This window comes from Ochotona curzoniae, unplaced genomic scaffold (genome assembly GCF_017591425.1).
Source record: "Ochotona curzoniae isolate NIBS_2020 unplaced genomic scaffold, NIBS_Ocur_1.0 contig_2599, whole genome shotgun sequence".
Taxonomy (NCBI): domain Eukaryota; kingdom Metazoa; phylum Chordata; class Mammalia; order Lagomorpha; family Ochotonidae; genus Ochotona; species Ochotona curzoniae.
The window spans coordinates 6,993,743-7,137,921 of NW_024465520.1; the positions used below are offsets into that span (position 1 = coordinate 6,993,743).

The window sequence follows — 144,179 nt, forward strand, 5'->3', positions numbered from 1 at the left end:
TACTGGAATGAAATAATTATTATACGTCAAAAGTTCAAAAGAAAGATGATCGTCTGAACCAATAGATAAATAGTAGAAAGTGTGATGAGGGTCTTAGGAATGAGAAAGGTACAAAAGTGGATGAGACGGGACTTTCGGATGGTCACAGTCAGGAGTGAGTAACAAGGCTAATTCTCAGTTAAACGATGAGGGGCTGGTGTTGACACCAAAGAAGCTTAGAACATGAGCAATTCAATTCATCCTCTCTACCACACCCGCGCCAGAATGATCTGCCTAAAATGCTGACCACGTGCTCGCTTTCTGGCTTCGAGTTGTTCGATAGCTGCAGTGTCCTAAAAGATGAAACTCCGTGGACCCAGGACCCCCAGGCTTCCAGCTTGGGGTCATGGCTTTCTCTGTTTCCTCTCCTTGGCTTGCTAGTCTCTCTCTGCTCTAGCATGTTGAGTTGCCTACTGCTCTCAGGCCGTGCCAAGCAGGCGCGTGTGCTACTCACTCCCTGCCTAGAGAATCTCTTTCTTCATCAGTTCATCACATTCCTTCACAGCCAAACACCTATGCATGTATAAACATCCCAGTTTAGATGGCATTTCTGAGTTTTCCTTGAGACCAGCCCTTCAGTGAAACAGTCCTGATAAGGAAAAATCATTCGTTTTTTAAGTCAGTTTCCAAATAATCTACTTGTCAAGTGATCGACTTTCCAAATTTATCAACGTTTTTTAAAGATTTATTTTTATTTGAAAAGCAGATTTACAGAGCGAGAGATCATCCATCCAGTGGCTCACTCCTCAAATGACTACAATGACCAATTAGAAGCCAGGAGCTCTTCCAGGTCTCCCATGTGTGTATAAGGGCTCCAAAAGTTGGGCTATCTTCTGGTACTTTCCAAGGTGCATTAGCAGGGAACTGGATCAGAAGTGGAGCAGCTGGGACTCTAACCCATGCCGATTTGGGATACCTGCACCACAGATGGAAATTTAACCTACTATACCATGGCACCAGCCCCACAAATTTAGCAAAAAAAAATGCAATATTAAACTATTTATAAATTTTAAAATAATTCGTCTTGGAAGGGATGGTTTGTGCAGCTTTTTGAAGATTTCTGCAAGATGGTAATTGGCTAAGTAAATTATTTGAGCCCTGGAACCTGGCCTGTGAGTCGTTGACTCGCTTTTCTCTTCGGTCTCTGCACCATGTTCATACCATGATCGTGCCTTGCTCACTCTGGGGGGAATTATTTCTCATGTGTCAAGTCCCCAAAGAATGGAATTCCAGAGGATACGGCCTGTGTGTTCTCTGTCATCCTGTGCCCAGCTGAACATGAAACTTCACCAGACAGGTAAGTCATCATACAAAACAGAACATGCGTTGTAGAAGCCTGGGAAACATGCGACAGGATATTAAAGATTGTTCCTGAGGCTCTGGAGCCTGCTCTGAGCACCGTGGATGGTCTCACACCTGCCTCATGCTAAACCATTTCTCAATCATTCAAGCAAATAAGCTATTAAATAAAATGTATTCTAATTACTTCCAAAAAAATACAAATTCAAAAACATAAGATGAAATTAGGGTTCTTAATCATAGTGTAGAGACTACCAACCCTAGAGCCTGCCCTTCTACCCTAGGCCCTAGCCTGGAGTCCACACTTTCTTTCCACCCCAAAATCACTTCCACTCTGCGAAGTGCCTCTCTGTCCCTCTCCCTCTCTCAGACACCCAGTTTTCCTACGTCACCCCCTGGCTGCTTCTCGATGCTACAGTGATACAGTCCACCCTTAAGGGGCCAGGCCCTGCACTGTTGAATATTCGATTTATTGTTAGGGCTTTGGGGCAAGAACTTCCTGATACCATGTACCTCAAGTTCCCTTGGCTTTGAACCACTAAATAACATTTTGAAAATTGATATCATAGATACCTATGATATATTAAATGTTTAAAGCACAATCAGAAGGTTTCAATACATCTGTGAGGTGAATCTGTTTTGTGAAAAATTATATACATGTATTTATGTACATAGAAAAAATAAAGGCATATAAATCAGATTTACTATGGTAACTATTATTTCCACATAGTGGAATCAGCCATTGTTTTTCCTTTTACTTACCTATATTTTATGTTTCCTTTATAAAACCATATGACATGTATTCTTTTAAATTAAGATAGTTAAAAATAAAAACCATAAAATAGTGCTGTATTTATCACGGGATAATTTCTACCCCGTGGAAGTGAAATATGATATTCGCTAAAAAACCTCAAACATTCTGCATTTCCTATGCAGGGGGAATAGAAGATTTATTCCATAATGCCAGAGAACTCACCAAGCTAACAAGGAAAATGCATGAAGTCGCTAAGGGCTCCCACTTACAGCCATGCACTCATGAGGCTATGAACGTACACACTGAGCCTCAGTCACTCAGCCAGGTCAAAATACCCACAGCGTACAGCGCATATGTGTGCAGCCTGCTGCCCGGAATTCTGGAGACAGAGTGGGTCTCTGTTCTGCCCGGAGCCTGTCACTAGCTCACTGTCTGCATGTGGGCACGCTGCCGTGGGCCTCCGTGAGAGCAGGGAGTAAAGCTTGTCTTTAGGAAGATGCGCGGAAGGTCTCACGGAATGGCCACCCACCTGTGGAAAATAACCCGCACTCCCGTGGAACACGAAGGGCATTGTTTGTTAATGTTTCTGCTCATCGTAAGGACGGTTTGTGCATCTGTGCCAGCAAACACACCACACCCATATGCAAATTGAAAACGGAGCCCGGGTGTTTCTATGCATGGCATTTCAACAACTTTGGATGGAGCTGAGTGCTTGTCCACTGAGAATAAGCTTGTGCCTGGAAATAGATCCAAAATAACACCATACACATTTTCAGCAATCTCAGTGAATAATAAATTGACCCAAGTATTCTCCCAAAGTGTTCAAGTCATAAATTAGCTCTGATCCAAGTTTGTTTGAACTATTTCTAAGAGTTAGCTCTAAATTAGCATTTCCTGTCACTTGTAATCAGTAAATGTTACATATAACCCAAAAGGTGACATGTTTATTTTCAGGGGATTCTCTCTAGCCCACAAATATTCACTACAGGATTAATATTAAACATCTACAAACTAGCCTATTCCAGAATGAACTGCTTATTTCTGCCACAAATTGAAAAACCGATTTTCGCTCAAAACAAGAAAATATTGCCCATGCAGATGTAAGTGCCCTGTTATCGATGTTGTTTGCCACAGTACTGAAATAGATGTGTAAAAAAATAGATGTATGATCACCTTGACGAGACACAAATAGCAAGTGAGAAATCTAAGGACCCTTTTATGTTGATTGAAGATTATAAACATTGGACACATTGTCTTCACATGCACAATTTCAAATCTTGCATTTTCCGTTCTAGCTACTGGTCTAGGCAGTTGTCTGCTTATGTAATCCGGCTTCTGAAGCCTGGGCCTTTGGATGTTACAACACATTACACCCTCGACATAATATCACATTTGGTGACTAGGCTCAACAGCAAGGCCTCAGAAGCCTACCCTTAATCTAGCCATGCAAGGCTAGCTATGGAAGTTCAGCACTATCCAAAACATTGTTAACAAGAGAAACGAAGCTCCAAAACACAGCTCAGGAGGTCGTGTTAGCACCCTCGCTGCACACGGCCCTGCCATTTTGGCCCCCACCAAAAGGGAACACAATGGCTGCAGAATGCTCTGAGGTTGCCTGCTTCTATTTCCTTTGTTTGGTTTTGTTTTTTATCAGCTGTGTTTTGCTTTCTCATGATCAAAGAAATGGATGCCTGTTGTTTAAAAAAAAATTAGCAGAGCAGGGCCTGGCACAATGATGTAGCGGTTAAGGTCCTCACCTTGAACGCACTGCGATCCCATCTGGGCACCGGTTCTGATCCCTGCAGCCCGCTTCCCATCCAGCTCCCTGCTTGTGGCCCAGGAAAGCAGCCGAGGACTCCTGGCTTCAGATTGGCTCAGCTCTAGCCATCGTGGTCACTTGGGAAGTAAAATAAAATAAATCTTAAACAAAAAAATAATAGAATTCAGAACTGAAGGAATGAGCTCTCCCGGGTCTTCAGGGGGATGCACAGTCTGCTTATGCTTCCTTGTATTTGCTTACACAGATTAATCTTTGCATGAAAAAAGAAACTCGCATCAATATATTATTATGTAATTTACTTTTCCTGACGTAAAAAGTGGCTTTGGATCTCTCTTTCTTTTTTTTATCCATATGTCCTAGAGAAAAATTTGGGGATCTAATATATTGGTAATTTTATCAATCTATCTGGTTTTATTAATTTTTCCATACATCCATGTGAAATAAGTATCTTCTCCGCAGCCACATAATGATTATTATAGATTTCTTTATAATTTAAGAGAATAATTTAATATGACTATCTGAACTCACAAATTAATAATTCACAGCATATTTAAATTATTAGAAGTTGAATAGTTTTAATATGTGTGATCACGTCTCTTAATTTGATAAAGTTAAATGTTCTTTTCTGTTCTGGGTGGCTGAATTTTTTCCTCCTTTATTTGTAACAATTCTACACATTTATAGTTCATTCCTTTATGTTTGAACTACAAATACTTTTTCTAGGTTTTTGTTTTCGTTTGATTTGTCATTCCTACATTATACTGGAGACTTCAAAAGTTTCATGAGGAATGCTATGATGTGGCCACTGCCTGTGATGCCCACATGGGTGCCTGTTCCTGTACCCAATGCTCCATTTCTGATCTAGCTCCTGGCTAATGGCCTGAGAAAGCAGTGGAAGATGCCCAAAGAGTTTGGTCTCTGCTACCTATGTGGAAAACCGGGAAGAATCTCCTGGCTCCTGGCTTCTGGCTTCAGCCTGGTCCAGCCTTGAGCATTGCAGCCATCTGAGGAGTTAACCAGGAGATGGAAGATCTCTGCAACACTGACTTTCAAATAAACAAACAAATCTTAAAATACTAATACTAATCTTAAATAATAATTTAAAAAGCTTTGGGCCTGGTACAATGGTTCAGTGGCTAAATCCTCACCTTGCATTTGCCAGGATCCCATAGGAGTACTGGCTTAAGTCCCAGCTGTTCAGCTTCCCATCCAGCTCCCTGCTTGTGGCTTGGGAAAGCAGTCGAGGATGGCCCAAAGCCTTGGGACCCTGCACCCGCACAGGACATAAGGAAGAAGCTCCTGGTTCCTGGCTCTTGGACCCTCTCTCCTGGCTTTGGATAGGCTTGGCTCCAGTTGTTGCAGCCACCTGGGAGTGAACCAGCAGACAGATCTTTCTTTCTGTCTCTCTTGCTCTCTGCAAATCTGATTTGACTTTTCAATAACAATAAATGAATCTTTTTTTAAAAAGCTTCATGAAACAATAAAATTAAAAGATAAAAATATAAGGGCCAGTACTGTGGCATAGCAATGTTGCCTGAGGAACTGGCATCCAATATGGAATCCCAGCTGCTCCATTTCCAAACCAGTTTCCCGCTAATACACCTGGAAAGCAGCAGTAAAAGGCCCAAGTCCTTGGGCCCCTGCACACATGTGAAGACCTGGAAGAAGTTCCTGGCTCCTAACTTCAGATCAGCTCATCTCTGGACATTGCAGCCACCGGGGGAGTGAACCAACAGATGGAAGATCTCTCTCCGACTCACCTTCTCTCTCTGTTACTCTGCCTTTCAAATAAAAATAAAATAAACTTTTAAGACAAAAAATAAACATATAAACTCTATTCTCTTAACATAAGCTCCATCAAGGAGCTTCTTGGGGCGCATCAAAGTTCCCCAAGAAGACTGCTCAATCTGACAGATTTCATAATAAAAAGCAATCTTGTTTTTAAATCCTTCTAAAGGTGAATAAAAATCCTTCTCCCTGTAAATCTGTCTTTCCGATGAAAATAAATAAATAAACAAACAAGTAAAATGTGGCTTATCTAAACCCTGGAATATTATTTAGCAATAAAAAGACACAAAGCACTGCTAATGCTACAGCATTAATGAAACTTGAAAATCTGACACAAAGAAGTCACACATAGGATGCGTATTGTATGACCCCATCTATATGAAGTGTCTAAAATAGGAAAGTCCATAAAGAAAGAAAGTAAATCAGTTCCCATAGGGTTGGGAGAGAGTAAGAGAACAGGGATAGAAGCTATTGTGTACAAAGTGTGTTTTTGGGATAAGTGTTCTGAAATCACAGGGGCCAGTGCTGTGGCACAGCATATTTAGCTGCCACCTGCAGCACCAACATCCTGGATGGATGCTAGTTCAAGTCCTGGCTGCTTCACTTACAATCCATCTCCCTGCCAATGTGCCTAGCAAGGCACTGAAAGATGGACCAAGTCCCTGGGATCCTGCTGGCCATGTGGAAAACCAGGATGAAGCTCCTGGCTTTAACCTGACCCAGTCCTGGCCACTGTGGCTATCTGAGGAGTGAATGAAATCTCTCTCTCTCTCTTCTTAACTCTCTATAGTTCCACTTTTCAAATAAATAAGTATATTTTTAAAAAGCTCTAAAATCGGGGCTGGTGTGGTTGGCATAGCTGAGACTTGAACCAGAGCCTATGTGATTGCCAGCTCTGCAGGGCATTGCTACAGGGCCTGGCACAAAAAGTCTTGAAATTCAGGTATGGACGGGTTCTTCAAAAAGTGCCACTACATATTGATTTCAAATATCTTTGCACCAAAATATACTTATCTTTTAGTTCCTTTTTTTTTTTTTTTTTTTTTTTGGCATGAACTTTTTGAGAGACAGAGTTCCCATTTGCTGACTCAGTTGGTAAATGCCCATAACAGGGAGCACAGGACCTGGACAAAGCCAGGAGCTGGGGACACCTGTTTGGGTGACAAGGACCCAACAAGAACCCAACTCCCTGAACCATCTATGCTGCCTCCCAGGGTTCACATTTATAAGGAAGCTGGAGTCACACAGTAACCCGATCTGAACCCAGACACTCTGCTAAGGGATCTGAGCATGCCAGCTTCTGATCCAATATGCCCAATGCCCACCTCTGCTCCGTGAACTTCGAAGTACCTTCATAATATAAATGCACTACATATAATATAATATATATATTTGACTGTGTGTTTGTGTGTGTGTAAATGCATATAAGTCCTAGATGACCTCACAAAGTTTACTTCCTCTACCCAGGTCTCAATTTGTTTCCTTTATAGTGTTCTGTAAGGATTTATGGGGAGAATACACTTTCACAAACACTGATGCACGGTTCATGATATACCTTGACACCGTGCCTGGCACAGAGCAGACCCTCTGATTCTGACATCTGTTATGGTAAACTCTTCATACTACAGCAAGCCTTCTTTTATGTGCTTCCTCAGTGTACTAATCATTCTCCCCATATCATTTGCTCATCCAATACATGAAAACCATAATGATTAAACTGTTCCTAAGTTTACCTGTCTTCCTGATGAATAAACCCTCTTTTATAGCACTTCCCTGACTGCTAATTTCACGTGTACCAGCTTGATTTGATTAATAGGTGTCCCGTGCCAAAGACTCCAGCAAGGCAGGGCCAGTGCCTGCTTCTGTCCCACTCTGAATCACCAGGGCTAGTCTGGAGCAGGATCCACGGAGCACAAGAAGTAGCTGTTGAATGCATGAATAACTAGATATTGCATCTGCCCTGTGGGTGACTTTGTTAGAAAATGCTGTGGAACTTTTATAAGATTTATTTTATTTATTTGAAAGGCAAAATTACAGAAAGAGGGAGAGACAAGAGAGATCTTCCACTTGCTGATTCACTCTCCCAAATGGCTACAATGGCCAGAGCTGGGCAGTCCAAAGACAGAGTCCAGGGGTGTCCTCCAGGTCTCCCAGGGTGGTACAGAGGCCCAACTACTTGAGCCATCATCAGCTGCTTTGCCAGGCCATTAGCAGGAAGCTGGACTAGAAGTAGAGCAACTGGGTTGTGGTGTGGTGACAAGGCAGGATGTCATACAAGATAAAGGTTGTCATATCTGAATCACCTGGGTGATTTTTGTTAAGGTTACCTGATGCCTTCTCTCCAGGGCACACAACACCAGGACCTCTAAAGTGCTGCTTCAGGGCAGGGAGATCCACCTGGGCCACAGCACACCTCATACAAAAGCCTCTGGTGACACAAGTTCTGCAGTAGAACACAAAATCTTCCACTCATAATCACAGACCAAGGTTAAGGTACAAATACCTCGAGAAAGTGTGATAGTACAGAAACACCACCAAGTGGACCAGGAGTCACCAAAGATGAACTTTAGACTTCCATGTGTACATACTCACCCCTCTTCCCTTCCTGTTATATAACCATAGCCAAAGCCATCTAGCCAAGCCCGCGTGTGTATAGAGTGCTGAGCGGGCAGTGGGACGGCCAAGCAGAGCAAAAGAGGGAACACAAGGAGTCTTCTGAAAGTTCATGGAGAATACACATTATGGAAAAACTGTGTGTAGATCCTCATTTTTTGACTTAAACTTGTCATTTTTAAAAAAGTTTATTTGAAAAAGAGAGAGAGAATTCCCATCTGCTGGCTCACTTCCCAAAGGTTAGCACCAGTCCAGGGAGCTGAATGGGCACCAAGGACTCAATGCAAACTTCCCACATGGGTGACTGCAATCCAGCCACTTTAGATATTATCACCGATGCCTAGGTCCTGCGTTAGCAGGAAGATGGAGTCAGGAGCCAGAGCTGAGAGTCAAATCTGGCCATTCTTATGTGGGACACAAGCCCCCTAATTGGTATCTTACCATTAGGCAAAAGGCTCACCCCAAACTTTTGAAAGACAAATCTCTTGCTGACAACAAGAGACAGAGGCATAAAGAAAGAGGTTTTCCAACCTCAATTCACTCCCCAAATGCTCCTAACAGTTAGGACTGGGCCAGGCCAAAGCCAGGAGCCAAGAATCCTATCCATGTATATGTGAGTGGGTGGCAAGAAACCAAGTACTGGGGCTATAATATGCCGCCTCCCAGGCACATGAGCAGGAAGCTGAATCAGAAATGTGGCACAGGTGGGGCTTGAATCAGGCACTCCAACATGGAATGTGAGGTCGTGAGCAGCAGTTTAACTCACTTTGCCACAACAAACTTCCCACTAAGCCTAGATTGTAATTTAATTTTTTCCACAAACTGTCTGTAGTATGCTCATGGGATAAGATTGTTCAGGCTGTATCTTGTTGGCTTTGCTGGCATCAAGTCCTACCCACTCTTGGGCCCATATGCTTTCTGCTCTCAAGCTGTAAATCTCTAAGTCATACTGCCAAGCTATACGGACTGTCGTGGCAGTCAGAACCTGACCACTGGCCCACATGGTGCTGTTTCTCTAGACTGGCTGGGAGGATAGTTTCTTGCCTGCTCTGCGCTATCCTCATTTTTTATTTCCAAACATATAATAGTTACCATGCAATGGACTTCATCACTAGCTCATTTTATAAACTCTACCTTTGGATCCAGTCTGATCCCAAGATTGTTTGCTTTATTCATATTCCATTATTTATTAATATTTGTATGTTGTTATTATTAATAATAGTATAATATTTATTCATATTCTTTTAAACTGTAAAATACAACTCACATAGTGTATGGAATACAAATGTATACTTTAATGTGCTATTATCAGTTGACATCTGTATAATGTATACAGGTTGCATTTGATTTTATATATTTTTTTACTTTAATACACATACATAAAATGTTCTATTGATTTTATTATGATATGATTTTTAAGGATTTATTTATTATATTTGAAAAGCAGAGTTACAGAAAGGAAGAGGCAGAGAGAGAGAGAGAAATCTTCCACCTGCTGGTTTATTCCCCAAATGACTGCAACAGCAGGGGTTGGACCAAGAAGAACCGAGGAGCTTCTTCGGGTCTTCCACGAGGGTGCAGGGGCCCAAGCTCTTAAGCTAAAATCCACTGCTTTCCCAGACACATTAGCGGGATCAGCCAGGATTGGCACTGGAGCTCACATGGGATGCCAGCATAGAACACAAGCAGCAGCTGAATGTGCTGCACCACAATGCCAGCACAAGGAATAACTTAAAGAAAAAAAGGGAAAAGAAAATGACGCACTGTAAGCACCTCCCAAAACCCCCACTCATGGGCTCCTTCTGGACACAACCTCTGCATTCCTAAAGAAACTGCTCTTCTGATTTCTCTGGTACTCACTCGTCTTGCTTTTCCATATGTATACACCCCAAGTAATATCCCTTCAAAAAAACTTCAACTTGCCTCCTTTCAGACTTTGCATAAATAGAACATACAATACATAATTCCTCTGTGTTTGACTTCCTCCATTCAAAACTATTTTTAAAATTCCTCCACATTATTGCCTCTAACTGCATTTTGCTGATTTTCATTTACATGTGGTATTCATAGTGAATCAAAACGCAACAAGGTGTTTATGCATTCTGCCATGATGGGTACCTGGGTTGCTTTTAGCTTAAACTATCATAAATAACACCTCTGTGACTCTTGCTTAGATGTCTTTGGATGTGTATGTGTGACATTTCTGTTGTATGCAAGTTCAGGGGGGACATTCTGTATCAATCCAGTGATATGTTCACACTCACCAGTACTAGGTAGTGCCAAACAACTTTCTGAATAACTGGACCAATTTATGTTCTAACCAGCAATGTGTGAGACACAGGATACTATTAGACTCTTTAATTTTAGCTTCTGGTAAAAAGTAGGCGTTCACTATCATTTTAATTCATATGCCTACCCAGTGGGTTTGGACAAATAAGGGAAGGAACAAGTGAGTACATCTTCTGTCTTAGGCTTCGCTTCTCTTGATGCCTTTCCTATCCATCAGTGTGGATTCATCAATTCCTTCTGCATCACAAATTAACAAAACAGAGTGACTTAAAACACTAAACATTAATTGTCTCACACACCCATTTGTGTGGGTCAGGAATCTGGGCGTGCCTTCACTGGACAGTTCTGGCTCAGTCTCCTGAGGTTGCATCAAGATGTCTGCCAGGAATGCAATCAGCAAGAGGCTTACCCAGAGCCACAGTGTTCACTTCTAAGGCATTCAGTGTACGTGCCCACAGGTCAACACTGGCTGTTGGCAGGAGGCCTTGGTGCCTGGCCACAGAACACCTCCACGGGGCTGCCCTGACCATTCTCATGATACATCTATTGATTTCCCAAAAATGAACCCCAAGTCTCTCATGATCTGGCCTTGGATATCATGTCAGGTGTGTTCTCTCTCTCTCTCTCTCTCTCTCTCTCTCTTTTTTTTTTTTATTACTGAAAGCTAGACTTACAGAGATAAGGAGACACAGAGGAAGATCTGTCTGTTGATTCACTTTCAAAGTAGCTGCAACAGCCAGAGATGAGCCCATCCAAAGCCAAGAGCCAGGAGATTCTTCCATGTCTCCCACATGGGTACTGCAACCCAAGTCTTTGGACTGTGCTCTACTGCTTTCCCAGACCACTAGCAGGGAGCTGGATGGAAAAAGGAGCAGACAAGATACAAACTGGTACCCATATGGGATCCTGGTGGATATAAGGCAAGAATTTAGCCACTAGCCCATCATGCCGGTCCTGGCATATTCTATTTATTTTGAAAGATGCCCCAAGCACAGCTTGCACAAAGAAGAGGGGATTAAGTTCCATTTGCTATTTTCTCTAAAGATTTATTTACTTGGAAGGCAGAGTTATTAGGGGAGGTGGGGAGTAGAGGCAGAGTGGAGAGACAGAGATCATCCATCTGCTGCTTCCCTCCCTAAATGGCCACAACAGCCGGAGTTGGGTCATTGTAGGTGCAAGGGCCCAAGCACTTGGGCCATCTCCTGCTGCTTTCTCAGGCATATCAACAGGGAGCTGGATCAGAAGTGGAGAAACCAGGATTTGAACTAGTACCAATAAGGAATACTGGCATGGCAGGTGACAACTTTACCCTGATACACAATAGTGCCAGCCCGCAAAGTTCCTTTTATTTTAAGGATAGAGCACCAAAGAATTTGTGAATAGGCTTTTTAAAAGATCTGTTTTATCTATTCGAAAGGCAGAGTGATAGAGAGAGGGAAAAACAGAAAAAATACAGAAAGATTTCCATCAGCAGGCTCACCCCTAAGGGGGCCACGATGGCCAGGGCTGTGCCAGGACAAAATCAGGAACCAGGACTCTGTCCTGATTTCCCACTTGGGTGCAGGATCCCAAGCACTTGGACTTTCCTCCAGTGTTTTCCCAGACATACTAGCAGGGAGCTGAATCAGAAGCAGAGCAGCCAAGACTTAGCTAGCACTCCAGGGAGACTGGCATCACCAGTAACAGCCAAACTCGATGTGCGCCAACAGCCAGCCACACACAGGCTTAACAGCCTCGAAACAACACGATTAAAAATCTGGGTCCGTCAAGATGATGCCACAGAAAGACTAAAGAATCAACAAGTTAACCTGGAGATCTCATTTGGACTTCACTCATCCTGTGGAAGATGGAATTTTTAATTCTGGAAATTTTGAACACCTTCTCCAGGAGAAGGTTAAAGTCAATGGGAAAGCTGGATAGCTCAGGAATGTTGCTCACATTGACCTCTTCAAGATTAAAGTCACAATTGTTTCCGAGAAACAGAAAAAGGTATTGGAAACGCCTCGCTAAGAAATACTTTAGGAAGAACACTCTTCATGATTGGTTCGTGTGGTTGCATCTGACAAGGAGACTGGGTCAGATTCTGAGGATTAAGATGGGCTTCTCCTGATTTCTATAGTCATGAAGTACTCACTAGAAAGAAGCATCCAGAAAGAGATTTTTAGCTTTATTGGCCAATGAAAAAAATTATACTCTTAGGCAAAAAAGTCACGTGACTCTTCATCATGTGGCAAATACCAAAGTCATTATTTCAGACATCAATAGTTTAATTTTGCTTTAGCAATTTCAAGGTTACTGAGTAAGAGTTTGACAAGTGAGAGCAGCTTCTCAAAAATATACTTATTAGTTATGAAGGAAATCATAATAATTCTACACTGTAAAAACTTATCAAAAAAAAAAACACCTTGACCAACTTATCAAGATTAACAGCATCAATAAGAAAACATACCAATATTATATGACTTTCAGCATAATGGCATTGAGAATACGTAACATCACTTCTGTGGTACTCAGCCAAGAATGCCCGACTTCCTCCTGAGGAGAAGCTCGCGTTGGTACATAGTCTACAAATGAGCCAGGTGGTACTCCTCAACAACATTAATGTCACAAAGACAAGAGAGGGTTGAGATGTTACTCCCGATTAACTAAGACGAAGGGGACAAGACACCTGAAAGCAAAACCTGACTTTGGACCAGGAAATCGATAGTAACCAGATACTCGGTGAAATCTGAGCAAGGTTGCTAGGTTAGTTGAAAATGCTGTACCGATGTTTTTGCTTTGACTTTTAAACCTGCGCTGCAATTCTATCAAAGGCCAACCTTTGAGGAAGCTGAAAGCAAAAAAGTACAAGAATTCTAGCTACTATTTTTGCATCCCTAATAAATCTGGAATTATTTTTAAATAATTTAACCAATTTTAAAATGATACTATTTATAAAAATGTCTTAAAGGATTCATGCAAAAAATACAAGTGATATGATCATATCAGAAGTTCACTGGTTTAAATATAAGCAGTTGGGACTGGAAAGAACTAGGATTATTTTGTAAATGCCTCCATCTGTCCCTGCCTCTGGCCCCACCACACCCTTGTAATGAACCCATACCAGCTATCTGTGTAACATGTATTTCTGATTCTGTTGATTTACTGCTTTAAAGTCTGTCCATGGCGTATCACATCTTTGTATATAGCAGGGAGCCCTTGCATCCTTGACTATAACTGTATGGAACTGAACACATGCTATTCTCTCTTATTTGTCTAGAAAAGTCCTGATTTTTCTAGAAGGCTAACCTCCAAATATCTATTTGTAAACATTGTTTGGCTTATAAATAAAACTTACTATTCTATACTCTGCCTCTGCTAGCCCTCAGTAGGAATGCCCCCTGCAGTAGATGTGCTGTTATAATTAGGAACTTACATATCTGGCTTTGTGTGGTTTGAGTTTGGGTTTCATTTAGGTTTTTTTCCAAAGACATGTTAGTTTCCCAAAGGCAATGTCTAAGCTTCATGTTTTCCAGTAAGTGGCACAGGCACACACAAACAGCAGGTACAATTGTTACTTATTGCTATGTAATCTGATACGCTGATATTAGCAGCTGTAGGCAAGACACATTATTATAAGTGCAGTTGCTGAGAGTCAGGAATCCAACAGCAATTCAGATGGGTGGTTTTGGCTCAAGGTCATTCACAAGGTTCCAATCAAGATGTCAGCCAGGGTTGCAGTCATCCAAAGACCTGACGAAGACAGTTGAATCTATCACAAAACTGTTGACAAAAAGCCTGCTTCTCTCCGGCTGAAGGCAGAGGGCATTTTACTGAATGAGTCTCTGTATAGGTCACTGAGAGTGAGCTGGCTTTCTCCAGAACAACTGCTCCAAGAGTGGGGCCTAGGACAAGGCATAATTTCTTTCACAATCTCTATCACTGTTGCCATATTCCACTGGCTCCACACAAGGCACCCGGATCAGGAGGCAGGGACCATTGGAAACATCTCAGAGGTCAACAATCTCAGTAGAGACTCATTCAAAGTCTGAATGAATGAATGAATGAATGATGCCCTCCAGACCACATCCCGAAGCACTTAATAACAAATAACCAGAAAGATCTCATCTCATTGCAGACGCTGATTAGAGCCACAAAACCCTGCTCATTTTCTACCTGCTCTTTTATCCAGGCAACTTCATCATTTTCCAGGAAATAAACTCAGACTGGGGACCTGAGGCCACTGAAGGGATCTGATGACCCGGGAGTAATCAGACTTCATGGCCACGGGGTTATGTGAGTTTTAAAAGGGCGTACGTGCTGGGCTCTGTTGAGCCCCCTTGCCTTAGTAAAAAGAGGTTCCAGTGCCTGGGAGATGGCCACCTCAAAGCATGACAACTTGATAAGATGCTTAGTTTTCTAATTTTAGAATGACTCATACTTTCCCAGTGCATCCTATTCTGTGATAGGCAGGCAGAACAAATAATCAACCGACTTTGCAGATTCTTACAGAAGACTCTCATAAAACTTAATGGCTCTGTACCCTGGAGCAGGATCCATGGCTTGCTGCCTTCATCTTCTCATTTTGTCTCAGACGAGTTCCCTGTCTGGACTGTCTTTTTCCTAACGTCCAATTTCAACTTATTGTAATTCTACCAGTTATAGTTCCAGCCAAATCTCTCCTCCTTCAAGATTCTGTGATCACTCCCTGGGGAGTTCTCCTTTCCTTACTGGAAAAACCCTATCTCACAATTTGTTTCACTCTTGGGGTATTTGACATTCTTAAGCCTTTAAGCACATGCAAGTTATATCACATATATTTTTGTCCTCTACCTCCCCAAAATAAATATTTCCTACATGAAACAATGGATACATTTAATTCTTTTTAATAGAGTATAAGTTCAAATGAGCCACAGGGGTTTTTTATTCCTTAAAACTCTGGGGTAAAGATTTTTATCATATTGAAATTGTTTTTCAATCTGCTTTTTAATCTGGTTCTGCTTTTCACTGTAATCTCAGATTTTTAAAACTATTACGCTTTTGAAGACAGCACACCCATACTGTGAAATTAGCAGGTTACACATGGGCAGTGTTGATACATTTCCTCTTTAACAAAATGAAATTCACTAATCACATGCATTTCTCAAGCCCTTTGAACATGTCTGTCATGGTTATGAGTGGCTACATTCCAGAGTATTGAGCACGTACTACAGAGAGAGAAGCTTAGGAGTGGCAAGGAAACTTACAAGGCAAGAGGCCTGAGCTTGTGTGAGGTTTTATGCTAAACCAAGGAGGACGGAGGAATGCAGTTTGAAAACACTGCGGAGAACGGAAAGAGAAAGGAAATTGGAGAGAGAGCAGTCTGGCCACACTTAGGAGGTCACCCAGAATCCACAAAGAGAGGGTGCTCCCATGGGAGGGTGACTGTTGAGATCCAGGACATCTAGCACGTTTCTACCCGTTGGTGATGCCCAGACCAAGACAAAAGTGCTGAGACACCAGTCCCTACCAATTTTACCTTCTGCCACCAGAATGGGAACTGGAGCTTGGGCTTTTTGAGAAGTGGTATGGTATGTGGAGTCCGATGAACCTGCAAGACTCCTGGCTCTGTCACTTGCAAGCTGGCAACTTAACCTCAAATGCCTTTGCCCATCTACAAACTGGGATTAATAATAGCTACCACACAGGATTACTGTGAGGAGTACCTACCGGTTGGTATTCAGTAAACAACCACCATTGAAAAAACTGTAGTGTGGTGCTTCAAAGCATAGGATCTGGTTCTAGCGGGGGACGAGGGGGGCTGGATCCTTGTTTTGTAACCTACTGTGCATGTGACTTTCACTGGGCCTCATTTTGCTTATCTGTCCCATGGAGATAATAACAGCAGAGTTTCTGTCTCACAGAGTTGATGCAAGGATACAATGGTTGTAATTTACAGCATGTCACGTAAGCAGCATTCAGTAGTTGGAAGAAGTAAGAATAGTAATTATTTTGTTGTTGTTGTTACAAAACATGCAGAAGACAGAGGTAAGAATGTGCCCTGGGGGGTTGGGGAGAGAACTGTCTGGGTTCAGATCCCAACTTCCCTCTGCATCAGCAGGTGGATTCCATAGCTCTGTTCCCTCATGTATGAATCGGGGATAGTAACAGTAGTTACTACGACTGAATGAATTCATAAATGTATATTGCAACAATGGTGTTCAGTGGATAATAAATGTTAGCCATTCTTATCATAAATTCCAATCGGCCATAACTGACTTTCAAGGCATTTCTGAAGGGAATATTTTATACAACTACTTAAATTTAAAGCTTGTGTATTCTGTAGTGGTGAAGCCAGGCTACCAGCTCCCTTGGAAATCAGCCAGGCTAAAGCCATAAACGGTTTTCAGCTGGGTCCCAGCTGACCATCCCTGCAGTGTCGATGTGTATAGCAGATGATGAACCGCATTTTAAAAATGATCCCTTCTAAAGACAGACTTTGCAAAATTCTCAGGAAAATCGCATGCTGCCCTTACAAGGTTGTATCGCTGTCTCAGTTCTCACCCAACACCTTAATGACTGGTCCCACCCAAAAACAAGAAACTTCATAACTGGGTACACTGGCAAATCTTCCCATATACCTCCGAGCGGGGCTTCTGACAACACGCTAAGGCTAGCCACTTCAAATCACACTTTTACTTTGCTCTTTGGCTGGACTGCTACAACGGCACAAGTTGTTCGGTCAGATACCGGAAAGGCTTATAGTCCAGGAAACTTTTTTTTCCCCCTTGCCTTCAGCCAATAAGCTTGTCGCACGGTGATGTCACCCCACAGTTATGCAATATGACTTAACTGTTGGATAAGTGACAGGAATTCCACTCACACCAAGATCACAATGAAACTGCTTAGCTGCTAAATTGGTCATATTGTACATTACAGATCAGTCACTTTCAAGCAGTGATTAACTCCCAAACAGCACTGTTGTCTGGGTGGGGAAGTCAGGACTCCATCACTCATACTGTAAGTGATCACTTCCAGTTATTCCAGTTTCAGAGAAACACAGAGGTGGTTAGGAAACTCAACAATATCACAGGTCTTTTGAAAAACAAACACTTTACTCTTCACGGGGAAATTTACAGCCAATTTCTAAAATTACTCAGTACCATCTCTTGATGGTTTTCCCAACCCAAATGGGGTAAGAATACAGGCTCATTCCTCAAGGACACCAAGGATTATCTAGTTTTTAACTTTCCCACACAAACTGGCCTCCGTGGTACAATTCAACTACAATGGAAAGGGGGCCCCTTAATCAGTAGAAAACCACAATGAGGGCGATACTGCTTATGCCGCGGTACCAGTTGTTACAATAATGCTTATTCTTTTTCTAGTCCTAACACCTATGAGGCAAAGAAGAGTTAGGAATTTCTGAAAAGTACAAAAAAAAAAAAAAACAAGGAAGGATGACACAATCCCACCCTACTTCCAAACAACCACAGCTAAAATTTTCTTGCCATTTCTTCTGGTCCCCAAAAAACCCAGTGAACACAACAGCATAAGGAGCTCAGTGTAGTGGTTGCTCAGCAGGAAACACTGGCGTCATTCCTTCCCTAGCCCTCAAGCAGCATTCAGCTCCAGGCAAAGGAGGAATGTAGCAGGGGCCAGAGATCGGAATGCGGGCTGGAGATGGTGCCAGGGTTATCAGAGCACACCAGGGGAACCCCAGAGCAGCGCTACTCCAACAAAGACGGGTCCAGTGGGTGACAGCAGAGCTGCAAGCTACCCACACAAGTTGAGAGTTAACATTTAAACATTCCAGAGCAACGTGACAGAGGGATTGCATGAGGTTGGAACTAATGGTTTCTAAACTTGGGCTTGTCCTTTTCTGCGTTTATTTTTAAATTTTATTTATTTTTATTTTCAAAAATATCAGACTATGATGGATTCAACATGATATGAAAGTCCTCTGCTACTGTAAGTCTGAGAGACCTCACAGCTTGATTAAATGCAGGCTGATCCACCATCCTCATTGTGCTAGAACTGGGCAAGTTCCAGGCAAACCAGACGAACTGGTCACCTGAAAAGTGTTCATTTCCAAGAAACAAATATCTCTATAGGTTAGAGGAAAGGAAAGCAATCATCCAAGAAATAATACAAGACAATTGATATGAACCAAAGAGAAGTCTCAGTCCTCAGGACAAGGAGTTTCACCAACGTTAAGGCAAAATCACTAATAGCTATAGTGTGACACATTTTCTAAATTCCAAAGATCAAGACAAAAATGAAAATCACACACACAGAGTAAATCGAGTTCAACAACAAAAAAATAATCATAAAGTGGATCACTGCATTTAACAAAGGAGACATTTGTTTTCATCATGTTAACAGAAAAGCAAAACTTAAGGAAGAATTGTTTTATGTATGCACTCATACAATAATGAGAATAACAAAATGAAAATTTGGGGCCCACTGCCATGACCTAGCAGCTAAAGCCCTCACCTTGAACGCACCGGGATCCGATATGGCCCTGGTTCTAATCCTGGTGGCCCCACTTCCCATCCAGCTTCCTGCCTGTGGCCTGGGAAAGCAGTTGAGGACAGCCCAAGGCCTTGGGACCCTGAATCTGCGTGGGAAACCCGGAAGAGCTCCAGGCTCCTGGCTTCAGATTGACTCAGCGCCAGCCAGTGTGGCTGCTTGGCGAGTGAATCATCCTATGCAAGATCTTCCTCTCTGTCTCTCCTCCTCTCTAGATATCTGACTTTGCAATAAAAATAAATAAATCTTTTTTAAAAAAATGGAAATTTTAAAAATAAAAAATACAAAATGGAAAATATGGACATATTAATACTGAGCATTAAAATGTGTTCTTAGCATCAAATTTGGCTTTCAGGTTCCTGGTTGGGAATAAAGAGGTTAATAATAACAGGGAGTAATATCACTGAATTACAATAAAGGGGGAAGAATGTAGGTTCCTTGGCAAGACATATTTTTCTGACTCTGAATTCTAAACCAGTTTTCTCAGATGTAATGCTGGGAGCCTCGAGCGGTGTGGTAGACCCTGCCTGGAGACCATTGGTTTGGGACTGGTAGGATGATTTTCACATACCTGATTCTGATAGGGATCTTCAGAACCGGGAAAGCTTTCAAGATGGATACATGCATTCTAGCCTGCAAACCTTGTCTGATTCCAGGGCAGATTACCCTGGCGACGCATCTGTGCAGTGGGTCACGTTTAGTGTTTGCTGCATATTGTTTCTCTCAGCTAAGGCTCACGCAATCATAAGAGATAATCCGAAGTTCATCATGTGTGAAAAGCAGGTTATTCAGACGCTGTTTATTGTTAGTGGAAGGTACATAAAACTCATCCTCTGGACAAAGAGGATGAAGACACCATTGCTACTGGAGTGCCTGGGTTTGAGTCTGGCTGTTCTCCCAAATTCAACTTCCTGACTGAGAAGCAACAAGTTATGCCTCAAGTTTTGGGGTCCCTGACACCCATGTGAGCCCTGGATTGAGTCGGGGTCTTTTCCAGACCCCACTGTTGCAAGCATTTGAGAAATGAACCAGCATATGGAAGCTCATTCTCTTTCAGGCCTTCAAGTAAACAGAGAAAACTTCAAAAACAAAAGCAAAAAATACAAAAACAAAAAACCTTTCAGTTTCTAAGGAAACACAATTAGGCTTTCAGGATTGGTAATAGCAGTAGAAATCAAATTTGTGTGATACTAGGCTATTATGATTCAACTAATGAATATTATTTTAGTAAGTATAAATAAAATTTCACATTCTAATTAGTTTTGTCCTTCTTCTGACATCCTCAATAAATTTAGTGAATATTATAACATTTATTGATGCTAGTGGGTTCATCAAGATTTTATTAGCAAGTCCTAATAATCATAAGGCTGAAAAATTTCTTTCATATTTAATTTACTTACATAAGCATGAGTCAGTTTGTAAATAAAGTATGTACAATATGATCCCCTTTTGTAAATCTCTATTTGTTTAACATCTATTAAAATATATTAAATATATTAAAGCATTGGAGTTAGCACTGTGGGAAGTTAATCCTACACCTTCAATTGTCAGCATCTCATAGGGTACTGCTTTTTGTCCCACCTGCTCCGCTGCCCATCCAGCACCCTGCTTACGGCCTGGAAAGTAGCAGAGCATGGCCCAGGTTCTTGGGACCCTGTGGGAGACCTGTAAGAAGCTCCTGGCTCCAGGCTTCAGATTGGCTCAGCTCCATCCATTGTGGCCACATGGGGAGCGAACCAGCTGCTGGAAGATCTTTCTCTGTCTCTCCTTTTTGCAAATTTGCCTTTTAAAAAAATCAATAGATATTTAATAGAGAAATGTATCAGCATAGAAAAAAAGCATTAAAAAGATACATAAAAATGTGCATCCTAGCTATTTCTGGGTGACAGGAGTTGATGACTCTTCTTTTTTTTACTTGCTCATTTTTTTTCTTTAAGGCTTATTTATTCATTTGAAAAGCAAACTTGGGCCCAATGCCACGGCCTAGCGGCTAAAGTCCTTGTTTTGAATGCACCAGGATCCCATATGGACGCGGGTTCTAATCCTGGTGGCCCTGCTTCCCATCCAGCTCCCTGCTTGTGGCCTGGGAAAGCAGTCGAGGACGGCCCAAAGCCTTGGGACCCTGCATCTCTGTGGGAGACCCAGAAGAGCTCCTGGCTCCTGGTTTCAGGTTGGCTCAGCACCTGCTATTGCGGTCTCTTGGGGAGTGAATCATTGGACGTAAATTCTTGCTCTCTGTCTCTCCTTCTCTCTGTATATCCGCCTTTCCAATAAAAATAAATAAATTAGGAAGGGAGGGAGAAAGAGAGAGAGAGAGGAAGGAAGGAAGAAAGAAAGGAAGGAGGAAAGAAGGAAAGAAAGAAAGAAAGAAAGAAAGAAAGAAAGAAAGAAAGAAAGAAAGAAAGAAAGAAAGAAAGAGAGAGAAAGAAAGAAAGAAGAGAAGAGTGAGTTACAGAGGGAGAAAAGACCGAAACAGCCTTAGCGAGCAGAGCTAGAGCAGGCTAACGTCAGGAGTTCTACCAGGTCTCCCCCAGGGGTCAAGGACCCATTCGCTTGGGCCCTCCTCTGCTGCGTTCCCAGACCGTTAGTCGGGAGCTGGATGGGAAGTGGTTCAGCCAGGACTTGAACTGGCACCTATATGGAATACCTGTACCACACCTTGTTCATGTTTTTGCGTGCAATTAAACTTACTGTCTTCACAAGAAGAATAACAATAGTATTATTATTTTACTTACACACATGTAGGGGATAGGAGAAAGAAATGTTTCTATACTTAAACCAAATAAGCCAGGTCCTAGACTGGCTCCCATCTTATAGCTATCCATTAATAACTTGCATGAATAATTTTAGGATTGAATAGCTTTATACAGAATATAATTTGAGGGCCCGGCAGTGTGGCCTAGTAGCTAAAGTCCTCACCTTGAATGCGCCCGGGATCCCATATGGGCGCTGGTTCTAATCCCGGCTGCTTCACTTCCCATCCAGCTCCCTGCTTGTGGCCTGGGAAAGCAGTTGAGGATGGCCCAAAGCCTTGGTACCCTGCACCTGCGCGGGAGACCCAGAAGAAGTTCCTGGATCCTGGCTCTGGATCGGCATAGCATCAACCCGTTGCGCTCACTTGGGGAGTGAATCATCGGATGGAAGATCTTCCTCTCTGTCTCTCCTCCTCTCTGTATATCTGACTTTCCAATAAATAAATAAATCTTTTAAAAAAAAAAAAAAGAATATAATTTGAGGGGACCCACACAGTAGCATAGTGGCTAAGGTCCTCATCTTCCATGTACCAGGATCCCATATGGGCACCAGTTAGTGCCCTGGTGGCCCGACTTCCCGTCCAACTTCATGTTTGTGGCCTGGGAAAGCAGTTGAGGACGCCCGGAAGCCTTGGGACCCCAAACCCACATGGGACACCCAGAAGAAGCTCCTGGCTCCTGGTTTCAGATCAGCTCACCTCCAGCCGTGTGGCCACTTGGGGAGTAAATCAGCAGATGTAGGATCTTCCTCTCTGACTTTCCAATAAAAATAAATAAATCTTAAAAAAAAAAACAAAAAAAAAAAACAAACAAAAAAACCATAATTTGGGTTAGAGACAAACTAACTCCAACTTTGTCATTTTAGCAGTTGTATGACTTTGGGCCAATTTTTAATTGTCTGACTCTTGACTACTTCTCCATCAAATAAACAAAAATTGAAACTAATGCTCAATTAGTATGTTTACCCTGTTCCTAAAAGAGCTTGTTCTGCTTTTGCAAGTGTTTGTTCTCTTTCCTAGCGTAGTTTTAAATAAGTCTGATGTTCATCTAATTAAAATGGTGTGCCTTTTGTATTTTAATCCTTATTTCAGATTCTTGCCCCACACAGAAATGAGAATTCTGAGCAGTGATAAACGTAAAGGAGCACCAAGGGAGAAAAAGCTTTATTTGAAAGGTGAGCCAATGCGCATGCATTCATGTGCAAATGTACGCCAGCCCAGAGGAGTGCTTACCACGAACAGGTTGGAGAATTGCCCAAAGAGAGAACAAAACCAAATCACAACTTCGAATTATGGTCTTGGACACAAAGAGGTTCCCCTATACCTCTACTTGGTTCTCGTTCTCTTTTCAGTTTAAAAGATTTATTTATTTGTATTTCAAAGTTGGGTTTTAATGAAACAGAGAGAGCAGGAGAGACCGAGAGGTCTTCCATCTCCCATGGCTGCAATGGCCAGAGCTGAGCTGATCTGAAACCAGGAGCGAGGAGTTTCCTCTGGTCTTCCAAGTAGGTGCAGGTGCCTAAGGCTTTGGGCCATCCTCAGCTGCTTTCTCAGGCTATAGGCATGTTGCTGGATGGGAACTGGAGCAGCAGGACTTGAACCAGTGCCCATATAAAATAGCTAGTGCTGTAGGCAGAGGATTAGCCAGCTATACCACTATGTGAGCCCTTCTCAGCCGCTTTCGTGAGTTAAGGAGAGGTACCTTAAAAAGTGTGAAATGATCCACACAATTTAACATCTATATTTTTATGGTGTCTCTCCCTCTTGGTCCTGGGAAAACGGACATATGGACTTTAGAGATAGAGATAACATTATATTGTGGAGCTGTAAGTCTTCCAGCGTACTTAAACCTAACTACCTGCTTGCCAATTCATAGCACAACCAAAGTATTAGAAGGTGCAGGATGCACACACATTTCACCACTTAGGAGTAAAGAGAGAAAAGGGGAGACTTAGTGCAGATCTCCTGAATATCAGGCACCGTACCATATATGCTTCTTTACCTGACCCGAGTTCCCCAAACGTTTGACCATTTGTGAAGTGTCTCAAATTTCTACCTTAAGATTAAGATTGCATTTGCCTCGGGAGAGCTATCTTACATTAAGTCACTATTTACCCTAAACCAGCTTATTATTCCTGTTGCTGTCCACACGGACTGCGTGTTTGTGACTAAGAAGATTGGTTGCTTAGCTTGGGGCAGATTTTCAGAGCTTGATTTCATAGTCTTTGGGACCCTGGAAATGGAAGTTTTATTTTTCTAGCCTCTTCTCTGCATGCCAATATGTCGCTTTATTTTTTACATTCACTGGCTTGTGTGGAGCATCTCTAAAATACGTTAAACTTCCTTGCCTAAATGAGCATCATTCTTTGTGGAAAAAATTAGGCAGAAAGCTAAATGAAATGGCTATCTTTAATTTATAGACCCACATTTTTAAAATGTGACTATATGAAGCCTTCCAAAAAAAGAACTACATATTATCACATTGACAACATGACAAAGCACTACAGTATAAGTGTAAGGAGTTCGAATATCCTACCCTGAACCCTGGACCGGCGCCATTTGCTCTTCCTCACAGCTCACGAAGTTCGCGCGGTCTAGCCATCCACCAATCAGATGTAACTGCGTTTCACCTGGAATCCCACCCCCAATCTTCCAGCCCCTTCCCAACCCCGCCCACTCACCAATCATTCTTAGGCAATCGCTGGTGACAGTCTCAGGCACCAATCGCCTGGGGCCTGCCCTCAATCCCTCCCAATCCCTGCCCCGCACACCTTGCAGAGGGGAAGGCCCCCAGGTGTGGATCTCTCTCCCCTCTCCTTCCGGCCTCCCTTTCCCTCCCCCCCATCTTCTCCTCATCCCCCTTTCCCTCCCCCACACCCTTCCCCCCCCATCCTCCCGTTCCTGCCCCACTGGAATAAACTTCCTAGGATACTTCAGATACTTCGTTGGCGTCTGGTGTTTTCAGCTCACGGTAAAGAACCAGGTTGCGGGCATTAGCTGCGCGTAATAATACTGTAATATCGCATGAACTAGAACTCTAACCTTTTAAATAACTAACAGTAAGAATGTTTCTGAGTCTATGACAACTTCTTCTTCTAATTTTGCCTGAGTACTTCTGAGACAGTTAAGCAAGTAGGGCTGCAGGATTTGGGAGTGGGGCCTTCCTTCCTAAGACTCAATTGCAATTGTATTGTGCAGGGATTGTACAACAAAGTTTTATGATTTTTGGGTTTGTTTGGTTTTTTTTTTTTCTTTATCATGTGCCAACTAAACCTTTTATTTTTTCACTCCCTTGAAACCTACCTTTTTGCATCTTTTTTTTTTTAAGATTTATTTTTATTATTTTTTTATTGCAAAGGCCAGATATACAGAGAGGAAGATCTTCCGTCCGATGATTCACTCCCCAAGTGAGCGCAACGGGCCGATGCTATGCCGATCCGAAGCCAGGATCCTCTTCCGGGTCTCCCACGCGGGTGCAGGTTCCCAAGGCTTTGGGCCGTCCTCGACTGCTTTCCCAGGCCACAGGCAGGGAGCTGGAAGGGAAGCGGGGCTGCCGGGATTAGAACCGGCACCCATATGGGATCCCGGGCGTGCAAGGCGAGGACCTTTAACCACTTGCGCCACCGCGCCGGGCCCCTTTTTGCATCTTTTATCCTTTGATCTCCCTGATAGGAAAACACTGGAAAGGCAAATTTCTAATTACACCTGCCAAAGTCCCAAATACATGTGATCATAATTAGTAATATAAACATGACCTGCATCTTTTCTCTCTAAAAGCTTTCCCAACAATTTGTGTCCTGAAGCCTGGGTTTTCTGCAAAACCATTTCCCAGGAAATGTCCCCAAATGGCAGGTGATCTTTCCCACTTCAGAGAAGCCGCCTTGATCAGGATCACCCAGCTGACCCACTTGTCTCTGCCTTTACTCCCAACACAATGTTGTCTCTCTAGACCATGTTCTGCGTCCTGGGTTTTCTTCGCTGAATCCCATTTCCAGCCACACTTGCCACATGCACCAGCTGCCAACATCCTTTACTATTTCCCTATGATTCTCACGGGCAGTCTGAGCAGCCTTGAAACGTCAAGGTCATTTCTCCAGCGTTCTTGTCCAATGCTTTCACTGTAAGGAGCTCAGCTTTGAGTTCATCACCACCTTGCTTTTTTGTAAGTTTCCAGCTGGGTGAGAGCCACCCCATGCTCGCTTTATAAGCTGCCTCTCCAGGTCATGAGTTTTATTCTCATTTGAGGGAGCTAACCCAAAGTACTGAAGTTGAGTGACAGGTGAAGACATTGACCAGGGCTCTCAGACGCTGGAGAAGATGGCATCCCAGCTGCCAGGCAGCTCAGTTATATCATTTTCCAGTTGACAAAGCTGGGACCTCAGAACCTAAAGTCACAGGCCATTCAAATAAATGAAACTCCAAACTGCCTGAAGGAGCATTTGCAAGTGTTTAAATCTTTGACTTCAGCTCACACAGACCTGGATTAAAACTCAAGTTGTGTGGCCTGGTAGTTAATGTAAACCCTCTAAACCATAGTAACCCTACCTTTTAAAATGAGGGGTGATAACGCCTATCTTACTGGATATGTGGTTGCTATTAATAATTAACTAGAATCCAGCTGTACTGAGTGTCAGCCAAATGCTATTTACAAGATAATGCTGCTATTATGGGTCTAGTGCCAATCTTCAAGATTCCAGTCCTAATCTTTACGAATGGTAGAATGACTTTCAGCAACTTATTTACGAATTTGTTGGTTAATTCATAACGTAAAGCTAATAGTGATGCCTAATACAGAGGTGTATCCTGTGCTACCTAGTCTAGTCTCATTACCGTAGAGCAGAAAAACCCGCATTGCCCAGGGACAGTGTAGTATTGTAGTTGCTGTTGTTCTGTAAGATGTATCTGCTTATTTATCTGAAAGGTAGTGACAGAGAGGGAGTGATGGGAGTCCAGGGGAGGATTCTCCATCTACTGGTTTACTACCTCAAATGGCTGTTGCAGCCAAAGGTGGGAAAGGCCAATGCCAGAAGGCAGGAAATCCATCTAGTTCTCATGTGGATAGCAAGGACTCACATACTTGAACCATCATCCAGGCTTCCTATGTGCATTAGCAAGGAGCTGGATTGGAAACAGAGTGTCAGGAACTCAACACTCCCTTAGAGGAGGCAAGTGTCAACAGCAGCTGCTTAACCCACTGTGCCACACATGCCGGGGTTTTTATACAACAAAGTCAGCTGACAGTGCACCTCTCAGACTAGCCCTGTGGTTTGGTGACACACTGCTATTTATACGAGTTAAGAGACATAATCTTTATAAATGAAGCATTTCACACAGTTTCTTGAATGTCGGAAATAACAGAGCATCACACAGTTTTACAAAGCCCCCAATGCCCAGGGCAAATGTACAAATACCAGGATGTTCTCCTCTTGTATTTCATTCACAAAATGCATTCCAGAGCTCATACATATTTCTTGAAGGAAGGAAGAAACTGGGGGGATCTAGCTGAAGAATAGAAAGGCAGAGTCAGTGTTTTGGTGCACTGGGTTGAATGCCAGCTCAAGCTCCAGCTGCTCTACTTCTGATCTGGTTTCCTGCTAACGGTGTGGGAAAGCAGTGAAGGATGGCTCAGATCCTTGGCCCCTGGTTCCCATGTGGGAGAGTTGGATGGCATTCCAGGATCCTGGCTTCAGCTTGATCCAGCCCCACCCTTTACAGCCATTTGGGGAGTAAAGTAGCAGATGGAACTTTTTTGTTTGTTTTTCCCGCACTTTCTATTATTCTGTGTCTCAAATTTTTTTTAAAAAATCTTTAAAAAAATGTAAAAGTGGGCCCGGCACGGTGGCGCAAGTGGTTAAGGTCCTCGCCTTGCACGCCCGGGATCCCATATGGGCGCCGGTTCTAATCCCGGCAGCCCCGCTTCCCTTCCAGCTCCCTGCCTGTGGCCTGGGAAAGCAGTCGAGGATGGCCCAAAGCTTTGGGACCCTGCACCTGCGTGGGAGACCCGGAAGAGGCTCCTGGCTTCGGACGGGCATAGCATGGGCCATTGCGCTCACTTGGGGAGTGAATCATCGGACGGAAGATCTTCCTCTCTGTATATCCGCCTTTCCAATAAAAATAAAATAAATCTTTAAAAAAAAATAAAAATAAACACTTAAAAAAAAAGATTTATTTATTTTTATTGGAAAGGCAAATTTACAGAGAGGAGAGACACAATGATCTTCCATCCACTGGTTCACTCCCCAAGTGACTGCAATGGCCAGAACTGAGTTAATCTGAAGCCAGGAGCCAGGAGCTTCTTGTGTGTCTCCCACACAGGTACAGGGTCCCAAGGCTTTGGGCCGTCCTCGACTGCTAAGGCAGAGCAGTTTTCTAAAGCCAACAGTTACTGAAGAAGATTCCAAACTTGAAATATCAGTTCGAGAAACACATCTTCTCCCCTTCCCTAGTACTGGGCCACTCACAGGGCAGGGTAGCATATAGAATGCTCCCCAGATCTCAGCTTTTAGAAAACCTGGGTCAGTTTTATTTTTCAAATTAGTTTGAACCCTGTATATTTTATCCCTGGTCTTGTTTGACTTGAACACAGTTCAGCTTTAATTCTCTGAGCCAGCACTCTGTGGAGCACATTGTGGAAAGCTCCGGTCTAAGTCACTCAACACATCCCACTGGCCTTGCTGTGGTTTCCAGTTTGATTTTGTTCACTGGACACATTAAATAAACAAGGTGATATGATTGTTGAAAATATATACAGTACATAATTTGATTTGCACCTGAAAAGTAAGAGATGTAAGAGTCTAATTTCACCACATTTTTTTCTTCCTCAATTTCAATGAAACTAAATTAGTTAACGCATGGAAAGATATGTATGTGCAAATAGATTCTGATATAAGTTCTGTTGAAAAGTAAGCTTCATGGGCCCGGCGCGGTGGCACAAGTGGTTAAAGGTCCTCACCTTGCCCGCCCGGGATCCCATATGGGCGCCGGTTCTAATCCCGGCAGCCCCGCTTCCCTTCCAGCTCCCTGCCTGTGGCCTGGGAAAGCAGCAGAGGACGGCCCAAAGCTTTGGGACCCTGCACCCGTGTGGGAGACCCAGAAGAGGCTCCTGGCTTCGGATCGGCATAGTATCGGCTCGTTGCGCTCACTTGGGGAGTGAATCATCGGACGGAAGATCTTCCTCTCTGTCTCTCCTCTCTGTATATCCGCCTTTCCAATGAAAAAATAATAAAAATAAATCTTTAAAAAAAAAAAATAATAATAATAATAAAAATAAATCTTTAAAAAAAAAGAAAAGTAAGCTTCATTCTGAAAGACTAAGGTCAAATTCAAATGCACTTTTTGCACATAGATTAATCAAGTTTTTAAAATTAAAATTCATTTTTTCTGTTCAACCCAGTGCAAAAAGCATGAAGGTTACTCATTGCAAAACTATCTTGCTTACAACCATTTTAAATGGCAGGCCTATTTGGAGTTTAAGACTAGTTTTTAAAAATCAAATACAAGAAATTCCATAGTATTACAGGTACTAATAGAGGGAGAGAAAACATATCTGAAGTTGAATAAAACCAATGATATTTTCCCAGTAGCTGAAAATAAGACTAATAAAGAGTTTCTCCAAATCAGGCTGTATTAGACCAAATAATCCATCCCGTTATAATAGGTTAAGTCCACTTAGGAGATTGATTCTATCCTTTTGTTTTTTTTTAATAAGATAAGACTCACTGTACAAAATGAGTCTTTTAATCACATGGAGAGGTTACATTTCAGCAATAAAACTCATGTATGTATCATTGAAATGTACAGAACTCACTTCCTAGATAAGTTTTGATTACTCACACTGTGTTAGATGCTCTTCTTAAGTTCGTATTTTCCTAACAACTTTAAAAGTATGAGTTATATGAAAAAAAAGGCACTAAGAAAATGAATGCCATTAGTACAGTAACAATACGTGTTAATACTGTTATTTATTCACAAACTAAGTTTCCTCTGATAAATATCAAATAATTTGCTGCACTGCTACAATTGGTCTTGAAACGTGGAAAAGTGTCTTAATTATTTATCTGACTAATCTACACCTAATGAGCTCAGCATCAATGTTATCTAGAATTAACTTAAGCCTCCCAAAAATGCATTTATGGAAGCCTTTAGTCAAAATTCACCTTTTTTTTGGGGGGGGGGCAACATTGAGTCTCAGATGATTAAGCCACTACCTGTGTTGGTGGCAACTCATGTATCTGTTGGTTCAAGTCTGGTTGCTGCACTTCTGATCCGGTTCCCCGCTAATGCTCCTGGGAAAGCAGGGAAAGCTGAGAGCTTGGATGCCATGTGCAAGAGCAGGATGGAGGTCCAGGCTCCTGGCTTCAGCCTGGACCAGTCCCTGCCATTGCAACCACTTGGGCAGTGAGCCAGAAAAACACAAAAACCTTTCTCCTTCACTTTTCCCTCTATCTCTTTCTCTTTCAAATGAATCTTTTCTCAAATTTGAAAAATCAATATTCACTTTCAAGTGCTGGGGTCCATGTGATGGATGTGGAATACAGGAAGGTGTGAAGAGTATTGTTCCTTTGCAGGCAAGGCCACAAGGAACTTCCCGCTGTGTGGCAAGGCCCAGAGGATGTCTCTACAACCACCTGAATGCAGCTCTGCCTCCCTTTGCATGGACACCGGACAACCCCATTCAGATTCCTGTAATCTATTTAGGCATTGTCTGCCTCTGCAGAGTTACTGTTAAATATCAATGGGAGCTTAGAAGCTGATGTCGCTGTTGCTGCCGTTTTTAGCCAAAAAGCTGTTATTGCTGTTATGGCTGCATCCTGTGGCAATATGCTAATCAAGGGTGCTAACTCCCCTTTTGATCCTATGCTAATCAAGGGTGTTCTGTCTTCAGGTGTAGTGGAATCTATTCTTTCCCTCTTTCTTTGATCTTTTAGGTCCCTCCTGTGAAGTCCTTCCTTCCTTGACTGTCTCAAGACCAAGCTATAGAGCAATTGTGGTAGGAATGTGTTACTGATTAATATGCACCATCTATTGAAAACTTTTTCCTAGCCTTAGGTGAAACAAATGGCAGAGTTATCTTTAGAAACACCCACTTGACCATGAGGTAAAAAGTCTGAGCCAGAGTTTGACTGATTCTGTATAAATAAAGCAGACAGCTTTTGTGCATCGTCCATTATGATGATGAAGTCCTAGTGGTCGGTCTCTTTCTTTGCGCCTCATCCACGCACCCTTTGCAAGTTCCGAACTCAGCTGGAGCCGGACTCCGGCATTCAAGTGCTAATTTTATTTTATTATTTGCTTTGTTTTCCCCCCTCTTGTTTTCATTTTATTTTATTTTTAGAGTCAATTCCGGAGACTGGTGCCTGGTATGATAGGCTAAACTTTCACCCAAAGGAAGTTCCTGGCTCCTGGCTCCAGCCTAGCCCAGTCCCAGCCACTGCAGTCATTTGGGATGTGAACCTTTGAATGGAACATCTCCTTTCCCTCTCTCTCTGTCTCTTTTTCTCTCTGTATGTGTCTCTCTCTGTAACTCAGTTTTTTCAAAAAATAGGGGGAAAATTTGAGTTGGAACATCAACCAGATATGAACTACATGAAATGTGTAATTGAGGAGCTGTAAAGTAATCTTGGACAAATATGCTCAATAAATGATTATCTCTTCAATATCAGAGAATTCTCACTTTAGGAAGTGTCTGAAAAATGGCTGCAGCTTGCACATAAAATCCAAGCATATCAAAAGTTCTTCTATCACTTAAACATCTTGAATATCTGATGTAAAGTTCAGTAAATGCGAGGTGTCTGTCCCCAGCTCCCTGTTCCCACTCCTCCCCGAGCCTCCCCAGCCAGGCAGAACTATAGGTCAGAACGAAGCAGCTGCCAGCCCTGCACTGTGAGCTTGTCCCCCGACCAACACTCTTCACGTGTCCACGTGCTAGGTCACAGAGCAGTAGGGGAGAGGGAAGTGGTGATGCAATAGCTAATAGCCATGCCGGGAACCGGGGAACCAGAAAGTCTTTAGGAAAACACCAAAACCGAGACAGTGAATCTATCGAAGTGAGAGAGAGCCACCTTCCTCACCTATAAACCACGTGGTGTCTGTGTTAGCAAAAAACAATAATGGCTTATGCAGGTCGGCTGCTGTGTGCCCAAGCAACAGGAAAACCCTAAAATTCACTATATATCAGGGATCAGTTACAACTACAAAAAGTTTCAAAGCAACTCGTACATTTAAAAGAAGTAAAAAAAACCAAGAAGGCATCCCCAGGAATTCTCCCAACAGAAACCCTGAAATGTGCATCTAAATTTTTCATTCTCATGAGATGAGGACAGTGGAGAATGAGGTGGTTTCCACTGAGCTGGGCAGGATTGGGCAGAAAGGTCACCTCCCAATCCCCAAATATCTGAAACTCCCTCTGGAAAGCTTGTGAGCTGGGCCCAGCACGATGGCTCAATGGCTAATCCTCACCTTGCAAGCACTGGGATCCCATTAGGGCACTGGGAGCTGTCCTGGCTGCCCCATTTCCCATCCAGCTCCCTGCCTGTGGCCTGGGAAAGCAGCAGAGGACGGCCCAAAGCCTTGGAACTCCGCACCTGTATGGGAGACCCGGAAGAAGCTCCTGGCTCCTGGCTTCGGATCACCTCAGCTCTGACAATTGCTGTCACTTGGGGAATGAAAGAGCAGATGGAAGATCTTTCTGTCTCTCCTCTCTGCAAATCTACCTTTCCAATAAAAATAAAATAAAGAAAAGAAAAAGAAAGCGTGTGAGCTGAACCCAGAGGAACCTTCGGGCCAAAGCCAGGAGGTGAAGACAGCTGCTTTTCCAGCCCTGGTGATGCTGCCCCAGGGAGAGAAACTGGGCAGGTTCAGGATTGTCAGGGCAGCTGCCTGTCCAAACTAGCTGGTGAGGTGAGAAGATAGCCCGAGCGTGTGAAGCTGGTGTGCTGTTTGCTGTCTGACGGGGTCTCCGGGTGAGGCAGAGAAGCAAAGGACTCGGTAAGAAAACCACGAAGGCAAATGGAAGATACAACAAAGAAGGGATTCTGACCAGTTTGAGAGAGAAGCCCGGGGGTTGGGGGGTGGGGGGTGTGCAGAGCAGAGACGAAGGTGAGTGATGGTGGAGAGGAGGGAAGAGATGGAGAGGAGACTGGAAGGAGCAGCTGAAACACACACACTGTTCATGATCAAGAGATGGGGGTATGTGGTGCCCACCTTGTCTTGGAACTGGGAGAGCTGTTTCTAAATATATGTGCCATAAATGGTCCAAAACACTTTTTTGATTCTTATCGTGAAAAATCAAAAACGTAAGAATTGTGACCTCCACCTGTTCTGTATTCTAATTCAGCAATTAAATCCTGTCTGATCATGCCACACCCACCCTCTAATCAGTTCCTCATTCTACTATTAGATTTTTAAGCATTTCTGGCGTCAGCACCATGACTCAACAAACTAATCCTCTGACTGCAATCACTCACTTCTCGTAGGGGTGCTGGTTCGGGTCCCATTGCTCCACTTCCCATCCAGCTCCCTGCCTGTAGCCTGGGAAAGCAGTCGAAGACGGCCCAAAGTCTTGGGACCCTGCACCGGCGTGGGAGACCTGAAAGAAGTTTGTGGATCCTGGCTTGGGATCAGCATAGCGTCGGCCGTTGGCGGTCACTTGGGGAGTTAATCATTGGACGGAAGATCTTCCTCTCTGTCTCTCCTCTCTGTATATCTGACTTTCCAATAAATAAATAAATCTTAAAAAAAATAATTTCTAGAATTGGTACGATAGCTTAATTGGCTAATTCTTTGCCTGTAACCACTGGCATCCCATATGTGCACCGGTTCATGCCCCAGCTGTTCCACTTCCCATCCAGCTCCCTGCCTATGCCCTGGGAAAGCAGTAGAAGATTGCCCAAAGCCTTGGGACCCTGCACCCACATGGGAGACCTGGAAGAAGCTCCTGGCTTCAAATCGCCTCAGCTCTGGCCATGGCAGCCACTTCAGAAGTGAACCAGCAGATGTAAGATCTTTCTGTCTCTCCTTCTCTCTGTAAATCTGCCTTCTTTTCCAATAAAAATAAATATTTTTAGAAAATTATTTCTTAGTATCACCAAATACCAGAAGATATTTTGAAGACATTTATATATGAAGCCTCTTCTTGTGTTACTGTAAAAAGGGTTTGCACATTTTAGAATAGCTTAGAAGGGTGAGAGGAAGTTTTGGTAGGAAAAGGAACCAGGGAATGAAGTCATATCAGGATCAATGGGAAGGCACAGGCCCGGCAAGAGAAGCTGCAATCAACGGTCAGCCGCAAAGCCCAGCTCTGGAGCAGAGCGCCAGCACCTTGCAAACTCTGGGTGAGATTGTAGCAACAATCAGCACGTGTCAAGAAGCTGGAATTTGAGCCGCTGTCACGCAAAACAGAGGATGAGGGGACCTTTGCAATCATAAGGATGTCTGCCTGTCTACCCCCTTTCCAAGCTGTCGTACAAATATGGCTTTTAAATATTTTTAAAATAAGTATGATTAAGGTACAAGATTTAAAAAAAGAGAGAGAGAGATGGAGGGAGGGTCTCATTTTCTGCCACACCTTCATCAGGAGGGCCTCATTTTGAAGACAGCAGCGCCGCCGGGCTGGCGGAGCAATCCAGCAGCACTGGCCAAGTGGGGGATTGGTCGTCCGGTTCCGCAGGTTCTGAAGGAGCCTGGGGATAACTTTCCAAAGGAGAGGTCAATGAGTGGTCTGAACTCTGTCGGGTGTTAGAGTCAGCCCTCAGCACGGGTAAGCTCCAGCCCATACCAGCCAGAGCAGCAAAGCGTCTTCTTCTTCAAAAAAAAAAAATCCCCAGTTGATTTTAATGTGTAGACAAGGCTGAAAACTTGCTTTCAGAAAGGAGGGGAGTGAGGGACAGGTATGTAAGTTGAATTAGTTCTGACTCTTAAAAACATTGATTCCACTGCTTTCCCATCTGAGAACAGAGGAAATGTCTCGCTCTTCTAATAAAGGAACCATACTGAGAAGTGAGAGAGGCAGGCAGAAATCATAACCTAATTTTTAAAATGGGGGATTTCTCTCAGAAAAAAAAAAAAAAAAAGGTTTTCATTTCCCAATTCCAGATTTTAATTCAGCACATCTGAAACTGATCCACCCTTATTAACACTCTACCCAAAGTGCTTGTGTTGTAAATGATTAACATCGTTGAATGATTATTTCATATTGCAATCATGGCTTTTCTCATTTGTCCAAATAATTCTGGCCACTTACATTTGTTCTTTGTAATCAACTTCAGCTCTCCACTGGGGGAGGGGCCGGGGAATCTGACCTTAAAAAAAAATAAAAAGACATTTTTGTCTTTCTGAGGAACTGACTTCATCGAATTATCCTGGAGGGGAAAAGGCAAGTACAAAAATGTGAACTCCAGGCAGCTGGCAAGCAAAATTCCACACAATGAGTGACACACCAAATCCTGCAGGGAAATAGGCACCACAATACATTATTTCCTGTGGCTTCCTGCCGGGGGGAACCCTGAAGAACAGTAAAAAAGTTTCCAGAAATGATTTCCTCAGCTGTCTCATTGATGGATTTAGCATAGCTACAAATATTTGATCAAAATGTTAAGACACTGTGCAGTCCAAATATGTATGTTTGTCAATGTTTACCTGTCTATTCACAGGTACTTCAAAATGAAGATTCCAAGCAGTTTGATTTGGATTCCATTTTATCCCCAGCCTGGAATGCGGAAAATGCAGTGGTAAGTTCATCAAATCCTTCATCAAAGCGAGAAGTCTATAAAATCGCTGGCTTCTTTAGCCACATCCTTCAAATTCACCGTGGTACCAATTACACACCAAGTGTTTCAGCGTTCACTTTTGTGCTGAAAGTAAAGTTAATCAACTGCTGGGAGACACCTAAAGAAAACTAAGCCAGCGATCTGAGCTTATGATGTTTAAAAAGGCAAACATGAGCCTGTGCCACAAACAGGCTTCCATCACAAATCTGGGGCGATCACAGGGGAGTGTGTGATGGCAGCACACACCCAGTGGAGGCAACACCAGACAATGGTTTGATCAGAGCGTGTGTATGAAGCTGGGGTGGGTGGAGCTGTCACAAAAAAACTCCAAGTTATGACCGACAGTATCACTAACTAATAACTGTTTGTGATTTTACATGGGACTGTGCAGTTTCAGATGACTTATAACCACTTCCATCTCTTGTTGACGTGCTTGTTTCCCTGACTCGGCATCTCTGTGTCCCTTACCTAGAAGCCTAACTAGTCCCCAACACCAGCCGTGTTCTCTTGACAGCAGATCTCAGAGCCCGTCGCCCTTGTTACTTATTTGGGGGATGCTCAGCCCCTGCACTCCTCACTTCTCACCTCCTATTGATTTTTCACGTTCACTCCTTACCTCAGCCGCTTGGAACTTCCATGCCATTCCTCAAACATATTGCTTGGTTCTGAACTCCTCTCCTGTATAAACCCTTCTTAAACCCATAAACCCATTCAGTGTCTCCTCTGCCTGACTGTCAAACTCTCCCACAGCCTTCCGGCTCAAGCCGAAGCTTCTTTCTTCTGAGGAAACTTTTTCCAAAAGAGTCAGGGTTGGGCTGTGTAGGCTTTGCGTACAATTCCGTGTGTGTTTTTGTGACCATTCTTTCACCATGTTCTCTGAGTCTCTGTCCTCATTCTTCACCTGTCACCTCTAGCCAATCAAGGAGCTCTTCCCTTGCACTCAGTCTAGCATACCTGAATCCGGCAGGTGCACAATTCAACTGATGGATCATTCAAAGGATTTCTGTTTTCTGTTCTGTTCTAGGTAGGTAGAATGGAATCATGTAAAATAAGAACACATTGCTGTTTCATCTAGATCAAACGTGATGAATCTAGTTTACTGTGAGCCAATTATGGAAAAACGAGATCATCTACTTGGCACTTTATAAGCAGGTTATAAAGTGAGAATTCGTTTAGTGGATAGAATAACTTTAATGTGAAAATGGGTACTTTCTGTCCGTATCCAAGCACTGATTTGAGAAGTAGCAATACACAGACCATTTTTCTGATCTTTCAGCCCCAAATTCGCTTCAAGCAGTATCCCCAGGTTAAGTGACAATGTGCCCTTCCTCAACTGGAGGTGGAGGGTCACTTGTCCCCGCCCCTGGATTATGGCGGACCATAGTCCCCATGTGGGCCTAGTCCCTTACAAAGGCCTTACTTCCCAACTGACTTGCCATTGCCATCTTCTGTCTCTGCCAGGGACCACCTCAGAGTCTGCCTCAACAGATTTTCCCTCCCCAGCCCTCACATTCGTGAGCCAGGTTAACACTTTGCAAATAGTTTTTTTGGTGGGTTTTTTGGTTTTTGTTTTTTTTTTTTGCAGTTTCCCATAAACGTTGCTGTAAGGAGATTGCCTGTATCTATGCATGGCTGTTTGTGAACTGTGGTTCACACAGCCCCAAGGGGTTACACAGCAATTTGGGAGACTGGTTGGATGGAGCATGTTTTGACTATTCCATTACCTAACAGAGCTTTGGCCTTTCGGAAACTTCTCGTGGTATCAGGCGGTAGGGAACACATAAACCCTCAAGTGATATGCACTGAACCTCAGACGATCTATCTCATGTAATCAAATCAGTTGTTTTCAAAACATACCCAAGTAGGCTAGAAGAACTGGTCGTGGGCTCGGCAAGTGGCCTAGTGGCTAAATCCTCACCTTCCATGTGCCAGGATCCCATAGGGGTACCAGTTCATGTCCTGGTTGCCTATTTCCCATCCAGCTCCTTGCTTGGGGCTGGGAAGGCAGTAAAAGATGGACCAAAGCCTTGGAGCCCTGCACCCACATGGGAGACCCAGAAGAAGCTCCTGGCTCCTGACTTTGGATCAGCTCAGCTCTGGCTACTGCAGCCACCAGGGGGGTGAAGCAGCAGAAGGAAAATCTGTCTCTCCTCTCTGTAAATCTGTCTTTCAATAAAAATAAGCAAATCCTTAAAAAATAAAAAAAGAACTGGTTGTTTTGAACCATGTAAAAGATGAAATAAGTAGATGTTAGAAATAGATACTTTAAATCTACAGGGTTATATTAGCAGAAGTTGACATAAAATTCAGTTAAAGTGGAGTCTGCTCTGAACCTGAGAGCTTACCATGCCTGGGAGGAAGGCCTCATACTTTTTGAGCATCGACAAACTCTCTTACAAATTCAGTTAGTTGTTCAGCTCTGCTCCAGGCTGGCTATACCATGGTCCCATTTCATTTCATTTTCTTTTTAAAGATTTATTATTTGTTTTTATTGCAAAGTCAGATACACAGACAGGAGAGACAGAGAGGAAGATCTTCCGTCCGATGGTTCACTCCCCAAGTGACTGCAGTGGCCGTGCGTGCAAGGTCCCAAGGCTTTGGGCCGTCCTCGACTGCTTTCCTAGGCCACGAGCAGCAAGCTGGATGGGAAGTGGAGCTGCCAGGATTAGAACCAGCACCCAAAAGGGGACCCGGCACGTGCAAGGTAAGAACTTTAACCACTATGCTATCACGCCGGACCCCCACATGGTCCCATTTTACAGATGAGGAAATTAAGACTTAAAGAAGTTAGATGACATCTCTGAGTTCACATACATAGCATATGATTGAGCTGGAATTTGACCTTTGGTCTTATTGGATCATCTCTACCAGAGGCCCAGATGAACCTAGAGACTACCCCCAGGCCCGATGCCACAACTCCACAACAAACAGTGCCACATCACACAGCCTGCATGCCGAGGCTGCATTGTCCCGGGAAGGAAACAGTTCACCTGCTTAAGGACACCTGTGGAGCCCTCCCTCGGCCCCAGCAACATCCAACCAAAACCTCGTTGCAAAAAGAACGATTTCCCCACGTTTGAATACCATCAGGTTGCTTCTTAACTTTTTTTTTTATGTCAACTCAATGCTAAATAATAGTTCAATAATTTTACTTATTTTTGTTTATGTTTATCAAAACAATGCATATTGTATAACGAATGCAATTGTTAAGGTTTCTTGTAAAAGGTGAGGGTCTCCTGGGCCTCTCCCCAGCATATTGTTTCCCCTCCCAAAGGCAACTACATCCGTGGTTTTCAGCCAGTTTTTTGTTTGTTTGTTTGTTTGTTTGTCTATCTGTCTCATTGTTTAGCTGGTGTTTGTGATGCTTCCACTTTTTTTTAAGATTTATTACTTATTTTTATTGCAAAGGCAGATATATAGAGAGAGGGGAGACAGAGAAGAAGATCTTCTGTCTGATGATTCACTCCCCAAGAGACCGCAACAGTCAGTGCTGCACCGATCCGAAGCCAGGAGCCAGATCCTCTTCGTGGTCTCCCATGCGAATGCAGGGTCCCAAGGTTCTGGGCCGTCTTTGGCTGCTTTCCCAGGGCACAGGCAGGGAGCTGGATGGGAAGCAGAGCTGCCGGAATTAGAACCGGCACCCATATGGGATCCCAGTGCATTCAAGAGAAGGGCTTTAGCCACTAGGCTATCACACCGGGCCCATGCTTCCACAATTCTTTTAGACCATATTGGCTTATGCTGTTAATTTGATTTTTCAGATGTAGGTGTTTTCAGTCTCTTGTCACTGTGGAATAGAAGAACACAGCTATTACTTACCACCATCTCCATCTGCCATTCCCATCTCTATCCACTCAGTACCAGTATGTCGTAATTTTGGTTAATTACTATTTCATATTTATATAAATGTGAGTATGTAAATGTTATCTATGCTAAGCTCTGTAGTGTCTATACAATAAGGTCTCTTTTTTTTCCCTTTTGGCTCAAACTTTTTGTTTCCCTCAAGCTGGTTTTTCTCTGTCTTATCGCATATTCTATGTGTTATCATTAATTTAACCCTAAGCTTTAATCTCAAACTTTTCATTAGTTATTTAAGATGTTTTAATTTGGGGCCTGGCGCAGTGGCCTAGTGATTAAAGTCCTCGCCTTGAACGCACTAAAATGCCATATGGGCACCGGTTCTAATCCCAGCTGCTCTACTTCCCATCCAGCTCCCTGCTTGTGGCCTGAAAAAGCAGTCGAGGACGGCCCAAAGCCTTGGGACCCTGCACCTGCGTGGGAGACCTGGAGGAAGTTCCTGGCTCCTGGCTTCGGATTGACGCAGACCAGCCATTGCAGTCACTTGGGGAGTGAACCATCGAATGGAGGATCTTCCTCTGTCTCTCCTCCTCTCTCTCTCTCTCTCTCTATATATATATATATATATATATATGACTTTCCAATAAAAATAACTAAACCTTTAAAAAAAATCTACTTATTTGGAAGGCAGTTATAGAGGGAGAGAAAGAGAGATCTTCCATCTGTGGCTCACTCACCAAATACAGCCAGAACTGGGCCAGATCAAAGCCAGGAGCCAGGATCTTCCAGCTCTCCCACACGGATACAGGAGCCAGGTACTCAGGCTAGCTTCCACGTCTTTGCCAGCTACATGGACGGGAAGCTGGGTCAGAAGCAAAGCAGCCAGCGCTCGACCCAGTGTCCACATGGGATACCAGTGTTGCCAGGCGGTAGTTTTACCCACAGTGCCAGCCCAGACTTTTTCCTAAAATATTCAAACATACTTAAAAATTCTTTAACGTTCTTGGGAAAAAGAGATTCTCTTTTCTCACCTCCTGCGACATGCATCGGCTGGACGGTGGCGAGGACCCCAGATGCTCATGTGCCACCCAGTGTCTCCTTTCCCGGTGCCCTGACAACTCCTTGGCCTGCCTCTTAGATCTGCTGTCTTTCCCCTCTCTTGTCCATCCCCTCATGTTGGCAGAGCACAGCCTCAAGTAGCTTGTGAGAGTAAATGGATGTGGGATGATACATTTTTGAAACTGTACATGACTGGAACTCAACTTCTTTGTGTTTTCCCGTGCCCAAATGTCTACCTTTCCGTTATTTCCTGTATCTTCTCCATCCCATACTGTTTGTTGCAGATGTCTTCAGCTAGAAGGCCCAAGACTGACACGAGTATTCTGATAGTAATCTGAAGAGTGGAAAAAGCAAGAATGACTGTGTAATTTCTGCACTTGGTAAAACTCTAAATTCATTTCCAGCACAGTCGTATGTTGCCTACCCGTGTTCCTAATCAGGATTAGAAACTCTAGTTTTTTCAAGGTCATTTTGAATTCGTTTCTTACATCCTGAAGTGCTAAGAACCCTGACTCATAGCATCCACCATCCTGAGTTTCACATGTCACTCAAATTACTGAGAAAGCATTAAATATACTGGCCAACTCAAAGTTATTCCAAACCATTAGACTATCACAATGCTTCTAGTATACATCTATGATGTTATGATTCCTTAATAAGGAAAAGAATGCTTCTGGTGCTGACTCAAGAGTTCAGGGACATTGATCTAGTATTTTTACAACTTCCGCTCTTCAAAGGCAATCCTTGCCCTTATTAAAAATTAGGCAGTACGTAATTCTTTTCCAGACCTCAAGCGTGCATCCTGTTAATACTAAGCAGGTATAATTAAAGAAGCAGCGGCGGGTAGTGGAAGAGCACTTGCAGCAAGGCTAAGAAACGAGTGCTACCGAAGCGTATCTACGGCCGTTCTTTCTTGGAACTACTACAATCCAATATTTACTAACTCCTCAAATGTATACTGAGCAGTAGTACGTGCTAGGCAGCATTCTCTGCTGGGCACTGGAGCTACAGAGTACAAAAAGTGGACACTTTTCCAGCCACTGAACAAGTAATGACAAGTTGATCATTACCACGACCGCCTCCATGAGGCTCATTTCCCCACAGGTAAATGAAGAAAATAATCCCGCTCCACAGGTTCCTACGGTCATATGGTTGCAAAACATTAGAAGAACTTTTTCTAAATGCTGGTTCACTCCTCAAATAACCTCAACAGCCAGAGCTGAGCCAGCGTGAAGCCAGGAGCCAGGAGCTCCAATGGGGCCTCCCCAGGGAAGCAGGGACCTACACTCAGGTCATCATCTTACGTGGCCTTCCATACATCCTGGGTACAGCGCCCCCAGTGGCTTCAGGTGCAGCTCACAATGCTGGTCCTTAAGCTCTTTTTCCAGTTAGCATGTAAGCATCTTCTACTGGTTTTTGGCTTCCCTGGGCTAATGAACAGATCTTACCCATGTTCATAACTTCCACAATTAGTGCTGCACTTTGCAAATTAGCAGGAACTCAGCATGGGTCTCTTGATCTACTGAGCAAGTGATCTGCCACTCCAAGAGAAGTTCAATCTCCATTTCCGTACAATTAGGGCATTTTAATGCTCTTTTCAAGATTACTTACCCATTCACAAACTTATGAATCTTTCACAAAAGTAAAGCTTAAAACATTGAGCCTATATTCACTGTATTCAAAACAATTAGGTGTATGTCTTGAATAATAGAAACACTATAATATTTCCATCTCACATAGTAAGAAATTATCTCTGAAATAACTCCTAAAGATAGAGCATAACTTTTGGAATGCTTAAAAAAATTATTTGTGGTTTAAAAATAAATAAAGGGCCCAGCACAGTAGCCTAGTGGCTAAAGTCCTCATTTTATAAGCCCTGAGATCCCATGTGGGCACCAGTTTATGTCCTGGAGGCCCCGCTTCCCATCCAGCTCCCTGCTTGCAGCCTGGGAAAGCAGTAGAGAATGGCCCAAAGCCTTAGGAACCTGTACCCATGTGGCAGACACGGAAGAGACTCCTGACCCCTGGCTTCGGATTAGCTTAGCTCTAGTAATTGTGGCAACTTGGGGAGTAAATCATCAGACAGAAGATCTTCCTCTTTGTCTCTCCTCCTCTCTGTATATCTTTCTTTCCAGTAGAAAAAAAAATCGTAAAAAAATAAGTAAATAAATAAATACAATGCCCTAAACAAGTAATTTACTTTGTTTCAAAATGAGATATAAAAAATTAAAATAATCCCTAGCAAAGTTTTACCCTAGGGTCTAGGGTCTAAATCCTTGTATTGCATCCACTGGGATCCCATGTGGACACCAGTTTGTGTCCCTCTTGCTTCACTTCCCATCCAGCTCCCTGCTTGTGGCCTGGGAAAGCAGTAGAGGACGGCCCAAAGCCTTAGGACGCTGCACCCACTTGGGAGACCCAGAAGAAGCTTCTGGCTCCTGACTTCAGATTGGCTCAGCTCTGACTTTTGTGGTCACTTGAGTAGTGAACTGAGGATGGAAGATCTTTCTCTTTGTCTCTCCTCTCTATAAATCTGCCTTTCCAGATTTCCAGATCTTAAGTCTTAAAAAAAAAAAAAAAAGTTCTGCCCTACTGGGAAATGTTCTAGTAGTGCTGAAATAACAAAGTGTTTGGAAATATGAACTGATCTGCCACACAGCATGCCTACAGTGCTTACGAACTTTCAGTTTCTCAACACCAAACTTTATATAGGAAGGAAGAAAGGGGCATGCCCCGGTCCCTGGGTTCAGAGTGCCTGGATTCAGAGATAGTTTAAGTAGTTTGGTTCCTGCTATTCCACACTGCCCCTTCACCTGCCGTGGGGAATCTGAAACAATCCTGTCTGTTGCCCTGGGCTAGCCCTAGTCCAGCTCCAGGGGTCTCCAGCATCTGGGGAATAAACCAGTGAGTAAGAACTTCTGCTCTCTCTCTTTTTCCCTTCCCCACCCCCCTCAAGTAAATGTAAGAGCATTAAATACTGTTTTACAGAAAAAGAGCTTGCCACAGAGTGAAGTTGGTTCCTTTTGCACCAGATCTAAGCTACGACTTTTGTCTCTTGCAGCTGCAGGTCAGAAGGGCTGGAAAGGGTCTAGCAACCGCCCGGTTCAAGCCTCTTGATTTTCCCAAAAAGGAAACAGAGGTGGCGAGACGGCTTGGCAGCTGCAGAACTGGGACCAGAACCACCGGGTCCTCCTCTCCAGGGCAGAAGCCGTAGTGGCTTACTAACCCTGCCTGGTATCCAGGGAATTCCTCTGGGCTGGTCAATCTGATCCTGGAGAGCCTAATTCCAAGGTAGTTACACAGCCTTCCCGATAAAGATGCCTCTTCATTTAAGGTGAAATCGGATGACAAACAAACACATACCACCAACATCCTTTTTAAGCACCGCAAACTACAATCCTTTATCTAATATTGTCAAATCACTGCTCCATTGTATCAGGGACCAGTAAGTGTTGAGGGAACCCTATCCAACCCACAGCAGCAGCCTAATGAACTGGCACGCCCCCAAATCTGCACAGGCCCCTGGCAACCTGCACCTCCTGCCCACACCATTCCTAGTTAAGAACCTATCTAAATAAACAAATGAATTTAAAAAAAAAAAAAAAGACCTCATTATCAGCCGCCCCTCCCTTCACCTTCAGCCAGCTCAGGCTCAGTGCCTCTTGCCCCACCCCCTCCACCCACCAGCCGGACCTTAAAGCAAAACAAAAACCCGGAAAGCAGTTCCTGGTCCAGTTTGAGAGTCTCTGACGCGGTGCTTTGTAAATTGTGAAATGGAATGCTGGAGAGAACCCGGACCTGGATGTGACTCAAAGGCGTTCCCAATGTGGCTCTGACCCTGCCCTGCTGAGGAAGTTCCATCTGAATTTCATGATCTCTAAGCCGGTTTTAATGCCGCCTCTCTCGCGGAGTTGTAGAGACACACTGCCTGCTTCACTCATTTCTTTTCATCTCCCTCTGTCGCTGACCTTTTTTTTTTTCACTTTTATTAGGCTTAATTGGATATATAAGTATTGCCATTCGTTACATAATTATCTCTATTCGTATTTATTAGTAGTTTCCCATAAAATATGTTAGCTTGAAAGATTATTTTTTGTTGCTAGAATTGCTTAGGAACCACAAATAATTTTTTAAAAATTCAGCAACTAGGCAAAATAATTATATTCAAATGGAGACATCTTACAAAATATCCAATTTTTTAAATGTATGTATTCTTCTATTTGAAAGGCAGAGTTACGGAGAGAAGGAGAGACACGGAAGGAGAGACTTTCCATCCCCTGGTTCACTACTCAAATGGCTGTAACAGCCAGAGTTGAGTTGATCCGAAATCAGGAGCCAGGAGTCTTTTTCTAGGTCTCCCACATGGGTGTAGGGTTCCAACAACTTGGGCATCCTCTGCTGCTTTCCCAGGCCATAAACAGAGAGCTGGAAGGGAAATGGAGCAGCCAGGACTACAACCAGCACCTGTATGGCATGCCTGTGCTGGCAAGAGGAAGATTTGCCAATTGAGCCATTGTACCGGGCCCTAAATAATTTTTAAAGCATTATTATCTGTCCATTAAGTAATATTTTACCCTTTATGATAAAAATCTGCTCCTTATCTAAACTATAAAACCCTTTTAGTTCATGGTTATATATATATTTCTTGGGACCAATGAAGTGAAACAAGGCCAACTTACTAAGTCTCTGGAAAATGTACCTTTTTAGCTGGATGTATAATAAATTTCTCATTTATAATAACACCTTTCTTTAAGGAGTTCACAGCACACTGACCTACGGTATTATTAATTCTGAGGCATTCCTACAGACTTAGGAGAAGTAACTATTAAACTTAGCGTACAAGATACGAGTCACAGCCACAGGTTGAGTGTTTATCCAGGGTCACACAGATATTAGGCTGTCAGTCTCAAATGAACTGAGCCATGGCAAAAGCTTGACAACCATAAAGTATTACATGTGTGCAAGTTAGGACCAGAGATGTGAGCGTCAGTAGAACTATGATGATCTCCTGCAGTAGTTGGCTGCTATTTTTAATACTCTTTGCCCTTGACTTTTGGGTCAAAACGAAAATATATACTATCAAAAACAAATCTCACAGAGCACAATGAAATTAGGAAACAAACCAAACTTCTTGGAAATACGATGCCACATAATTTGTATGGCTATTAATAGTGACTCTACTATTAAAGTAACCCACACAATCCATTTATTTCTTTTTTCAGAAAAGAATTAAAAAAAAAAAATTCAGTTGAGTAATCTGACCCAAAAGATTTGGGGATTGAGTTACAATACTTCTCAAGCTCTGGCTGCCGCATCAAGTCAATTCCCTACTTAGCTGGAGGATGATTAGGAAGTCATGTCGTGCGTACGAAGTACTTTCTGTGCAACCACAGCACATCAGCAAAACTGGCAGATTATTCTTCGTAATGCTCAGAAATGTATTCAGAGTATTAATGAGCTTCCAAGGGGTCACAGGCTTGTAACGAAAGGTGTTTAGCATGTGCCAAATACCACGGTTGCTATGAAAATTATCAACCAACTAGAAACACCAGCTATGTCATGCCAAAACACAGTGTTTTAACAATGATTCAGTTTTGGCCATTAGCCGATTTTTCTGAATTCTCGCTAAGCTGAAGCTGTATTGGCACCAAGGAAAAATGTGTTTTCAAACTTGGCTTCTTTTACGTGATGGTGCCACATCTCATGTACCAACTATAAATTCTTTGCCTCTGGGACTGCAAATGCATCAGGAATGTAATGGAAAGTTAATATCACAGGGCAAGCTATTTGTTCCCATTGCAGAGTGAGGCCAGCTCGGAAATACAAGCCCTAATGAGAACAAATATGCAAATGAGAACAGCCAAACCAAACACTTGAAGAAAACAAAACCCAAGGAGTCTATTAAAAAACATTTTTTGAAAAAACTTAGGTATTCAATTATCTGTATTTTTTAGACACTAACTTCAAAATGGTGCCTTTTTTTCCTAACAGTTTGTTAGTATTGTTTGTGGCTTATTAATAGACCCACATGCAAAAAGCAAAAAAAAAAAAAAAAGTTTTACCCTTAGAGTGACCCTATTGACTGGACTTTTCTTTGTAAAGCAAATGCAATCAATATAAGCTAGATAGTGTACCAAGTATTCAAAATCTTTTTAAGGACGTATTTATTTTTGTTGCAAAGGCAGATTTATGGAGAGAAGAAAAGATCCTCCACCTGTGGGTTCACTTCCCGGGGGGCCACAACAGCCAGAGCTGAGCCTATCCAAAGCCAGGGACCAGGAGCTTCTTCTGGGTCTCCCATGTGGGTGCAGGGTCCCAAGGATTCGGGCCATTCTTCACTGCTTTCCCAGGCCATCAGCAGGGAGCTGGATGGGAAGTGAAACTGCTGAGACAGGAACCAGTGGCCACAAGAAATGCCAGCACTTGCAGAGAGATGATTAGCCTGTTGAGCCGCTGTACCAGCCCCTCAAGATATTTTAATGTGCCTTGAACTAAATATGCTCAGGAGTTACTAGTGTTAAAGTCACTTGTAGGCATGATGAAAGTTTCAGTCCTACCCTTTCTGCAGAATACTAAATTGTTACATTACCAAGGAATACCAACTATGATACATGTAGCTTGCCTGTTTGAAAAGTCTTCTTCGAAAAACAGAGTGGGTTAATGAAAATGTGAAGACATTTCTTTGTGTAATTATTAATATGGTCCCCTTTTTTCTTCTAAAAGATACACTCAGAAAAGTATCTATCTTTGCTGGAAATTTTCGAGCATACCAACGGTTCATAATTATAGGCGGACTTATTAGTTCACAGCCATGCTTGTTGAATGAAAACGTGGCAGAGCATAAGAATGGAAAGTTCATTTTCTTAAACAATGGTTGTGCTTTCAGTTTTAAATTTGAGGACTCTTCAAAAAGTTCATGCAAATGTATGTATTATGAAGAAGTTCTTCCCGAATTTCGGATTTTTTTCTATCAAAGCAAGTTTATTTTTCACTTCATTTTTCTTCCCTTGAACTTCTTGAAGCTGCATATCAGTCAGGATAAGCCTGGCTCAAAGGTTTCATATCAGCTAAGACTTGAAGGAGGTGAGGGTGCACCTCGGGGAACAAGCAGAAGGGACCTTGCAATAAGCAGAAGTACCTTGGTGGGCTAGAACAGCCCAGAGCCTGCTGCGGCCAAAGCAGTGAACACAGCACAAATCATGTAGATTAGTGTCAGGATGTTGGCTCCTCCTCTGAGGAAGATGGGCAGTATTACATTTTGAACAATGTTATGGGAAGCAGAAACATTTAAGTGACTTGGCTGTCTTCACTTGTCCTGACAGGGGCAAGGCTTCAAAGGGAATTTTGAGGATAAACTAATGCAAACAATGACAGAAGTACTGGCAGAGCTGAGACCTAACAGGGAACACTGGGGCACTTATCAGCTAGTCCTCTGAGATGCCTCCACAATACTTGCAGTGGAAGAAGCTCTCCCACACAGTTGAAACCATAGCACAGGATCTGCCGGGAGCTTCAGGAACGCCATCCCTGCCAGACTCAATCCAGCTGGGAGTGGGTGGGAGGTGGCAAAGAAACACCCCAAGCTCTCTCTTACACTGCCCTCTGATCCCTTGCCAGCAGCTCTCACTGACGGAGCCCAACTGGAAGCCAGAAAGTAAGGCATCCCTGGTGATGGTTACAGCCCGTCAGTCCTGGGATGGAGAAGGGTGCATCAGAGAGCAGGGACACAACCAAAACGTGGAACCAGGCAAGAGTCTGTACATGTAAGTGTTACCAAGAATACAGACTTGCCCTTTGGTTAATTTAATTTATATAGTCTTAACCTTAAAACAAACAAAAAAACAGTCGCCGTCTTCCTTTACAGTGAAGAAGGGGAGATACGGAGAGGTCAGGACCTGCCCCTGGCTGCAGTTAGCGGCAGAGCCAGCAACACAGCAGAAGTTTCCTGCCAGCCCAGGCTTCCAACTTTACTTATTTCACTTATTGTTCTGTTCTTTATGTTCAAAATCCTCTCTAGAGTCCTTTATTCATACAATGAATTCTAAAAAGTTCCTGAATTTATTTTTGCTAAGGATTTCTTTTTATTGGAAAGGTAGATTTACATACAAAAGGAGAGACAAAGATTTCCATCCACTGGTCCACTTCTCAGCTAACCCCAACAGTGGACCTAATCCGAGCTAATCCGAAGTCAGGAGCCAGGAGCTTCTGCTGAGTTTCCCACACAGATGCAGGGTCCCAAGGCTATGGCTGTCCTTGACCACTTTCCCAGGCAGGGAGCTGGATGGAAACTGGAGAAGCTGGGACATGAATGGGAGCCCATTTGGGTTCCTGGCGCTTGCAATGTGAGAATTTAGCCACTGAGCCATTGCACCAGGTCCAGAGCTTCTAAGTTTAAAAGTTAGTTCGGGGCCCGGCACTGTGGCGCAAGTGGTTAAAGGTCCTCGCCTTGAACGCCCGGGATCCCATATGGGCGCCGGTTCTAATCCCAGCAGCCCCACTTCCCTTCCAGCTCCCTGCCTGTGGCCTGGGAAAGCAGTCGAGGACGGCCCAAAGCTTTGGGACCCTGCACCCGCGTGGGAGACCCGGAAGAGGCTCCTGGCTTCGGATCGGCATAGTATCGGCCCCGTTGCGCTCACTTGGGGAGTGAACCATCGAACGGACGGAAGATCTTCCTCTCTGTCTCTCCTCTCTGTATATCCGCCTTTCCAATGAAAAAATAATAAAAATAAAATCTTTTAAAAAAAAAGTTAGTTCGATTCAACTGAAAATTATTCTTAATATGTTCTTTTTAAAAATTTTTATTTCCTTATTTTCACTGTATTTGAAACGCAAAGAGACAGAGAGATTTTTCAATCTGCTGGCTTACTACCCAGCTGTCTGAAACTGCCACGGACTAGGCCAGGCTTATACCCAGGAGCCTGGAAGTGCACCCAGGCCTTCAGTGTGGGCGGCAGGAACCTACACTTTCAGACCATCTTTTGCTGCCTCCCAGGGCTCACATTAGCAGGAAGCAGGATCTGAAGCAGAGTATTGGAGATGTGGGCCTTTCAAGATGCATCAATGTTGCCTGAAACCCCTGCCTCCTATCTTTGATGCTACTGAAATATATAATATTCCTGAGGGGCAATTCATCTTAGGATATTTATGAAGTATCATCCCACAACTAAGACTGTAATTTTATCGATTGCTCTATCTTTACAAGGTTAGTTTTGGCCCAACTTGAACTCTATGGATATTTCTTTAAAAAAAAAAAAAAAAGTAGTACATGTAACTGGTTAATGTTGTGATGTGGTAAGTAAAGCCTCAGCTGGTGGTGCCAGTATCCAAAATGGGCATCTCGTCTCAGGTTCTCCACTTCTGATCCAGCTCCCTGTTGATGGCCTTGGAAAACAGTGGAAGATGATCCAAGTCCTTGGGCCCGTGCACCCACATGGGAGACCTGCAAGAAACTGCTTGCTCCTGGCTTCAGATAAGCTCAGCTCTGGCCATTTCATAGAGTGAAATAATGAAAGGAAGATCTCTAGCTCTCCTTCTCTCTCTCTAGCTCTGCCTTCCCAATAAAAATAAATAAATCCCTATTGAAAAAGGGTCAAACATGTAAACCAAAAAAAAGATCATTGTAAAAATAGTGGAAATTTCTGAAAAAAATTACTTTTTTTAAAAGTTTGTAGTCTTATCACTCAGTTATAATTTTACTAAAATTCAGTTGTGTTTCTCCCAGAATTCTTTTCCTGCCTATAATTTTATTTCAAAGATGAGATACAGTTTTGCTTTCTTTTTTTACTTGATGTTTTACCATAGTTAATATTTTATAATTTCATCAAATGATAACACATGTTCAACATCATAGTTATTTTTGTTTAGAGAATAAAAGTCAAGTGAAGTAAAAGTCATTAATAAGGTGTGCTACAAAGTTTGGGTAATGTTGTTCTACCCATACTGAGGTACTATTCTTAAATAGTATGATTGGCATGTGTGTGTGTTTTAAAGATTCGTTTGTCTTTAATAGAAAGGCAGATTTACAGAAAGAAGAGACAGAGAGAACGGTCTTCCATCCACTGGTTTTCTCCCCAAATGACCACAACAGCCAGAGCTGACCTGATCCAAAGTCAATAGCAAGGAGCTTCTTCTGGATCTCCCAAGCAGGTGCAGGGGCCCAAGGACTTGGGCCATCCTCTGCTGCCTTTCTAGGCCATGGGCAGGGAGCTGGATTAGAAGCAGAGCAGCTGGGACACAAACTGGCTTCCATATGGGATGCCAGCCTTGAAGGTGGAGGATCAGCCTGTTGAGCCACAGCACAGCCCACATGATTTGCATTTGCAAGTTTCATAATTGAGTTGTAAAATATCTGCATTTTAAAATAATTTGCCAAAATATCATATTGGAACACTTAATCCCTTGTAAAGAAATTTGTGAAATACCCTTGACATCTAATCTCTTTATTCTGAGTGTTTTATAGTTTTACATTATTATAAAACACTAAATTCCTTGTAACAATACCCACCAGATTTCAAAATTACTGCATAAGATAAGAATATTTTCATCCCTTTTGGAATTTACACTGGGGCCTGTAGTACAAACATCTAGGTTTTTCTTGTCACATGTTCAACCAGGAAACAGATCCCCTCTGTGTGTTTCAGATAAAGTAATAATGGCACACACCTCTGTCTCTGGCGAAGCACTCAGATCTTGCTTTGCATGTTTCATAAGATGAAACTTACTCATGTATGCATAAGCCTTTCAAGTATAAAGGAAATACCTAGGTCCCGGGGCCATGGCCCAATTGGCTAGTCCTCCCTTGCAAGTGCCGGGATCTCATGTTGGCATCAACTGGTGTCCCGGTTACTCTGATTTCTGTCCTGCTCCCTGTGTGTGCCCTGGGAAAGCAGTCGAGGAGGACCCAAAGCCTTGGGACCCTGCACCCACATGGGAGACTCAGAAGCTCCTGGCTTCAGATTGGCTCTGCTCCAGATGTCATAACCATTTGGGGCCTGAATAAGTGGATCAAAGATCTTTCTCTGTGTCTCTCCATCTCTCTGTAAATATACCTTTCCAATAAAAATAAATAAACTTCAGAAAGTAAGGAAGGAAAGAAGGAAGGGAGAGAAATAAAGAACCAGCGGGCCCGGCGCTGTGGACTAGTGGCTTAAGTCCTCGCCTTGAACGCACCAGGATCCCATATGGGCACTGGTTTCAATCCTGGCAGCTCCACTTCCCATCTAGCTCCCTGCTTGTGGCCTGGGAAAGCAGTCGAGGACGGCCCAGTGCTTTGGGACCCTGCACCCATGTGGGAGACCCAGAGGAAGTTCCTGGTTCCTGGCTTCAGATCAGCTCAGCACCGACCGTTGTGGTCACTTGGGGAGTGAATCATCAGATGGAAGATCTTCCTCTCTGTCTATCCTCCTCTTTGTATATCTGACTTTGTAATAAAAATAAATAAATCTTAAAAAAAAAAAAAAGAACCAGCAACAGCAAAATGTGTGCTCACATCCATTATATTTTCCCTAAAGGACCCTTGTCTCTGGACCTTTAATGAATACTTGAACTCTTCAAAGTGTTCCTAGATTTAGAGTTAAGATTTCATGAAGAAAAAGTTCTTTTACTTTTATTTTAACATGTATTTGTTTTTGCTTGCAAAGCAGAGTAACAGAGAGGAGAAACAGAGAGAGAGATAGATTTCATTCACTTGTTCACTCCTAAATGGCCATGATGGCCTGAACTGGGCTGGGAGCCTCTTCTGGGTTTCCTACATGGGTCCAGGGGTCCAGGGAGCTAGACCATCTTCTGGTGCTTTTAAAGGCCACTGGCATGGAACTCAATGGGAAGTGAAACGCCTGGACTCACACCATCTCCCATGTGGGATGCTGGCATTACAGGGAGCATCTTAACCTCTATTGCCAACATTAGCTCCTGTATGACATTTTGCATACAGATATTTAATTATTTTGCAATAAAAAAATGATGTACTAGAAATCTTGGGGCCAGCATGTTGGTTTAGCGAGTAAATTCTGGCTTGCTCTGTCTCTGATCTAGTTCCCTGCTAATGCTTCTGAGAAAGCAGCAGCGGATGGCTAGAGTGGCTAGCCACCTGCCATCCATTTGGGAGACCCGCAAGATGTCCCTGGCTCCTGGCTTTGGAGTCACTCAGCTCCAGCCATTGCAGCCATTTGGAGAGTGTACCAGTGAATGGAAGACTTCTCTCTCTCCTTCTCTCTGTAATTCTTTCAAATAAAAATAAACACATTTTTTTAAAAGAAGAAAGAAAAAAAGGAAAAACATCATATAGATCGTCCAGTATTTCTATCGTTTTGGAATGACACAAATATTAAAATCCTATGCAGAGAGACTAATCTTTGACTATAATAAGTTGCTTTTTTTTTTTAGATTTTTCTAATCATAACACATAACATAGTCTAAACTATTAAAGGTTGACAAGACAGAAAAGTTTCCTTTTACAGGTAAATCAGATGTTAATCTTCTGCTTACAACCCTCTGTGGCTATCAATTACATTTAAAAGAAATGCCCTCTTTACGTGGCCAGCATGGTCCCTGTGTACTGCTCTGATGGCCCCAAGCTCCCTCCGCAACACACAGCAGCTTCCCCCACTACTCCAGTCCTAACATGTTGTTGATGTATTATCCTGACTCAAAAAGCCCTTCCTCAGAGCGTCTCATACAGAACAGCTCTATGACTGTTCTGGGGGTGGGGGGGCCCTTGTCTTATTTCTTTTCTTCTTAACATTTAACTTATACAATCATGTGTCCATGACACTATGGCCAGGCTTGTATGAATGCTAGTGATACCACAAGGTTATCTTGCCTAGTGACATCATAGCTACCTTAGTTTGTGTAAGCAGGCTGTGGGATGTTTGCACAAGGCATGACTGCATTCGAAATGACCACATTTATTTGTTTATTTCTTTGGTGTCTATTTCCGCTTCCAAAATGTAAGGTCAACGAGGAGGATTTTCCTGTTCTGTAGTTCATAGCTGGTTTCTCCAAGTCCAGCAAAGAGGCCAGCATACAGCAGCCTTCTAAATGTATGTGGGACAAATCAACATTTGGAACTTAATCAAAATATAAATTTGATGCTACTGTGAGAATTTTTATGCCAAATTAAAATATTTCAAAGGCAATGTAATGTTAGCTAGTTTAACATATGTACCAAGCTTAAAGAAATTCAGTGATGAATATTTGAATAGTTTGAACGAATCAGCAGCATATTTTTATTTTTCTTGAAAAGAGGCATTTTTGTAGGCTAGAGTTGAATTGTCTTTTCCTGAAGAATTAGAACCATTGTATCAATATAATGTCAATCAAACACACAAAAAACATGGTTAGATCAGTTGTTGAATAAACACACGCAAACTGCAAAGAGGAGAGATTAGTGTCAAAATCCAGAAATAATGAAGGGTAAGAATTTTAAATATCTGAAAATGAAAAATATACTTGTGTCTAGTCTGTTTAGTTTAAAATAAGCAAATGCCATGAAACCAGTGTTGACGTAAAATTCGAACTCACTTTGTGTTAGGGAGTTGATGGCCAAAATTGGAACAACCCTGTGGTTAAGTTTTCATCTTGATTTTGCATTTCCCTCCTCGGTCTGTAGTTGAGTGGCTTTGTTCACCTTCAAAGCTCTTGGGTTAACGTGGGGGAGGGGAGCGCACATTAATTTGCAGAGAAGTAGCTCATTATATGTCCACTTTAAGTGAGCACTCAAATCTTTATGCAAATACAAATCACGGGCTGAACTTTTAATGAGTATAAAGGCCTTCAAAGTAGGATTTCAGGTATTCCAAATTTAAATGCAAAAAGTGTTTCGTTCCCAGAGATTAAAAGAGCTAGTTATTCAGGAATTCAACATAACTGAGAATATGAGGTAGTGAAGATATTATCTGTGCCTTTAAACCTTTGTGTCCTATGAGTTAAAAGTTACCCAATCAGCCAGATTAGAATGGCTTTCAGATTTCATTCAAGAACATTCAGACAATTCCTCATGACTAAGTCTAGTTTATAGACGTTTCTACAAACACTTCTTTTTAAGAGTGTTCTAAGCTAATACTAATGCATAGAGAACTATAATCCAGATGGCCAGAGACTGACAACTTCCTTCAATGATCTTTAGTGAGTGCAAATGTCACAACTTAAAATTCTGTAAAAATTAAAATTACACGTAATTATTTTTCTAAGCAATATCTAATTACATCGGTACTTACCACACGCATCCCCATATGAGAAGAATAGATGATGGTTTACTTTATCAAACGATATGCAACTGATTGTAAGGAACTAACTCGCCTATTTCAGAATCAGGTTTCATCATAAAATCATGAATATTTAGTAACTGCTTCTTATTAACAAATGATATTAAAAATGGTATTGCCACTAATTTCATGTGGAATTGCTATTTTTACTCCCACAGGTACCAGAGCACTGCCACATTTTAATTTTTTTTCAACATTCTTTCGGAGGGTTGGGTAGTTTAAGAGCTGTTTCTGATAATGTTATTGCCACAATGTTATTTCTTTTTAGTTAACCAGGAAACTGAGAGACTAACAAACTTGTCAGCAATCACAAAAAATTTTACAGCAAAGCCAAAAATTACTATTGATCTCTCCAATTAGGCAATATAGATCTCTTTAATTTTTTTCCCTGGCCACATAAAATGTGTAAAAAAAAAAAAAAAAATACCCCCAGAGAACTATGATAATCCTGCATTGGTATTCTGCTTACGTTGCTCTAAAGTTTTGCATGCATGCTAGGTTAGGTTGTAGAACAACAGAAGTAATATTTTAGATGCTAATTAAAATTCCAGGGGCCTGCGTTGTGGTGTAAGAAGTGAATCTGCCACCTGCAATGCACAGACCCTATATGGGCGCCAGGTCATGTCCCAGATGCTCCACTTCCAGTCTAGTTCCCTGTTGGCGTGCCTGGGAAGGCAGCACGGACAGCACAGGTGCTTTGGCTCCTGCCAGCTGTATGGGAGACATAGAAGAGCTCCAGCTCTCAGGCCCAGTGTAGGCCATGGTGGCCACCTGGAGATTGAAACAGCACATGGAAGATCTCTCTCCCTGAACTGATTTCCAAACAAATTCATATGTATTTTTTAAATTACTAAATTACATTCATTCACCAAATGAAAAGGTTTTTAAGAAGACATTGTCAGGCCTCGGCATGGTAGTCTAGTGGCTAAATCCTCATGTTGCAATCACTGGGATCCCATATGGGTGCCAGTAATCCCAGCTGCTCCACTTCCCATCCAGCTCCTTGCTTGTGGCCTGGGAAAGCAGTGGAGAATGGTCCAAAGCTTTGGCACCCTGTACTCGCGTGGGAGACTCTGAAGAAGCTCCTGGATCCAGATTGGCTCAGCTGCGGACATTGTGGCCATCTAGGGAGTGAATCAGCAGAAGGAAGATCTTCGTCTCTGTCTCTCTTTCTCTTCTATAAATCTGACTTTCCCCCAAAATAAAAATCAATAAATTTTTTAAAAAGATTTATTTTATTTTTATTAGAAAGGCAGATATACAGAGAGAAGAGACAGAGAGGAAGATCTTCTGTCCAATGATTCACTCCCCAAGTGAGCGCAACGGCTGATGGTGCAGGGTCCCAAAGCTTTGGGCCGTCCTCAACTGCTTTCCCGGGCCACAAGCAGGGAGCTGCATGGGAAGTGGGGCTGCTGGGATTAGAACTGGCGCCCATATGGGATCCCGGGCGTGCAAGGCGAGGACCTTAACCACTTGCGCCACAGCGCCGGGACCAACAAATTTTTTTAAAAAGACATTTGTTACTGTTAGTTCAAATTGCATGCTTTTCTCTCAACAAATTGCCATTTTGTTTGAACCTCAAAGGTCTTTGGGATTTAAGGAAATCTCTACTATTAAAGAAAAAGACCTGCTTCACTATATAGCAAACTGTTATAGATGAAACAGTATCTAACATTTTCCTAAATGTGAAAATCTTGAATACTTCATTCCTTAGAATCTGGGCATTTCTATCAGATTACATTTTGTTCCATAAAAGTATTCATAAAATTTTGTTAGCCTTAGATCCTTTCACTGCATTTTTCATTTTTAAATATTTTTGCACAATGGTTTTAATATGATATTGTTCCAGAAATGAAACCCCATGAAAATCATAGTCATAAATCAAAGGCTACTTGTTTAGACCACTGATATTTATTTCCAGCAAATGCTTTGTGGGCACTAAAAATGACTCCATTTTGCCTTTTTCTGACAGTTCTATTTTTTTTAAGTTTTATTAATTTTTTTTTTAAATTGGAAAAGCAGATCTACAGAGAGAAGGACAGAGAGAGAGAGAAAAACCTTTGGTCCACTGGTTCACTCCCCAAATGAGTACAAATGCCAAAGCTGAGTCCATCTGAAGCCAGGAACCTGGAGCCTCTTGCAGGTCTCCCACGTTGGTGCAGGGTCCCAAGGCTTTGCCCCATCCTTTAATGCTTTCCCAGGCCACCTGCAGGGAGCTGGATGGGAAGTAGAGCAGCCGGAACATGAAAGGACACCCATATGGGATCCTGTCGCTTGCAAAGTGAGAATTTAGCCATAAGGCTGATTTGGCCCCTGTGGCAGTTTGATAATGAAAACAGAAAATAAACATAAACAATTTTTTAAAAAAGATTTATTTATTTGTTTGTTTGTTTGTTTTATTGCAAAGTGGGATATACAGAGAGGAGGAGAGACAGAGAGGAAGATCTTCCTCCAATGATTCACTCCCCAAGTGACTGCAACGGCTGGTGCTGCTCCAATATGAAGACAGGAACCAGGAGCTCTTCCAGGTCTCCCACGCAGGTACAGGGTCCCAAGGCTTTGGGCCATCCTCTTCTGCTTTCCCAGGCCACAAGCAGGGAGCTGGATGGGAGGTGGGGCCACCAGGATTAGAAACAGCACCCATATGGGATCCCAGTGCGTTCAAGGTGAGGACTTTAGCCACTAGACAACTGTACCAGGACCAACATAAACAATTTCTAAATTCCAGAGAATTTATTGGCCCAGATATATGCTGTTCAATTCCTAATACACTCAAGGAATGTTCAATAGATGTCACTGACTGGCTAATAGCATTGGTGCTAAGTGGCTGCTGCTTTAAAGATAAGGACATAAAGACAGACAGAAATCACTTATCCGCTGGTTCACTTCCCAAACGGCTGCAACAGCCACCGTTGGGCCAGCTAGAGGCCAGGAACCAGGCACTCAAGACAGGAATCTCACACATTAGACAGGGCACAAGCACTTAGGCCACCTTGCCTCCCGGGGCATCCATTCCCAGGAAGCTGGTCTTCAAGAGGAGACAGGACTCAGCTCCAGGCACACCGCTACAGGCTGCAGCCATCCCAAGCAGTGTGTTAATTTTTGAGTTAAATGCCTGCTCCAGGACGCTGCTTAATTTTAACTAAAGTACTTTTTTTTTTTCTATCCAAAATGTTTCCTTATGTTAAATATAATACGCATTCATGGCAAATAAAAAGTCAGTTTTTTTTTGAATATTTGCAGATAACATTCTAGGAGCTTGTGATTATGAAATAATTCACCATCTGGTACCAATACCATTATATAATAATCTAGTAGAATTTGAGGGTATGATGTTTACAAATGAGAACGTCTTGCTGTCATCGCTGTGTTTTTTTTTTTTTTCAACACTGGAAATAGTTGTTAGTTTTGAAGTGGCTCTCCCGTCCCCACTCCCAGTAAGATTCCATACACAGTTGGAAGAAGTCTTCGAAGGAAGCAGCAAGTGTTAGGACAAGGTGGAAGCTCCGGGCAGCAGTGATAAAGGAGTCCCACAAACTCCGTGTTGGGGTGCCAGGATGGAGCCCCACGAACCTGCGGGGATTTCCCTAGTTCCTGCAGTGAGGTGACCATATTGCTTATTAGCAGCTCTGCCACACAGAGCACACACGGACCAGTGTGAACATCCTGCTTCCTGTCCTTTCATTGAAAGACTTTTAACTCTTCGCAAGCCAACTGTGAATGACATACATAGCTTTTAATGCTGTAAGGAGTGTTGTGCCATTTTTCACCTTCTCTGAACAATGATTTCACACTTATATGTAACAATGAGGATTTTTATAATTTAGTCATTTTTATACTTTAGTCATCACACTAGGCCCAGGAACTTTTTAATCTTATAAATGCTATTCCTAAAATGTCTTTTCATGGGCTGGCGCAATAACCTAGTGGCTAAAGTCCTCACCTTGCACACTCCGGGATCCCATATGGGGGCTGATTCTAATCCTGGCAACCCCGTTTCTCATACAGCTTCCTGCTTGTGGCCTGGGAAAGCAGAAGAGGATGGCCCAGGCCTTGGGACCCTGCACCCACATGGGAGACTTGGAAGAGGCTCCTGGTTCATGGCTTCAGATAGGCTCAGTTGCAGCCACTTGGGGAGTGAACCAGTGGACCAAATATCCTCCTGTCTGTCTCTCCTCCTCTCTGTATATCTGACTTTCCAATAAAAATAAATAAACCTTAAAAAATAAATAATATAGTTGGAAAAGTTAGGCATATAGCATATATTTTTCCAAAAGTCTCATAGCCAATGGCACTTTGAGCAATCTAGTGAATAAATGAAAAATTAAATAAATGTTTTTTAAAAAAGTCTTTTCACATACCCACCCTCTTTACCAGAAATTTAGAGTTTCACTTCATCTAAATTAGCTTCATCCTTACTTTCATTTCCTAACAAATACTTCATGTATTTTAAAGTAGAAATGGCCTTACAAATACCCAAGATTTTTCCTTTAAATGTGTGATTTAAGAATATCATGCCACATATTCAAAACGTTTCCATAATATGATAATGTAGGGCCTGGCATGGTAGCCTAGTGGCTAAGGTCCTTGCCTTACATGTGCCAGGATCTCACGTGGGCACCAGTTCGTATCCCAGCTGCTCCACTTCCCATCCAGCTCCCTGCTTGCGCCTGGGAAAGCCGTTGAGGATGGCCCAAAGCCTTGCGTTTTTGCACCCACGTGGGAGACCTGGAGGAAACTGAGGTCTCCTAGCTTGGGATGAGCTCAGCTCCAGCCTTTGTAGCCACTCGGGGAGTAAGCCAGCAGATGGAAGATTTTTCTGTCGCTCCTCCCCTGTTTATCTGACTTTCCAATAAAAATAAATAAATCTTTTAAAAACAAGTAAGATAATATAATCAAAAAAGTAGGCATACAACATATATTTTCCCCAAAGTCTCATGGCCAATGGCACTTTGAGCAATGTTGTAAATAAATGAAAAATTAAATAAGCTGCTGTACATTCATTTTATATGTAGCCAGTTCATCTAACCTACTGATGGAAAACTGTCCTGAACAATTGCTGGGGTTACAGATTTAGGGGAAACGAAACACTGCTCTAGCTCTCTCTGCCACAATGGCAGCAGAATATAACACCTTGTTCCTTTACACTCCCACCAGCTTCAGAAACAAGGATATTACTGTGGTCTTATTTCACAGCCTGACCTCAGTCACTGAGTTTCGAGGATACGGTTTCACACAAAGCTAAAAGACTTATCTGTGCATTACTTACAATGAAAACCAGAACCATATCCTCTCTAATTTTTAATTATCAGAATCTTTTCCGATAAGAAGGGGTTCTATTCTTCCAAGACTTAAGCACTGAGCAAAGCCACAGACAACACAATGATTTGTGTAAGTTATCATGATGTAATTACTAAATTTGCAGTAGTTAGAAAATCTTGATTTCTAGGAAGGCTTCCTAAAATTTTACCCAAATGATGACTTCTTTTTTTTTTTTTTTTTTTTGTTAATATATCAGAGTTGGAAAGTACACCATTTGTTGTTATGTTGCTGTTCGTTTAAAAGAATGGCCTTCCCAGTTTCTTTTGCTGGAGGGGAGCTATAAAATGGTAAACTGCCAGTACTTTCAGTTATTCTCTGTACGAGGAAAGGGCACTAACCCTTCAGGGTTGTTCCTGGCCAACTCAAACCAGGATCACCCTGGCTCCAACCAGGGGCTTCAGAATAAACAGAACAAAGCGCTCTAACTACTCCACGCAGCAGGTTCCACACTTGTGCAGAAAGTAAAAAGTTTCCAGAACGTACGTGAACTCTTCAGTCTGGAATCACAGCAGATCCAAGACAATCAGGATTACGTTCGTTCACTCTTATTCTTTCTTAAAACTGACTTCAACCTGGGCCAGAAACCCTCCGCTGATGCCATTGTTGGAGACAGAAGTGGCTGAGGGATCGTTTTTTTCTGACTCAATCTGGCTGGCTTTACTTGGTTAATCATCCTTATTCGTCTCAACATCTCACTGCCCTGATTGTGGTGCTCAACATTTATTTCCGAGACTTTTTAACTGAGTCGGCTCCTGCAGCGGGATCCCTCTAGATCCCGTTTAATTCTCCCCCCTGCGAGGCCCCCACGGCTATCGCCCTCCTATCACCAAGATTTCACTAAACATTTACACACAGCACATGACCTCCGGGCTTCCAGGGTCTCAGAGAACAAACAAAAATCATGAGATTAGCGGAGCTGCAAGCTTCACCGCGCCGGGAGTTCACAAACGGTCTTTAGCTCTTCAGCCCTTAAAGAACCGTCAGCGAAATTTTAAATGAAAAACATTTTAAAGAAAGAAAAAAAAAAAAAAAAACCGCTCCCCCAGTGTGTGTTCGCCTCTAGCTCCGCCCATCCACCCCCGGCTTCCACGCGAAGCTGCAGGAAACCGGAGGGGGCGGGGCGGTGACGTCACGACGCCGGTGCGTCACGGAGCGGCGGCGCTGGCGGTAGCTGCGGCAGCGGCGGCATTTTAGTCGGCGGCGGCGGCGGCGGCGGCGGTGGTGGGACTGCTGCTCCTCCCAGCATCCTTGGCGCGGCCATTTCAGCCCCATCTTGGCCGAGGGGAGGGCGCTGCAGCCGCCGCTTGAGCAGTTTGAATTTCAGTTTCTCCAGGATTTACGGCCGGGAGCACCGAGGAGGAGTTCGAGAAGCCAGCCTCCGCTCCCTCAGCCCCGCCGGAGCGCCTGCGCTCGCCCGGCCCGCCGCCACCGCCGCCGCCGCCCCTCACTCCTCCCCGAGAGGCGCGAGGGAGGCCGAGCCCGCCGCCCGCGGGGGTGGCTCCCCCTGCGCGGGGAGGACCGAGCCCGCCTCCCCTCGCCCCGGAGCGGGCTTCCGCCACCATGTCCCTGGGGCCGGGCTCCGGCTAGAGCCGGGCTCCGAGGGCGGCCGGCCGCACACCTCGAGGCAGCCCCGGCCCGCGGCTCCCAGCGCAATCTGGACTCTCCGGGCTCCGGCCTCGCCACTCCTCCTCCTCCTCCTCCTCCTCCTCGTCCTCGTCTTCGCTCCGCGCTGCCGCCGGCCGCGTCCTAAGGAGCCCGAGCGGGGCAGCAGCGCCGCCCCTCACGCCGCCGCCTCCTCCTCCTCCTGCTGCTGCTGCTGCTGCTGCTGCTCCTCGGCGCCCTCCCACTCCCACCCGGGCCTGCGGAGCGTGCGGACCGACTGAGCGCGGCGGCCCCGGGGGCGAGGCAGGAGCGGCCGGAGGGACACCCGCCGACCGCGGGCAGCAGGATGTCTGAGCGAGCGCCCGCCGCCCGCCCCGGCCCGTGACTCGTCCGCTCCGGACTTTGTGTCTTTGCCGAGGGGAGCCCGTGCTGTGCAGCCGCCGCCTCTGCCCTTGGCCGCCTCTTCCGGCGGGATCCCCGAGGAGCCCGGCGTGCCCCGGCGCCCTCCCGCCTCGTCCTCACCATGTCCAAGATGCCGGCCAAGAAGAAGAGCTGCTTCCAGATCACCAGCGTGACCACGGCCCAGGTGGCCAGCAGCATCACCGAGGACAGCGAGAGCCTGGACGACCCGGACGAGTCGCGCACGGAGGACGTCTCCTCCGAGATCTTCGACGTGTCCCGCACCACCGACTACGGGCCCGAAGAGGCGTGCGAGCGCAGCTCCTCCGAAGAGACCCTCAACAACGTCGGCGAGGCGGAGACCCCCGGGGCCGTGTCCCCCAACCTGCTCCTGGATGGGCAGCTGGCCGCGGCGGCGGCGGCGGCGGCGGCTCCTGCCAACGGAGGAGGAACCGTGCCGGCGCGCACCGTCGCCGGGGCCCTGGCCAGCAGCCTGGTGACGGCGGCCGCCCCGGTCTCGGGCACCCCGGCGGCGGCTGCGGCCCCGATCTCGGGCCCCCCGATCTCGGGCGCCCCGCCTCCGCCCCCCGCCGCTTGCAGCTCCCGCTTTCGCGTCATCAAGCTGGACCACGGCAGCGGGGAGCCGTACCGGCGCGGCCGGTGGACGTGCATGGAGTACTACGAGCGGGACGCGGACGGCAGCGTGCTCAGCCGCTCCGGGGACTGCATCCGGCACAGCAGCCCCGCCGAGCCCGCGGCCGAGCGCGACAGCGGCCTGGGCGCCACGGGCGGCTCGGTGCTGGTGCTGGTGGCCTCGGTGCAGGGCGCGCACGGGCCCGACTCGGGCCCTGACAGCTCGCTGGCTGCTGTGTCACAGCCGCTGCCCCCGCCGGACAAGGCGAGCCAGGCCGCCCCGGGCCCGCCGGCCTTCGGCGTCGCCCCGCCGCCGCAGCAGCAGCAGCAGCAGCCCCCGCCGGCCGCAGCCGGGCCCGGGGCTCCGCCGTTCGCCGCAGTGGCCGCCGCGCTGCCGGGCCAGCCGCAGGGCGCCCCGCCGGGCCCCGGCGCCCATGTGGCCCAGGCGCAGGCGGCGCTGGCCTTGCCTCCGCAGCCGGGCCCGGCGGTGGCGCAGCAGCCGCAGCCCCCGCCGGCCGCGCCGCCGCAGCCCTTCGTGTACCCGCAGGCCCCGCGAGCGGCCGGGCACGTGTTGGCGCCCTCGGGCCCCGGCGAGTACCTGCAGCAGCAGCAGCAGCAGCAGCACGTAGGCGGCGGCCTGCAGGCGCCCGGCCCCGCGCAGCCCCCGGCCGCCGCCTTTGCCGTGGCCCCCAGCCACAACGCCCCGTCGGTGGGCCCGCCGCTCCTGGGAGCCCCCGGCCAGCCCAGCGACGCTCTGGCCCTCGGCCCGGGGCCCCAGGCTGCCCTGGGGGGCGTGGGGCCGCCCCAGTCGGTGCCTGCGCCGCCCGTGGGTGGCAGCGGGCAGCTGGCAGCCCTGCCTGGCGGCCCTCACGCCTTGGTGCCCGGAGTTCCCAACGTGCCTGCAGCCGCGCCCGCCCCCAGCGTGCCTGGTGTGTCTACCACTTCTGTTACTATGCCAAATGTCCCCGCGCCTCTGGCCCCGGCGCAGCAGCTGGGCAGCCTGGCGCACGCGGGGCTGCCCCTGGCGCCTGGCACGCACAGCGCCCCCGCGAGTCTACCACAGTCGGACTTAAGCCAGTTTCAGACTCCAGCCCAGCCCCTGGCCGGGCCAGCTGACGATACTAGAAGAAAGTCTGAACCCCTACCTCAAGCGCCGCTCGCTCTCGCTGCGGAGAACAAGCCCGTCGGGAAGCCTCCCGCCGCAGACGCCCTGGCCAACCCGCTGCAGCTGACGCCCGTCAACAGCCTCGCCGCCTCCGTGTTCAGCATAGCGATCCCCGTGGACGGCGACGAGGACAGGTAGGGCAGCCTTGGTTTTCGATGCTCGCTAGGGACGCTTGGCCAAACCTTGCAGCTTTGGGAGACTCGTTCGGTTGGGCTTGTTGCAATTTAGTCTGTGCATTAGTCAGATTGCTTTGCTTGTGTCAGAATGAAAAAAAAAACAACGAGCTGATGAGGTTGGTCCTAGGCGTTTGAGGTCCTGAAAATGAGGAGGGCTGAAGCGCGGTTGATTCACCAGGATTGCTTGTAGCTTAAGCCTGGGGTGTCAGAGGCAGCAAGCAGGGAGGCCAGTGTCCCGCGCCCTGTCCCCTGTCCCCTGCTCTGGAATGCGGACAGCAGGCTTGTGAGTTTCGAGGCCGATACACAGAAAGTTTTTTTTTTGTTTGTTTTTGTTTTTTACCAACTTTGCATTTTGGAAACCCAGAAGGCCCTCTGGGGAAGCAGCACTGCGGGAGGCCTCCCGCCCGCGCCCCGGGGCCTCTGGACAAGGGTGATGGAGGAAGGTCCACCCTGGCTCTCCTGGCCTGCTCAGCTTCCGCCTTTCAATGAGGCTCTGCAGCAACTCCTCCAACATCACCACTTCCGTTTGTGTAGGCAAAAAGCTAAGTGTTCTTAAGTCCCAGTGAATCTTTCTGCTATTGGAAAAAGAAGGTATTGGGTAGAGCTTTCAGCAGTTAAAAAAAAAAAAAAGCTGTAATTTTTGACAATGAGTGATTTTATAGCAGAAGTGTCCACGCCAGTGACCGGCTCCCTCTGTCGAGGGGATGCTTCTTCAGAGAAAATGGGTGTATTTCTACACCAATTCTACAGCAGTTGGTGTTTGCTTGTGGTTTAATGAGGATTGTTAGTGGTTTTGGAGGAAATGTCATGTACAAATTTGACAAAGTACATTTTTAGAAACTCAGTTACCACATTCGTAAATTACAGAGAATGCTTCAGGTATTTTACAGGTTAGATATTTATTACCTGGGATTTTTCTTTTAAAGAAAATGCTAGTTAGGTTAAAATATGTAGAGTGCAATGGGATGTTAAAGGCTTTTCTGTTTCTTGAGTTCTTTCATATTCTTAACTTCTTATTTCTAATTAGCCTTGTGTTTTTGTTATATACTTCTGTTGGTTTTAAAAAATGCTCATTGAAATTCATTCAACTTCTCTGATTTTTGTAATTCAAAGTTCATCTTTTTTTGTAGGTGACTTGCTTGTGGTGAGTGTCCCACTTTGAGAACTCTTTAAGAGACTACCACGTGTCCATAAGTGAGCCCAGCTAGCTAGACGTTTTGTGTGGATGGGACTACCAAATAAAGGAACTGATACTACAGGCCACTACACAAAAGCTCTTCTCTAGTTGCTCCGATTTTCACACACAGGGCACAATCAAAAACCAGATTGAGTTTTTGCTCACCTGTAATAATAGTCAACAGGGGGCATCGTCCCCTTTGTATCTGCCAGAAGCTATTCTTTTCATCATTTCCTCTCTTTCTATAAACCGTCCCATATTCACGAAATAATGACTGGTTTTTCAACATCCCTTTTTATGTTTAAATACATCTATAGGTGAGGAATATATTCTCCCTCCTCTCCACACCTCTCCATTTTCAGCAAGTGTAATTACATTCCTCAGAAGTTTAAGATGATGATGCGGTGTGAAGCAGAGAACTGTTGCTAGGTGGGGACTCCGAGGCACACTCTTTAGGGTAGCACATCAGAGTTGCATTGATTACTCCTCTCACTGTGTTGACGATTGGTAATCTCGAGTCAAACATACGACTGAGCTACAGGCATACCGTACCTGTTGTTACCAATGGCCACAGCCCACCCAGTGAGGGCTTCTGCTGCTTGTGCAGCTCAGTTTTAAACATGGCACTTCCTCACCCCAGTCTTTAAAAATTGGCATTGCTTCTTAGATGTGCATTTCTAAATTTTGCTACAGTTTTCCATTGGTTATTAATTTAACCTGGTAGTTTCCAAGATGTAATCTTACACATTTGACTGTCACTGGACCAACACACCTGGTGAAGGAATAAACCAATTAAGTAGAAAAACATTTTGTAATGGAAAGCCTTTTGTAAAAGGCAGGGCATTTTTCAAGTATTATGCTTAAAATTAAATAATGCAGCTTTGTAGACGTATGTTAAAATTTACGAATTGAGTACTTTTGCAGGCACAATACAATGTGAAAAATCTTGATACGGTGATTTTGGATTATTTTTTTTTGGATTCTATAAAACATAGATCCAGGGCAAAAGTCCTGAGTAACTGTGAGTTAAAAACCTTTGACCAAAAGTGCTTTTCTTTAAAAAAAAAAAAAAAAAGTGAAACTTCAGTAAATCTGGTGTGTTTCTTAGAGAAAAGAAAGGAAAATGGGTAATCTAGACTGAAAACTATGTCATGATTTGTTCCATTACCTAATACAAGGCTCTGTGTTGCAATTTTAAAGAGCCAGGGCTTAGCTTAATACATATGTAATTCTGTTATAAAAGAGTTGATGGTTTTGTATGCAAAGAAGTTCCCTGTTAGCATTGCCACAGCTTAGTAATTACTGTAAAGTGCATGAGTTTCTATCGAGGCATTCTCAGTAGAATGATTTATGTGTACCAGTGACAAGCGTATGTAATCTGGTGGGTCTAATCGTACTTGAAAATAGAGTTCATAAAAACTTGCTCACTTTGCACTGAATGTTACAGGATTTGTTTAAACTACACGTTTAACAGCCTCCCCCTTTATGTAGATAGGCAGGGTACAAAATATTACTGGCCCTAAAAGGGACACAGTACAGCTTGCTTTCCATAGATAGCTGACCGGTGTGAACTCTGTGGGCTGCATTCCAGGAACTTGCATGAATGGCTGCAATTGTGAATGGTTAGCTGCAGCCAAAAGACTGTTGGAAACCTGCTTTTAGGGATCCCTTAGTGGAAGTACCTCTGTATCTTATTAATGATTTTGTGTAGTTTGCTATTGACTACTGATAACGAATTGTAAATTCTGACTCTCAAGCAACGTGTCTGGTATGAGACAGTGGTTTTTTTTTTTTTTTTTTTGCATTTTTGTAGTTTTTTCTTGAGAAGATTATACGAATGTATACTAGAAAATAGAGCTTTCACTTGTTACTGTGAAACCTGTAGGTACCTCACAGAGCTCTGTGTGTGTCTCACTACAGTTACTTGTAAAAACAAGTGGGAACTACTGCTCATTTGAACTGTGTTTCTTGGAAGCTTTACGTATCTTTACTGAATTTTGGAGGCAATTTTGCTTAAAGCTTGACAGTTGGTGTGGAAATCATCCATCTGATACCCTGTTAGGCTTCTCCAAAGGTATTTTTACCCAGAAGTTAGTAATCAGTGTAAAAGTCCTAACTACGTAAGACATTCTTTAGTATAACAATATTGGTGCATTCATGATTATTAAAATATAATTTAGTAAATACAATTTATCCTTAAGGAAATTACAGATTTTTAAACAAGCTGACGATTTCCCAAAGTACCTGAAAATCCTGAAACGAAGGGCTGTGTCAGGAGGCATGTGTCCTTTCATGTTCACTGGGATGTACATTGTTTAAAAATTTATGTGAGGTAAATGGTTCAGGACAAACATTGGTTAATATTTCAGAAAATGTAAGGAGAGGAGGGGCAGGGAGGAAAACAGATCTTGGCCTGTGTCTTACCTGTGAGAAGCTTGCTTTACAGTACGGGACTGGTAGTACAAGTGTTTATGTTCTGTCCTTCCTGTGAGTAAATAGAATACAGAATTCTGATAACATTGATTTGAAAATTGGGAGATAGATACTGGATATATGGATTCTTGCTGATTTGGAATGGAGTCTGTTTTTCTGCAACCAGAAAAAACTGGAAGCAGACATGCTCAGCCCCACCAGGCAGATGACAGACCCAGTGAATCTGTGAGTAAAGGCATAGCTGTTCCAACAGTATGAGAGGATTCAGGGAAGAGTTGGAAGTGGATAGCCAGGCCAGGAAAATAAACACGTGGGTGAGGTGGATCATGGTCGCAGTGGGAATAGGAAAGGTGGTCGCTGCTGAGGGACAGTAGACTCATTCCTGTTCGGTTCTTTGAGGACCAGTATGGATTGCCTTTTCTGAAGAGATGCTGTTTACTTCTTGATTGCATCTCTAACTAAAGTATGAGGAAGAAGAGGCTTTACACAAGCAGGTCTGTCTAGTGAAATTTACCCTGAATAAGAGTCTCTTAAGTAACTCCATACTAATGAGAAGAGAAGATTTTTTTAATAAGAAGTGTTAATAATTGGCAATATTTAAAGGGCACTTGTAGTACAGTCCCTGAATTGGAATAAATTTTTAACTTTTGGTTTTTCTTTACACTAAACTCAGTAATTACAGGATACTGTTGGAGATGGTGTAATATATATTTCAGATTTGGCTAATATTTAGGGATAATTGATAGGCTACTATATCTCAAAGTAGCTGCATAATTTCTCCTGTCAAGTCTGGTAGCTTGAATTTCATCTGTGTTACTCTAAATTGCTTGCTGCACAAATCTATTTGTTTTATTTGAAGCAGTTACAGAGAGAGCAAAGCGAGACAAATTTTCCATCCTCTGATTTGGTTCTCAAGTGGCCATGCTGGCCAGGAGCCAGAACTCTGGCCCATTGGATGGGTCTCCCATGAGGGTGGCAGGAGCCCAAGCCCCCTAGGCCGTCATCTTGTGCTGCTTTGTCAGGTGTGTTAGCAGGAAGCTGCATCAGAAGTGGAGCAGCTGGGACTCGGTGAGGAGCTGGCATCACCGGCAGTGGCTTAGCCCTCGGCACTCCAGTGCTAGTCTCTATTTACCAGATTTAAAAACCTGAATCATATATAAGTATTGATTTTTATTCGTTTGTATCCTAACATTAGTTTTAAAATGAGTTCTCATCCTTTAAGTTGTGCGTTTATTATGATGGGTAACTGAAAAATCTGTAGATAACAGAGTTAAGAATTTTTTTTTTGTAAGAGTGTACTTACACACTTAGGATGGTGGACAAATAAGTGAAATCTAAGTGTTAAATTATTTGAGCTCACAAAGCTTAAAAATTCTCACTAAAATTTGACTAAACAGTTCTTCTGTTAAATAGACTTTGTGGTCAGTGTGTCAATTACAGTAAATAATGCTTGGTATACTCTTAAGTGTTATTTATTATGTTAAATATGAACTAGCATTATAATTACACAGTTTAATTTGTGAATAAAGGATTTCCAAAGCAGAGTTTAAAGCAACACTTGTTTCTAAAGTAGAATTAGAATTCAATTTGACCAAGTGATTTTTTTAAAACTCAAATCTTTGTTTTGTCTACGTGTTTTTCAAAAACAAAACAAAGACAGTAAAGGGGAGGAGGATTCTTGTGATCAAATACAATCGATAAGGTATTTAATTGTGCATTGACTTTGCGGGTTGTCAGTTACAGAAAGGCAATGGAGTCAAGCACTCGGGCTAAAACTCAACTGTGCAATGCATTGGATGCACTTAACCTTGAGCGGGTTGCTTAGCACTCTTAAAACTTGCTTCTTCCATATGAAAAATGGTGAAAAGAGTAAATGAGGTGTGCAAGTTATTTGTGAACAGTGGTAACCTGACACAACATGTATGGCAAGAGGCATGAGGGTTACAGTGTCCAGACTGCCCTTCCAGATCAGTCTGCCATGCTGCACATCACACCAAGAACCTGTTTCTGATCTGAAAGTGTCCTTACTTGTACGGTATGGATGGAGTCCGAGAAAAGGAAGTACTGTTTTAGGCCAAACAGTCCATTTGTAGGAATATGGCAAATTGTATTCTAATTCTGGCTCAGTTAGCTGGTTTCTATGATCAAGTTACTTGCCTTTACTCAGTTTTTGTAAAGTATGAAGTCAGCAGTTGGAACCTGCTCAGATTTTTAAGGTTCTGTCTAGTCCATGTGCTCAATATGTGATTCCCTAGTTTTTGGGTTTTATTTTGTTGTTGCTAATGTGTTTATTGGAAAGGCAGATACAGAAGGAGATTTAGAGAGAAAAATCTGTCCACTGGTTCACTCCTCAAGTGGCCGCAATGGCTGAGCTGATCAGGAGCCAGGAGCTGCAAAAATTTGGGGCCTTCCATGTAGGTGCAGGGTCCCAAGGCTTTGGGCATCTTCCTGGGTCATAAGTAGCAAGTGGAGGGTTGGGAAGTGGAGCGGTCAGGACACAACTGGAGCCATTTGGGACCCTGGTGCATGCACAGCGAGAATATAGGCACTCAGGTATCTCACCAGCCCTTGGTCCCCTGCTTTCAAACGTGATGGAGAACCGCTAACTTAAACCTTTTGAATAGTGAATGAAATTAAGTAGTTAACAGGTTGAATGTCCATGGAAACATTGAGAGCAGCAAAATGTCAGTCATTCAGCTTGTGCCGTGCTATCTGAGTAGGAAGGACTGACGCACAGGAAAGACTGTCCTGCTCTCCACCATCTTAGGCTGTATGCAAATGAGTACTAAATGCATATTTGATTGACACTTTATGCCATAATGAAAAAATACAAGGTGCTACTGGAAACAATTTGGAACATCAGATTTGATTGGGGTGGAGAGAGAATAAATTGACTTTATTTAAGAATTGTTTTCTACATAAGTAATATGTTTATATAGTTTAAGATACACAAAGCAGCATAAATTGGAAGCCTGCCATCTGTGTTTTTTAGCCACCTGTTTTCTGTCCTCAGAAGCAACACATTGTTCTTCTGAGACTCTTAAACTGAATCCTAAAAGAGATGAGCTTACAAACCATGGATGAAGGAAACTTGTGAAATGATATGCAAGAGTGAAAATCTCATATTTGGAAAGTGATCTCACTAATTTGACCAGAGCGAAGGACTTAAATGGAGGAGTTTTGAGTCAGCCGAAGGCCAAATTCTTATCCAGTGGAATATGCTAGCTAGTTTAGTATAAGTAGTTCTACCTAAGTAAAGCCTTAATTATGGTGAGACATTTAGTATATATTGAGATGCTTTACCAAAAGTTGAGTTTTACACAGCTGTGTAGAAACTATAATCTTATATAAAAATAAGGATCAGGTTTGTGTCAGACCCTGTCTATATCTAATCTTATTTAATCTTTTCGATAACCTGAAAGAAATGTTTTCTTCCCCCTTTTTAAATGAGGATTGTGAGGCTGTGAGTTGAGTCACAACGTTTAAATAATAAGACATACTCCATACTAAAACCTTTGGTTCCAAAGCCATTGCTCTGGGGGTATTCAGAGTCAGAAGTCTTGTTTTATTAAGTGGACGGTAAGATGGGGAGGACAAGCTGTTGCAGCTGCAAATTTGTTGTATTATAACCCTTAAGGAACCTTTAATCTGTTAACCCAGATATCAATGTTGGAAAACGCCCTTATTGATTTTTTTTTTTTTTTTGTTCGAAGATTGATTTATTTGAAAGGTAAAGAGATGGAGAGGGAAAGATCTACCGTCTGCTGGTTTGCTCTCCAGGCGGCTGTGAGGCCATGAACTGGGAGCTTCATCAAGGTTTCCCACCAGGGTACAGAGGCTCAGGAACTTGGGACATTTTCTGCTACTTCTCCAGGCATTTAAGTGGAGAACCAGATTTGAAGTGAGGCAGTCAGGATTTGAACTGTTGCCCATATGGGCTGCCAGCATTGCAGGCGATGGCTTTGCTTCTTGTGTCGATGCCTGCCCAAGAGGGTTCTGCAGTGGACTTTAAATGTCTGCAAGAGAAAGTAAGGTGTTTGGGAAGTTTGGAAGTCATACACCTCACCCTTTAAGCTTCCACAGTTTTTGTTGTAACTTAATTTTGAGGTGTTTGTGGGACATAATATTTCTCTAATACATTTTAAAATTATGCCTTTCTCATGCTTCAGGCTTGAAAGCAAACAAACACACACACCTGTAACCTTGAAATGATGCATCTGACAATATTTACCTGGGACTCTCAATTTTAAGTCTTTGGCCCTTCAGTATTTACAGAGGGTGCTTTTTCCTCTCAGACCTTGAAGCTTCTTGACAAGCTCGGTTGCCCAGATTTTTTTAGTTTGCTGATTAGTCAGTGTTTGGAGAGTAATTATTAGTAGTAGTATTTGCTACAAAATCCTCATTTATAGTTAACATTCCAGGTAAAATGGTCAGAAACAGTAGCACATACTATGTCATGCTAAGTTCTAATATGGTGAAAAGCGGCCTGGCAAATAAGTATATCTTGAGGTTATGCAAAACACTAAGCAAGTAGTTGTTAGAAGCCTCTTAGTGTTTTATTGGTTATTAGCAAGTCTAATCAGTGCCTTTGGTTGCCTTGGAGAACTTAGGGTTAAAAGGGGGGGAAGGGCAAGCAATGCTAGTATACATATTAATATTGGGCTTTGTTGATACTCTGACAACTGCTGATTATCTAAGAGATCCCTGGTCCCAGCACGGTAGTCTAGTGGCTAAATCCTCACCTTGCATGCGCTGGGATCCCACATAGATGACAGTATCCCAGGCTGCTCTACTTCCCTTCCAGGTCCCTATTTGTAGCCTGGGAAAGCAGTTAGAAGATGGCCCAAAACCTTGGGACCCTGCACCTGCATGGGAGGCCTAGAGGAAGCTTCTGGCTCCTGGCTTTGGGTTGGCTCAGCTCCAGCCATTGCGGCCACTTGAAAAGTGAACCAGTGGATGGATGATCTTTCTCCTCTCTGTAATCTGCCTTTACAATAAAAATAAATAAATAAATCTTTAAAAAGAGAGATCACTATGTACTGGTTAAGTTGTTAAATGCTTTCCCAAAATACTTCTTTTAATTTAACATGTGGCATAAAATGTGAGTCTTTAATCTGAATTTTGAAATAATGGAATTCTGTATATGCAGTGGTGTTTCATGACCAATCTACTGGTTTGCTCCCCGCATTGTCGTGACGGCTGGGGTAGGCCAGGCCAAAGCCAGGTTCTTTCACATAGGTGATAGTGGCCCGAAGACGTTGGCCATCTGCTGTCTCACAGGTGCAGGGAGCTGGGTTGGAAGTGTAGCAGCCAGAACTTGAACTGGCACAGTTAAAAGGGATGCCAGCATCACAGGCTGTAACTAAGCGTGCAGCACCAGAGAGCCTCAGAACTGCCGTGTTGTGTCAGAACCCAAGTTTGGTTTTTTGTTGTTGGTGGTGTTTTTGTTTTTTTGTTTTTTATAGCCACTGAAATGTCTGTATGCTGGAAAAAAAAAAAAAACAACTAAATCTGAATACTTAGTTATTTCACTGTCCTATAAGGCGAGAGAGTGTTACGCCCATTTAACAGAGCCAGCATAGTCCAAGTATAACTCTGTTGTGTGTTTAGTGGTTTAAGAGCATAAACTCTGGGACCAGATTGTCACTACTAACTAACATCAGGCAAGTTTCTATAATCTGACCCAGGTTTTTTTTAATCTCTGAGATGAGGAGAATAATAGCACCTAGCTCTTAGGGCCATTCTGAAATATAATAAGCAGTTTCTTAACTGTAGTTATTACTCTGCTCCTGCTTGAGTGAAGAGCTTTTAAAGTGAAATATGACAGGTTTTTGTTTTGCTCCCAACTGTGTAGCTTGGGGAATTGGAGAGATTATGGAAGCAGTGAGGAGGAGAGAGGCCTGCGAGGGGGCAGATTTATCAAAAGTTTAGTTCCCTAAGTATTCCTGAAGTATGACGTGGATCATTCTACTGCAAACTTGTTCACGTGAGCCCATCCGTTAGGATTCTGTGGTGGTGGTCCTGGGGATGTGCCCCTTAGGAGTGGTAGAACTGAGTGATAGTTATGTTAGACAGACTTCTACCTTTGACACAGGCGAGGAGTTGGAAAGCTGCCTTTTCCCTGTGCTTAGAGAAATCACACATACGTGTTGGGGATTCTGAAAGTGGGAATAGAAGAAATCAAACTTGAGAAAGGCCTCTTCATTGTTCATTAACAAGTCCTTCCTGCATTTCATAAATCCTAAGAGGAGTTTCTGCATTGTGAAGGGATGGACTTACTTAGTTTGCTTAAAAATTCATGCGAGAACTGCTTTGCTAAATTGCTAAACCAAAGGCATTTGATACATATTAGTGTTGGTCAAACTGAGAACTGATCACATTCATATGTATCCACATAGAGAATTAGATGCTGCTTAATATCTAATTTTTTTCCTGTGTTATCTTTCTGTTAGAATTGTTCTAAGTTACCACAGGGGGTCTCCTGGATTTTATCTGGTTTTTAGTTTCTTCAGTGTTGTTCTGAGCAAGTTTATGTGATGTTTCTTCTCTTGATTTTATGAAAGCAGTTTGCACGGTGTTAGAAATTTAAAATCTTCCTTTTTTATTTTTTTGGAAAGTGGTGGTGTTACTGTACATTCTCAACCTCATTTCCATTTGATTCTCGGATCTCACAGGAATCCTTCAACTGCTTTCTACCAAGCGTTCCATTTGAACACGTTTCAGGAATCAAAGAGCCTCTGGGATAGGTATGAATACTTCCGTAACATATGGAATGCATACATGGGAAAGTGTATGCATGAACTGCTTTGCACTGTACTGGTTTCTTGTGATTAAAACTGATGTTTATTTATTTTTTTTAGAGGGGAAGCTATGGGGTATCTAGCATGGAACAAAGCAGCAATATAAACCAAAAGGCTAATGTATATTTTGAAAGAATATAAACATACTTTTCTTTTTAGTGCATTTTGTGCAATGTACTTTTTAAAGGATTTATATATTCTATTGAATTTGATATGAAAGCCACAAGTCCAACATATTTTAATGCAAAAGTATTTTTGGTTTTGTGCTAATTTGTGAAGTTTCTCTATGACACCTGTCATAATACAAAGCAAGATTTTGTCTCAAATTAAAAAACTGGAGAAGGGACAAGACCAAACTATAAAAACAGTCATTTGATTTTTAGAAAGAAATTTAAATATATTTTGTTTACTAGAATTCACTGGATTTGCTTTATTGATGTGCATACTCCTAAAACAATTTGCTTTCTCAGAAAAGATTTTATTTTTAACTTTTTAAAATATAGGGTATAGTTGTGAAGTTCACTTAATTTAAAAAATTTGGTTTATCTTTCTGCTTAACCCATTTAAAGTAGTATGTGCTCTATTGGATTATTTTGCTGAATATTTATTAGCACTCTGTCCTCCTGTGTTTAATTAATATGAGTGCAAAGAGCATTTAAAATCCACAGAGAGCTTGCTAGATTTCTTTTTAACTCTTGCCTGGCAATGCATTTGTGTCTTCTGGCATAGTTCTAGATACTGCTCATGGATTCCACCTACCTCTTTTATTAGAAAAAAATTGTTGCTCAATGCATGTGTAATAGCAAAACATGGGCCACATGGCCTGGCAGCGGTAGAAGATGCTTTAGGTTCTTAGGTTTGATTGGCTGGCGTGTGTCATTTTAAAGTCATTGTGTGACAAAATATCTTGTTGATACTGTGTTACTTATCAGAAATGTTTTGAGCTTTAAAAATTTGATGTACTTTATTTATAAAATCAACTTTGAAATAGTTCCGCCATAGTAGTGTAAATTATTACATAAATGTAAATTAGCGCATGAAATAAGCATCAAAGTTTCATAACTTGAGTAGTTTACCAATTACAGCAAGAGAATGAATAGTTTAAGGTGTACTTTATACAAGGGAAAAAATAAGTCTTTAGAAATGTATTAAGAGTAGTTTTCACAAGTGCACCAATTTATTGCAAATAGCTAACTTTTGTGAGCTGCCGTGATACTAATATGAATGTCTTATTTTCATTGAATCAGTATAGAAAGGATTGCACTTTTTTTTCTTAGTTTGGATCTGATATTAAAAGGTTTGAGAACAGCCTTTGAAGTTGCCTACTCATAATTTGCTGTTACAGCTAAAATACTCGTTATTTGTTCTGTTTTTTTAGATACCAGAAACTTTTAAGGTATCATAAATGAGGCAAGTTACTCTACCTGTAGTTAGTTCCTCATGAGCTGGAAATATTTTCTCTTCTCCTTGGAGCCTGTTGACCATAGCCAAAGAAATTAACAGATACTTGTCTGTAGTGTGTTAATGCCAAAATAGAACCAAATTCTAGATTAGCCATCTTCATTGTAAGTTAGCCTGTTGGTACAAACAAGACAGGCTTAATCTAGTAGAAACTGAGTTACCTTCCTTTCAAGTTTTCAACTGGCTTATTTAATATTTGTTTAAAAAAGGAGCAAAATATTTGATTAAAAGAGTAATGGCTAGCTTTATGAGTTCTCACCATCTACAGCGTGAGTTGGCACATATCCAGACTTGCTCTTAACTTCTGTCAGCTCTTAAAGTACTGTGGGACTATTTATTCATTGCAGATAAGGGTGCAAGATCTTTTTGAACCTTGAAAAATATGAAATATAACTCGGTGTTATTTTGTACCTCACCATGTCATTTGTTCATATTTTACTATCATAAATTTTTAAAAATTATTTTACCATTTTAGCAAATATTTTTCAGAGATTTTTTTTCTTTTATTGGAAACGCGGATATACAGAGAGGAGGAGAGACAGAGAGGAAGATCTTCCATCCGATGGTTCACTCCCTAAGTGATTGCAATGGCTGGAGCTAAGCTGATATGAAGCCAGGGGCCAGGAGCTCTTCTGGCTCTCCCACGTGGGTGCAAGGTCCCAAGGCTTTGGGCCGTCCTCAACTGCTTTCCCATGCTACAAGCAAGGAGCTGGATGGGAAGTGGTGCTGCTGGGATTAGAACCGGCACCCATATGGGATCCTGGCGTGTTCAACGCGAGGACTTTAGCCACAATCACGCAGGGTCCCAGAGATGATTCTAATAGGTAAAATCATCCTAAGGTTTAAGGAACTGAGTCTCTCACGCTATCTACTGCATTATCTGCTTGCGTTGAGGCCTAAGGTTGACTACCAGTGTTGCTGGATAACCATATTTCAGGCCAGGCTCCTGTTTGTGAATTCTCGGAATCCTTTTCAGTTGGGACAGCATTTTAGCCCTTGTCGGTTTTCATTACACCTGCCCTAAATACCTCAAAGATCCCTTGTTTTGCCTTTCTTGAAAGATTGCAGTCTCCTGTTAATTATTTCAATTCAGGAGAATATATATATATATATTTTTAAAGATTTATTTATTTACTTACTTATTTCTTTTTTTGCAAACAGTAAAGTTTATTTGTGAAGGGACCGAGGAAGCAGGGAAGGGAAGGAAGGGGAAGCACCTCCGGAAAGGAAGCTGGGAGGTGGGGTGCCTCTCGAAAGAGGAGGGAGAGACACCAAAAGATTTATTTATTTTAATTGCAAAGTCCGATATGCAGAGAGGAAGATCTTCTGTCTGATTATTCACTCCCCAAGAGGCCTCAACGGCCAGTGCTGTGCCAATCCAAAACCAGGAGCCCAGATTCTCTTCTGGGTCTCCCAAGCGGATGCAGGGTCCCAAGGCTTTGGGCCGTCCTCAACTGATTTTCCAGGCCACAAGCAGGGAGCTGGATGGGAAGTGGAGCAGTTGGGATTAGAACCGGTGTACATATGGGATCCCGGCGCATTCAAGGCAAGGACTTTAGCTACTAGGCTACGCCAGGCCCAGGAGAATCTCTTTTAATCAAAATTTAATATACCTTTCTCTACATTAAATTTTTCTAATGCCCTTTTCGTCCCTTCCTTCTGAATTAGAATTAACAAGTTGAGATGATTTTTGCTAGTCTGTCTTACTCTCCTTACGTCAATATTCAGTATTTAATATATAAACACTCCTTACATCAGTATTCAGTGCTTTGTCAGTTGTTATACTAAAATTCAAGCTATTACAAAGCCTTCCTTTTTGTTTTCCTATAAATGCCATCATGGTTTCAGCCTTTATTTTTCATTTGCAAGGTGCATACAGAGGAAATCAACTTTTCAGAATTTTAGGTTTAAATTTAAGTTTAATTTTATTTTAAGCTTATTTTAAAATCATCACACACTGGGCATGTTAAAGTGGCTCAGGAGGTAAAGCCATCTTTAAATATAAAAGTAGAAACTAACAACTTAAAATTAATCATCAAAAGAACTAAGGTGAATAATGCAGCATCTATAGTTTTGTAGGAGACTATGTAATTTGAAGTCAATTTTTAGTAGTAGCCTTTCAGCATTCCAAAATAGTGATTTTATTTTTAAAGATTTGCTATTTGCTCTTTTATTTTAAAGTCAGAATGACAGCGAGAGAGGCGCAAAGTGATCTTCCATCTACTGGCTGACTCTCCAGGTAACCAGGCCAGGCCAAACCCGGAAGGCAAGGAGTTCAGCCAGCCTCTGCTGCTTCCCAGGCATATTAACAGCCCTACAGCACAAGCAGAGGAACCAGGCCTCGAGGGGCATTCCTAACGTGATGCCAGTTCCCACACGGTGGCTTAACCCACTGTGCCATGACACCCCCAGAAGATTTCTCTTATGTAAAGAATCCATTTTTAAAGTTCATTCTTGGTTTTGATAAGACAATAGAGTTTGTTTAGAAGCATCCTGATAACCATGGGGATCAGGCTGCCATTGAGAATTTGTTCATAACTACGGAGCAGGCAGTTTTACCCTTAGCCTTACCAGGCCAGTGAGATAGAGGAGTAGTACAGAGAGGACACTTCTGTCTAGGTAAAATGAAAGAGAACATCAAGTAGCTTATAAGGATGTAGCCTTATTAATAACCATGTACAGTGTTTTTATGTTTATGAAGAAAAATGCATAAATGTAGTCAAGAAGTCAAAATAACAGTTGTTAGTACACCGTAACTTTGAGCCAGATTGTTGTTCCTCAGGATAATTTAAGGAGAAATTAGTAAGGAAAATGCAAATAGCAGACACGGACCTATTAAATGAATGTCTAAATAAGTTAATAAAAAGTCAGTAGTGGGCTGGCATGGCATGGTAGCCTAGTGGCTAAAGTCCTTGTATGCGCTGGGATCCCACGTGGATAACGGGTTGTGTCCCAGGCTGCTCCACTTCCCATCCCCCTGCTTGTGGCCTGGGAAGGCAGTCAAGGATGGCCCAAAGCCTTGGCACCCTGCACCCATGTGGGAGATCTGTGTGAAGCTCCTGGCTTAGGATTGGATCAGCTCAGTTCTGGCCATGGCAGCTGCTTGGGGAGTGAGCCAGTGGATGGCATATCTTCTGTGTGTCTCCTTCTCTCAGTAAAACCTGACTTTCCAATTAAAAAAAAAAGTCAGTATTAAGACTTTATACCAAATACTTGATATATACATGTATTTTTATAGTTATTATCTCTTCTGATTACATCTAATTTTAAAATTATTGGATAAAATAAATAAAATTTTAAAAAATTCTGTCATTGTTCTCTAAGCTAACAGTGAAGTTAAATGTGAGTTAAAACTAAGCTACTTATGCTATAAATAACCATCCGTACCATGAAAGACAATTGGCTAATCTGGTTTTTTAAATGCTCAGTGATATAACTTTTTAGATTAGTTTGTTTCTGGGAAAGGCAGAGTTCCAGGAAGGATGAGAAAGATAATCTTTCCTTGAATGGTTGACTCCCCAAATGGCTGCAACAGCCAGGACTGGACCGGGCTGAAGCCCAGAACTTCAGAACTTCTTACAGGTCTCCCACATGGATGCAGGGGCCCAAACAGATGACTATCTTTTGCTGCTTTCCCAGGGGCATTAGGAGGGAGTTGGATCAAAAGTGGAGCAAGGGGTTCTCAAACTGGCAGTTACATGGAATGCCAGTGTTGCAGGCATAGGTTTAATTTGCTATGCCACAATATTGGCTCCAGTGACAGAACTTTGTAAAATCTTTAACTCTAAGTTTTACAAGAAAAGTAGGGCCCAGCACCATGGCCTAGCGGCTTAAATCCTCTCCTTGAATGTGCCAGGATCCCAAATGGGCGCTGGTTACAATCCTGGCAGCCCCACTTCCCATCCAGCTCTCCCTGCTTGTGGCCTGGTGAAACAGTCAAGAAAGGCCCAAAGGTTTGGGACCCTGCACCCACATGGAGACCTGGAGGAAGTTCCAGGCTCCTGGCTTTGGACCAGTGCAGCTCCAGCCATTACAATCACTTGGGGAGTGAAACATCAGCCAGATCTTCCTCTCTGTATATCTTATTTTCCAATAAAAATAAATAAATCTTTAAAAAAAAAAAGTACACCATAATTAAATACAACTCAAGTGTAACAACACCTGCGTTACCCGTACTAAGATCAAATACAGATTCTAAGTTCACTTCATGATCTCTTCGTGCCTCCTGCCAAGCCCTTCTCTCTCCTTAGCCTGACTAGGAGTATTTTCTGTAAATAGAATCAGGCACTGTGTATTTTGTGTCTGGCTCTTTCACCCTGCATCTGTCTGTGTGGTTCTGCATAGTTGTAGACCTGAACTACCTAATTACAAAAGATCACAATATGAGATAGTTGATGGAGATCGTTCCTGATTATATATTCTCACCTGGTAATTACATGTAAGTATCTTAAGGATGATCCCAGGCCATTTCTTAGCCAGTCTAAATATATTCCCTATTCCTTAGTGCTTACATGATTTACTCAGATTATATTTCATTGTATTTTTGAACATCTGGTATAAATGATCATCAAAAAAGCCAAAAATTAGAAAAATAATTTTTATAATTATTTTTATTGTTAAGGCAGATTTATGGAGAGGAAAGACAGAGATGATCTCTGCGCTGGTTCACTCTCAGGATAGCCAAATCAGCCAGAGCTGTGCCAGTGCAAAGCCAGGAGCCAGAAGCTCTTCCGGGTCTCCCACGTGGGTGCAGGGTCCCAAGGCTTTGGACCATCCTTAACTGATTTCCCAAGCCACAAGCAGGGAGCTGGATGGGAAGTGGAGCAGCTGGGACACGAACCTGTCTGTGCCCATATCTCGCACTTGTAAGGTGAAGATCAGGCAAGCCTGAAATTAGAAAGTAGTTTAGATGACCTTTTAGAATGTGTCTACTACTCTCCTGCCCTTTGCTTTTTGAAGTTTTAAGTAGTTTTATGTTTAAAGTTGCATAAATACAAAATTCCTATCTATCCACCATCTAGCTTTCCTTTACATTCATATCCTGTACAATGTCAATGTGGTTATCAAACTAGGGAATTAACATTGATATAATACTATTCAAAAGTCATAGATTTTACTTGAATTTTACCCCTTTCCCTTTTTTTCCCAAAGATTTAAAAAATTTATTGGAAAGGCAGTTACTGAAAGAGGAGAGGCAGACATCTTATCCATTGGTTCACTTCCCATATCCCTGCAACAGCTAGAGTTGGGGTGGTCCGAAGCTGGGAGCCAGGCCCTTCTACTGAGTCACCCACACGGAGTAGGGGCCCAAGGACCTGGCGTGCTCTCTGCTGTTTTTCCCAGATCATAAGCAGGGAGCCACATTGGGAGTAGAACAGTTAGGACTCCAACCAGCATGCAAAGGCTTAGCATGTTATGCCACCATGCCAACCTGAATTTTTCCACTTTTTAATGTCTTTTTTTCTGTTCCAGAATCCAGTCTGAGATCCCACATTCCATTTAATCATTATGTGACAGCTTATTGGGAATAAAAATATGCATGAATGTCGGTGATAAATAAACCCTCCCCCCATAGATGACACAGCAGCACCATAGGAACTAGAGAATTCTTCCTTACCAGGTGCCAGGCAGTAAAATAACTTATAGAGAATAGTGTCTCGTATGTTACAAACTGGATGGTGAAAGAGTTCCTGAAGGTTAACTTGATTCAGTTACGGGCCATACTCGGAGCGGACACCTGTGCATGTAAGGTTAGGTCGCAGCAGGCTCTTCTGACTTGGGGAGTTAAAGCACCTCTGGAGCGGTGTTTCTTTTCCAGTCTCAAGTTCCTGCACCCAGAGGGGACACCTGCAGGGAGCTCCTGGCGCTGTGCTGGCCTGCCCTTCCCCATCCATGTGGGCATTTGGGGAGTGAACCAGTGGAGATGATACGTGTCTGTGTCACTGTTTGAAATGGAAAAAAAAAAATCTGTTCTTAGAATATTCTGACAGCGTTATTTCCTCACCCAAAAGAAGAGAACATATTTGAATCCTTAATTTCAAAATTGCAAGAATAGTACAAAGAACTCCAAGAATGATCTTACTAAGATTCAGTGTTTACATTCTTTGCCTTACCATCCTATTGTTTTAGAAATTTCTTGTAATTTGTGAATATCATCCCTTTAACCTCAAATATGTCTTAAGATTATTTTGTTATATACCAACAACATATCAAGTTTGGGATGTTTAATGTTGATATGCTCAATGGTAACAGTAGTATATGGTTCGTATTTAGATTTTGCACATTGAACCAATGTCCTTCATGTAGCTGACCCAAGAACCCCAGCACTTTATCACCTGATTACTTTTAGTTTTTAGGCACGTGTGCTTTTTTTTCTTCCCTGTCGTATATGAATATACACTTGGATTAGTCTCCTGCAAGACTATTTAAATTTGAGGCCAATGTCATGGCCCGGCAGGCTTGTCCTCTACCTTCAAGAGCAGGGATCCAGTATAGACAGTGGTTCATGGCCTGGCTGCTCCACTTATTATCTATCCAGCTCCCTGCTTTTGTCTTGGAAAAGCAGAGGAAGATTGCCCATATCCCTGGCATCCTGCACACCCATGTGGGAGACCCAGAAGAGGCACCTGGCTTTGGATCAGCTCAGTTCTGACCATTGCAGCCATATGGGGAATGAAATAGCAGATGGAAGACTTTTCTGTCTTCCTTTCTGTAAATCTGCCTTTGTAACGAAAATAAATACTTTTAAAAATGTTTAAAATGTACATTTCTGTAGAAAAGGCAGAACAGTGTTCTGGGTAAACTTTTTTTTTTTTAAGTCTGTCTCCCTACCTTTTATTATTGGAGACATGTAAAGAAATGGTGCCTAAAATCTAGGGGAAACTGGGGAAGAAATCTTATTTGGGAAGAAACCTTATTTTTCTAAGTTTGAAGGAGGGGTAATGAAAAAAAGAAGATGTAGATATTAATATAGGTATCTTAGAATAGAAAGAAGTATATTTGTGTCCTGTTTTTTGACTGTGTATTTTGTGTGTGTGAGTTACATAGGAGTTTTAATTATCTTGAAAAAAAATTGTCTCACAAATTATGTATTGTTACTTGGCTCATCAGCTGCCAGGTTTTTGACCCTAGATCTTGGCTCATTGCTTGAAATGGCGTTTTGCTGGTTTGTAGTTGTCTCTTGGGTTTTCCATGGCTAGGAGAAGTAGGACACCTGACATGCTAACATCTATTTTGAGCACGTTTCCAGACTTAAGAATTGGCAATGAGCAATTATTTCTTAGCTTCTCACCCTCTGTGCTCCTGCTTACTTTTTTCCCACTTCCTTCTTGGTTATCTAGTACGTTTTTCAATTTAACATGCCTTAGCCCATTACAAGAGGTCTTGATAATTCTGTTCAGGGTGAGATTTGAGAAACGGGAAAGATTGCCATGGTTGGTAAAGGTCTCACTTAAAAGAAAAATTCTTGTAGCTTTCACCAAATGGAATTTAAATAAACTAAGACTTTGAGTGCAACAAAACGTGTGTGTGTGTGTGTGTGTGTGTGTGTGTGTGTGTGAAGATAGCTTGCTGAACGATTTTTTTCTATCAAATCTGTAGCAAAGCTTCTTTAGATAAGAAGGAAATGAGTGACTTGAACTTGCTGAATCAGGACAACCTTGGGCATCTTTTCGTGTTTTGTTTTTTCAGTCTAGTACTGAACAATTTGAAAAAAATTTTTTAAGATGATTTTTTTATTGGAAAGTCATATATACAAAGAAAAGGAGAGACAGAGAGGAAAACCTTCCACAGATTCACTCCCCAAATGGTCGCAGTGGCCAAAGCTGAGCCAGTCCAAAGCCAGAAACTTCTTCTGGGTCTCCCACATAGATGTAGGATCCCAAGGCTTTGGGCCGTCCTCGACTGCTTTCCCAGGGCACAGACAGGGAGCTGGATGAGAAGTAGAACAGCTGGGATACGAACTGGTGCCCACAAGGGATCACGGTACATTGAAGACGAGGACTTTGGGCACAAGGCTAGGGCCCCTGAAATTATTATTCTTAAAAGATTCGTTTGTTTTATTTGGAGAGCCAGAGAAAGGAATATTGATTTTAATTACTGTATTTTCAAGATTTATTTTACCTGCAAATCTGTGAGGGTGGGCAGAAAGAGAGAGGGATTTTCTATCTGCTGGTTCGCTCTCCCGATGGCTGCATTGGCTATTTGGGATCCAGGAGCTGCTTCCAGGTCTCACATGTGTGCAGAGGCCCAGGGACTTTTGTCATTCTCTGCAGGTTTCTCAGACCATAAGGCAAGGGAGCCAAGATTGGGAAGCAGAGCACCTGCGAGCAATGCCATGTTGGCAGGCGGATTAGCCAGTTATGCCACCGTGATGGCCCTACATTAGAATTACTTTAATATTTTGTTAACTATTCTAGTTAACATTATTTTTTTAATTAAGAACTACGTTAAATTTTATGATAGAAAAGTCTTAATTAGCCTGATCTAAGTTAGATTCTGTGTTTAGGTTTTAGTTCACTACTTCCAAAATATTTTTCATATTTGAGAGAACAAAATTTATATAAACCAGTAGTGGCAATTTAGAAAATCCATTGGAAAATACCCTGAGGCAGGAGCATTCTTCCGCCCATTTGCCTCCAGTTTGCTTTCAGAATTTGAAGATCGTGATTGTAAATACTAAAAAAGTTAGTAGCCTCAGTTGTGTTTTTCAGTTTTTAATCCTTTTATATTTGCCCTCAAAATAGTGGTGTGCTGCATAAGTGTATAGTGGCTGCCCACTACTCGGTTGCTGAATACCACATACTGAATTTTTTTCTGACTTCTTAAGAATTGATACTAAAAATATCCACAGTAGCTAGGTGTTTCCTCCTGATAGCAAAGTATTGTAAATACATGTTACCTGGGTCAGAAATATCTTTGTGCTTCCCTGCTTGGTACTAAAGCATTGCTGTTCCCCCGTGCTGCACACTCCTGGAAGGGAGTGAGACAAGGAGGGGAAGAGAGTTGCAGTGTCTGATGGAGCTCAGTCCTGTCATAGAGACTTGTTAACCATTGGTTCAGAAAATTCTGGGTTTATTTACATCATCTGGTCTTTTTAAGATATTGCTTACTTAGTCTAGAACTAGAAAATATTGCTAGATGTATTTCTAGGGTGATCATAATTTGTTTAAAGAAAGAAGAGATATCAACTCAGAGGTGTATTTTGTGATGATATGTGAAAGCTGTTTACTGTTGGCTGTTTCCGAACAAGTTCAGGGTCAGAGGCACATCCGGGGAACCAAGCATCAAGGTCCTAATTACATATATTCACATGAGTGCATAACTGACCTACCTGCTTTGCTTTTTTTTTTTTTTTTTCTAGTTTGTTTTCTTGTTTTGAAAGATTGAGGACTGATTTGTTTAATGACCTCAGAGTTGTTTTTGAAACAATGCATACACTAAATGCTTACATTTTATTTGTGCATTTGGATTTTAGCATGGCTCATTGTCTTAAATTATGTCTTGTACCAACACTAGATACATTAAGTTTCTTGTGATTGTATGTTTTGTATGTTAATTTCTTGAAACATACTGTCTTTCCAATATTGTTACTCTGTTGAGTACATTTGGATTAGCAAAAAAATAAAAGTATCAAGTGAGCGCTATAGCCGGTACTGTGCTGATCTGAAGCCAGGAGCCAGGACCTTCCTGCAGGTCTCCCACATGGGTGCAGGGTCCCAAGGCCTTGGGCCGTCCTCGACTGCTTTCGCAGGTCACAAGCAGGGAGCTGGATGGAAAGTGGAGCTGCCAGGTTAGAACCGGCGCCCATATGGGATCGTGGCTCATTCAAGGCAAGGACTTTAGCTGCTAGGCCACCACACCGGGCCCTGGACTGACTTTTTTAAAAAGCATTTTTGATTTATCTAGACTCATTCCCCCCAATATATAATGTATTGAATAACTAACTTATTGGAGTCATGCAAAATTGTCCTGCTTTTTTTCTTTTTCCATTTAAAAGAGTAATAACCATTTTGATGTTTGTAGAAACAACCATTTATCATGAATAGAATTTCTCAAAACAGTATAATGAAACTTTTAACATAAGGGTGAAGATATGGCTGAATTAGTAGATAGTTTAAAGAAAATTTTGGCTATTTTTAAAGAAATGTGGTTTACACTTAGTAGTGAAATTTTGTATCAAACTAAGCAAACACATATTACAAGTTCCTTTAGAGACCTTATTTGAGCCATTCTGTTTTCAAATAATTATTTTTTTTTAAAGATTTATTTTTTTATTATTTTCTTATTGGAAGGGCGGATATACAGAGAGGAGAGACAGAGAGGAAGATCTTCCATCCGATGATTCACTCCCCAAGTGAGCGCAACGGCCGATGCTATGCCGATCCGAAGCCAGGAGCCTCTTCCGGGTCTCCCACGCGGGTGCAGGGTCCCAAAGCTTTGGGCTGTCCTTGACTGCTTTCCCAGGCCACAGGCAGAGAGCTGGAAGGGAAGCGGGGCTGCCGGGACTAGAACCGGCGCCCATATGGGATCCCGGGCGTGCAAGGCGAGGACCTTAACCACTGCGCCTTCGCACCAGGCCCAAATAATTATTTATAATTACAAATCCACTGTGTTGCTTTCCTGCTCATTATTTGGTGCTATTAATATAGATTTTCCATAAAGTCAAATTAAGTAAAAATGGCAAACTTTAGTCTAGTTCTTGGTGGACTGCATTACAAACACTATTAAATAAGACTTTTCCTCTGCACAAATGGAAAAATAATGAAGGGTCAAAAGAAGCAGCAGCAGGAAATGTTTGGAAGTGTTCGGTCTGATAGCGGTATGACCAGCGATACAGGATTGTAACTGACAGATTGCTATAGCGCCTTTTTTTTTTTTTTGCTACACTGACTACATTCCCTCCACAATGACGAGGGGCTGGGCCTATTCAAAACCAGCAGCCAGGAGCTTCTTTTATGGGACTCCTGCCTGACTGCAGGAGCCCAGCCCCTTCTCTGCTGCCTTCCCAGACCTTTAGCAGGCAGCTCCCAGGACTACAACCAGCTCCCATATGGGATGCTGGCCCTACAAGCAGAGGCTTAGCTTGCTATGCCAGTGTACCAGCCCCACTTGAGTATAAATTTCTAAGTAAATATTCTTTCTTAGGATTTCTAACTTGAAACTTCAGTGGCTATCTGATTAGTTTTAACTGTTCATCTATGAACACTTGAGTCACCAAATTTCAATTCAGATATTTAGTAAGGATTTCCTGTGTTTTGGTGTTCAATGGCAGATTCGTCCAGTAAGACCCCCTATGCATGGTAACAACTTGTTTTTAAAAAGCATGTTCATGGAAAATTTAATCTAGAAACTTCCATTTTTTGATGTTTTCTTAAACAGTGGATGTATTATACGTTTGTATTATGCAGACACATCCTTTAACATTTTTTTCTACAAGCTTCATGGTAAGATGACTGAAGTTGCTTTATGTGGCAGATTAGTTCTGTCTAATGAAGGTTTTGGGGGCATTTGTCCTAAGACAAATGTAACAAAGGTCGAACAGTCTGCTTGTCACGTGATCTGTTCCGCAAAGTTTTGAAGACAAGAATGTGACCAGAAGGATAGGTCTGTTTTGGGAGGCATTTGTTTTAGTAGGTATGACTGTGCATTGTGTTTTCTCTGTGAGATTTGTCCCACATGAGAGCACATCACCACATTAAGAAAAAGAGGTGTTTTGGTCAGTAAAATTGCATTAAAAAATTGATGAACATATTTGGTAATGTGTTAAGACCACAACTCTAAACTGGAGCTTATCCTCAGAGTATGGATCTCTGCCTTCACCAGGTGATGGTCATATTGCAGTGTCTTGACCAAAATAATAATAATAATAATAATAATAATAATAAAGTATATGATTTTGTTGAAGTCAAATGTGTTGTGAGATTACATTTGGAAAGGTCATAAATTGTACATCAGAAAAGTCCTAATGCTTCTTGAGACTGTGAGAGACTTGTAAATGACCACATATCATGGAAGAGTTCCATTGGAAGTTAAATCCATCATAGCATAACTTGCACACGCAAATATCTCGTGAGGTAGCTGCAGAATACCCTCTACGGCGCTTTGGGTTTGCTGCAGAGCTTTGTGCATATTGATCTTCCTCAATAATGACCTCTTTCTTTCCCCCCCTCCCTTTTGCCCCATTATGTCATTTTATTTAGACAGCTACTGTAGGCAAAACACTGCTTGCAAATATGTGTTGCCTTTTCTATGGATTATTGGCAACTAAAAATATAATGCTTATCAGACGGATGTTAATGTAATATTACTCTTCAAGCATTAAAATAAATGTCCCATTGAAACCTTTGTGGCAAAAGCTTAGTACATTTAAGATGATATTCTTAAGAAATGTTTGCTATTATTACATCATCCTACCCGCATTTTTTCTGCACTCCTACATGGATTAACAGTGAGACCACTGCTGAACATGATAACGTTGTTTTGTCTACCATATCAGACATATATTATTATTATCATATTACCTATTTTTTTACAGAAGGTGTAAAGACGACAGTCTGAGATTTAAGTATAGAAATTTAATGCTGTCCTAAGCATCTAAATTATCAATATAGGTTGTTACTGATCCAGCCAGCTATGCTGTGAGCCTAGAAACTCACATTTAGATATGGACTAAATAATAGTACTCACATGCAATTCTGAACTACAATGTTGTCTATATCAGGTTATGGTTTGAAATCACACTTTCTGCATCATGATCTTAAACCTTTAATTGGTTCCATTTTCCAATTTACTAGTAAGTTTTTCTGATGGCCTGAAAGTCCATGTTGAAACTTAAAGTTTGAAGTACCTAGATCAAATATGAAATTATTTTATATTTAAAAAATAAAGTGCAAAATATCAGTTGTGTAATTGGTAAAACAAAATTTTGCTATAAAAGATTTTTAAAGGCTATTTTATTAAAACACTTATTTACTTAAACTCTTTGCTAGAATTTTTTTTAGAATTCAGCATCGGAGGAGGAATGTGACATAATAATGATCGAAAGCGGAAAGTTTAAAAGTTGTGATGCCCTCACATGGTTGGAGGGTTATTCTAGCTTCTAAGGACTGAATGTTGTCCACAAGAGTGTCTCATCAGGTCATAAATTGGTAAGACTTAATGGATTAGATTTTATGTATTATACCTGATGTTATTGTATTGAGATGAATATTTATGAACAAAATGACCACATTGTATAACTAAGAGTATAGTATTAAATATAAGTTAAACTTGGAATTTTAAATACTTGGCATATGTAATTCTTTCTCAGTCTCAGGCTGAAGGCCAATTCTTTACGGTGGTGTTTAATAAATATGTAACTTTTAAAAAGGAAACTCCTATATTGCAGTAAGATTCCTTAAATATTGCTGTTGCATCTATAGTAGATGCATACAATATAAAACCCCAAATACTTTCTAATTCCTCACAGGAGATATTTGAGAAATATAAATAAAACCAATTATCCATACCAGTCTTTGCTCTCTAAAGTAAAAATTAAAAATTACATCTAGTTTCTTCATAAAATATTTTAAATGAATTTTATTGCTATGGGGGAATTTTGTCCTCTTAGTAAGACATTTTCTTCTAAATGCCTTCAAGGCCAAAATCTTCTGGTTTTTTACATTGAAAGCATCGAAGATGCCAGTATCACATGAAAATGTTAGAAGTCAACATGCATTTTTGGGTGCCCTAGAAATTAATCTCTCTTAGAATTGTATCCCATTTAGAAGAAAATAAAATAAATTTAACTTGCCTTGTTTTTTGCTTTGCTTTACACAGCTCAGATATATATATGTAAGGGACATTTTTAAAATAATAGAATAATTATATGTCTAACGTCATATACCTGTAAGATTAACATTTTCATTAAAATGAAAATGATGTACACATTCTTCAAGCATATAAAAATTATTTTTAATCACTTACTTTCCAAAAAAAACGAAGAGGTTGGGGTTGATGTCAGTTGAACAGGCCACTGTATCTACTTCTAACCTACCCTTAACCAGAGATATGTTATTCTCTTCCTCATACATACATGTGCATACCCATTCTGCTGTTTGCATAGTTTTCTAAATTGCTTCTGCTAGTGATATTCCATGATTTCCTGTACAGAACAATTTCCTAAACCATTTTACTTGCAGCCAGTGGTAATGAGAAAGTAAACACAATGAATTAATTAATAAGTTGTCTCTTACTCTGTACGGGACATACTATGTATATGGAAAAATTGAATTACAAAATACTGTAATTTTCCATTAATTTTTTGAAGCCCCCTTATACTTTTCCATTTCCTTCCCTCCCTGCCTCCCTTTTTTCCTTTCCATAATAAACCTACACATTAGGTAATCAGGAAATGGTTTCTCATTTCTCTCCAGTAGGTTTTATCCATGTGTAGTAGTAGTTAGTGACTGGGCTTTAGAGAATCATGAATAATGTGTAACTTGGAGAAGGATTTTTTTATATTCAGTTTTCCATCAGAGACTATCGCATTTGTCTATTTTCAAAAATAGTATTGCTAATGAATGTTTTGTCTGAAAGATGATCCTTCTAGGCATCCACATATGTACTTGTCTTAATGAAGTACATTTTTAACAATACATTGATCCTGTAACTTTGGTTGATATTTATTCATGACTACTTGTAAGTGACCATCAGATTGTTGAGATAAATCAAACCATAGATATTTCAGAATTTTCATCTTGTCCCTCTTCATGTTTAAAGGTTGACTGAGTTCTCCACAATGTTGTATTTCCTACAGAATGGTCCTTTGTCAAGCACTATGCTTTGTATTTTTGGCATATTACCCCAGTTAACATTAGGAACAATCGTATAGCTACAATCAAAATTCTGTTTACAGAGAAGGAAACTGAACATTTAAGCAGAGGTTAAGTAACTTGCTCAAGTCACATAGTCGTTGCGTGATGCAGCTATAATTCAGACCTAGCTTGCTAACAGGAACTCGCTCTCTGAATCAGTAAGCTGGTATACAGAGTCATCCCAGAAAACGTTAAGCTTAAGGACAGTTTTTATATTTTGTGAAGATATGAGTGCATAAATTTGATTTCATTTGGGGTAACTAGTTCATCATCTTTTAATTGATGTTTTTGACAAAAAAATGTATTTTCCTACTTACTGTTTATTGTTAGGAAATACTGTTCAGATTTAATGCTTACAGTAGTAAACAGTTAAATGTGTGTGTGAATTGTATATGCATGATTTTAGAAGGCACGGGGTCTTACAGTAGTATTAAGTGTAACTATTGAGGAGTTCCCCCTTTAGTTTTTAGATTTTCAGCAGAGCCTGTGAAAGCTTCTTTCAGCTGCAGGCCAGGTAGTGGGATACAGAGCACATCGCATCCTCCCCTAAAAGCCCTAATAAGTCTTAGGTGAGAGTTTGTCATTTTCCCTTAGTGATGAATAATCATATTGAGAAACCTCTTTTTTTTTATGTCTATTTTAAAAAAAACTTCTTTGGAGGGATGATATATATAGGTTTTCAATCTAGCACCTACTTTGTATCCTTTTCGTAGGTTTAATTTTAATTGCAAATAAGTTTCAAACTTTACAACTTATTTCTAAATATTTATTAAAAAGTCCTTAAATATGGCTTAGACCCATAATAAGAATAATGCTTAAAATAAAGTCACATTATAAAAAATTGTTTACTATTTAGTTAAATAGCTTGTAAATCAATTGTAAATATTTTCTCAGTGCTATGATTAAAAATATGAACAACTCTAACGTCTTCTTCAGTTATGTTTGCTTTTTTGAAAGCAAGCCAGAGAACTTTTGCTTGCTGGTTCACTCCCCGGTTGGCAGAAGTGGCAGGGGCCACAAGCTTCTGGTTCTCCCAAGACACTTGGGTCTTCTTACGCAGCTTTCTCAGGGTAACAGGGAGCTGGAGCTGGGTCTGAAAAGGAGCATCTGGGATTCAGATCATTGCCTATATGGAATGCCAGCCTCCCCCAGGCCCCCATTGACTTTTGGGTATACATTTATATTCCAGCTTGCTTAGTAGTAATATATTTTGTCTTCAAAATTAAAAATATAGAAAACTTGAAAAACAGAAAAGAACAATGATATTTAATCCAAGGGTTGGTTTTGCTTGGTTTTTTTTTGTTTTTTTTTTTTTAAGATTTCTTTGTCAAGGTAGAGTTGCCCAGAGACAGGGGGACAGAGAGATGGGAAGTGGAGCTACTGGGATTAGAACCAGGGTCCATATGGGATCCTGGCACATTCAAGGTGAGGATTTTAGCCGCTAGGCCACCATGCTGGGCCCTCTGTATTCTCTCTTATTTTTTATTAAGATTTATTTAATTTTATTACAAAGTCAGATGTACAGAGAGGAGGAGAGACAGAGAGTAAGATCTCCCACCCGATGATTCACTCCCCAAGTGAGCACTACAGCCGGGGCTGCACCGATCTGAAGCCAGGAGCCAGGAACTTCTTCCAGGTCTCCCACGCGGGTGCAGGGTCCTAAAGCTTTGGGCCGACCTCGACTGCTTTCCCAGACCACAAGTAGGGAACTGAATGGGAAGCAGGGTTGCTGGGGTACGAACTGACGTCCATATGGGATCCTGGTGTTCAAGGCGAGGACTTCAGCTGCTAGGCCATGCCACCGGGCCCTGTATTCTCTTTTAGACTTTAAATGTTTACATATGTGAGGGTTCTTCAAAGATCGCATAGAAAATTTATATTATGAAAAAAACAGCATATAGATTTCCAAATTTTTGTGCATCAAAATATCTTTTAAAACCTACCCATTTTCCACAAGCTTTCTTTTTTTAAGGATTTATTTGTTTTTATTGGAAAGGTAGATTTACAGAGAGGCAGACAGAAAGGTCTTCCGTGCACTGGCTCGCTGGCTGTCTTGCCAGGCCCACCTGAGCTCTGTGAAGTGCCCTCATAGATTAGTAGTTGGAATCACCGTGAAAAAATTAGTTTTCAGTCATTCTTAAACTATGTAAAAACTAAGCTAAGCTAATGCTGCAACGAGTGGGGTTTAAACTTTGTACGGGTTATTGGTATTTTGGCATCTATAATAGTACTATTTCTTCCCAATTTTCTTCCTCCATAATTTTGTTGTTTTCCTCCAGATTTTTCGGCAGATATTTTCTTCTGCCTTTTTAAGTGTTGTTGGGTCCCCGAGAATGCCATCCCCTTCTGGTCACATTCCTCATCACACTAAGAGCATATAGATGACTGTGTGGTACCTTTCTCTGCAGGCAGCGGTGAGGCTCTCAGACCTAGTGCTTCCACTCAAAGCATCTGCTTATGTTCGTATCTATCTGATCGCTCCTGGTTAAATCGCAGAGCACTGCCAGATATCTGCTGAGTGTTTATTGGGAAATGTCTCATCCACATTCAAGGCATTTGTCATTTATTATATGGAAATGTAAATAATCTTTTAAGTGCTCTTTGTTATTTGAGGTTTTTTAAATAGGATTTATTTATTTTAATTGAAAAGGCAGATCAGATTTACAGAGAAAAGACACAGATCTTCCATCCGCTCATTCACTCCCCAAGTGGCTGCAATGGCCACAGCTGAGCTGATTTGAAGGCAGGTCTCCCACACAGGTGCAGGGTTCCCAGGCCTTGGGCCTTGCTCTGCTTTCCCAAGTCGTAAGTGGGAAGCTGGAAGGGAAGTGGAGCAGCTGCCGCACAAATCAGCACTCAAATGGGATCCCAGTGCTTTCAAGATGAGTATTTAGCCATCAAGTCATCAAGCCAGGGCCCGTAAAGGCAGATTTACCGAGAAGGAGAGATAGTAAAAGACCTTGCATCCACTGGTTCATTCCCCAGATGGCTACAATGGCTGGAGCTGAGTCGATCTGAAGCCAGGAGCCTCTTCAGGGTCTACCTGGGAGGGAGTATAGGTCCCATGGCTTGATCTATCCTCTACTGTTTTCCTAGGCCATATGCTGGGAGCTGGATGGGAAATGGAGCATTGGGGACACAAACCCCCCACCCACATAGGATGCTGGTGCTTGCGAAGTGGAAGATTAGCATATTGAACCACTGCAACAGCTGTGTTGCATGAGTTTTCAGATGTGGTCAACTGCACCTACTGTTTTGTTGTTTTTTAAACCTGGAATATGTATGTATGTGTATATATATATATATATATATATACACATATATATATACATCTCCAACAAGCTTATAGTTGCTCTACTAAATAGTTGTTGCTGATCTAGATTTTATTATGTGCCCCCTAAAAATATTCTGTAGAAACTATTAATGCTTATCACATTTAACTAATCTGCACTAAACTATAAACTCATAAACATTGTCTCCCAGCATTTGACAGATGTTAAAATAACATTGAAATCTTTCTGGAACGTAGCATGATAAAACTTGATATCAAGGAAAAAAAGGTAGAAAATATTTTTGTATAATTAGAAACATCAGATGTAGAAACCAGATCACAGGATTCCTTATGGATTCCATGATCTTTAGCTTATGGCTACTATAATATGCTAATTCACATATATAGTATAACACGGCATCTTAAAATGTGATGTCTGATTGCCATCACTTGCAGCGTAGGAAAGAATGTGAGGGGCAGATGTTTAACATCCCAGTTCAGATGCTGGAGAGGATACCTGCATCCTCTGTTCGATGCTCCATTTCAGCACCTGCTTTCAGCTTGCTAATGGGAGTTAGCTGGGGAGCTGATTAGGTTCCTGCCACCACGTAGGAGACTTGAATTGAGTGTCTGGTTCCAGTTGTGGCCCAACCCCAGCCATGCCCACATGATTGTGAACCAGTGGATGGGAGTTCTGTGTCTTGGCTCTCAAAATTGAAGTATACATAAGTATAGGTATTATATACTATACAGGATAACGTATGCATGTTATACTATAGATTCCAGGGAAACATTGGCCTGAGTGTATTCTGTAGTTTTTTCAAGGATGCCCTATTCAAGAATACGGATTTCAGTTCAAAGTCATACGTTATGAATGTCAGTACAAATGTAGTAGTGAAGTTCTTTTTTCAAAAATGGTAAGGAGACATTCCTTAGCATCAGATCACACAAAAAAAATTCCTCACTTCCTGTTTATTAATTGTGTTCATTCAAGGACTTCAGGGCTATGTGTGGACTGATCGGTCAGTATAGTGACGTACCTGTGACTTTGGCGACTTTGGCGTAAGAGTTCACCTGCAGCTTGCACTTGCTGACACCTGCTTAAAGGCCTGCTCATTGTTTGCATCCTCTCTGACTTGGCATGTTAACCCTGCAGGCCTTGCTTGTCTTTTCTTACATCAGAATAGCTTTGCCTTTCTTTTTTCACTTCATTCCTTTATGTTAATTTCTGATTGCATGGAGAATAAGGTAGTTTTTCCTAACCAAGTAGTCAGTAGATCTGTAGTTGTACAAGTAAGCCTTACTCAATTTTTGAATGGTTCCTCTCTAAATCCATGATTCTACTATAAAAATTACTTTTTTTATTCACAAAGTCATCCAGAGCTCTTGAAGTGCACTTTATTCCCTGTGAATTCTTCTGTGATCCTGCTAGCACCATGATCAACATATGGACTTGCCGAATTTGGGGAGCAGTGACCTGAGTAATACTCCATGGAGCACTAGCTCTATTCTTTTCTTCAAACTTAATGCGATTTTTCTGTTTACTTGGATGCCTATTTAAGAAATTGCTACGTATTTCTTTTCTCTGAGAATAATAAGATTGAAGCAACAAGAAGAAATAAAAAAGGCTTGCAGGCTTTTTACCTAAGCTGTATCAGAATATTTTTTTTTAAAGATTTATTTTTATTATTATTTTTTTTTTTATTGGAAAGGCGGATATACAGAGAGGAGAGACAGAGAGGAAGATCTTCCATCCGATGATTCACTCCCCAAGTGAGCGCAACGGCCGATACTATGCCGATCTGAAGCCAGGAGCCTCTTCCAGGTCTCCCACGCGGGTGCAGGGTCCCAAAGCTTTGGGCTGTCCTTGACTGCTTTCCCGGGCCACAAGCAGGGAGCTGGAAGGGAAGCGGGGCTGCCGGGATTAGAACCGGTGCCCATATGGGATCCCGGGCGTGCAAGGCGAGGACTTAACCACTTGCGCCACCGCGCTGGGCCCCACAGAATTTTTTTTTTTTTAAGATTTATTTATTTATTGGAAAGTCAGATATACAAAGACGAGGAGAGACAGAGAAGAAGATCTTCCGTCCAATGATTCACTCCCCAAGTGAGCGCAACAGCCGATGCTATGCCGGTCCGAAGCCAGGAGCCAGGAACTCCTTCTGGGTTTCCCATGCGGGTGCAGGGTCCCAAAGCTTTGGGCCGTCTTTGACTGCTTTCCCAGGTCACAAGCAGGGAGCTGGATGGGAAATGGAGCTGCTGGGATTAGAACTGGGGCCCATATGTGATCCCGTTGGCGTTCATGGCGAGGACTTTAGCCACTAGGCCACGGCGCCGGGCCCTGAGAGAATTAAAAAATCAAAAGATTTCCTCATGTTTTACCATGTTCCAGTGATAGCCTTCTAATTCCTGATGGTGTACACACCTGATGAATTTTAGATCTTTGCCTGGCATGGCAAACCCAACATAACAGCAGTTGGTGCTGAACTTGTTGAATATATATCACATCCTCTAAATTGTAATCCTTTTTTTTAATGGTATGCTTAATACCAACCACATATAAAGTGTAATAATAAACCCTTGAAACAGTTTCTGTTCATTAAGGGACGACTTCACTTGATGCCTTCCCTTCAGTCAAAATCAGAAACAAGCAACCACTTCCTTAAGAAAGCCTCATTGTGCTGTCTTAATAATTCCTTCAAGTTTAGCCAGGTTTTTGTTTTGTTTTGTTCTATTTGTTTGCTGGGGGATTAGAGGGCAGGCAGAGTTACAAAGAGAAAATCTTCCATCTGCTGGTTTATTCCCCCAAATGGCCACCCAGTTAGGGCTGAACTGGGTAAAAGCCAGACTTCAGTTTCTTCCATGTCTGTCACGTGGGTGCAGGAACCCAAGCAGTTGAGCCATCTTCTGCTTCCCTAGGTGCATTAGCAGGTAGTGAAACAGCCAGGTCCCTATGGGGTTGCAGGTGGAGTCTTATCTTGATATCCACAACACCAGCCGCATGGCCTGGTTTTGAAAGTCTCTTGACAGTTTTTGAAAAATTATTCCTCCTAGACTTTGGAGACAGTTTTTTTTTTTTTTAAATCAGCAAAGAAAACAAAACCCAGATTAGTCGTGTATTCCTTTTTTTTTTTTTTTTTAAGATTTATTTATTTTTATGGAAAGGTTAACAGAGAGAAAAACCTTATATCTGCTGGTTCACTCCCCAAGTGACCAAACAGCTGAAGTGAGCTGATCTGAAGTCAGGAGCCAGGAGCCTCCTCCAGGTCTCCCTTGTAGGTGCAGGATGCCAAAAGTTTGAGCCATCCTCTATTGCTTTCCCAGGAAACAAGCAGGGAGCTGGATGGGAAATGAACTCTAGGACACAAACTGACACTCATAGACTCCAGTGTGTGCAAGGCAAGGGTTTAGCCACTGAGCCATTGTGCCAGATCCTTCTCATGTATCCCTAATGGCCAACCCAGTACAGTTTCACTTAAACAAATATGCTGTACATGAAAATATGATTTTTTTTTCTATAAGGCTTTTTTTAAACATCTCTGTGCCTTCAGGAAATGGACAAAAGTGATTAGCTCTATGATGAGCAAAAGTTATTTGCTGTTAAGTGGTACTAGGTTTTTGGTAGACTTAGGGGATAGTCTCATTTTCGCTCTGGTGATAGAAATGGGATTCAGAGCAGTTGTTCAGGAATGGCTGAAACAGATCATATGGAGAGAAAGGGGGCAAATGTAGGGCCGTGGGATGCAAGTAGCATTCCTAAAAAGTAGTGTCTTCTCAAGAGCATCTTGTCTAACTCTTTGAGTGCTCGTGTTTTCCCATGATTTGGCCAAGCTTGTCTTCTCACTGTTGAGGTGAGGTGATCTTTTCCCACAATCTGAGCTCTGTTATGTTATGGCAACCCTCAAAATCTAGATTTCCAGGCCAGAGATTTTCTGGATTCCATCTACTATTTCTAGCAACCACCTTTGTATATTTCTTCACCAGAGCTACATTCCAGATGTCTCAATTTTTTAAAATCCCAAGTGAAACTTAATTTTCTTATCTTTTTTCCACCATTCACTCTGAAACGCAACCTGATGCTCTAAAGCTGCAGCCATATTCCTATGGCACACTAACCACCTTCCAGCCACTGCTTGTTTCAAGCTAAAAATTCCGTCTTTGAAACTTGATTTATCATAGACTTGATCCTTTTCCTTTATCATCTCTCTGATGTTGGTGATTCCAATGGTTTATTTGTGAAAATTATTTCATTTTACCTTCATACACTCTACTTTCATGTTTATAGTTTACTTTTATCCTTACTTCTTCCTCTTGCTTGTTTGGGTAACTTCCCTGACCTATTTGGAATGTTAATGTCTGTCGCTCCTTGTCACCATCTCCCTTCCTTCTTCAAAATGCAGAGGTGGCAGGGGACAGCAGCAATATTGGATGATTGCTCTAACTTCTATAAAAGTATGAAAACAGAAAGTAGTTTTCTTCAGGACACAGCCAGTGGAGGGGAGGCCAGCCTACAGTATGTTTTGACTAATTCTGTGTCTAGTGATCTTCCCACTGGTGGGTGCTGCCTAGCTTGATGTTCTCTCAACCAGTATGCATTGTGTGGATCGTCATGTAGGAAGGAGACCATCCAGAAAGATAAAATGCTACTGAAAAATTTTGTATGGGAAATAAAAGGTGAAGTTTTAAGAATGTATGATGTATGAATTAGGTGCTAGGCAGTGACAGCGTAAATTCGATCCCAGGTTTAACATGAATGGCTAGATTGAGCAGTATTCCAACAATAATTTGAGTATACATAAAATGAGAGTGTTACATATGTCCATTATATAGCAGGGGTTGCTGTGGAAAAAGTCAATTTTGCACATAAGTGCGGGAATACCTTTAGAGGTTACACTACTATCATTTTATAGCTTGAGAAAGAGACTTCAGAGTCAACTGACATATTTAGGACTCAACTGTACAATTTTTGAGTCCTAGCTTAAATTCTTGAAAAGATGGCTGCCAACCTTGAGGTTGATTTTTGTGCAACACGAAGTTTTGTCTGATGGGAAAAATAGATAGGATTAACAGCAGATGTGGTCAATATCTTAATGTTTTAAATAACAGAAAATGTTTGAATTGTAGAATTTCCCCAGAATGAGAAAAGATTATGAAAACATGAGCACAGAGCAGAAGTAAATCATGGAGAGTTTCCAGGACTTGAGAATATCTAGTTTCAAATTTGAATGTAAAGGAGATTATTAAAAATAAATTTGGGGTAGTTGGGGGGTTATTTTTAGGTCACTGCTAGGGAAATCTAAATTTTAGAATCATTAGATGACTTGAACTATGTTGATAATGTTGATTTTTTTTTATAAAGATATATTTTTATTATTTTTTCATTGGAAAGGCGGATATACAGAGAGGAGAGACAGAGAGGAAGATCTTCCGTCCGATGATTCACTCCCCAAGTGAGCGCAACGGCCGATACTATGCCGATCTGAAGCCAGGAGCCTCTTCCGGGTCTCCCACGCGGGCGCAGGTTCCCAAAGCTTTGGGCCGTCCTCCACTGCTTTCCCAGGCCACAGGCAGGGAGCTGGAAGGGAAGCGGGGCTGCGGGGATTAGAACCGGCGCCCACATGGGATCCCGGGCATGCAAGGCGAGGACCTTTAACCACTTGCGCCACTGCGCTGGGCCCGATAATGTTGATTTTATAATGTCTTTCATGGTTGGGTGAAAATTTAGTCAATACTTGTTGGTTTCTGAAATGAGTTGCAAATCCCAACAGTTTTACACTGTTTTTCTTAAAGATCTATTTTTATTTTATTTTAAACACAAATTTTACAGAAAGAGGAGAGGTGGAGAGGTCCTCCATCTGCTGGTTCACTTCTTGAAATGGCTACAACTGCCAGAACCGGGATGATCCAAAGCCAAGAGCCAGGTGTTTTCCACATTTTAGGCATGTGTGCAGGGGCCCAAGGACTTGGCTGTCCTCTGCTGCGTTCCCGGGCCATGAGCAGGGGGCTGGATGGGAAGTGGAGCAGCCAGGACATAGGCTGGGTGATCTGTGGGATGCCCGTGCGTGGAGGCAGAGCATTAGTGTGTGCTGTGCCGCTGCACTAGCCCTTTCGCATTTTTCCAGTTTTGTTCATTTTCATAAAACTGCACTACAAAAATTTTCCACATATCTTAAGCAGTAAAATTACTATTATTTCCTTTAAGTTGAGGATAACCTTCTAAAAGAGAATTGATTTATACTGTAAAATATTTGTTGAATGTATTCCTCTTCTCCCCTCCCCCACCTAGGCTTTTTCTTAGTCTATCCTGTTCTAACCCAGCTGAAGTATTTGAAGTTTTTCACCGAGTTGTTCATTCATATTAACAAATTTTGTTGGATTTACCTCTCTTCCTTTTTAGGTTTATTTATATATTTGAAGATAAACTGACAATGAAAAATATCTGCTGGTTCACTCCCCAAGTGGCAACCAACACTATTAGGGATGGACTGGCCTGAAGCCAGGAATCTGGCAAGTGGCAAGATATCTTCCACTGAGCTGGATAACAACTGGAATAGCTGGGATTTGAGCCAGCACTCTGTGAAATGCCAGTGTTGGCAGGCAGCATCTTAACCCACTGTGCCACAGCCTTCGGCCCTTATCTCTTTTTACGTTTGAATTGTCCTCCTTCTAAGTAAGATAGTCCCTTAAAATCAGTATTGAAAAATATTGATCTTTTACTTACTTAATACACACTTTAATCACAAAACTGATGCCTTTGAAATGCATTAAGTCTATGCCAGCAGACTAAAGTTTTGACATATCTGGAATGATTCCATGAAACTACATTGCACTCCATTGCTACATTTCTACATTGTAAGGTGTGATAGAAATCAGTTGGTGAAACTTGAGATCCCGTGCTGCCGGCATGGCTGTGCCTAGGGGCTGTCAGAGCTGTACCTTCTTGCCAGGCTGCAGGAAGTAACCGCAAGCAGCTGGTGCTTAACGTGTCTAATTTTCAATTGGGTTTAAACGTTTGTTATGTATCCTTCATTCCTCAGTAACACATTAATATTTAATTTCCCTAGTTACTGCTGTCTGAACAGCCCAGTGAGATGTCTTTGAATAAAGCCTGCCCTGACGTGGGCTTTCCGACACCTGGGAAGATGCTCCCTCCTACTGCCCTGTGCTGATGTACTTTATTTCAAAATGACTCGTAGGAAAAAAAATAACCTCTTTATCCTGTCACATCTTGCCTAATACTAGTCTGACAAGAAACCACTAACTAGTGCACAAATTCTCTTAATTAGGTACAGTTCCAGGTTCTTATAACATTTAAGTATTTAATTTGAAGTAACAGGATATTAATTAAACTTCATACTAATATTCATACTAATTTCATACTAATATTCATAAAATTTCATACTAATATTTCATAATAATATTTTCATTATTTGAAAATATTAGGTTATAATACTGCAGTTTCTATGCAGATTTTTTTTTGTATTAGTATTCAGTTTTTCCAGACTGAATTCTTTTAGCTTCCATTTTGAATATTTCAATGGAAAGGATTTTTGTCCAACTCATTTTTAAGATTATTTCAAAATGTATCTGTGGGATTAACTTAATTTATTTTCCCCCTGTTGATGTGATCAGCTAGTTGTTGAGAAGTGGCTCACTGCCAAGGACAAGGCAAAGACAGAGTTCTCCAGTCCTCTGGTCCACTCGCCACACAGCCACAGCAGCCTCAGATGGGCCAGGCTAAAGCCAAGAGCTGCTTCCAGACCACCCCTGTGGTTGCGGGAGATCAGCTGGTTGCACTGTTCCCCCCTGCTTTCCCAGGCACAGTGGCAGGCAGCTGGAGCAGAAATGGAGCATCTAGGACCAAACTGGCACCATTGGGGAATGCCAGGATTGCAGGTGACAACTTTACCCCCGCACCACACACCAGCCCCATTTTTGTCTGATTTTTTTGTGTATATACATTTATTTATTTTTATTGGAAAAGCAGATTTACAGAGAAATGGCCACAGCAACTGGAGCTGAGCCAGTCCAAAGCCAGCAGCCAGGAGATTCTTTTGGATCTCCCCTATGTGTGCAGAGTCCCAAGGCTTGGGGCCATCCTCTACTGCTCCTAGGCCACAAGCAAGGAGCTGGATGGGAAGTGGAACAGGCAGGACACCCATATAGGATCCTGGCATGTGCAAGACAAGGATTTAGCCACCAAGCCATCACCTTTTCTTTCAGTGACTTAAGAAAGAACTGTGTCAGAATCTTTTTTTTTTTTTTTTTTAACTATATTTGCTTTGAAATGCGTTCAGATTGCTCTGAGAGGCAAGCGGGCAGTGATTTCCCATCCACTGGTTGTTCCGCAGATACCCGTAGCGGTGGGTAGGAGGCCAAGGCCAGGAACTGTCAAGGTCTTCCATACACTGCCTCCTAAGGTCCACATTAGCTAAGACTTGAAACTTAGCTTCAAAGCAAGCACTCTGTGAGATGAGAACATCCCAAGCAGGTTAACCACTAGACCAAAATCCTGGAATCCCACAATAGCCTATGGTGTCATGTGTATTTACCAGAAATTCTTACTTTTTGCTTACCAGATTTACTTAGAATAAGCATAAATAGCAATATTGGATGTTATCTAACCCATTATTGATTGGTTAGAATTTGTCCTGGACAGGATAACTGCTTCATGAGTCATTTTCATTTTGAAACGTGATTCTTGGTATTCTCCAATATGCAATGAAAATTCTCTCACTTCCAGCTCTTGCGCCGGTTTGTGCTGTGTTAGAGACTGTTTTCCCGTGCACAGTTAATGCACCCTACGAACATGCACTCCCCAGTAAGCGGTAACCTCTGTCCTTCCGTCGCTTGCCTTTGAGAGCTTCAGGATCATCTGTTTGCATCTCTATATAGAAAGGCTTCATGCTTTATGTAGGTGCCATCTCAAGTGCGTGCTTGTACTATAACTTACTTATTTAAGTAGATCCTTCTGAGAAGCCTTGCTGTATAAGCGGTGCTGTATAATAAGTAACCTTATAAATACATTATTTCCTATGAATGCAAAATGTAGGGCAAGTTTCCAGATTTAATACTGCTGGGTCAGAGTGAGTAAATGTGGAGGTGACAAGGAGAAAAAGAGGAAATATTGGAAAAGTATATTCCATTTAATTTTTTTTAAAGATTTACTTATTTTTATTGCAAAGTCAAATATACAGAGAGAAGGAGAGACAGAGAGAAAGATCTTCCATTTGATGATTTATTCCCCAAGTGACCACAATGGCCAGTGCTGAGCTGATTCGAAGCCAGGAGCCAGGAGCTTCCTCCACACAGATATCCCACACAGGTACAGTATCCCACACCAGTGCAGCGCCCCAAGGCTTTGAGCCGTACTCAACTGCTTTCCCAGGCCACAAGCAGGGAGCTGGATGGGAAGGGGGTGCTGCCAGGATTAGAACTAGTGTCCATATGGGATCCCGGCATGTTGCAGGCGAGGACTTTAGCTACTAGGCCATCGCACTGGTCCCAAGTATATTCCACTTAGTTTTAATCTTTTTATTATGAATGAAATGTTGGATTTTTTTAATCTGAATTTTCAGTGGCATTTTGCTAATTTTTTTTGTTGTGCTTTTGAACTTTTAAGTTTCTAGAAGTACTTTATATTTTAGGGAAATTATGGAAGATGTTTGATTTTTTTTTTTCCCCTACATTCTCTGGTATATAAATATATCTGCCCTTCCCACCCTGGAGTATTATAGAATTCATTCCTAATTGGACTTTTTTAAGGTCCTTAATATAAACGGTATGATTGACTTTCTGGACAAAGTGGTAGGAGAAGGACTTTTGACTTCATGGGTTTGGTTTTTGTTTGGGTTTTTTTTACTTCATATATTTTTACATATATGCTTTGGATTTAATTTTTCTAGCATATACATTTTTCCTTTAAAGTTTTTGAGGTGGCACTTTAGCCTAGCAGGTGGGCCCCCACGTGTGTTACAAGTATCCCACATGAGTGCCATTTTGAGGCCTGGTTGCTGTACTTCTGATCTAGCTCCCTATTGGTGGCGAAGGGAAGTAGTTGAGGATGACTCAAATTCTTGGGTCCTTACTCCCACATGGGAGACTTGGAAAAAGTTCCTGGTTCCTGGCTTCAGACCAGCCCAGCTCTGGCCATTGCGGCCCTGTGGGGAGTGAAGCAATGAATCTCTCCCTTCCTCTCTCTAACTCTGCCTTTTCAATAAAAATAAGTAAATCTTAAAAAGAAAGCTTTTAAAGTACAGACAATCCCTCTGCTTTTACCCAGTTCTCCCTGTTCCCGCCAGTGCTAACATTTAGTGTTACTGCAGTAACATGTAGTGTAGTTTCAAATCCAGGAAACTGACATTGGCAGGCTCCAATATATATATATCCTTTTTTCTTATTGCCAAATATATTTTTTCACCACCATGAATTTGACTTTAAACTAACTGGATAAGTATACAGTATGTTAGGAAATTCCATGAATTCACCACTTTTTAAGAGGTGCTAACAGTAGTTATCAGTCATTTTATGAATAAATAGTGTTTAATCATTCCTTGGTATAAGATTTATTTACTCTAGTAAGATTGACTACTTTAGAAAATAATACTAAGTTTTCTAAGTAGCCTTTTAATATGCTTTCCCCAAGATTAGTAATAGCTTTAAAATTACTTATTTTATGACTAATATAATTTGCAGATTGGCATTATTATGAGTTTTCTAAGTTAAGCAATATTTGTTTTACGTTGGTAGAGTCAGCTGTTAGGATGAAACAGCACTTCAAAAAGTTCATGGAAAAATGAAATTGAAAGATGTTTATTTTGCTGGAGAAAATTAAAGATCAGTTTGCAAGGATTTCATATTTTTGGAACCAAAATGAACTTATTTTTAAAATAATCTTGAAGTTGATTTGAAAGACAGATCTCTCATCTGCTCTTTGTCCAACTCCTTCACCCAGTCCACAGTCAGAGGTCAGGAGCACAGCCCTGGTCTTGCGTGGGGGTGGCAGGGACCCAGAGACCTGAGCGCTGAGCACTCGCCTGCTGCCTCCTAGGCTGTGCCATGTGCCTGACCGGAAGCTGGGAGTGATACCAGGGGCAGCCCAAACAACTTCATCCCCGCTTGCCCAGCCCAGCCATGGTTTTTAACTTTAATCTGATTTTTTATGAACTTGTTTATGTACTCTCACATAAAATATTGAATTCTTATTTTATTTTACCATTATCTTGTCTGATATTCTTAATCATCGAGATGTACATTTGACCAGAGTGTATTTTACTTAGACTTTTTTAGAAGGGATTTTAGGTGCTCTTAAATTAATCTTTAAGCTGCAAGTATAGACCCCTCTTACAAAAGAGTAGTAGATATTGAGTATGTTTGACTTTCACAGGCTTATATCTAATTTGCTCTTTGTGTTTCTTAGAGAACAGATGAAATATTATGCAGGTCAGAATTGAGGCATTTTGGTAACAATGATGTTACTGCGGGGTTGGCCAGCAGGAAGAGTTACAGCTCCTTTTTACTTTTGAATTGAAAGAATCAATTGGGTTTGTTTGTTTGTTTGAGAAAGGGAGCTTGAGAATGAAACATCAGATTACCAGCTCAGAGGAGTTCCTATTATAAAAAGATGTAAATAGTTTAGACTGTTTCCTTGATAAGTTTCTAATTGCAGTTGTGACTCAACACCAAGGTCTAAAAGACCTTTTATTATAGCAAGCCAAGGATATATTATTTTACTTACAAATCCATAGAATTTTAAAACAACCTTAGCTTTCTGACAAACCAAAAGAACAAATTTGAGCTTAGTGAATAGGTGAACTTTTCTGGCTGTCCAAAGATCACTGAGCAAGTGCCTTTTCCAAGAAGTTCCCTCCCTTATTCTCAGAGTTGAACCTCTTCCAGGAAAGTGCTAGATAAGATAAATGTTGTGTTACGAACATGGTTTCATCTTTGGTCCATGCTTATGCTTTACAACTAACATTTGGTGCTTAGTTAAAGCACTCTTCGTCAAATACACAACTCAGGATTTATTTTAGATTATTATAGCTCATTTCTTCTGCAGTCTTACAGTTATGGAAGGAAAAACCTGCATTTGACATTAGGCTAGGCTTGAATCTTGTCCCTAGCAATCTTTGAGCAAGTTACTTAGCCTTGATTTCTTCCTTGAGTATTATTTTCTTCTCCCTGATGCTTTGTTGATTAACACATCAAAAAGAAGGCAAAGAGCTTAAAATATATCCACTTAGAAAAAGAAAAAAGTGTACTATCTTAGCCAGATAGCCATAATGTTTCTGTCTGCGTTACAACAGGTAAAGAATTATCTTAAAACAAGTTTAGTTTTTGGTTTTGTCTAATTTTTAATGTGAGATCAAATTAGATTACCCCTTGCCTTCACTGACATTATTTTTTGAACTCGGGAATTTTTTGTTTTGTTTTGTTAAGATTTATATATCTTTATTTGAAAGATATGCAGACAGACTGATCTTCCATGCTCTGGTTTGCTCCACAAAGGTTGCCAGGAGCCAACAGCTTCTTCCTGGTCTCTACACAGGTGCAGGGGTGCAAGGACTTGGGCCATCCTCCCAAGCCATAAGTAGGACTCTGATTAGAAATGGAACAGCCAGGACACAAACTGGCACCCAAATGGGATGCCACCACTTGCAGGTAGAGGATTAGCTTGTTGAGCCAGTGCCCCACCCCAAGCTCAGACATTCTTCCCTGGCCTCTGGTCTTTGCACTAAAGTCGCAATGATCACTTCATGATTAGAAATGTACCTTGGAGGAAAAGCTATGACAGGAGCCTGTTGGAAAGAGTGAAATCTGAGCAGCGTAGCAAGCAGGCTGTTTCAGGTCTGGAAACTGGGGTTCCTTTTCACATGAATGTGATTGTAATTCACTTCAAACACTAAATTCAGGCTCATTTGGTTCTTCCTGGCAGTGGCTTCAGCAGATGAAAATGATAATATAAATGTTACATAGCCATTACCTTTTTTCAGAGGTTTATATTTTTGTCCATTCCCTTCATATTCCCAACTTTTGATCCTTCTGTAAATTCTAATCACAGTTTGATTTTGTTCTTAAAAGAGTGCTTCAGTTTACCATAGAAAAGTCTGAGCACTCCATCTTCCTCGGCTTCTGTGACAATCAGAACATTGGATTAAAGACTGCCTGTTTCAGCTTGCATATATGCAGGCATGTGTAGGTATGAGACGGTCTTAATTTGAGTTATCTGATTTTTTATTATATAATTATTATGAGGAGCTTCATAATATATTAAGAGTACAGAAAAAGAAAGCCTTACTTTAGGAACTTCAGAAATTGATTAACCACCAGAATGTTACCTGGTGAATGTAATAATAGAAAGACAAGCAAAGTAAAGACAAGCTGTTTAACAGCACAATAAAAAACCTTGCCACCCTCAGTGAAACACTATTAGACCACGTTCTGGGGTCTTGACGTAGAGTGCCCTCTTACTTGCTTACGACTGCCCTGTTGGCATCGTAACTGTCAAACTGACAATTTAAAGCACCGATTCCCAGGCCTTAGATTCTATCAAAAATCACCTGAAGATCTTATTAAAGTAGATGATCTGGATCCACCCCAACTGTGGGTCCACATGGTTCCCTTTTTTTTATTTGAAAGGTATAATGACATGGGCAGGCCTTGCATCCACTGGTTCTCTCCCAAATGGCCACTAAGGCCAGAACTGAGCCAGGACCAAACCAGGAGCCTACATAGTCCCCCAGGGTGCAGGGGCCTCACACCTGGGCCAGTGTGTTTCCACACACACACGAGCAGGAAGGTAGAAGGGAAGATTACGTGGGAGGTCACTTCAGTATAGAACGTTGGTGTTGCAAAGGGCAATTCAGCCTGCTTCGTCACGCCCAGACCCCAAAATATTTCCATTTCTAACAAGTACACAGGTGATGCTGATGCTTGTGATCCACAGACCATAATTTTACAACAACCAGATTATCTAAATTTGAAGTATGTGAATGGCTCTCTCATCTAGCCATAGATTGTTGCAGATCTATCTGGACTGGAGCCCGTCAGGCGCTTTGTTCTTCTCACAAAGTGGAGCAGGTGTAAAGCCTCCCTGAAGAGTCTAGTCTTGAACAGAATCATTAGGACTAGCATAAAATAGTACATTACTATCAGGTGTTGAGGGCTCAGCGTACCAAAGACCACAATATTGTTTCTCATTTAATCCTTATAGTTTTATGAATAAGGACATATAATCCTTATTTTAGATGGGAAAGAGCTGTGCAGAAGGTTACATGTTTTTCCAGAATCTGTACGATGTATATATGAAACAGCCCTCCTGCACTGTAAAAGTTTGTGAGTGTTGGTGGGCCATAGGTGGGTGCAGTGACTGGCCCTGCCTTAGGAAATCAGAAGAGAACACTGGAGCATAAAAATGAGAGATGGCCAGCTAACTTGGAGCTGTATTTCCAAGCTGAGCTGTATTTCCAACCTGGCAGAATGTATGTTCCAGGCATTGCAGAGTGACACAAGGTTTTCACACAGCAAACCACCAGCAGACTAAGAGGAGAAGAGACCTGTATGACAGAGGTCGAGTCATGAAGATTTTGTATACTCAAGAGATTTTAAAAATAGAATTGTTTTTATATTCATTCTCCTGTAACATTGATTTCTATAAGCCAGTGGTTCTCAAACTGTGATCAGACTGCAAAATCAGCATTATCTGGGAACTTGCTTAGAAATACAGGTTTGTGACCTCTTCCCCAGCCCTCCTGAATCAGAAACTTACCCGGTAATGTGCTTCAACAAGATCTCTAGGTGACTAGTGTGTGCTAAAGTTTGATCCCACTATGATAGATTGGTGTATTCTTGAAGAATAGCTTCTGTTTAGTCAAAAGTCACTGTAGTAAAGCCAGTGGATGTGTAACTGATTCCGTTCGTGCACAGCAGTCAGCAGAGGTGAATACTACTTTAACAGATGCACATCTCCAGTGTGATTCGTTTATACCTTGTGAGCCTGTTTGAATCAGAAAAACGGTTAGGTCAACATTAAATATCATTCCTTATCTGTAAGAATGATTTGGATAATTTGCTGATAATTTTAATTATCAGAAACATGAAGCAGTATTTTTTCAGTTGCTTGATGACATATGAAACTGTTGGTGAGTTAGCATTTAATTAGTTTAAAGATTTGTTAATTTTTATCAGAAAGGCAGATAGAGGGAGGAGGAATGCCAGATCTTCCATCTCCTGGTTCACAGTGGTCAGAGCCAGGAGCCTCCTCCAGGTCTCCCACATGGGTGCAGGTTCCCAAGGAACTGGGCCATCCTCTGCTGCCAAAAGCCACAAGAAGGGAATGGGGTGGGAAGTAGAGCAGCTGCTACATGAACTACATGTGGAATGTTGGCAGTTGCAGGTGGAGGATTAGCCTGGTGAACCACAATGCTGGGCCTGGAAGTAGTTCATTTATACCAGATGAGTTAAAGAATCATAAGTCTTGAAATAAAGTAAATCACTAACATGGAGGAAAAAAATACAATCTCAGATTCTGAAGTGGTTATCTAAACCAGTCACTTTTTTTTTTGCCAGGTTAGAGTTGGTATGTGCGGTAAATACATGGCATTTGGCAGTGCTACTCTATTTACATTAAAGCTTGTGGTTTATGTAGTTCTGTGGTTTTTAGTTCTGTGTAGTCATACTTTGTTTTACACAACTGTAGAAACATTTAAAGCCCAACATGTATAAAATACTTGTTAATGATATATGTCTTTTCAGTTATTAGATATACAGAATCCCTTCCTTAAAATTACAGCAAGTGGAGTAGGTGCTATACTTGAAGTAGACAGGCTTAGTGTTGCCAGCTGGGAGTGGGATGAGGGATAGATAAGCAGGCCACTCAGGTGGAGAAACCAGGGTCCAGGAAGGGTAAAGAGGTTTGCTGGAGGTCACAGGGGAGTGAATAGCAGAACCAGGATTACAACCAGATCTTCCCGGGTTATAATGTAAAAGCATCTCAACGTCACATTACAGTGTCACACCATCTGTGTAAAACATTCTATCTAACATCTTTCCAGACAAGATACTTTATGAAGAGATGTAATATTTTGAAAAAAAAATTTATTTTAACTTTTGTATTGATATAATAAAGTACCAGATATTTATTTGCAAACATTATTTTTTTAAATACTAACTCTAGTAACTTGTTCAAAATGTATAAAAATCCCAACAATAGAATGTAAATTTTTATTCCATGCATGACAAAATAGATACTTCTGAGGACAGTTCTGTATTCTGTGTCATCATATAAATGCTAAAATGATATGTGGACTTAACTACCTAGATTGCTTTCAGTAGTTTCACTAAAACACTTAACTTACAAGGTGTCTTTGGTTTTGACTTTTGGTTTTTGCAGCAAGTAAAACATACAAAGCATGTGGGTCTGCCAGAATGTTAAGCTTGTTAACCAATCCTGCCCAAAATCCTGCCCGTCTGATTTATTTGTAGAAGCCAGTTCTACTAATTGAAAAATTAAAAGCTAAAACATGAAATGTATAGAAGAAAAATCATCTATTTTAATCAATAAATAACCATGAAAGGCAGTTAGAACTGACTTAGTGACGTTTAGGAGATAAAGACAGAACTCTTTCAAAATGTGTTCTTTAAGACTACTTAAAATTGGAAACTCCAAGAAGAATTAAAAATGATTTTTAAAGTAGCATTCATGTGTGAAAAAAAATACATATATATGTACACACACAGACACAGATATAACCTAGGTGAATTAAAAACTGTTGAAACCACTGAGTTGTTTTTTTTTTTTTTAAGGTTTTTAACTGTGACCCTCACTTTTAAAATGAAAGCTCTGATGAATATTAAACTTGTGAGAAAAGACTTTAATAAGCTATTTTAAATCACTGTATTTAACTTTATGTAAAATCAGTTGTCTTTTACAGTCTTTTAAATTTGGAAGGATGTCTACATTTTTTAGAATAATTTACTGAAATATTCTCATTTTTTCCAGTGCGTCTGGGGGAGGTGTTGTAGCCATTGACAACAAAATAGAACAAGCAATGGTAAGTGGCGTTTAGTCCCTCGGGTCATAGGTTACTGGTTATGTGCAGCACTTGCTTTCTGTCAGTTCTGAAAAACAGACGTCTAACTTCTTGAAACCAAAGTTAACTAAATGATATATTTTGGTAGCGATTTAGTTGAAAAAGCAAGGACAATGAGAATTTTTAATTTAGAAAACCAGTTGAATGAATTTTTCTCCCATTTGAAACAAAAATATCAGTTCTTCACTGTGAAGAACTGCTCGAAGGAGGATGTTCCCAAGAGACTTACTACTCAGTGGGGTAGACACACTGTGAGTGAGGACGGCAGCGCGATAGCTCTGTCATCGTTGCATCATTTCAGGCGCTGTTTATTCAGCATTAAGAAGTATGGTAGTTCTTGGTTCTGATTTCTACCGTAAAAAAATCCTGCCTCCTGCTCTGGTCAGAAAGTGGATGTTTGTGCTTTGTTTTCCATAGGCCAAGGAAAGACACAGGAAGAATATTAAAAACAAGAGCAGGAAAATTAATATAAAACACAATTTTTAAGGCACCATGTAGGCTAAAAGCAAATAACTCCAACTTTTTTTTTTTTTTTTTGACATTCCTAATTTTTTGCCCACAGGATCTGGTGAAAAGCCATTTGATGTATGCAGTAAGAGAAGAAGTGGAAGTTCTAAAGGAACAAATAAAAGAATTAGTTGAAAGAAACTGTTTACTTGAACGAGAAAATGCACTGTTAAAAGCCCTGTCCAACAACGATCAGTTATCCCAACTCCCAGCCCCAGCGGCCAATGCTGGCAGCACTTCTCAGCAGCAGGCAGCCACAGCACAGCCTCCGCAGCAGCCTCCGCAGCAGCCGAACGTGTCCTCAGCATAAAGCTTCCTTACGCCTCGTCAAGACAAAAACTGAGAGCAATCTATCCTTGTGTGCCACTGGTGTTCTTTCCACTTTGTACGAACGCAGGTAGCCATGCTTCGGTTGTGTGTTTGGCCTTTTCAGTATTAGACAATCATCCTCCAGGAGCTTTTCCTCTCTGAGATGTCATGCACCGCTGTTGGTTTCCAGTTCTGTGTCATCAGTACACGAGGAAAATAATAGACGGGGTTTATTAAAGCGAGCAGTCTGCATTTTCCCTGGTGCGCATGAACGGGATCGTTGCGAATTCTGGTGGCTCTCCCACATTTCCTCTTTCCCATGCATTTGCCTGGAGCCTTCCTGTCACATTATAAATAACAGTTCATCCAGAGAGCCACTTTTCTTTCACTATCAGTAACATTGCCTACGTAAGTTTTCATTTATTTGTGTTTTATTTATTACAGGGCTGCTATTTTCATAATGTACATGAACAATGTCACAGAACTTTTTTTAATTTTTTTGATTCTAAGTATCAGTAAAGGGATTGAGAGACAGGATTACATTTAATAGATAAACCGTTTAGGCAATAATTGAACAAAAAGAATCCTGGCATATTTCTAACACTAATGGCAATTATCTTTGGTATTTATTTCCAGTAGTAAAGAGCCAGCTTGAATGTAAATTTTGTATAGTGTAAGTATGAAGAACTTAGTGCAACTGTACAGGTAGTCACCAGTTATTGTGATATAATAAATAATTGGGCTATTTTGATGAAGAAAACTTTGTTCATTTGTTTCTACTTTCTAATAGAGAAATTGCCACGATTCCTCTGCTTTTCGACATTTCGTATGACTTTTTTTTTCGGGTGGGAATAAAAAGCTGTGAAATTGTTCAACCTACTTTGTAACCAAAGAAGCAAAGCTGTGTAATGGAGTTTTGTTTTTGTTTTTGTTTTTTTTTTTTATAATGCACATTCTTTATGTATTTTTATTTAGTGTTTCCTTGGTCACAATTTCTTTGCTGTCTAGCATGATCTGCATGACCTATAATCTTTGAACCACTTTCGTACCTCATGTTTTTATCCAGCACTCTTATGTAAAGTGTACTAGTCTGTGAACAATGTCAAATCAAAAAGAATGGACAGGTAGTTTGCTGGAGCTGAGCTAGTGTGCAATACACTAGGTGTAAAAAACCATGAAGTGAGCCAGCCTTTGTTCATTTAAAATGGTGTTTCGATTTTCGTATGCAGAACACGTTTTGTTACATTGCAGATTTTAATGTATTTAATAAATGCAACATGCAGATTAAGTGCAGTGTATACTGAGTATTTAAATTAAAATGTACATTTCATAAATACAGTTTCAAGAAAAAGCATCATTTTGTGTATACTAACACATTAAGTGTATGTCAGAAATTGATGTATAAATATATATTTTAACACATTTTCTGAAATTAAACTGCAGTTTTGTTGAAATATTTGGCTCCACATGTGTTCACAATTTGACTAGGTTTGTATTTTCATAGTTCGAAGTATTACTTAAATGAAAACCTCTGTTATTAGTGACTTAATCATAGTTCTTGAATTTTCAAAGATAAAGATTGCAAGAATGGTGAGCAATATTTGTACTCAATATTCATATTATGTTAATGATATGAATAGGAAATCCTTGTCTACCAAAACTTTTACTTGAATTCAGAAAGGTGCCTGTAGAAACCCACACACGCTGTGTCTGTAGCCAGCTAGCTGACTCGATTAGTTAGCTCTCCGTGTCAAAGAGGGGCAAGCATTCTGTGTCTGTTCAAAATAAAAACCATGTTAGCCACAAACAAAAGGCCTAAAATCAGGGTGTACGTGGGATTGCCCAAATGTTTTATGTTCTTGTGCTGCAAGATGTGTAGTGAACAGATTTTTTTTTTAATGTTCATTATTTACATTAGAAATAATTAAGAGGAATAAGTGCACAGGATGTGGAGTGAGATGCTGAGTCCACCGTAGGCGAGATAAAGTAGGAGACTTTGCTGTTTAAATGGTCAGAGGTACCAGTGCGGCACACTTACAGAGAAACTAGAGCAGAAGGCAGCTGGAATTTTTGTGGAAATAAAAGATAAGCTTTGATTCTGAAGATGTGCAAACACTATATAAGTTGAGAATAATAGCAGTCAGCAAGGAATTGGTTTGATAGGCGAAGGATTGAAGTTGAGACTAAGCAATTGTTACTGTTTTTACATTTAAGAAAATGTAAAGGAAATACAGCATGGGTAGCTCACGTAAGAAATAATGGCAGTTCCTAAAGTTTCGGCTTGTACTTGGAACCTGATGTGAATTAACATTCTTGACAAATTGTTGTTAAACAGGGCAGTGTAGAAACACAAGCTTTCCTGTGTACTATGAGAAGTAACTTGGCAATATGTTTCAAGAGCCTTAAATATTAATAAAGTTCATTTCAGTGATGTAAGAAGATCCTCAACTCTCGTGCGGTATTCAGAAACACGAAGTTATTACAGTGTCTGCTCTCCCATACGTCCGTCCTTCCCTTAGAGCCTGCACGCCTGCCTCCCCCACACCCAGAAAATGCTGTGCTAGGAAGCCTTTGCATCCACATGGGCCCTCAGGAGACACACCCCACTCTCCAGCATGAAAACAAATTTAGAATGAGACAACTCTTAGGCTTTCCAGCATCTGGCTGATACGTTGTATATGGAAACCTCCAGCATGCATCCAACTGGTTGGTCTATGTGGTTTTCCCTTGTAGAACTAGGGGTCCCCTGCCCAGCAGAGGGGGATCACGGCCGAGGAACCAGGTTGAAAGTACATGAGAACGCCGCCTGCTTTCACATTGTTGGTGCAGTGACCATAGAGCACTGTTTGGTCAAGAATCTATCTGATTCAGGAATACCAATTATGATTCAGGCCTAACTTTTCCCCAAAGAAAAATCCATTTAAAATAATTCTAATGTAATCACAGTTTGACATGCATACAAAAGCAGGGAGTGGGAGGCAGTAAGTATTCGGTTATTTTAATATAACTAAGTTAAAACTGAATTTATCCAAGTTGATATCTATTACTCTAATTAGAAGTATTCAGTATGTGTTACAAGCAAGTCCCCAGTGATAGTGGGGACTGTCCCTACCATTATGAGAACTTTCACAAATCGGTGTGAAATACTTCAAGTTTCAACATTACTAATCAGCATATCTGTTATTAGTGGAAATAGTATTTGTTACTCAGAAATCAAATAGCTCGTTTGAAGATGATCTTAAAGTCAATATTTAGAAAAAAGTTTTATTGCATAATGGCTACAAATGGATTCTGTTCTCTTCGGGAATTCTGATAAAAGGACAAAGTCCAGGCTCATAAATTCAGTGTTGCCCAGGCTGTAGACAGGCCAACTGCTTCAACGCAGCAAGGAATATTGGCCGTTCTATGCCCTTCAGGGTGGATGGTTTTTGTCAGGGTAGGTTTTCTGAAGAAGGGTGACACCTGCGTCTTAGAAGGTCCAGTTAGCCCAGGATAAGAACTTGCCAAGCACAGGAGTGATTAAAGGACAGCACAAACAGACAAGGATCCTTGGGAGGCGGCACAACTCCCCATCAACCTTCCCGGCTTTGGCATCTGTTCCGAAACCAGTGAATTTAAGGAATGGGGTATGGTGCTTGATTCCAGTGCCAGATGGAAGTTAGATTAACAGAGCTGAAAAGAAGCTAAGAAATGATTGAGATACAGCAAATCATCCAAGCAAGATAACTAGAAAGGCAAAGTTAGGCAATTTTGTGAAGCTCAGGAAGGAAATTTGTGTGTCACTGTGCTCGCTCCCCCAACATTCCCTACATCAGGTGCCCTGTTTCCTTGCTCCCTCGTTGGGGGGGGGGGGGGGAATTCATACTTTAAAGTTTGAGACTGTATTTCTATGGAATGAAAGCCTTTGTTTCACGTTCAAGGAATTTCAAGAATTTAACAAGAGGGTAGGGGAAAAATAGAAGCACTTTGGTGGTCACTTTATGCCTCTCTAAATTTAACCCTAAAGGTAAACAAAATTGAATGCTTTTGTAGTGACTAGGATTAGCAGAGCTGCAAAGGCTGTGAGTAAGAGCTTTCCCTGCTCCCTGCAAGGAGAAGGGTTCTGGCCCCATGCAGATCGTGACAGCCTGAGTGAGGAAGGTTTTCTAGGCGTTTGCTTTTCACCCTTTGACAAAGGTTGATCTCAGCAGGCAGCTTCTGCATAAATTCCCTGTCTGCAGAACGGGGCCATCTTGTAACTGTCGCAAAGCACCGACTGATCCAGTTTTCTGTTTTCTAGCAATAATGAGTTTATTCCCTGCTAACACATGTTTCGCTTTATCTACCCTTTTAGACATTCCAGGATACATCCCTCTCTAATACTTTTCTATACCAGTTCATATCATTTCAATCCCAAGACCTCTTTTAATGCATGAATTTCCTTTGTAAATAGGAGAATTGCTATGCAAACGTTTTCATAGCTGTTGACCTAGTAAGGGTACAACTGATATGACCTGCCGTGTTCACAGACAAGAAGTGGTGAGTGGGGCGCTATACAAAGCAATTGTAAGTTCAGACATTCTTTTTGTTTTTTAACAGAATCATCCAAAAATAAAACCTTTTGAGATTAGTGATGGAGAAAGAGTTGCTATTTTGCATTGGTACAGTCCACTTGGTGACTGCATTTCTTTTATATATCTGGATGGTGAATTAACTTTTATAGAGTTAGGCAGTTTAGGGGAATTCCCCGACGCTCTGAAAACATGGGACCAGACTTCCTCGAGTTTACGGACCAACAGCTTGTCTTCAGGAACAAGCCTCCCTGTGAAGGAGGGAAAGAAAAGGTGTGCTAACTCAGACCCTGGGAATAACTGACTTTGAAAGCAAGGCAAGGCTGCCCTTTTGCTTGGCCCTCCGGGAAGCTCAGGCACCTTGTACACGCCCGTCTTCTGCACTCCTGCAGTGCTTCCACATAAAATGCCCTGGGCCACTGCAGTTTGGAAGGATCACAGGTCTCGCTGTCATTTCCAAATCAAGCAATGGTCTGTAGATGAGGTCACACCTGAGGCTTTCTCTGGACGGCCCGGGACCTGACATGGCCACATCGTTGGGCAAGAGATTATACCCAGTCAGTGTTGAATTCTACTTTTATTGTTTAATCACTATCGGGTGGCATACTTGCATGGACAAAAAACACTCCCGAGATGCAGTTCCGGTCTGTTTCACTGTAGCTGCTGCACCTCTTCTGAGTAAATGGGAATGGAAAGAGGAATGAAAAAGCTTAAGTGCCGTATGTTTACTCTAAACACATATCATAATGTGTAGACCTCATGTCATTGATAAAAGAGTCATATAAGTCAACGGAAATACTGCCATGTGAAAACCTTTTGCCAGGAAGCAAGTTAGAATCACCAAAACAGCTTTCCACCAAATAAAACTCTTAGAAAGAGGGGAGTTGGTAAAAGCCTCTGAGATGGCCCCTGTAGAGGAGGAACTACCTGAAAGAGGTGTTTACACATGCTTAATACTTTCAGTCTGTAGCTAATGGAGCTGATTTAGATCAAACTTCACCTAGAACAGGAGTTGTGTGTTGGGAATTAAATCACCAATCATCTCAGAAGCACCACTGTCAAGCTTGGCTGACAAAATCCGCTCCCATTCGGTGAATCAAGAGTAACTCAGGTGCCTGTAGCCAAAAACAAAGTCTCTTATAAGAGCTGAGGCTCCAGAAATAAACACAGATATACACTGAGTGAATGATGAAATGACATTTCAAGCCAGTAAGGAAATAATGAGTCTGTCATTTTTTGATGGGACATTGCTTTGAAAAAGTAAAAGCTGTAAAAACACATAAGCAAATAGTTTTATAAATATGTGATAACAAAATTTCCACCTTGGCAAAATCAGGAAATTACACACTAGAACACAGACTATCTCAGGTCCGATTGGTAAGCATTAAAAATACATGTAAATTAAGCTCTGGCAAGGATGTGGGAAAACAGAAATCCTAAAGGGTTTATGGTAAGTGTACAAATTGGTATGGCCGCTTTTCAAAGCAGCCTGATACTATCTATGGCAGTTCAAAATTAGCATACCCTCCGATGCAGTCATTTGAATTCTTAACACATTTACCCGAAAGAAACACTTAGGTTCACAAAGCAGACTGTTCAATGATGCCAACTGCACTTTTGCTGATAAAATACAAAAAAGCAAATGCCCATCAAAAGGGTGGACTACGGTATACATTACACAATCTATTTCCATACAAAATTTTTTGTATGGAAATTCACTTCAAAATGGAAAAGAATGGGAGACACCTCGATGTGCTGACATGGGAAGTTCTCCAGAATACAATGTTAAGTTTATTAAAAGTTTGCAGGAAAAAAGTTAAAGGACAAAACATAATACCATTGGTGTTCAATCACATGGTACACACATTCAAACGCACACGATGCTGTGTACTGCACTTCTTAAGTACATGTTCGTGTATTATATAAAGATAGAAGTTCTGGAAGGATACTAACCAAACAGTTCACAATAGTTTGGTGGCGTGCATTACCTTTAACTGTACTGTTTGATGTTTTTGAATATGCATTCATATGCTGTTTGTGTAATGACAAGTTAATAAATTAGAAATAAAATGAAACAGAAGGTGTTATCTTCTTGTCTTCCTCTGATGTCTCCTGTGGGGCCCCGGCTCTCAGCATCCTCGGCTCTCTCTACTCTCAGGAATTCTCTTTTTTATTTTTGGAATTCAGAGACAAAGAGAGCTCTCATCCACTGAATCATGCGGCAAATGCCCACAAAAGCTCAAACTGGCCTGAGACGGAATCTGGAGCTGGCGACTCAATCAGAGGCCAGCACTTGAGTGGCAGGAGACCACCCCTGCCTTTGGTAAACCACAGCGGCAGGAAGCTGCAATGCGGAGCCCAGCGTTGCCCCGTGGAGTAGAGAGATCTTAGCTGCTGGGCTGTCTGCATGCTAGGGAACGTGTCTGTTCCGCCACTTCTCCCCCTCTTCTTTGCCCTCCTCTCGGGCTTCACCTCAGTCATCACCCCCTTCTGCCTGGGATGCCTGTCCTCCCTGTGCCTGCCTGTCTGCCACCTCCTCGCCCCACTGCCTGCTGGGCTTGTTACAACTCAGCCTGATTTAGGCCCCACTGAGCCCTTGCCGCCAGGCTCCCAGTGGCCATCCTGCTGCTAATTCCAGCTCACACATTTCAGTTTTTACTTTCTTTGACCTGCTCATTTCTCTTTACTATCGTTTGATGAATCTAAGCGTTTTCGATTTTCTTTTCGATTACAGGAGTTTCCCATCTAAAAGGTATGTAACAATAGTAAAATGTGTGGCTCAATTTGTCTTGGAATAGATTCATTTCATCATTTTTCATTAATTCTTATTACTGATAGATTTCTGTGCATTTCTAGCTATTTATTTTGTTTTTTTCTCCTTAACATGTTTTCTAGGTTCTTTTCCGTCTTCTGACTGATTCAATGGACCATTTTATTATTCACTCTGCATTCCATGTCCATTGTTCCAGTGCTTACCTTACAGTCTGGTTCATCCTTTGTGGAAATTCTCAACTCTGCGAAAATTACAGAAGTTACCTAATGAGTTTCCATTTACCCATCACCCAGCTTAAACATAGGTACTCCTGACCAATCATGAATCATTTACCCTCCCTCCCGTTTTCCCACGAACCTCTGCATTTTTCCTCTTGAAATTCAAGGTAGATTTAATCCATATTTTTTCAGCATGTGTTTCTAAGGATTCTTAAGAAACATTAATATCCCCAACAGCATGATCCCATCTCAAAATCAGTAATACCACTTAAAATCCGGCCAGCAACTACATTTTACTACTAGTTGATTTTATATCATGTATTGATTTGACCCTGAATCAAAATAGTCCCTAGGAATGGTAACTGGTGGCCATGGTTCTGAATCTTTTCCTCTTGAAATTCTAAACCTCTGGATTGTGTGTCCAGCAGACTGAATTCACCTGCTTGCATTCCTATAGTCTTTTCTGTCATACTTCCTAAAAATTAGATCTAGATCCTAATCAGGGTCAGGTTCATATTTGTCAAAAGCAATTCATAAGTGATACATGCTATCGAGTGTCAGCTGGTAATTTCTATTTTCTGATGTTGGCAGAACTGGTCGCTGTTTCTGGACCCACTAACCCTTCTCCCTCATGGATGAAATTCTTCTCCGAAGATAAACTTACCTTTATTGGGTACCCATGATTCCTACAGGAAAGGCCAGGACTCAATTGTTTCGTCTTTTTTTTTTTAATCTTAAAAAATAAATGAGTCTCTAGAAAGGGATAAAAATAAATAAATATGGAGTGACTTAGGAAGACTTAGTCTGGCATTTTATTCTAGAAAGAGGGAAGAAAGAATACAGTATGGGCATTTGGGATGCAGTAATTGAGATGTTGGTAGGGAGAAGTCCTGTAATAATAACACAAGCTGTTGATGACAGGAAATGAAGACTTGAGCCTCGTCTGTTGAACTGCTGGACCTTGGCGTTACTTCTGGGACAGGAGACCCTTGGGGGGGTTGGGGGATGTATCTGGGCAGGGTAGGGCCTGGTTCACAAGAAGCAAAAAGGGGGCCCGGTGCGATGGCACAGTGGTTAAGGTCCTCGCCTTGCACACCTGGGATCCCATATGGACACCGGTTCTAATCCTGGCAGCTCCACTTCCCTTCCAGCTCCCTGCTTGTGGCCCGGGAAAGCAGTCGAGGACGGCCCAAGGCATGGGAGACCCGGAAGAGGCTCCTGGCTTCGGATTGGCATAGCATCGGCCATTGCGCTCACTTGGGGAGTGAATCATCGGATGGAAGATCTTCCTCTCTGTCTCTCCTCTCTGTATATCTGACTTTCCAATAAAAATTTAAAAAATAAATTAAAAAAAAAAAACAAGAAGGAAAAAGCAGATCAGGGTGTGTTGTGGGCTAAGGAGTTGACTAGCACTACAGGGAGTGGGCTTGGGGCTAGAAGCACCTGGTCTACTTGGACTCAGCTGTATCCAATATGCGCTAATGAGGGTGTGGGGGAAAGAGTAAACAAGAAGTAGGTGAAAGGTCAAGAGAGGAGGCACTAAAGGGAGGCCTCGGAGAGACTTCCACCATCACTGGTCTCCTATTGGTGCCTCATCCCTCAGACCCTGGCAGTGTCCACGTTACTGGCGCTGCTGGCCGGTACAAGGGTGCCCTGAGGAGCCAGGCAGCAAAGAATGACCCAGGCCAGCAGCGGAGTTTTGTGCACTCACTTCCTGCCACCTGAAGACTGGACACCTTTTCTTTGCGAGTGGGCAACAGGCCAGAGAAAGTCTACTAAAGCATCAAGGACATTCAGCATTGCAAGGTGAGTTCTAAGTGAGGGGCCATGACTTGTGATTAACCCACTGTTAACCGTGTCTTATATTCCATGATGACTGGTTTTTGTTTTTCTTAAAACAATGTAATTCGTTTATTAATGTGAAAAAGTTACAAAGAGAGGGGAAGAGAGAGCGATTCCATTCATTGGGTCACTTTCCAGATGACCACACGAGCCATAAGCTTCACGTGATCCGTACATGTGGGTGACGGGACCACTCAGGCCGTCCGTCCTCTGCCGCTTTTCCCAGGCCATGAGCAAGGAGCTGAGCGTGCAGCAGCGGCTGGGACGCGAACCAAAGCCCATATGGAGAGCTGGCATTGCGGACACCGGCTTTACCCACGGCTCCACAATGCCAGCCCCAGAGGCCGGTTTCTGGATCATCCTCATCTTCCCTTGAATCTGAGGAGTTCAGGTATGGAGAATTAGCCTTAGAACATAGGGAGTTGGCATCAGAACCCGGGGCTGTGTGGCCTTCCTGCTAGCCACTCCCTCGCCCACTTTTCTCCAGCAAGTTCTATCTCTCCACTCTGCCTTGCTGCGCTCCGTGAAAACAATGCAATAGGATTCCCTTCCTGGGAAGGTCAGCCTCTTTTAGCCGGGGACGGATGAAGATCTGATCATGGCGTCTAGCAACTTTGAGTTCCAAACCTGTCAGCACTGGCTTTTCTGCTGCCTGGGGCTTCCCAGCGGGTCCCGGGTCAGCTTGATAAAGGCTGACTCAGCTGGGAATGCTGCTCTGTGGGGGGACCTCTCAGCCCAGTTCATCACACCCTCAAGGCAGCCGCCACCCTGGAGAGGCAAGCGTCGCCACCCAAGGGCGACAGGCCCTCGGGAGAGCAAGAGAAGCAGCAGCAGGGGCCTGGGACCTGCCCAGGGGTCTGAGAGTAGACCACCTAGGTAGGTCACAGCAGGAGGGGTCCAAAGGGCAGGAGCTGAGTGGTGAACATTTGAGCTGGACAGCCGAGCAACTTCAAGTGAGGGCTCCCTCAAATGTGAAGTTTGTAAGAGCAGGCGGAGTTCCTGAACCTGAAACTCATTAGAACAATGAGGTAAGGAGTGAGGGGCAGTAAGTACAGCCAGTGATAATCAAGCAGAGGCTCCTTAACAATTAAACAAAATAGGGCCTGGTGTGGTGGCCTAGCAGCTTAAGTCCTCACCTTGAACACCCCGGGGGGATCCCATATGGCCTCCAGTTCTAATCCCAGCAGCCCCGATTCCCATCCAGCTCCCTGCTTGTGGCCTGGGAAAGCAGTTGAGGACGGCCCAAAGCCTTGGGACCCTGCACCTGTGTGGGAGACCTGGAAAAGGCTCCTGGCTTCAAATCAGCCATGCTCCCACCATTATAACCAACAGATATAAGTACACTCTTCTCTCTCTCTCCACATAGCTCTGCCATTCAAATAAATAATGAAAAAATTTTTTGAAGAAATGAGGCTTCCAATTAACACAAATATATGAGCACAGACATCCAGTTTCTTAGCCCAAAAACAGATTCCCTTTATCCTACAAATATTGTAATTGTCGAATAATACGATGTCAAAGCGTCACACGTCTTTTATTTGACCACAATCCTTGTGTTCCTTTGTTCCTCTTAGGTACCTAAGCTCCAGGGGGGACTGAGTAGATACAAAAGCAAAATGCATTCAACTCTCACAATCCAAGTAGATTAAGCAGAGCAAAGGAACATGTAAAATATCCTCTTAATATATTTTTAATCAATTTGCTTGAGATACAAGGTACATACGAAGAGTCCCACTTAGATCAATGGTTCCAAGAGTCCTGGCAGGTGTCCAGAGCCAGGTGGCCACGTCCAAAGCCAGGAGGGAACCCGGGGCTGTCGCAGCAATCGCTCCTTCTTGCGTCCTGTGCTGAGTCGTACCATCTTCTGCCTTGGGCCGTTGTGTTTACTTGTTTGCTTTGGCATGTTAGATTACTTGGATTGAACTTTATAAGGGTGAAATCCTTTGGACCTGCCTTCTTTTGTTCCGTGCGAGGTTTTCGGTATGAGTAATTAATTCTGTATTGCTGAGTGGGACTCTGGAGAGTTGGGCCGCATTTCCCTGTGAGTGCCGACAAATATTTGAATGTCTTCCAATTGGGGATTATTATGAAAAAAGTTGCACGAACATTTATGTCCAAGACTTTGTGTGGATATACCATTTACATTTATCTTGGCTAAATACTTGGGCTAAGTGTGGTGTCAAATGAACATGAGGAAAGGGCACCAGCTGTTTCACAAGGTGTTGACATAATTTTATATTCTCACTGAGAGTTGCAGCTGTCCCAGAGTCTCACTAGAATTTGCTTTCTGTCACCTTCTAAGATTAGACTTCAAAGGAATAGCCCTTGCAATTTTAATTTGCACTTCCCTAACACCTATATAATGTTAACCTCTTTCAGGCGCTTACTGGTCTCTAACATATCTTATTTTGTGACATATCTGTTTAAATCTTTGGCTCAGGCCCAGGCAGCATGGCCTAGTGGTTAAAGTCCTCGCTTTGAACACCCCGGGATCCCATATGGGCGCCGGTTCTATCCCAGAAGCCCCGCTTCCCTTCCAGCTCCCTGCCTGTGTCCTGGGAAAGTGGTCGAGGACGGCCCAAATCCTTGGGACCCTGCACCCATGTGGGAGAGCCAGAGGAAGCTTCTGGTTCTTTGCTTCAGATCAGCTCAGTTCCAGCTGCTGCCACCATTTGCCATTTGGGGAGTGAACCAGCAGGTGAAAATTTTGTCTCTCCTCTCTATAAATCTGTCTTTCCAGTAAAAACACATAAAAAACAATCCACTCAATTTTCCTTTTATGGTTTTTGTCCTTTGAGTCTAAGAAAAACATTCCTCCCCTATTTTATGGTACTAAAGATTTTTCTCCTCTGTTCTCTACAAGAAACTGCATCTATTTAGCTTGTACAATTGTTTATGATCCCCTCTGAGCTTGTATACAAGACGTAGTAAGACTATAAATTTACACTTTTACACAGGGAAATCCAATTGACCTAAAACTTTCTGTCCAAAAGAACACCCTAGGGCCTGGCAGCATGGCCTAGTGGCTAAAGTCCTCGCCTTGAACACGCCAAGATCCCATGTGGGTGCCGGTTCTAATCCCGGCAGCTCCACTTCCCTTCCAACTCCCTGCCTGTGGCCTGGGAAAGCAGTCGAGGACGGCCCAAAGCTTTGGGAACCTGCACCCGCGTGGGAGACCCGGAAGAGGCTCCTGGTTCCCGGCTTCGGACTGGCATAGCACCAGTTGCGCTCACTTGGGGAGTGAATCATCGGATGGAAGATCTTCCTCTGTCTCTCCTCCTCTCTTTATGTCTGACTTCATGATAAAAATAATAAATAAATCTTTTTTTAAAAAAAACACCCTATTTCTGGAGAACAGCTTTGACACCTTTGTCAAAGCTTGATTAATTCTATGGCTGAGAGTTTATGCTGATAGTTAAAACTTGCTCTAAGATGCCTACCATGCACGCTGGAGTATCTGGCTTCAAGCCTAGCTCCTGATTCCTGATAACGTGGGCCTGGGACAGAGCAACCATGGCGCACATCGCTAGGCTCCCTCCACCTACATGGTAGACCTGGATTACATTCCTGGCCGCAGACTTGGGGCCCTACCTGGCCCCAGCCCTAGCCCACACCCAACCCCAGCCCCAGCCCTAGCCCACACATGGTCCTAGCCCACACATGGCCCTAGCCCACACCCAGCCCCAGCCCTAGCCCACACATGGCCCTAGCCCACACCCAGCCCCAGCCCCAGCCCTAGCCCACACATGGCCCTAGCCCACACCCAACCCCAGCCCTAGCTCACACATGGACCTAACCCACACCCAGCCCCAGCTCTAGCCTACACCCAGCTAGTGTAAGGCATTAGGGGAATGAATAGGTAAATGGAAACTCTCTCAAATGAATAAATGAAATTTTAAAACAAAATGTCTATAGCTGTAAAAGTTTCACAATGTGAATGAAAACTCTGTAACTATCAGTCTTACTCCACTTGTCTATTTACCTAACTTTATGCCAAAACTACTATTGTTTCCTGCAGCAAGGGTTTAAGTTGGATAGTCTAAGTGCCAAGATTTTTCCTTCTTCTCAAATCTTGTTTTGGTTATTTTCAGTGCCCTCCATTTCTATTTTTAAATTACTTATTGCTTTCTAATAATAGTAATACTGAACAGTATTTTGCTAGGATTTGTGTTGAAGTTGTGACTCCTCCAGTTTGGGGGAAATTGTGAGGAGTGCACTGTGTGTATTCATCTCATTAAACACAGTCCTACTTACTTTATTCTTTATGAGGCTCTTCTGAATGGAATTTTTTAGGTTCTTTTTCAGACTCGGTATCACTAATATCTAAAAACATGGTTGCATTTTACATATTGATCTTGCACTCTGAAACTTTGCTAACTAAGCTCATGTATTAGTCTTTGTTTTTAATGATTTATTTTATTTTTTTAATCGGAAAGACAGATATACAGAGAGGAGGAGAGACAGAGAGGAAGATCTGTCCGATGATTCACTCCCAAAGTGACCGCAATGGCCGATGCTATGCCGATCCGAAGCCATCAGCCAAAAGCTTCTTCCAGATCTCCCATGCGGGTGCAGGGTCCCAAGGCTTTGGGCCATCCTCTACTGCTTTCTCAGGACACAAGCAGGGAGCTGGATGGGAAGTGGAGCAGTTGGTATTAGAACCAGCACCCACATAGGATCTTGGCGTGTTCAAGGCGAGAACTTTAGCCCCTAGGCCACCATGCCAGGCCCTCATTTATTAGTCTTAACAGTGTGTGTGGTTGTATTACAAACACACACAGTTTAATGTTTTCCTTTCTGATACGGGTGGTTTTATGATTAATTGACATTACTTTATCACAATGACCAGAACCTCGAAGAAAATGTTGAATAGCAGTAAGAAATATCCTTGTTCTGTTTTTAATCTTAGAGAGAAAACACTCAGTTTTCAACTGTGAGGTATGTTCTTGGCTCTGGATTTCACAGAAACACGTAATCCACTGGAGGCAGTGGTGTTTCATTCCTTGCTTGTTGAGAACTGTTGCCTAGAGTGGATGTTGGGTTGTTTCAAATGCTCTTTCTGACTCATTGAGATGATTGTCCGTTTTTTCTCTTTTATTCTATTTATATTTTGTTCATCTTAAATTTCACTGGGGTATAGTGTACGGCTGTGTATGCATGTTGCTGGAGATGATCTATTAAAATACTACTGCGGATTTCTAAAGATTTATTTCTTGTGAACTCACCCAGTGTGATGGGTGAGTTTGTCTACCACTGGGCCAGTCCAGAGCTGGGAGTCACACGCTCCTTCCAAGTTTGTCACATGGGTGTAAGGACCCAAGCACTTGGGCCATCCTCAGTCACGTTAGCAGGGAGCTGGATCAGAAATGGAGCAGCTGCACCCATTCGGGATGCCAGCACCACAGGAAAAAGATTAGCATGCTATGCCACCATGCCAGCCCCTGTTGTATATTTTTGTGTCTGTGTTCATGAGGGATGCTGGTCCACAGTTTAGCTCGGATGTCTTTGCAAGGGCCAACATCGCCCTCCTAGAATAAGCTGGCAGGATGCTCCTCTATGTTCTCTAAGAGCTTGTGAAGGATGAATACAGCTTCTTGGTCAGTAAATCACCAGCGGAGGTGTGACAGGCAGAACTCTATGCTGCTCTGGGAGTGGAAATACATTGTGTCCAACTCCTGAGGTGCAGTTACGTTCTACAGCAAGGGAGATTATCCACATGATAACCTGTGGAAGGAGAGTTTGTTCTTGCTGGCGGCAGAAAGGGAAGCCAGAAATCAAAGCGTTAGAACTATTTGACGCAGGGTAGGTGTTGTGGGACAGCACGTGAAGAGCCCCACATCCCTGTGCAAGTCTCTGCTGCTCTGTTTCCGCTCCAGCTTCCTGTTACCGTGCTTGGAGGCAGCTGATGGCGATGACCCAAGTACCTGCGCTTCTACCACCCAGACTGGAAACAAAAAGGAAGTTTGTATTTCCTGCTCTGGCTTGCCCCAGCCCTGGCTACTGTGGACCTTTAGCGAGTGAACCAGCAGACAGAAATCTCTGTCTCCTCCCGATCACTTGGCCTTTCAAGTAAATGGAAAAAACAGAGGAGGGAGAGCAGCTCCTGAACAAAGTGAGTAACACCATTGCCTGCAGCGACAGCATCTCTTAGGGGCACCAATTGGCATTCCAGTGCTTTCAATCATGCTAATTAGCACTCCCCACTGATGCGCCTGGGAAAGCAGAGGAGGCTGGCCCAGCTCCTTGGGCTCCTGCACACCGTGCGAGACCTGGAGGAGGCTCCTGGCTTCCACCTTCATTTGGGGATGTGAAGCAGCAGAATAAAGATCTTTCTGTCTCTCCTCTGTAACTCTGCCTTTCCAATAAAAGCAAATAAATATTAAAACAAAAAAAAAAAGGGAGGCAGGAGGGAAGGAAAATCTTTGATAGGCTTACTGCTGGCTTGAAGGTGAACACTCGCAGCCTGGAGGGGCACACGGCAGCCCCTAAGGGCAAGACAACAGGGGATGCCACACCTGAGTCCTGAAGTTCAAGGACATGAATGACGCCAGCCACCAAAAGCACTCTGAGAGGACCACTTCCCCAGAGCCTCTACCAAGCCAACTGAAGGGTCCTGGACTCCAGTTTGTTCTGTGGGGATAACCTAACACCAGGTGTGATTGTGTCGAAGAAAAGTCCTCTAGGGTTGGAAAGACAGCGGATTGAACTCGGAGGAAATTCTTCCATGATGTTGGGTAGGGGTGCCCACGGTGTGAGGGGCTTTTAAGTGATGTGTAGGTTTTTACCTAGCAAACAATAACATATGATCACATAGAAAATCATTCAAATTTTCATTAACTTTTTTTTTCTTGGTATCTTTTTTTCCCCCTTTATTGATTACATTGTATTATGAGACATTGTTCTGTAGGTATTGGGATTCCTCCCACCCTCCCCCAATCCTCCCACCATGGTGGATAACTCCACCTTGTTGTGTAACCACAGTTTAAGTTCAGTTGAGATTCCCTCACTGTGAGCATATACCAAGCATAGAGTCCAGTGTCTTATTGTCCAGATAAGTTCAACGTCTTCTTTGGGAGACCTCTCTGGTCTGAAGGTAGGGCCAAAAGAGTAAAATCCCGATCAATTAAAAGTCCCGTCAGCCCCATATATAACATTATGGAACCAATTGACCTAGCGCTGAGTAAACAATATGTTAGAATTACATGTAAGCTCTTAACCACATCCTGCGACCATTTCAATGACTTTTTGACAATTGAGGTACCATACTGCTTTGGGAGGGGTATGCAGAGAAATCCTTCCTACCTTGGTGAGGAGTACTTGTTCTTTGTGTTCTACCTGGTGAGGTATGTGTGGGTCAATGCTGACCAATGTTTCCTTGTTGTTCTCTGGTTATCTATTCCCATATGTGTGTGTGTGTGTGTGTGTGTGTGTGTGTGTGTGTTTGGGGGGGGCGGTGCTCTGGAGCGACCTTGTTGGTCATTGCAGAGGGTGGGGACCCCGAGCTGGAACTTAGTTAGGACCAGAGAAAGCTCCTCTCCCTTGTCCCGAAGAAAGTTTACTGTCCTTCTGATTCTGAGGATCACCCAGGGCTCCTGGCTGTTGCTCCTGTGTCCAATGAGGAAGGATGCGGCCTTCTTCCATCCCGTGCAGAGGTCCAAGAAAAATAATGGGGGAGGGATGTCCTCCGAGTTCTCGGTCTCCGAAGGCATTCCAGTTCCCCATGGTCTCCTTGGCCGTTGTGATGCAGTCCTTGGTGCCCGTTCTGATAGTCCATGTTGGGAATCCGGGAGTTTCCAGGGTTGAGATACAAGCCTCCTCCTGTCCTGCCGCTCCACTCTGGGGCTCTCCCCAATTCTGTGCAAGTGACCTCCTGTTAATAGATTATTAGGGTCGCTCATGATTCCCCCTGTATGCCTTTGTAGTTTTTACCAATGTCTAATGCTGATCTGAATCTATTGTCTATAAGCTGCTTGTCGTATTGCTGATAGGTTTCACTACACGGCTTCCTCACACATTCAAAGGAGATGGAAGATTTCTCTGCATTCCGGCCCCATTTCTAAGTATCACAAGGTTCTGAGGGTATATTGGGTGTTACAATTATTCAAAACACATGTGTTGACCATTAACTTTTTAGAAAAGATTTATTTATCTTTTATTGCAAAAACAGATATATAGAGAGGAGAGACAAAGATCTTCCATCCAATGATTCGCTCCCTAAACAGCTGCAACAGCCAAAGCTGAGCCAATCCGATGCCAGGAGCCAGGAGCTTCTTCCGGGTCTCCCACACAGGTGCAGGGTCCTAAGGCCTTGGGCCATGCTCAACTGCTTTCCCAGGCCACAGGCAGGGAGCTGGCTAGGAAGTTGAGCTGCCAGGATATGAACTGGTGCCCATATGGGAACCCAGCACATGCAAGGTAAAGACTTTAGCTGCTAGGCTATTGCACCGGACCTTTTATTAACTGTTTAATTTGCCGGGTTGGATCAAGGTGGCCACCTTAGTATCTCGTTACTGTGACTTTAACGTCTCTTAACATTTTTCTTTCTTAATAGTGGTAAGATAGCATCATACAATTTGCCACAGTAGCATTCTCACGTGTGAAATGTAACGGGACTACCTACATTGCCATTCGTGTGCCCCCAGCAGCATGTTAGTCCTGTAAGTGTGTGAGACCCAGAGTCCGTTTCTCACCCAGCAGTGCCACGTGCCTGCTTCTCTCCGCCTGGCAGCCCCCACCCTGCCTTTTGTCACCATCAATCTGATGACACCAGAAAACACCCGAGTTGCACAGTCCGTGTCCTTTTGTGACGGGCTTATTTCATTTCTCCCAATGCCCTCCAGTTGTGTCCAGATGAGAGGGTGGGTTAGAATGTCCTTCCCTCCTGAGGCGGAGCAGTCCATTGTATGTCCACACCGTACTGCTGCGTACCCATTCATCCCGCAATCGTACTGCTGCGTATCCATTCATCCCGCGATCGTACTGCTGCGTATCCATTCATCCCGCGATGGAGTTTGCGTTTCTTCTATTAGAGCTAATGAACCTGGTGTAACCCTGACCCTTCTTCCCTCACTAGGCGCTGGGGTCATGTCCATCCTGAACAGCTTCTTCAGTGTTGAGTTGAGACCGGATAACATTGAAGGGCACGGTCCTGTGTTACACTATTAAAGTTGTTTTACAGTTGGAGGGGGAGGGAGAGTGTGTAGTCCTATCTTCCGGTTTATCCGCAGATGCCTTTAACGGCCCGAACTGTGCTGTGCCTCTGAGCCTGGAAGAGATAGCTCAGTCCATGTCTCCTGTACGCCCAGCAGGGACCCATGCGTTTGCGCCGTCAGCTCCGTATCAGCAGGACTAGGGCCTGCACCGGCGGAGAGCTGGAAGTAGGTTTGGAACCCGGGTACCCTGATACGGCACAGGAGCACTGTAAGCCAACCATGAAGCCAAATGCCAGCCCATTATGTATACTTGTTACAATTTGGTTTATATAGTAAGTATATTAGTTTGCCAAAATAATTGAACACAACCCAGGTGACTTAAGAAAACAGAAGTTTATTACCTTAAAGTTCTGGAGCCTCTGGGCCCGGTGGGTAGCGCCTCACTTGCTATCCAGCTCCCTGCCTGTGGCCGGGGAAGCAGTAGAGGATGGTCCAAAGCCTTAGGCACCCATGCAGAAGACCCTGAAGAAGCTCCAGGCTCCTGGCTTTGGATAGCCACAGCCCCAGCCATTGAGGCCACTAGAGGAGTGAATCAATGCATGGAAGATCTTCCTTATTTCTGTATATTTGACTTTCCACCAAAAATAAACAAATCTTTAAAAATAAATTCTGGAACCTCCATGGCCAAGATCAAGGTGGTCACTGGTCCCTGTTCCTGCTGAGCCTCAGGGTAGAATCCGAGCTGCCTCTTCCTGTCTTTTTGCAGCAGCCGGTCACCGCACCTGTGTGGTCCACCTGCCTCGGTCGCTGTCACACTCACCTTCACACTGGCTTCCTTCCAGACTTGGCACTGCCTAAATGTCCCCTTTACATAAGGACACCAATTATGTGGGGCGGAAGAATATGTTTATATGCATTTCCCCTTTGTGTAAGGATATCAGTTATAGAGGGTGTAACTTCTCTGATGGTCGCATTGTAACTTGGTTATCTGTGTGAAGATCTTATGTTGCAAGAAAGTTACACTCTGGAGTAGGGATATATATTCTAATAGACGTTGAGTAGGTGGGAGATGTAATTTAACTTAGAACCCGTAATTCAACCAAGTAAGGAGAAGTGGTTTCCAGCTAAAGGAACAAACGCTGGGGCTGTTTGCCAAGGGCTGGACAGCAGACGCCCACCTCACCGCAAGCCGGGGTAAGGTGCCACTGCCAGGTGTCTCACCTCATTGCTGCCACACACTGGAGGTTCTTATTCGACATTTGTGAGAGTAGTAAGTACTTCTAATATACACACAGGTTACTCACAGATCAAAGGCTAAAAGAAGAAAGCTTCAGATTTTTTTTTTTAAGCCCTCTAGTTCAAAGGCTGAATTAGAAGAGTAAGGTATTTTAACACATAAAAAAAAAGAATGTATTGGACCTGGCCCAATAGCATAGAGGTTAAAGTCCTCAACTTGTAAGTGCTGGGATCCCACATGAGATGGGCGCCAATTCTAATCCCAGCGGCCCCGTTTCCCTTTCAGCTCCCTGCTGTATCCTGGGAAAGCAGTTGAGGACATCCCAAAGTCTTGGGACCCTGCACCCGCCTGGGAGACTTGAAAGAAGCTCCTGGCTCCTGGCTCCTGGCTTCAGGTTGGCTCAGCTCCAGCCATCCGATGGAAGATCTTCCTCTCTGTCTCTCCTCTCTGTATATCTACCTTTCCAACAAAAGTAAAATAAATTTTTAAAAATCAATGTATTGGGCCCGGCGCTATGGCGCAGTGGTTAAGGTCCTCGCCCTGCACGCCCGGGATCCCATATGGGCGCCGGTTCTAATCCCGGCAGCCCCGCTTCCCTTCCAGCTCCCTGCCTGTGGCCTGGGAAAGCAGTCGAGGACAGCCCAAGTCTTTGGGATCCTGCACCCGCGTGGGAGACCCAAAAGAGGCTCCTGACTTCGGATCGGCATAGTATCGGCCCGTTGCGCTCACTTGGGGAGTGAATCATCGGACGGAAGATCTTCCTCTCTGTCTCTCCTCTCTGTATCTCCACCTTTCTAATAAAAATTAAAAAAAAAATTAAAAAAAATTAAAAATCAGTGTCTACAAAGTCTGTACAAATCTATGGAAAATTATAGAATTAATTTTTTTTTCAAGATTTATTTTTATTGGAAAGTCAGATATACAGAGAAGAGGAGAGACAGAGAGGAAGATCTGTCCGATGATTCACTCCCAAAGTGACCACAGCAGCTGGGGCTGAGCTGATCTGAAGCCAGGAGCCAGGAACTTCTTCCGGGTCTCCCACGTGCATGCAGGGTGCCAAGGCTTTGGGCCGTCCCCTCTTGCTTTCCCAGGCCACAAGCAGGGAGCTGTTTGGGAAATGGAAGAGCCAGGATGCATACAGAATCCTGGTGTGCGTAAGGTGAGGATTTTAGCCACTGAGCTATCATGCCAGGCCCTGTATTTTGTGCATCTTAAAGGAAATACAGCAACAAGTGTAACACTCTAAAATATGGAGGATTTTCATCCAAACAATATTGCAGCTATTAAGCTATGTGATAACACAGCACCAAAACAGTATTTTTCCTTTAAGAAAGAATTTGCTTCTGTGATACATTCTATAATAAAACATAATATGAAAATATTCCACATAATATCAATGCACTGTATTCTTCTTCTAGTATGATTATTTAATACTTCACTCTTACTATTCTAATTATAAACTTGAACAGCACTAATGGATTTAGTTTATTTAAATCCTTGCAGTATTACTTTGTTTAGATATTTGTGCTTGCCTCCTTTAATCCAAGCATTCATTGTCTGCCTTGGATTCTTGGAAAAAAAATGTGTAGTCACAATATATTCAGTTTTTAAATGGGCTCAGATAAGTTTGGCAACCAGCTAAGCATGAACTGACCAAAAAAAATGTATCCATGATCTGTCTCCCGCGTGGGTGCAGGGTCCCAAAGCTTTGGGCCCGGGCCACAGGCAGGGAGCTGGAATGGAAGCAGGGCTGCCGGGATTAGAACCGGCGCCCATATGGGATCCCGGGCGTGCAAGGCGGGGACCTTAACCACTTGCACCACCGCGCTGGGCCCAAATAAACACATCTTAAAAAAGAAAAAAGAACCAGAGAACTGCTTATTGCGTTGCCTGGAACAGCTCGGGGTCCCTGAGAACACAGCTCCGAGGGTCCGAGCAGTTGTGGAACTGAGGCCTTTTCTCGCAGGGGGAGGAAAAGCTACGGTGTCCTCGATGCCTCCAGCCTTCCAGTGCCCATGCCAGGCCCACCTCACCTCACATGGACTAGCAGCAGAACGAACATGAGAGAGCCAGAAATGATGGGGAAAGGAAAGGAAAAGAAGAGGAGGGAAGAAAAGGGGGGGAGAGCGGAGGGGAAGGGAGGGGAGAAGGGAAGGGAAGGGAAGGTCAAGGACAGAGGCCCAGAGTGACTGGATGACCACGAAGAGCTTTCCCTGTTCAAGCCTGGAAGGATGAGAAGAGAGGGCTGTTTCTTGAGAGGCGTGCGTACCAAAGCAAAGGTACAGGAACATGAAGACTCAGGAAGATGTAACACAACGGAATGAGCAGAGGCACTCTCTAGCCACTAATGCTAAAGCTTTGCAGACCTTTGAATGGCTTGACAACGTAGGCATCTGCAAAAAGGCCAGTGCATTGCAAGGCAGACAACCGGAATAAACCAGTGACTATTCATGTACAAAAGACAAATTTATAAAAAGGTATGAAAATGGAAAGAGGAACAAACTAGAAATTCTGGAACTGAAGAAATTAATCACAGCTAGCATTTCACTAGAGGGATCCGGTACTGTGGAATGTGGGCTAATCCTCTGTGTGTGGTGCTAGCATCCCATGTGGGCACCAGTTCGTATCCCAGCTGCTCCATCCACTTCCCTCCTTACAACCTGGGAAAGCGGTGGAGAATGTCTCAAGTCTTTGGACTGCTGCACTCATGGGGGTCCAGAGGACATTCGTGGCTCCTGGTTACAGACTGACTCAGCTCTGGTCATGGCAGCCATTTTGGGAGAGACCCAGTAGACAGAAGATATCTGTTTTCCTTCTCTCTGGTTAAGTCTCCCTTTCAAATCAAAACAAAATAAATGTTTTTAAAAATGCACAAGCGAGGCTTAACTGGAAATTTGATCAAGAAGAAAGAATCAGCAAATTCAAAGAGATCTTTTTAAATTTTCTGATAAGAGCAGAAATTTTTATTTAAAGTGAATTATGGGACATCATTATGCAAACCAATATGCACATTATGAGATCCTAAAAGGAGAACAAAGTTACAGAGAAATTATTTAAAGAAATGATGACTGAGAACTTCCCCAAAGGCAGAAGAGAAGCAGCGTCAAGATTCATAAAGCTTGAAAGAGCTCAGCTCGGTGAGCGGGGAAAGCACAGGCTGGAACCCACCGTTCCAGTTCAGTTGCTTTCAATAAGTTTAATCACAGTTCACAACAGGAAAGTTCATTTTGTATCAGAACCCAGTACTCACACATGTTCAAGTGGAAAACTTCACACACAAGACTTAATTCTTACTACAAACCCTGCATATTGACTATCGGTATTTCTTCTTTTTTTTAAATTTTTTTAATAATAATTTTTTTTAATTTTGTCAATCTTCACATAGTTAATTTGTGCATAAAGGGTCAAGGGCTACAGGAAAGTGGGCAAGACTATTATTTCCATACTGTTTCCTTCATATATCTGAGGTAGAAGAGGATATTGAGGGAGAAGCCCCACCCGGTTTCCCACCCACCCCAAGTCCCGCATGTGGGGCATGCTCCGAGATGCTCGTTGAAGTGGTTTCAATAGGTCACCAGTTTTGAAATTGCTGCCAATCTTGCCTCTCCAAACACGATGAGGTTGTTGAAAAATCCATTAATTGACATTGTCCATCATAGCGTCTCTATTTGCCCGGTATTTTGTTGCCAACCTATAGCTGAGGTGGTTGATTAACTTGTTCCATCTGTATTTCTTCTTTTGAAAAATATTTGTTTATTTGAAAAGCAAAGAGGGAGAGCGTAAATAGACAGACCAACAGAGGCAGGAGATCGAGAAGGTTCTTCCACTAATGTACTTTCCATGGACATGCCTGCCCAAGGTCAGGTGCGGGAACTCGCCCAGACCTCCAACGGGGGTGCAGGGCATCAGCACGCAGCTGCTGTTCAAACAGAGGCAGGATACAAATCCACGCCCTTGGATAAGGGCTGTGCGCACCCAAGCTGTACCTCAACTGCTCTGCCACATGCTGCCCCTTTATTTTCCTCTTTAAAAAAGCAATCCTGGATGAAGCTTAGCTGGACTTACCTTCAGGCCAGAGATGGTCTCACCAAGAAATCACTGAACCCACCAAGATAATAGGACACTGGACTTTATGCTTGGTAAATATTTCCAATGAAAGAACCACAACTGAATTTGAACTGTGGTAATGCAACAAGGTGGAGAAACCCACCATGGGGAGAGGGTTCGGGGAGGGGAGTGGGGAATCCCAGTGCCCATAACACTGTGTCACATAATGCAATGCAATTAATAAAATAAAAAAAAAACAAACAAAAAACACAATCCAGGGGCCTGGCGCAATGGCACAGTGGTTAAGGTCCTCACCTTGCACACCCAGGATGCCATATGGGCGCCGGTTCTATGGTTCTATCCCAGCAGCCCCGTTTCCCATCCAACTCCCTGCCTGTGGCCCAGGAAAGCAGTCGAGGATGGCCCAAAGCTTTGGGACCCTGCACCCGCGTGGGAGACCCGGAAGAGGCTCCTGGCTTCAGATCCGCTCAGCTCCAGCCGTTGCGCTCACTTGGGGAGTGAATCATCGGACCGAATTCTTCCTCTCTGTCTCTCCTCTCTGTATATCTGCCTTTCCAATAAAAAATAATAAAATAAATCTTTTTTAAAAATCCAGTTAGTTGATTACACAAAGCAACAGCAGAATGTGGCTAGGAACATGGAAATCTACTGGAGTTAGCCTAATTCATTGCTTTTTCCTTTTTTTTTTTTACTTTATAGTTTTAGTGAACATTCCAAGGACTCTAGAGACTGACAGAGCAGAGCATACTGTCAGCTCTGCCTTCACCTTCGTGCTTACTTCTTATTACTTATCTGAAATGCGGTGGGAGGGGAGGAAAGGAAGATGTTGTGGGGTAGGCAGCTAGTTCAGGGTCACAAGATGGAAGCCACTTTCCCATCACCTACAATCCCTCCTGCCCACCTGTGATGCTCACCTATCATCACCTGGATCCTGAGAGGGGGCGGTACTGCATTGCTGTGTAACCACTCCCCTCGCCAGCCCCTGTAAAGCCCCATGATGGGGAGGAGCTCGCTCTCCTGGCCATGTGCTTCCATCGCTCTGGCACTCCTGCCCTTGACCTCCTGAGTGCCTGCTTGCTCAGGCTTCCCACAGACTCTGAGGGTAGGAAGCCCCTGAGCATGGCCCCTGTTTGTCCGTACGCCTCATCCTCTGTTCACTGCTTGGGTGGGACAGTGAAAATATTAATGCTGGGTTCAGCATGGTATCCTAGTGGCTAAAGTCCTCAACTTCACACCCTGGAATCCCATATGGGCGCCAGTTCTAATCCCAGCAGCCCTGCTTCCCATCCAGCTCCCTGTTTGTGGCCTGGGAAAGCAGTAGAGAATGGCCCAAAACCATGGGACCCTGCACCTGTTTGGGAGACACAGAAGAAGCTCCTGGCTCCTGGCTTCAAATCAACTTGGCTTTGCCATTGCAGCCGCTTGGGGAGTGAATCAATGGACAGAAGATCTTCCTCTCTGTCTTTCCTTTGGAGGTGGGTGCATCCCATCCAATAACAGTGGCGCATTTCTGAGCTTGTATCATCACGCTCTGTATGAACTCTGGCACCCTACATTTATGCTTAATACATGCTTAATACTTATCCATGCTTAATAGTTTTCCGCACATTTTACACAGAAAGATGGAAACAAAGGTTCTAATATCTCCACCAGCTCTCCAGCGGGTCATCCTGCCATGCCCCAGGTATGTATTCCCCCTCTGAGACCCATGAATCAGAAACTCAGCCTGTGGAGCGTCTCCCATTTTTAAAAAATGTATTTGTCTTTATTGGAAAGATAGATTTACAGAGAGAAAGTGTACCGGCCAGCAGCACCAGTAACGTGGACACTGCCAGGGTCTGAGGGATGAGGCACCAATAGGAGACCAGTGATGGTGGAAGTCTCTCCGAGGCCTCCCTTTAGTGCCTCCTCTCTTGACCTTTCACCTACTTCTTGTTCACTCTTTCCCCGACACCCTCATTAGCCCATATTGGATATAGCTGAGTCCAAGTAGACCAGGTGCTTCTAGCCCCAAGCCCACTCCCTGTAGTGCTAGTCAACTCCTTAGCCCACAACAAGAAAGATAATCCATGCACTGGTTCACTCCCCAACTGGCCACAACAGTCAGAGCTGAGTCCATCTGAAGCTAGGAACCAGGAGTTTCTTCCGGGTCTCCCACGTGGGTGCAGGGTTCCAGGGCTTTGTGCCATCCTCCACAAGCAGGGAGCTGGGAGGGAAGTTGGAGCAGACTGGACAGAAATTAGCGCCTTTATGTGCATGTAAGGTGAGGATTTAGCCACTAGGCTATCAGGTCAGGTATAAGATTTTTTTTTTTTTTTTATTGGAAAGCCAGATATACAGAGGGGAAGAGAGACAGAAAGGAAGATCTTCCATCCGATGATTTACTCCCAAGTGGCTACAATAGCCAGAGCTGAGCCCATCTGAAGCCAGGAGCCCAGAGCTTCTTCCAGGTTTCCCATGCAGGAGCAGAGATCCAAGGCTTTGGGATGTCCTTGACTGCTTTCCCACTCCACAAGAATGGAGCTGGATGGGAAGCAAGGCCGCCGGGATTAGAACCGGAGCCCATAAGGAATCCTGGCATGTGCATGGTGAGGACTTTAGCCAGTAGGCCACCGCAATGGGCCTTATTTTCAACATCTTAAAAGTTAAGTAGCTAATTCTGAATAACAAGGCAGTACTAGCTCCATACACCTACACCTTCTTCTTTTTTTTTTAATCCCACAGTGTTATAGGAAGAAAATTTTTGTCAAAGGCTGCCAACTTTCACATGAAGTGATTTCACACAAGCCCCAGTTGTGGTCAGTGGCGGTGACTCACACAACACCCAGGAGAAAGGTCTTTCCGACAGAGGCTGCTTCAGAGTATGACAGGCTTCCTGATTGTGACAGCTGCTTCAGGCATGTCATCTGAACAGGGACACCTCAAGGAGAAGTTGTGATCGTGACTGAGATCGGGCCCCTAAATTTCCCTGAGTCGAGTTCCTGGTAAGGAGAAGTGCCCTGCAGACATGGGACCATTTCCCCCCTGCGCAGGCGGAGCTACAGCCGCAGAACCCAGTCCAGACACCACCCAGGGCCTGTTGCTACCCTGTGCTTGGGGGAAGGGGGGAGGGGGAGGGGAAGATTTTCTTTGTTCCTATCTTAGAACATCTTCACAAGACTAACTAGGCATACAGGTATATCATTGTTACCACATCCTGTGTGTGTGTGTGTGCGTGCGCGCACGTGCGCACACAGAGAACGAGAGGTTAACTTTCAGAAACATTATACGGCCACTAGAATTTCTGTTGAGTTCTAAACACAGAGAATGGAGTGAGCTTCAAGTGCCTGGGATCAGCTCCCAGCACTGGCTCCTGACTGCACCGTTCTTCCTGCCGAGGGAGGCTTCAAACGCAGCAAGGGATCCTCCAAGGATGGAGTTTCTGTCACCCAAGGGAGAGACTTGGATGGAGGACTGTGCTGGGAGAGGATGAGGGGGGATTAAGTGGCAGATGGGGGCACTCCAGACTCTATATTTCTCTGTCAAAGAAATTTTTAAATAGAAAGAAAGCAACTACTTAGAAATATCAAGTAGCTCACCTCCAATGACACAGCACTGAAAAAAAAAAATTTTATTGGAAAAGCAGATTTACAGAGAGAAGGGGAGGAAAAAAAGATTTTCCATCTGCTGTTTCACTCTCCAAGTGGCCTCAAAGGTCAGAGCTGAGCTGATCCGAAGCCAGGAGCCAGGAGCTTCTTCCTGGTTTACCACGCAGGTGCAGGGTCCCAAGGCTTTGGGCCGTCCTGAACTGCTCTCCCAAGCCACAAGCAGGAAGCTGGATGGGAAGTGGGGCAGCTGAGACAACTGGCACCCATATGGGATCCTGGCACATGCAAGGCAGATTTAGCCACTAGGCTACCGAGCCTACAAAGAGGGAGCTTTGATAACTCTAGCAATTCCTTTCATAGCTTTCCATTGTGGTAGAACGAAGAATTTTAAAAATAGACTTTGAATTTGATAAGTGCAAGCACCCCCACTCCCCAGTTCGAGCAGAGGGTCATGGGAGGTTAATGGATGTGTGGACGAGGTCTGTGGATTGCAGCCCAGAGGCCCGCTGGATCTGGGGTTTCCGCTGGCCCCCACCTGACCATCCGGTGGGGCTCCCCTCTCTGCTTCTGCCTCCGTTCCACCTCCAAGTCTGCTCTCTCTTCCTCTTTTTTCTTCTCTCTCTCTTCATCTTATGTCTCCCCTAATTTGCTATAACAGAGCATGGCAATCCATTTACTTGAATTGAATGTTTTTTAAAAATGCACTTGTTTCCAGTTTTGATTTTTGTAAAGTATTCATGTCTCTGTTGTGGTATAAGGTAGTATGCTTTGATTTTGCTGTACAACACTGCATAAACAACTGTAGAAAAACCGCTGCTCATGTGGCTCCAACTTAAAACAGCTGGTAATTTAAAAATTGGTGACTTGTTTGATATATAATTTAGAAAATACATTCTCTGCAGAAAGTAAGAAAAATGGCAGCAGTTCCCAAACTAGCTTATCAAGTCCATTTAAAACAAATAGAAGTGGAACTCCACATTTGCAAATGGGAGCATTCTTGTGCTTTCAACAAATTGTATTTGCCTTCATTTGCAAGTGGCCTTTGGCCTGGGAAAGTGTTTTGCCTCAGGACATCAGCAGCTCACTTACATTAGACAAAAATTCTCCTTACTCCGGATTTAGACTCAGGATTTGCTCAAATTCAGTATTAAGTCACAAAACACACACACACACACACACACACACACACACACACACCTTTAGTTTTCTTTGGTCTCCACCTGCTGGCTGAAAATCAGAATGTATATCTTAGGGAACCAGAGAAAATGCTCATTTCAGTTCCTCTCTTATGTGAAAAATATTAACTCCACTGAGAAAGAAATGTTTGTCAGCTGGAAAAATGTAACTAGCATGAACCTTTTTTTAGATGCAATGTATGTCTTTCTTTCCTAACTTTGTTTCATTACAGTAAGCAAGAAGAGCAAAGATCTCAAATATCCAACTTAATTCTGGTGTTACTTAATACCAAGATCGGATATTTTCCCAAACCTCTTTAACTTCATCTCCCATGGGAAAATTATTCTCCAGATATATGCATAGCTTTTTTAAAATCTACTTTATTTTTATTGGAAAGTCAGATATACAGAGAGGAGTAGAGACAGAGAGGAAGATCTTCCTTCCATTGATTGACTCCCCAAGTGAGCACAATGGCCAGAGCTGCGTCAATCCGGAGCCAGGAGCTCTTCTAGGTCCCCCAAGTGGGTACAGGCTGCCAAAGCTTTGGGCTGTCCTCCACTACTTTCCCAGGCCACAAACAGGGAGCTGGTGGGAAGTAGAGTAATGAACCAGTGCCCATATGGGATCCTGGTGCTTGAAAAGTGAGGATTTAGCCACTGAACCATCACACCGACCCCCACCCCCAATATTTGTTGTTAATAAATCTTTTCTGCCGGAGTCCGGCTCCAGCTGAGTTCGGAACTCGCGAAGGGTGCGTGGATGAGGCACAAAGAAAGAGACCGACCACTAGGACTTCATCATCATAATGGACGATGCACAAGAGCTGTCTGGTTTATTTATACAAAATCAGTCAAACTCTGGCTCAGACTTTTTACCTCATGGTCAAGTGGTGTTTCTAAAGATAACTCTGCCATTTGTTTCACCTAAGGCTAGGATGTTAACCACCTGGTGCCTGGCACCTGGCACCTGGCTAGGAAAAAGTTCAATAGATGGTGCATATCAATCAGTAACACATTCCTACCACAATTACTCTACAGCTTGGTCTTGAGACAGTCAAGGAAGGAAGAACTTCACAGGAGGGACCTAAAAGATCAAAGAAAGAGGGAAAGAGTAGATTCCCACTACACCTGAAGACAGAACACCCTTGATTAGCATAGGTCAAAAGGGGAGTTAGCACCCTTGATTAGCATATTGCCATAGGATGCAGCCATAACAGCAATAACAGCTTTTTGGCTAAAAACAGCACCAGCAACATCAGCTTCTAAGCTGCCATTGATATTTAACAGTAACTCTGCAGAGGCAGACAATGCCTAAATAGATTACAGAAATCTCAATGGGGTTGTCGGGTGTCCATGCAAAGGGAGGCAGAGCTGCATTCAGGTGTTGTAGAGACATCCGCCGGGCCTTGCCACACAACGGGAAGTTCTTTGTGGCCTTGCCTGCAAAGGAACCATACTCTTCACACCTTCCTGTCTTCCACATCCATCACATGGACCCCAGCACTTTTCTTTTTCTCCATTGAAAAGTCAGATTTACAGAGAGGAGGAGAAACCGAAACAGAACAATCTTATTGCTGGTTCACTCCCAAAATGGGTGCAATGGCCAGAGCTGAGCCTTGGGACCATGTGGGTGCAGGGTCCAAGGCTTTGGGCCATCCTCTACTGACCTGGATTTTGTTGTTGTTTTTTAAAGATATGTGGGGCCCAATAGAAATAAGTAAATCTTTGAAAGAAAAACAGAATAGGCAATTATGCTGGCACACTTGTAAGATTAACACATGTGGCATTAACCAGGCCCAGAGTGCCAGCCAGCTCCTGGCTACTTTTCTCCCAGCAGTATAGCACTTGTCTAGGCACAAGGCAACTTGGGCAGCTGCCTCCAACTGGGGTGTATTGTTTTCACTTCTGTTGGGTTGGGTGCATTATTCCAAATGAATGCGTTCAGCTTAATGATCCTTTAAAAGTTCTTCAAAAATATGACAGCATGATTCGATAATGAAACAAAGAGACATCTATACAAAGAAAGGCCTATTGCTTGTAAAGGAAATATTCAGTGCTTGGAGGAGCAACTGTACCTGTGCTCTTGCCAAGCAACAAAGCAAGGATTTTACAGGATCTGGAAGAGGCATCCACATTAGCTAAAGGGGAGTTAGGAGTTTGTCAAAGGAATGTGTGAAAGCGTGCATGTGGCCTTGCTGCTCAGTCACTGTTCTTGCAACCAACAGCAATGGCATCCTCTAGGGTCTTACTAGAACATGTAGAACCACAACCTTTCCCAGACCTGTGAATGACTCATGTGCACAGTCAAGTCTGAGAAACACTTGCCTATCACAGGCCAGGAAGCACACCTGAGTCAGCTTGGCAGTCTTACCTTAGCCGTGAGAATAAGCCAAAGGACTGCCGAAGCAACGAGAGGTTGGTATGAGCAATTATTGCCTGAGGATTACAGCTCAGACAGTGTCACTGTTTCATTAGCAGTATTCTCTGCCCATCTTAATGAGACATAAAACAGTGGTCCTGCCTAGATGTGATGAAACACAGCATTGCTGGTTTGGTACCTTTCTTCAGTTCTCTCTTGTCAAAGTTACGGCTGTGATGAACTCCAAGAAGGAATTCATTTGTCACATATGCAGTCATTTAAGCAGCACGCTCTCGGGGATTTCAGTTCCAGTTCTTGGAAAAGCTTACTTTGAAACGTAGTGAGGCCAAGAGAGCAGCACAAGGGACCGGGGCAGTGCAAGTGGGAGGCTGTACCCCCACGTGACCCAAGTCCGGAAGTAAGTTCCAAGACAAATCAGCGATGGAACTTTCAAAAGAAAAGAGAAATGTGAAGAAATACTCACTTCAGGGAAGCAAGTCTTAAAATGTCAAACTCAGCACCCATGCTTGGTCATTGCGTGCCTGTAACAGACATAGCTAACTTCCTCTGTGACTCAGTTTCCCCATGTGAAAATCACAGAAACAGATGTTGTGGTAAACACAAAATGAATAAAACACTGAAAAACGGTTCCATACTGTAAATGGCCACTAACTATTGAGACCCGGCTCTTTCTCTTTGGATATTACATTTGCATGAATCCTCTACCTGTGCTCCCTTTGAAAACATATTGGCATCCCCTGGGAACTTACTAGAAATGCAAATTCTCTTACTAAAGCACTATAGCATTGTAATAACATGGGGGGAAAGATGAAAGGGGCAGTTGAGGGAGACAGGACGGAGCAGGGTGGAATCCCTCTACTTACAAAATGTATCATGGAAAATAACAAAACTGACAAAACAAAAAGGCAAGCAAGTTCTCCAAGCCCAACACAGAATTCCTCATTCAGGTGTTCGCATCATGCCTAACAATACATTGCTTTAACAAGCTCTGCAGGTGATTCTGAGGCAGGATGAAGTGAGAACAAAGCGAATATTCCTCTAGCAGTGGAGATCTAAAGTTCAGGCTCCTGGGCCTGGCAGCATGGCCTAGCAGCTAAAGTCCTCGCCTTGAACACACCCGGGATCCCATATGGGCGCCGGTTCTAATCCCGGCAGCTCTACTTCCCATCCAGCTCCCTGCTTGTGGCCTGGGCAAGCAATCAAGAACAGCTTGTGACCCTGTACCCGTATGGGAGACCCAGAAGAGGTTCCTGGCTCCTGGCTTCAGATTGGCTCAGCTCCTGCCGTTGCGGTCACTTGGGGAGTG

The 144,179-nt window shown here is 42.8% G+C and overlaps 1 protein-coding gene, 1 long non-coding RNA gene and 1 pseudogene across 3 annotated transcripts; all 3 read left to right on the forward strand.

Annotated features, from left to right (window-relative positions):
• Nucleotides 1–12,332: 12,332 nt before the first annotated feature.
• On the forward strand, nt 12,333–36,675 carry LOC121152709 (annotated as a pseudogene).
• Nucleotides 36,676–61,500: 24,825 nt separating this feature from the next.
• On the forward strand, nt 61,501–117,936 carry TSC22D2 (TSC22 domain family member 2). 2 transcript variants are annotated; one of them, XM_040974781.1, is made up of 4 exons: nt 61,501–63,946; nt 74,273–74,344; nt 110,985–111,036; nt 111,638–117,936. In XM_040974781.1, exons 1-4 carry the CDS (start codon nt 62,139–62,141, stop codon nt 111,890–111,892), a joined length of 2,187 nt encoding a protein of 728 aa, XP_040830715.1. In that variant the 5' UTR covers nt 61,501–62,138; the 3' UTR covers nt 111,893–117,936. The 2 variants fall into 2 exon arrangements, with proteins under 2 accessions (XP_040830715.1, XP_040830716.1); XM_040974782.1 differs by lacking the exon at nt 74,273–74,344.
• Nucleotides 97,379–104,365, forward strand: LOC121152643. The gene is made up of 3 exons (XR_005883291.1): nt 97,379–97,639; nt 98,660–98,664; nt 104,355–104,365. It is a non-coding gene; the product is annotated as an uncharacterized LOC121152643 (long non-coding RNA).
• Nucleotides 117,937–144,179: the final 26,243 nt, after the last annotated feature.

What these genes read in the sequence shown, in the direction of transcription:
- TSC22D2 (XM_040974781.1), top strand. Translation starts at nt 62,139, where the DNA reads ATGTCCAAGATGCCGGCCAAGAAGAAGAGCTGCTTCCAGATCACCAGC. An exon ending in TCAAAGAGCCTCTGGGATAG is followed by an intron (nt 74,345 to 110,984) that starts GTATGAATACTT and finishes CATTTTTTCCAG; the next exon opens with TGCGTCTGGGGGAGGTGTTG. An exon ending in ACAAAATAGAACAAGCAATG is followed by an intron (nt 111,037 to 111,637) that starts GTAAGTGGCGTT and finishes TTTTGCCCACAG; the next exon opens with GATCTGGTGAAAAGCCATTT.